Source organism: Schistocerca cancellata, chromosome 2 (genome assembly GCF_023864275.1).
Source record: "Schistocerca cancellata isolate TAMUIC-IGC-003103 chromosome 2, iqSchCanc2.1, whole genome shotgun sequence".
Lineage (NCBI taxonomy): Eukaryota > Metazoa > Arthropoda > Insecta > Orthoptera > Acrididae > Schistocerca > Schistocerca cancellata.
This window is the reverse complement of record NC_064627.1, coordinates 752330575-752474753: the sequence shown is the minus strand read 5'-3', so window position 1 is coordinate 752474753 and position 144179 is coordinate 752330575. Positions and strand designations below refer to the sequence as shown.

The 144179-nt window shown below is 42.7% G+C and overlaps 1 protein-coding gene across 1 annotated transcript; it reads right to left on the bottom strand.

Moving 5' to 3' along the window:
* Window positions 1-41828: 41828 nt before the first annotated feature.
* LOC126158250 (uncharacterized) lies at window positions 41829-104742 on the bottom strand. The gene is made up of 3 exons (XM_049916429.1): window positions 103947-104742; window positions 47315-47672; window positions 41829-42081 (listed from the first exon to the last, which is right to left on the bottom strand). Exons 1-3 carry the CDS (start codon window positions 104708-104710, stop codon window positions 41929-41931), a joined length of 1275 nt encoding a protein of 424 aa, XP_049772386.1. The 5' UTR covers window positions 104711-104742; the 3' UTR covers window positions 41829-41928.
* Between the last annotated feature and the right edge of the window lie 39437 nt (window positions 104743-144179).

Genomic DNA, 144179 nt, shown 5'->3' with positions numbered 1-144179 from the left:
CTACGGAAGCCAATATCGGTACAGCCATTCTTATAAGGGAAGGTATTCCGGTGACTGAAATCGAACGACTAGAATCAGGAAGAGCCATAGGCATAAAAATTTTCGATGTGACAGTGCTTAACCTTCACGCCCCATCAGGAAAGTCCCACCAATTGGATCGTGCGAAGTTTTTCAAGATGAACTGATTTATTTATTGAGGAAAAATACGTGTTCTCTTATACTAGGTGGAGATTTTAACTGTGTTTTAAACCAGAAAGATCAACAACCCAATTTCAACTACTCGCCACAGTTACAAAAGTTAGTAAGTGATCTACACCTTAAGGATGTGTGGGAACTTCGGCACCCGACATTAGTCGGGTTCACGTATATAACCAGCCACTCCCGCAGCAGACTAGATAGAATTTACGTGTCACCAAATTTGCAAAATTATTTATTAAACGTTGAAACTATTCCCGTGTATTTTAGCGATCACAGTACACTTTTAACTTGTTTTAATTTAAGTGTTCAGCCAACCCGTCAATTCAGAGGCCAATGGAATTTAAATATCTCTGTTTTAACAGACGAAGAACTGGAACAGGAAATAAGAATAGCGTGGACTATGTGCCTCCGCACAGTAGACAAGCACCCAACAGTCATTGACTGGTGGACTAGGAAGGCTAAACCAAGGCTGCGGAAAGTTGTCATGCAGTTTAGTGCAGCGAGGCACAGGGAGTTGAGGAATACAATGGAGTTTTATTATAAAGTTTTTAGATACTTATATTAACAGGCCCGTGATGACGTAATTCGTCTGAATGATATCAAAAACATAAAAGCCAAGTTATTAAGCATTAAACGGCAACAGATGGAGGGACTAAAAATTAAATCGAAAGCCACATCAGTCGTAGCAGATGAAACAGCTTCTCTGTATCACTTGGTGCGGCATGCTAAAAACAGACGTCAAACTTTTATTGATGAAGTCCAGACGCATACTGGTACGAGGCTCACATGCCAGCAAGAAATACTGGACGAAGTCCACAGGTACTATGAAACCTTATATGCCCCTACCACAGTGGAAGTTGCAGCTCTCGAGGACTTACTCACTATTTTAGGTCCACAATTGTCGGGAACAGCAACGCTGACATCCTGTCACCTATTACTAAAGATGAAGTGCATGAGGCAATGCGTAACTCACCTCTCCAAAAATCTCCGGGACTTGATGGCCTCCCTGTGGAGTTTTATGCCCACTACTGGTCTACAATTGGGGACAAGACCACTTCCATGGCAAATGAGGTCCTGAAAGGAAAAACGGTCCATGCAGAGTTTAGGGAAAGTAAAATAGTACTGATTCCTAAGAGTAAAGGCAAAACCAACTTACACAATTTTCGGCCTCTTTCGCTACTAAATTCTGATTACAAAATAATTTCGCGTATTATCAACAAAAGACTCTCTGCCTTTTCCAACAAAATATTGAGTCATCATCAATCTTGTTCTCCGACCAGAACGATATTCGAAAGTCTATCTGCATACAGAGACATCATTGAAATTACCTCAGTGACAAGTATAAAATGTGCTTTAATCTTTATAGATTTCAACAAAGCTTTCGACCGCGTTAGTCATAGATACCTCTTTGCGACGCTATCAAGAATGGCTTTCCACCCTCAGATTGTCAACATGCTAAGAAATATTGCAACAGGTATAAATGCGAAAATAGCAATCAATGGCCAAACTTCTAAACCCATACAGATAAGGCGAGGGGTTCCACAGGGCAGTCCCTTATCTATGTTTTTATTTTCCGTATCTTTAGAGCCCTTCCTCCACACTGCCCACGTACGATTAACAGGCATAACATTGAGTGGTGAGAAAACTGTCATACGAGCTTATGCTGATGACGTGGGCGTTGTAATAAGGAATAAGGAGGAGACAGTTACACTGGAAAAGAGAAATCCAAAGGTATTGTCTAGCGTCGGGAGCGACAACAAATGAAAACAAAAGTAAAATATTGAATCTACGGGGCCTAGATCACCTCCGACTGGCATGGGCAAAACAAGACAACAAACATAAAACTTTGGGAATAACCTTAATGGCATGTCCGATGAGGATGGCTGCTTTTAACTGGACGGAAACTAGGAGGAAAGTTCATGGTGCTGTAACGGAGAACATCCATCGAACTATGGACCTGGTGCAAAAAGTCAGATTCATCAACTCCCGCGTTTTGTCTAAAGCGTATTTCACTACGCAGGTATTTCCAATCCCTAAACTAGTAGCGAAAGGGATCATGTCTACTGTTACCAATTATTTATGGCGAGGAGACAAATTGAGGGTTGGTGCGACTACCGTTATACTGGATGTCAGAAACGGGGGCCTCGGTTTGGTGAATATCCGCAATAAAGCGTCTGCTCTGTTCCTCAAACGGACTTTCCATGTACTCAGAGAACTTCCACAATGTATAACCGCAAAGCTCTTTGAGGCTGTAACACCCCATAGCCTGCAAGCACCGATTGATGTGCGAAGGATTAATGCCCGTCTGCAGTATGTGAGGAACTTTTTCCTCGAAACAAGTTATCTTAGTGACGAAATCAGAAGCAACACATGTATCACAGCGCGCGACATCATACTTGAAAGGAAGTTAAATGAGGGCAGAAACAAAATTGAAACGAAATTCCCAAATTGTGACTGGAAAGCTGTATGGCGGAACATCAACTATGGCGGGCTATCTACAGTCGCTATTTCCGCATGGTACAAAACAGTTAACAATGTCATCAGCACCAACGAGAGACTATATAGGATCGGTTTAAACCAGACGCACCTTTGTGGAAAATGCAATCTGGTGGATACACTCATCCACAGATTCACCTGTGGTGGCAATGTGGATCAGGCAACAAATCGCCTTTCTCACCAGGTCCTCTACGGAATATTTAACGCCACCGCTCCTCCAGAGGCCAGACATGGCATACTTTCCGAAATTAAAAACCAACGCCATTAGCTGATTACTGGGAAAATATGTTAGTTATGTCATCAACAAACTTGGGTCGGACAACGAGACAGAATTCCGCGTTTACATGAAGTGTGAATATGCAAAAATCAGCACGTATCGCAACCACAAGAAGCACTACGTCAACATGCTGAAGATGATTTTTGAAAGAATGGGTGTCGGTTAAATATGTGGAACCACTGCAACACCTTGAACGAGAACGAACAGAAGAAAATTAAAACTCACTTGGTTTCTCATTATTATTTACTATTACCTTGCTTCCGGAACTTCTATGTTACACGAAAATTTTTTTTTCAAAACATTTTGTTCAGAATTACTCGAGTTCGACTTCCAAAGTATTTGTGTGATTCAAGAAGAATTGTTAAGTTTTTATCAGTGTTCAGTTTCTACTCAGAGAAGACGTTTCTTTGTCTTTCTTACATCGGAGAACGGGAATTTTGCGTTAAGATTTCTGCACACTTAGTGCTATGACCCAACAGGGGACATGAAGAAAGGGGTGGGAGGGGTTTGGGCCTCGACGCACTGGCAGTGCCGTGAAGAGACCCCACTGCCAGTGCGGCGTCTACCACGCCCTGGCCATCCTTAAAAAAAATAATAATAAAGTGGTAAAAATAAAAAAAATAAAAACAAAGTTGGTTGAAAAAAAGTCGGTAGAGCACTTGCAAAAAAAGTTGGTAGAGCACTTTAAAAAAAAACAAAAAAGTAAAAAAAGTTGGTAGAACACTTGCCCGCGAAAGGCAAAGGTCCCGAGTTCGAGTCTCGGTCCGGCACACAGTTTTAATCTGGCAGGAAGTTTCAATTTTAAATGTGTTTAAGTGACAGTTAAAACAATAATAACCACCTAAATATATATTTTGACTATCAATGGCAATAATATTCCACTAGAATTTGTAACTGGGATCAGAAAACAATCTTGGAGCGCTTCACTGATTTTGAGGTGCAGTGCAGTGACACTCGCATAAAAAATTAAGTACAAGCAATCTGCTCCACATTCGGAAAATGAATGCTATCTACTGGTCTTTGTACAAGCAGATTAATGGAAAGAGTAAGTACGAAATATTGTCAACGTGCTTGAACTGCGAAGCAAAGTTCACACGCCTGATGCCGCGTCACTGCGTTTATCTGTATGGCTTCAACCACATACAGTTATGCAACACAATAATACAGCATTAGTAATTTAATATACAAGTCCCGTCTATAAGGGTGTCGTATACACTATCACTTACAGAAGTAACTTATCCTGTAATTAGAGAAATATTGCACGTAGTGCAACGATGTGAGTGTTGTATTCTGATTTTAAAATATGGAAATATTCTCATCCATTTGCGAAGAGCCTCGTGATGACTGGGTGTTGTATGATGTCCTTAGGTTAGTTAGGTTTAAGTAGGTCTAAGTTCTAGGGGACTCATGACCATAGATGTTAAGTCCCATAGTGCTTAGAGCACATTTGCGAAGACTGCAGGCCCTAATCGCAAGCCAATGAGCGCACAAACAATTGTACCTAACAAAAATGGCGTAAAAGTATAGATAAGTGATTTACTTAAAGGGAAAATCGCTAATTAAAGTGACAGACTCACCAGACACATTTTTGTTTTGTTTTGTTGCCGTGCAGTTTATACGACACTTCTTAAGAAAATTTCTAGATACAACGTGATCTCAGAGTAATTCTGTGTCCATTTTGTCGTAAGCTAAACATAAAAAAAATCTCTGTCAACACTTTTCCTTTTCAGTGCGTCCATGTCGACAAAACATTTGAACCGCAGCAGCCTCCTAGATACAATATGCGCCGATGAACAGCAGTCAGCATAGGTGAATGAACCAGGAACCTGCTGTGTAGGCCCTTACCCAGTGATGTGCGCTGAACTTTCGTTGACGAGACACTGTTGGTAGCACCTTGTTTAATTTAGGCAGTCAGTTTCTCAACAGTTGCACATCTATTCGCCTGTACACATCTCTGAACCCTTGTCATCTGTGATGCGTGGTGCTTGGTGCTAGTTTTGTACAACATCATTTTGTCATGTCTAGATTACTTTAACTATGGCGGCAGCGAAAAGTTTACAAACAGTGCTGTTTCAGAAATGTTTTCACCTTTGGCCTGAAAGCTAATTATTATGCCCTTTTGGACATCATGTAAATCACTCCGTTTCTTCATTACAACAATGGCTGCACTGTTTTCTGTGTCCCCCTGATACGCATTATATAGCACGCACTGCTCGTGCTCCCACCTGCCGTCTGTGAATGGTTATTGTCGGTTGCCATCGAACATAGGCAGCGATCACATTAATGTGAGTGGACTGTATGCAAGTGGTATATAATAAAGCTTGCAAATCATCAAACCATACTACTAGAATGTAGTTTCAGAGACGCCTGGGTGTGGGCGGTGGTTCTTCACCTAAGATGTATGCAGGAGCAGAAGGAGAAGACATTTCGTAGGCACAGGTACTTCTTTGTTACTGTTTGTTTACAATCGTTGGGCTTTTGAGTTGCAAGTGTCGATGGAAAGCGATACTAATACATGTTATGGCGTCTCTGGCTTAGTGACGGTAGGTGATAGCACTGTGTGTGTGGCACCACTGTGGCTGCTGTGTCAATGGAAGTCTGAAGGGAAGGCTCAGGTTTCCCAGGCCTGACTTACCAGTCCAGGGCAGCAGATCCTGTGTGAATTCTTCGGGCTGTGGCATACTCAATGGTACAGAGTTTGTAAGTCCTCTGTTGATACCTGGGCACGGACAGGAATGGCTGTGTTCTTCATGTCATGGTTTCGTGAAGTCTGCAGAATGCTGAGCTGCCCCTTTACCCAGATGCCCAGTTGGCAGAAAGAGATTCTAAGCCAAGTGATGGTAGAGTTGGCCATGCCATTAATTCACCATGCGATGCCACATTGCTGCCTATCAGTACAACGATGATAGCTGGTCTGAGAACGGTTTAAATGCAGTTGCCTCCAGCTGACTTTGCACAAGAGTCCCCTCTTGTACGTCACGTGGAAATGTTTTGGAACAGATGACCAAGGTGGCCGTCTTCATTCAGAAGTGGGTAAAGCTGATGTGATTTCCCAAAGAATGGTACCAGGGCACTGACTTGAAGAGTGTATCACAGAATTGTCTTGATGGTGCTGATGGGTGCTCAGCAGACAGGTACGACGAGCCGTGGTGGCCAATGCCTGGGACTTGGTATGCTGTCTTTGGCTCCAAGCAGTGCTACAGTTCATCCCATTATAACTTCTTTCTCTTATGAAAACTCTGGTCCACGTGTTTCTTTTAAAAACTGTCTGCAGCATATGCACTGATATATTTAGAAGTATTTACAGTTTGTGTGCCCTGCTTCGCTCACATGACACTTGATTTTCGACCTCCCTGGCACTTGGCTTACATACAGAGTTTTTGGTCACTATTGGTTCTGTCATTTGTGAGACTGTGCATTTGTTGGTGCCATTATTATTAGTTTGAACCCATAGGTTGAAGGTTGGCAGGGATGGCGTTTGGGCAGCTGTCCGCTTGAAATGACAGTAAGCAACACCTATTACAGCCAAAATCATGCAAGAAGCTGAGGATAAGATTCGTATAGTTACAAGTTGGAACTGGTGTTTGAAACAATACCATTTTACATGGCCTAATACGAGGTGTGATTGGAAAGTTTTAAGAATGGCCTTGTTATTGTACGGGGGTGGTACTTACATGCTATTGTGATGCATTTCCTTCAGAATAGTCCCATTCTGACTGTACACACCAACTACAATGATGTTGCCACTTTCAGAAACACTCCTGGAATTTTTTTCCTGAAGTGTGTTAAGGACACTCTCTGTATTTGCCTGGATGTCTTCAGCCGAGTCAAATCGCTTCCCTTTCAGTGAAAATTTCAGTTTAGGAAACAGGTAGAAGTCTGCAGGGGCCAAATCAGGGATATATGGCGATTGTGGAAGAACAGGAATTAGAATTTGCTCAAAAATTCAACGATGAAGAAGGCACGATGAGCCGGAGCATTAGCATGGTGTAGCATCCAACTCCTGTCTTTCCACAATGCAGACCTTTTCTTCCGCACCTTTTCGCTGAAACGCTCAAGTATATATTTTTAGTATTCCTCGTTAACTGTCTGTCCTCCAGGGGTAAATTTATGATGCACAATACCGGTAGAATCGAAAAAAAAACACCAACATAGTCTTCACCTTCTACCGACTTTGACGTGCTTTCCTAAGTTGTGGCGAACCTGGAGTCTTTCACTGTGAAGACTGCACCTTAATTTCAGAATCGTATCCATATACCCACGATTCGTCATCCGCAATTACCCTATTTAACAAATCTCGGTCATTTTTAGTCCGATCAAGCAGTTCTTAGCACATTTCGAGTCGGTATTGTCTCTGGTCACTCGACAACACTTTTGAAATGAATTTTGCGGACACTCGATGCATGTTCAGGTCTTCAGTTAAAGTTGACTGAACTGCATAGAAACTTAAATTAAGTTCATCAGCAATCTCCCTAATTGTAAGTCTACGATCAGAGTGCACTAGGTCGCGAACTTTCACAACATTTTCATTCGTTTTCGAGGTGGAAGGATGGCCGGACTGTGGTCCATCTTCAAATGATTCGCGGCCATTTTTAAATCTGTTGAACCAGGCAAAACATTTGACTGGCTCATACAGTTATCTCCAAAAGCTGTTTTTAATATTTCGTAAGTCTCAGAAGCTGATTTCCCGGTTTTAAAACAAAATTTCACACAAACCCGTTGCTCTGTTTTTACGTCAATTTTCCCGCATACAGAATCCGGCAACAAACCCTAACAGAGCGGTATTCAACCATCTGCCACAACGAACTGAATAAAGGAAATGTAGTTTCCTGTCAGAGGGCGTTCAAGGACAAGGCAATGACTCACATCTCCACCCTCTGTGTACCAGCCCGCCAAACCAGTAAGCTGTAGCGGATCCATTCTTAAAACTTTCGAATTACTCTTCGTATGTGTTCCATTCATATGCAACCGTTTTGCTCAGTTAATATATAATCTGTAGAGTTGAGCATTGTTGTGTCTAAAGAGTTTTTCAGGTAAGTCAGTTTTTCAGCAAGGTCGATCTCTTAACGGCAGGTCAGGAAGGTAAACTGCTCTGTGATAATTAGGCTCCTGCTTGCAGTGATGGTAGGGGGTAATCGAAAAATTAATCCAGAAACATCGCATTGGCGCCGTTTATCGATAATCCTCGACCCTATAGCTCCATGCTCTGTGTGGCACTGTAATGTTCTTGCTTATATCAAGCAAAAATAAAGGCCAAAGTATTCCCTCAGAGTATATCCACTGCCGACATACTTTTAGAGGGAACTCACGTGACCTGGGAATGGTGTCGTGTGGAGCAAATAGTTATCGGTGCGGCTCAGCAGCGTCTGGAGAGTATTGCGTATGTACTTTCTGCTTAATACTTTCTAGCCTAAAGCTAAATACACCTGATTAACACCCACATATATACACTCACACTGAATGATAACCTCCTTCTGAAGGTGCTGCGAGAAATGGCAGCTTCTGCGGTTCCTTTAAAAGACTGGATACAACTTGCATGAACTTCAGTGGTGTGAGATGGAAGCTGTAATTTAACACCAGTAGTTGATATCACTTTTACAACTTAGCAGGGTCCATGGTAAAGAGAAACAAATTTTTGAGTCTTTGTTTCATGGATCATAGCATTCTAACTTTAGAAAAGTTCTTCAGTTTAAATACCTTGGATCGCGTTTCAACAGTAACAATATCATAACAATGGACATAAACGAAAGAATAGTCTCAGGGTCAATATGTCTGTACTCACTAAGCAACCCACTCAAAAGTAAATCTTTGTCAATCACCACAAAGATGGAGATATACACTATCATCTGCCCCATAGTACTGTACGGTTCAGGAAACTGGACGCTTATAAAGAATGAAAGAGAAAAACTGAATGTTTTCGAAAGAAAAGTAATGAGAAAAATCTGGGGACCTGTGTTGGAGAATAACGTATGGAGAATTCAAAATAACAATGAAATTTACCAGCTAATGAAGCAACCCACTATCATCCATAAATTAAAAAGTAAGAGACTGCAATGTTCTGCACACGTGACTAGAATACAAAACAAAAGAATCACCAAAAAAGCATTTGAAGGAACTCTCCAGGCAACAAGACCATTGGGCCGACCTCGTACAAGGTGGAAAGATGACATAGAGAAGGACACCTCAGCATTAGGAATTTCCGCATGGTGGAGAAAGACTGCGAGAGATAGAAGGCGGTGGAAGCAGATAGTTGAAGCAGCGCGTGGTCTACAGGGCCTGTGATCGTTGAGGGGAAGAGAAGCACCTGCTTACCATCACGCATTATCTGCCATGACACTTGGTAATACTGTTTTTTATTATGGGTACTTATCTGTTGTTTCAAGGCTTTTCGGTTTAGCTTTGTAAGCAGACACGAAATATTTTTTAACTTTTCGTAAAAAATTTGCTGACGATATATCCCTTCATAGGAAGAGAACTCTGTACTCTTGCGGATTTTTGAATTATGCACTATGACTACATATATGATTAAGGCTACCTAATCATTGTGATGACCGATAATGCAGTAACTCAAAATTTTCGTTATAATGTGATGGACTGTCTCATTAGACTGCTTGCAATGCTCTGGTTCTAAGTTTCATAATGCGTAGTAACTCGTCCCTTCGTCAATCATCACTGTTCAGGTATTCCATTCTTTATTTCACCATCACTCGTTGCACTGTTTTTGTCTGCTGGTTTGATAATGCTATCATGCATACGAAACGCGGGAAATGACCATTTTTCAGTAGCACATAATGGTTTCTTGCTGGTGTTTGAGCAAATGGCCTGTGTACGTACATACCAATCACATGAATAGGTTTATCTGCCCCTGTTTACCACTGCAAGATAATCTTTCGATGTCTAAGTTGTGCGCTTTGAGTGCATGAAACATGAATTTTCATTTAACGACCGACATCCTGTTTGTGTGCCGTCCACCAATAACTTTGTGCAACTCTGTGTTCTGTGGCTCGGTAACCACTGTGTCTGGCTAGAACTGAATCATACGCCTGCCTCAACACCTCGTTTCGTAATTTTGCTGCTACCACTGTTTTTAACCTTTGTCTTTTCTTCCTGTACAACAGTCTGTCTTCCATGCCAAACTGTGTTTGGCTAGCAAACCACTGGCAGTTTGGGTCAGTGCTTTGTGCTTCTGTCCGCTCTTCCAAGTCAAACCTGGTGCACTCCACACTACGGATTTTGCGACTGAGGCCATCCGCTTTCCTGTGAGATCTACCTGGTCAATGTAGTGCTCCAAAAATCGAATTCACTCAGTAGTAACACCCATGTATTTAAAGGACTTGTTGGATCTTCAAGTAGTAGGTACTATTTCAATGCTGCACAATTATTTATTACTTTTACGCATAGCTTATACAAATAACAGCGAAAATAAGTTACTCCATATACACTGTCCAGTCACATTGATGTGACCACCTGTCAAACAATAACCACCTTTTGCTGCGTAGACCACCGCAAGACATGCAGGAACAGAGTTAACCAAGTTCTGGCGGGTACTACCAGAGGAATTTGGAGCCCTGCCAACTCGAATGCCTTGGCCACCTGCGGTAGGTTTGTCAATTGAAGATCCGTGGAGCAAACAACCTGGTAAAGGAAGTATCACAGATTCTCGATTGAGTTTAAATTCTTGGAGTTTGGAGGCAAGAGGAATATGTTAAACTCCTCCTGATGATCTCTGATGCTCTGCGAGCAGTGTGACATGTTGTATTCTCCTGCTGATAGATGTTACTGTGCTGAGGAAAAACGAACTACATGCAGGGGCGGACAGATTCCCAAAGAGAGATGTATACTTGTGTTGATCCATTGTTCCTCTCAGAACGAGAGATGACCCAGGGAGTGCCCTGTGATCTGGACCTTCAAATGACTATTGCAGGGTGTTTGCTTTGAGACGTTTCATGCTGTGCACGCAAACAACCGTCTATCTGATTAAGCATAAAATGTGATTCATCTCTAAAGGCTAATTGTCACCACTCAGTGGACTTCCAGTTGTGATACTGATGTGAAAATTCAAGCCTTCGTTGCTGACGAACGGCAGTCAGTATGGGTGCATGAACGAACCACACACCTGTTGCAGAAGTCCATATGCAGCCACGTTCACTGAATGGTCATTGAGGTGACACTGTTGGTAGCCCTTGTTTCGTCTAGGTGGCCAGCTGCTCAAAAACTGAACATATGTTGGTCTGTACACATTTCTACATCTATGGCTGTCATATATGGCCTGTGGTGCATCACAGTTCCGTCTGTGGCAGTTCGGATAGCATCATTTTGCCATGCATGATATACTTTAACCACAGGTGCACATGAGCAGCTTACAGTCTTGCCTGTTTCGGAAATGATTCAGTGATTGGCCAGAAAGTCAATTGTAATGCCCTTTTGGACATCAGACAAATCGTTCCATTTCCACATTACACAAACAACTGCACTGTTTTGTGCATCCTTCTTATACACTTTATATACTCTCTACTGCTAATGCTGCCACCTGCCATCTGTGATTAGTTGTTGCATGTTGACATTGAATATAGGCCACGGTCACATTAATGTGTGTATTAGTGGTAGCATTTCTTTCTCAGTAGTCATATAGTTTATTTGTGCCTTACGAAACTCTGTTGTTGGATATCCTACTGGATGTTCGTGTCCTAGTCCTTGATTTAAAATGTATCCAAGTCAATACTGCTAACACAACATGACAGTAGAAACTGATTTTGGTAATATGGAAAAGTGAGAACTGGACTAGAGGTGAATAAGTTCTTTAGTTTTGTAGATACTGTTGCACAGTCCGAAGACCAAAGAAACTTTACTCATTTTTTCAACAATTGGGTGAGGATTCTCGGTGTTTCACCAAATAATGGAGTAAATTTTATATAAAAGTTGACTAAGCCAAGCTATGATAATTATTCCTTTACTGTTGTGGGAGTCAGAAAATTATTGATGACATAAAACAAATATGAATCAGCAGATACACCATTGTGGCAAATTATGTGGTCCAAGTAACAAAACTTCTTGAAAAACTAAATAATTTTTCCATATCAAATGTTAGTTGTGCTACAAATAAATAGTCAAAGATTTTGCATGAATGCCTTACATGTTGTTAGATATCCTTACAGAACACGGTGATGTCATCTAAGCAGACCATATATTTGCTTCAGCTTTTATCTTCACAATTAACCATGTAACAGGTGCTGTAAAGTTGCTGACGCATATTGCATTCGAAAAGATGGTAATGATAATAACCGGAAAATGCCGTTTTCGTATGACCTTCCTGCGATACCCCTAATTCATGGTTCCCAATTCACAGGTCTGTTGTTGTCAAATAATGACTCTGGCCTATATTATCTAAGGTCTCTGTCCTATTAGGCACAGGTTAGACGTATGCAATCCCATTCTGGTAGAAACAGTGTTAGTAACTGCCAACTTACAGTTTCTTTGGTGCAATAATGACAGGTACATACTAATCGCTTTTACTTCTTCAGCGATGCCTTCTTGAAGTTGTTGGTCTATAAACTCTTACATGACATTTTTCAAATGCCGTGGGACTCTATAGGGTTTCTTACAGAGAGGTAACGCATTCCCAGTGGGAAAACGGTGTTCAGTTAGTTGTATTGCAGGCAATGGTCCTGGAGGTTGAAATAACTCAAAGTGTTCTTGGAGTACTCTCTAAATGCCCTCCTTATCATATCCTTCTAGACGTGATACTCTTCTCCTCAGTGTGGCTCACCCTTTCGCAGCTGCTAGCCCCGAGCTTTCATCCTGCCCGACCAGCTAAAAGGGACAAAGGTACTGTGCACCTCGTGTTGGCGGGCAGCCGACTCGGCTCATTGACCTGTGCAGTCCGTGTCGATTGCACGCTCCACTGGACATTGAACCACTCTTCAATAATATTTTTTATAAGATCAGTATCACACTGTACTGTCACAGTGGTTTAATTTTTTGATAACCATAAAAAAACTAATCCAATCTTTCTGTTACAAGTTAATCTGGGGTTGAGGAATAGTTAGATTAGATAAATGGTGAGAACGTTTCCATTTATGATTGGAAAATTCTGTAACTTCAGATCCACACCAGAAATATATGTGCCCTTTAACGTGTCTCAATACATAAGGATTTAAATCGATCATTTCCTAGCGAAGACGCCCGAAACTCGGATGTCTTCTGTTACGCATGGCAGAGATTGTTGCTGAGATACTGCATGTATTTCGCTGCAATGCTCTCCTTTTGCAACATCTGATACGTTATTTACTTAGAATAACCCATCTCCTTTCCCATTATGTACATACATAATGGGAAAGGAGATGGGTTATTCTAAGTAAATAACGTATCAGATTTGTGTCATACGTAATTTGTAGATTAGGAAATAAAATTACATTTACTTGGGCACAGTTACTTGGCCAAGCGTAACGCTTCCCGTTTCGTGTGGCCGTGAGAGTTATTGAGAAACTGCAAGTATTTTGCTACACTGTTCGCCTGTTTAAACATGGTATATGTCGTTTGTGTAGGATAACTCATACATATTTCACAATACATATGTTTGTATCATGTGAACTTTGTAGATAAGGAAATAAAATTACAGTTACTTAGCCGTGTATGCCTGTTTCTGTGTGGTATGGCTGCAAGAACTGCTGAGAAACTGGAAGAATTTTGCTGCACATTTCACCGTTAGTAACATCTGATACTCAGTTCTGTAGGATAATTCATGCCCTTCAGATTATATTTATTTGTGTGATTTGTCTTGTATATATTGTGTAATCAAATTGTACCTATTCGACCCACTCACAAGCAGAAAGGAACCAGGGACAGTGAAAGTTGTAGCACTTTCTGACATTACAAGGAAGAGCAGTTAACGATGGCGTTGGTAGGAATATTGACATGCGGATGACAGCAAGTCGCCATTCTATTGTGCACGGCCCAATGTCAGGCCTTCCTGCCTGCCGGGCATACATGAATGCCCATAGTTGTCCGGGTGCTTTACCTGCTAGGGACACATGTATGCCCATAGCTGAGATAGGGTTAAATCGACAATTATGGGATCGTACAGATTAACGTGACATTCATATCTAATTGACTTTCAGTCAATACCCCTAAGCTGGCAATCAGAGTAATTCGTTATATGCGAGTGCTGGTTTTCTCGGCGAGTTTCATATACGAAGTCTTCACGGGTTGTCAGCCGAGTAGCATCGTTGTCTCGTAGAAACGTTTCGATGGAATGCGTCTCCATCATCTTCAGGCGAAGTGTCGGGATATCACTGGCTGGCGACTCCTTTTTGACTTTCCTCACTATGAGGAAGTTCGAATGGAAGTTTGTGGCCTATTGGCCTTTACTCCCCTGAGAACCTTGAAACTTTTTCCTGGGACTGTTTGATGTATCTGGAACTGGCAAGGAGTGCCGATGATCTATTTCTTGTGCTTGTTGATGTGACGCATTTCTTTTTCTTCTTACTGGTGGCTGAGGTCTGTTCCTCGGGGTTGGCTTCATACGTAACGTATTCTGTCTTCGCATGTTCTCCGTTAACCAGAGAAATCCAGAGAAATGATTACACAACGCATCTGCGTTGCTCTGAAGATAAGGTAGGAATCAATGAGATTGAAACCCTCCCTGTAAAGTCCAGAAAGGCCTTCTGGATAGCCAAGTGGCTGGTGTGGGAGTGGCTGTTTAGATGGTTTGGTGGAACAGAAGGATAGGGATTTTCGTGGTGGGGGTATGTACCGTCGCGAATCGAACTAGCTATCTTCTTCATTAAAGCACTTGCGCTGTACATGTCCGGAAGCGGAAGGAATGGTACTTCTTCCCACTCTTCTTCCTCTTGTGCAGCTGCTTCGGTTGAAACGTCCCCTTTGAACAGTTTATACATATGAAATGTCCGCTTAGAACAATTATACAAGCCTGTGCTTAACCTGACACACAATATTATTTTAGCGCAACGCAATCTGACTATCAAAATTCCCTGCAAAAGAATGGCCCTGACAAACATTAAACTATACCTTTCACAAATCACTTACCTCACAAAAATCTTCGCTGCTCGAACTACTGCAATACAGCGAGTGCCACTACTGCCAGCTAAATAAAAGATACAAACTACGGAAGGCACTAACTACTGATAGTCTTAGCAAATGAAAGATTCTAATAGAGAACAAACAATGTATTTACCTCAAGATTCATAATATATACAGCAGTTCATGACATTTTTCAAAACTCCGCCATCTCTCTCCCCACATCCACCACTGCTGGCGGCTCACCTCCAACTGCCCAGCGCTATGCGCTGTTCGCATCCAGCTATAGCAGTTCATGACAACAATGGCAGACAACAATGCAAACTAGCCACATACTGCACACAGCACAGCCAGTGATTTTCATACAGAGAGCGCTACGTAACGTTGCCAATAAGAAAACATAAACAGCAAACTTACATAAAGAAAACATAAACAGCCTACTTACATAGCCCCCATGCTCCCCACAAAAAATTTTACAAATGTTTTTGGCCAGTGGCCAATACAGATTTGAAAATTTTTTTCATAATTACAGTAAGAAAGATATCAAATGCACACACTTATTAATACAATGTTGGTCAACAGCTAAAATTTTCTCACAGTCAATAAAGACAGTCCTGATCATTCACCACAGTAAAACTGCCATTTCTTTTATCAAAGTCTGAGCAATAAAAACAATGCACACGGAAGTAGTGGATGTCCATGCAGTCTTGAAGAAGTAGTGTTGTCCTTCCAACAGAAAGACAGTGCTGACTCTTGACATGCTGACAGGTAATGCGCCACAATGGAGCAAACCCACAGCAGAGTCATTCGAAGTTCTGACGAATATTGGTAGGTAGGTCATCACAGAGCAGACCCACTGCAGTCCTGGTAGAGAGTATTGGTATTGGTGGGCCACCAGAGATGCAGACCCACTGTAGTCCTTGTAGAGACGGCCAGCAGCCATCTGTTGCGACTGTGCAGGTGCACAATCACCATCGAAGAGTCTTGCGGATAATAGAGCAAGTCCATAACCACCACTTGTGCACTCACAAAGTTTTTGGAATTGTCCTTAGAACCAGCAATGCTGTTATCCAGTCCCTTGCTGAATTATTAACACACGTGCAAACACTATCAGTCCCTACTTCTCACATATTGTCCATATACTATGACCAACAGAATGTGTGCAGTGAAATGAATGCGTACAAGTTGCTTAATTTGATTAACTGGCGTCAATTACAGTTATATAACATAAGAATACAATAACAAAGGTACAAAAAACATCATTAAAAACATAACAATACAGATAACATTTGTAGTAATAGGGGCTTTACAAAAGAATAGAAATAAACATATACATCAGTGTTACAGGAATGATGACATGAGTACAAAAATAAAAGATCAGAATCACTTTTGAAACGTCAACTTCACACATGAGCATTAAAACAAAACAGAATAAATAATGTCTAAACATCTTTACAAAGAAAATAACAGAGTATTAATGCCAATTATATTTGAGGATAACAGTATGCCTCATCATAGTGAATGTAGCTTAATATTAAAAGAAAAAAAATTCTATGAAACTACACAGAGACAGGAAGAAAACAAATACACAAGGGTACACAAACATATAGTGGGATAACACAAAAGGAAAGGACAGGGTTTGTTTTCAGTGTAACATTTGGTACTGCAGTCCAACCCACAACTTCATTCCGTACATCTTTCATCTTATTTCAACCTTTGTTTCCACCAAAAAAATCCTATCCAAGCATGCTTTCTGTATTCTGTTCACATCCTCTTTCAAAAAATAGATTTTCTCCACTGTACACTACTTTTTTGGCCAAACTATTTTCTTATAGCTCCTTAATGCATTTCTTCCAATTCATCATAGTTAGTTTCTTATATAGTCTACCCCCTCTTAAGCTAACTTAAATCTACTGAGCTCAGATACTAAACTAAGGGACGAGGCAATGCAGCAAAAAAAATAATTAACACAAACATCAATGACAAAAAATAGAAATGGCAAAGCAAGCAGCATAAATTAGCAAAGCAAGTGCAATATTACAACTAATATAAGGCAATGCAGGAAACAAGAAAAACTAGCTTAGAAGAGTAACACAAAGTCAAATTCAGTAACACTATGCCTGACAAACAGCAGCAACTTATACCTAAACATGACATAGCTCAAGCAGAAAAAATATTACAGGAAAAACAACAATGCAGACAAGGGAAATGCATATTCACATCTTAATGTCTATGTAATTAAAGTGGTCATCTTAATGTCTATGTAATTAAAGTGGTGCACCATAACAACTTATTGTAAAAAAAATATTACCATGTACTTGAAAAGAAAATTTTGTTTTACTGTTGCTAGTTCCTTCTTATTGTTCTTTCCTTTCCAAGTGCTCCTTTTTAAAGAATGTGGATCATAAAATAATTAATTAATAAATCTGTTGACAGAAAGAGTTCACATTAGCAAATGCATCTCATTTTATAAAAGCAATGCTGCAACACAGCTGGGAACCAGATATCAAATGAAATAAGCAATTACGCAAACCAAAGCATAAAAATATCATTCAGTAGTCATGTGACATTTCATTTCATAAGTTAATGGCTCTCAACTCTCGTAGAAAGACACTTGTCATAATCAGGTGAGCAGATGTACGAATATTTCCCATCAATTCATAAGCATTTCAATAATTAGCACAAAGTGCGAGTAATCATATGTTTTTAAGTAACAAGGGTGTCGCATTAGCGATGAAAGGCACACCCTAATGGCTTATTCTCCAGGTGTTTGACACAGCTGTGTGCCCACAACGCATTACAAAAATCATATGTTTTCAAGTAACGAGCGTGTCGCATTAGCGATGCCCTCTACAAAGGAATGTCATTAACAGGAGTATAGGCCTCTCTTTGTCCTTCTCTTCCACCTGTGCCTCTGGCACACCCTAATGGCTTTCTTTTCTACCTGAGCGTCTGAAAAGGCTTGTTCTCCAGGTGTCTGACACACCTGGGTGCCCACGTCGCATTATGTGCAGGTGGTCACTTAACTTTCTTACGGAAATATTTACGACAGCAGTTTCCGCTACAGTGACAGTCTCATCTACAAAATTTCACAGGTCAAGAATTAGCGTTGCAAATGTGTAGAAACAAAATGCTATTGATATGACAGTGTCCAAAAAATTTTCGTCTTCATTGTGATACATTCACGCATTTACACACACTTCATAACTCTTAAAGTACGATTCTTGGTTTCAAACATCCTTTTTCACAAGTTCGCGTCCCTAACCACTATTCATTATTCATATACATATAAACACGTAATCACATTCCTCATATATGGTAGCATCATCTTATTGACATAAACATACCTCAACAGCATAATACACATCGTCGTCGTAAAAATTACATCATAACACCTCAGTCAAATGTCAAAAACGTCGTAGCTTCCGCCAATGATTTCAAAACCTAAAGAAAATCCTCTGCTCATTTCAGTAGTGTCATCTACCTCAAACGTACTTTAAAATCATACTCCCTTACCAAATACATCATTCAAAGCTCTCATAGTATCACAATGGTTCCGAAAAAATATGAAGAGTTCACACAGTACAGACAAAATACAATTTCTTAAGTGTGAAATAATCCAACTCTGTAATTGCGTAAACATCTGTCACTGACGTAGAAAAAAAATGTTTGTTTCTCTGTTAAACGATCAGATAGCTGTGTAATTTATGTGTTAGAGAAATATGGTACCGATGTGTAAAGTTGTATAAGCAAATACCATATTAGCTAGGGCTCCTTGTGCTTGCCAAACACATGATACACAAAGTAGGCGTGTACCCCCCTGAGGATTATTGTAATTATACCCTCAGGTGTTACAGATTACAGCAATGGAATGAAATTTATCACGGAAAACTTTCTTTGTAATTCAAAAATCTTAAAAAATAAATACGTGTCCAGTAGCGCTAAATATGCGTCTTGCTGTAAGATAATCTCTGGGAAGTGTCGTAGTTATTGTCCTCCGAAAGCTAAGTTCTGTAGAAGTCAATGTACTTACCTCATGATACACAAAAGTGAAATGCTTTGCGTATAGATAACTTAGTTATTACGCTTATTGCCGTGATGAGGAAAGTACTGTGCTGTAACGTATTGTTGTCCTACGGAAAAGGCTGTCTCCTTGTAGCAATAGCACAAAAGTCACCACTAAAACATGTCTCACTTTATAGAAGAATTCAGGAAAAACTGTGCAGATATAAAACAGATACACCGCAAAAGCACATTGTAAATTGTCACTCATTAGTAACATCGTGATATAATCGTGTAGCTGTCACATAAACTAACCACTGTGTCATCTGGCATTTCACATAAAGCACCTCAAATCCAGAATCCACTCGTAAGCAAACCAAAATGTTGCATGTTAACAGTTTCTCAGTGTGACAAATTGTACAAGTAGCGTGAAGTGAAAATTGCAAAGACTAAGTTAAAAAGCAGATTATCTGTCAATAAATGGTTTTACATGAGAAATGTGGTGTAAACCTTTACTCTTCCTAGTACGCAGAGTTTCAACTTCAACGCAATTATCATGTGGTATACGTCGGATTCTGTAAGGTCCATTGTAAACTAGAAAGAATTTGTGACTCAAGTGTTTCTTCTTATGTGACAATGAATGAGCTTTAATGAGAACTTTCTGACCAATATATAATTTCTTTGCATTTGCTTTACCGTGTAGTTTTCTCCTTTTGTCTGCTGCAGATTTTATATTTTTTAGAGCCAAATCAATTATGTCTTTGTGTCGAAGTTTACGTGTATTCGGGAAAGGTACAAGCTCTCTGATTCTGTTCGGAGGTTCTTCGTTCTTCAGTACAAGAGTAGGTGGTAAAGCAGTGGAATCATGAGGCATTTCATTCAGCACATTTTGAAATAAGTGTAAATATCTGTCCCAATGCTGATGCTTTCTGTGACAATAAAGTCTGCAAAGCTTATTGATTTCTTTCATAATCCGTTCAGACGGGTTACAATGTGGTGAATACAATGAAATAAAAACAGGTTTGATTTTATGATTCCGAAGCATGCGTGACCAAACAGCAGATCTGAATTGCGGTCCGTTATCTGAAATGACTTTACTAACGTGTCCAACTTCACGTAAGAAATTTTTAACAAAGGCGTTGGATACAGACCGTCCAGTGGCTTTACGTAACGGAGTGAAAGAAACAAATTTTGAAGTAAGTTCAACAGCGACTAGAACGTATGCAAATCCATTAGATGTTCTGACAAGCGGTCCCAAGAGATCAACAGCAGCAAATTCTTTTAATTTAGAAGGAATGATAGGAAACAGCGGAGCACGATGTGAGATAGTAGATGGTTTCGCCTTTTGACAAAGTTTACAAATAGACAAGACTCTTCGAATTCGCTTTTCCATATTGTTAAAATAACAAGTCGTTCGAAGAATATGATAACATTTTCGTGGACCAAAATGTGCGTAGCTGAAATGAATGTACCAAATGAGCTTATTAACAAAATCGTCTGGAATGCAAAGTACCCATAGCTTGTCATCAACAGTGCAGCGTTTGAAGAGTATGTTGTTTCTAACCAGGTAATAATGCCGAATCTGAGTGTGTGTCTTTTCATGCCATTTACTTTTGATATCTTTCCAAATCGGATCTTTATCTTGTTCATGAGCAATGTCCTTTAAAGATGTGGTGATGAAGTTTTCAAAGGCGACTTTCTGAATGTAAAGAATACTGAAATTTTTCTCGAGGTTGCCTTCTGTGTTACTTTTCTCAAGCCCAGCCGGTGCGCGTGACAGCGCGTCCGCAACAATGTTCTCCTTGCCGGGAATGTAGACTATTGTGAAGCGGAATTCTTGGAGAAACAATGCCCAACGTTTTAACCTATCATGATTTAATTTTGAAGACATAAGAAATTGTAATGCACGGTGATCACTGTATACTTTTACGTGCTTACCAGAAAGAAAGAAACGGAATTTGTTAAATGCCCAAACGATAGCTAAAGCTTCTAATTCAGTAACGGAATAATTTTTTTCAGATTTTGTTAGCACTCGGCTAGCAAAAGCAATGGTTTTCTGAACAGTAATGTCATCTTCTATGGCTTCTTGAAATAAATGGGCACCAAGACCAACTTTGGAAGAATCAGTGCTAAGGCAGATATCTTGTGACAGATCTGGATGAGCTAGTATTGGCGCGTGAAGTAACGCTTCTTTCAAAGAATTGAATTCCAACTGTGCTTGTTCGTCCCAGTTCCAAATAGTATTTTTTCCAGTGAGAGAACAAAGTTTTGGTGTAACTAGAATTTGCATATTCAGAAAACGACGGTAAAAATTTACGAGACCTAGAAAACTGCGGACTTGTCTTTTTGTGGATGGAACAGGAATGGCTCTGATTGCTTCTAACTTTTCTGGATCCGGCTGAATGCCTTCAGAAGAAATAATATGTCCCAAAAACTTCACCTTTGACCTACCGAATTCAGACTTTTCCAAGTTAACTGTAATTCCAGATTCTGCAAAAATACGTAACAAACTGTTGAGGATGCGGTTATGTTGTTCCCATGAAGCTTCTGCTATTAGAATATCGTCCACATATAAAGTGATGTGACGTTTTAAGAACTCAGGTAATATGGAATTTAACCCACGAATGAATGCTGCTGAAGAAATGTTCAAACCAAAAGGAAGTTTCCGAAACTGATAACAAACGCCGAAACAAAGGAAAGCTGTGTATTTTCTGCATTCTGGATGAAGTTCGATCTGATAAAAGCTGGATCTGAGATCAATGGAAGACAACACTTTTACACCATTAAAATTTTGAAGAAGTTCTTCCATCGTCTGCGGCCTGTCTGTTTCAGGAATGATGATAGTATAGATTTGTCTCGAATCTAAAACAAGCCTGATCGATCCATTCTTCTTCTCAACAACATGTAATGGGTTGTTGTATGAGCTTACTGCAGGCTCAATAATGCCCTCGACAAGCATAGATTGTATTTCTGTTCTAACACGGTCCCTATAATGCGCCGGAATTACGTAAGGTCTAACACAAAATTTAGTATGCTCACGAACACGAAATTGGTATTGAAACCCCTTGATTGTTCCTGTTTTGTGAGTAAAAACTGTGGAATGTGCTTGTAAAATCTCAAAAAGGTCCTGCCTATCAGTGTCATTACAATTCTCAATTGTTTGAATTTTATTCTGAATTAACTCATTAATTTCAAATATGCCGTCGATATCATCCCTTTCAGTACTTGCAGAGTGATTGTTGGTGTCTAGTTCCGTAGAAAATTCCGAACTGTTATCTAACAGAAGGTAAAGCCGATTAATTTCCTCATCATGGTTTGAGAGCCAGTCTTCAAATTTCAAAGCTATTGACTTACCTTCTTTCTCTAAACTCATTTCAGCATCGTGAAAGCTTAAGATTGCTTTGTATTCATTCAAAAAGTCTACTCCCAGTATAATTTCCGTCGACAATAATGGAACAATAAGGAAGTTCATAGAGAAGCTGTGGCTTTGACAAAAGAATTCTAAATTGGTTTGTTGGCGTACATCTACACTTTTTCCAAAGATTGCACCTTGTAATTTAATCTTACGTAACGGAAGTGTGGGGCAATCGTTCGATTTGTTGCATTTGCTAAAAGCTGTTTCACTAATTACTGAAATGGGACTGCCAGAGTCAAGTACTGCCGTAAATTTTACGTCATTTACAGTAATGTGAATCACAGGATATGCAATGGTGTTACGTGTTACGTCGTGTTCCTGGAGTAAGATGTCCCTAATGTCTTCCATTTTTACGTAATTACTAGCTACGGCAGCTGCGTCATCAGTTTCATAAGTACGTCTTGTGGCTGCCAGTGGTGTGAGTCATCGCCTATTGTCTCTTTGTTGGCGCGCGTCGTTATTGGGATTTGGAGGCCTAACTTCCACAAATTCGCCTTGCCGAGAGGGCCCAGCTCTGTTTAAATCTCGCCAGTTCTGATGCAATTCAGGTCTGTCGTTACGATCATATCGTCTGTCGTCATGTCGGTAGATTCCATAGTTTCTTTCTTGTCGGTCACGTGGTGGAGAATTTCTCCTTGAATCGTAACTACGCGCTGGACCGTTGCGTCTAAAGTTATTCTGTCTCCCTTGATAATAGTTATTTTGGTTCCCATATTGTCTGTTTCTCTGATTGTCTCTGTGATAGTCATTACTGCGGAGAGGTGATCTTTCCCTGTAACTATTACTCTGCCAGTGGTTGTCATATGGGTGGTGTCTGTTTTGGTCACGATTTACGTTGTAAGAATAGGTTTGTCGTGGCCATTTATTGTTTCTGTCGTCACGGAATTGTGACGGATGTGACCTGTAGTGATTGTTTTCCTGTTTTCGCATCCCGCGACTGTCTGTGTCAATTTCCAGTTCTTGTAACAGTCCCTGAAAAGCTTCAATGTCGTCTTTGCAACGTCCTGCTAAAATAATATGTCTCAAATGTTCGGGCAGTTTGATTAAGCAAATGCGGATGAGTTCTGAGGGGCTGTATGGGTTTGATAGGTACTGATTCTTGTGCAACATGTCTTCAAAATATTTGACAAGACTGGAAAATTCAGATTGTTCAAAGTGTTTCATCATCATGATGCTATGTTTTACGCGATCTTGTGTAGCTTGTGACCAATATGCTGAGAGGAACGCATGGTAAAATTCTCCTTCACTGTGACAATCGTGAATGACCGATCGCATTCTTACAGCTGGTTCATTTTCTAAGTAGCCACACATAAATTCTAACCTGTGCTCCAATGACCAGTTGGGAGGGAAACAATGAGAGAATTGATGGAGCCATGCTTGTGGATGAATGTCGTTGCCAGAATTCTTAAATGTTTTGAATTTACGTGTAGTAATGAACAGCTTATAGTCAAAATCATCGTGTCGGCGAGTAGCATGTCGGTCATTGTCACGTCGTTTCGGCGGTTCCATCTCAAAATTCGGTGTACCTTGCCAATTTCTTTCATAATTACCGAAATGCCCTGTGCTATTTTTTTGTGGCTTATCCGTATTTCTAAGTTCCTCTTCCCGCGTTGGAGCGCGAGTATCCTCTGAAATATGTAATTCTTGTATTACCTGTGTCAGCTGATCTTGTAATTCCCGCATTTCTCTTTTGTACTGTGTGTTGATTTGATTTTGATTTTGTTTGAATTTTCTTATTTGTTCATAGTCTTCTGTGTCAGTGAAGGCTACGGGTCTTGTGTCATTCAGATCATCATCTACCTTTGTAGATAAGTTAGTGACCTGATCCGAAAGTTCAGCTACTTTCTCCGATAATGAACTAATTTCCTCCATGTGTCTTTCTACTGTGTCCTTTAAGTTTTCCTGAGTTTTTGCAAGTTGCGTTACCGAATCGGTAGATGCAACTGAGTCAATTTTAGCTTGCAAGGTGTCGTGATTTTCATGAACAATAGTTTGCAGTTCTTTTATGGCTGCTTCATGATTCTGTAATGCATTTTCATGACGCGAAAAAATAGGTTGGAAATGCTCACAAATTTGTGTTTTTACGTCATTACAGACCTTTTGACATTTCGATTCAATGTTATGTAACTCAGCAGTTAAATCTTCACGTGTTTGTTCAAGTGTGGTGTCTAACTTTTGAAGCTTTTGCTGTGTTTGTCTCTGATTTTGTTCCATTGTGTGTAACTGTTGCTGTGTTTGTTTCTGGTGTTGTTCCATTGTGTCTAACTTTTTAAGATTTTGTTCCATTGTGTCTAACTTTTGAAGATTTTGTCCCATCTGTTGCATTAATTGTAATAACAATGCATTAGTGTCTGGAATCTGTTCCTCTACGCTTTTCGGCAGTGCATTTGCACCAGCAACATTCACATTTTGACAAGCAGAAAATGTGTCTTGACTCATTTGAGAAAACGGTGAGGACGCAAAACCTGAATCTACAGTATTTGCAAAATTGTGTCCTATCATTTCGGATTCCTGAGGCGAGCTGTTGCCGACCGATCGATCGATAATGCTTCCCTGTTCACTACCTGTTTGACTGTCTACGCCATTGTTTGACGCCCGCTCCATTTCTCTATGCACAGTTACCAAATTACTACTTTGAACATTAGTTAACTCATTACACAGTGGCGCTAACACATTGCTTTCGTCTTCACTGTCGTTTCTCATTTTACTTTGGAGCCGAGTGTTACGTTTTTCACACGCCATTATTGTGACAATATTTCACACGATAACACAGAAAAGCACAATTTGAATAGCAAAAATAAGAGAACACATTAACATAGCACTGAAAATAATATGTAGTTAATTGCAGCAGCGAAATTCTTGGCGCAAAGCTACATGCATGCCACAACTGTTTTACTGTACAACAATGAAAGACTGCAACTACAAAGGAGATTCTCTCTACAATTACACACTATCAATAAACAAAAGCTACACTAAATACACAAACTACAAGAAAAAATCAGAAGATTCCAGGTTCGTATCCTGGCAGGGTCGCCATATGAAACGTCCCCTTTGAACAGTTTATACATATGAAATGTCCGCTTAGAACAATTATACAAGCCTGTGCTTAACCTGACACACAATATTATTTTAGCGCAACGCAATCTGACTATCAAAATTCCCTGCAAAAGAATGGCCCTGACAAACATTAAACTATACCTTTCACAAATCACTTACCTCACAAAAATCTTCGCTGCTCGAACTACTGCAATACAGCGAGTGCCACTACTGCCAGCTAAATAAAAGATACAAACTACGGAAGGCACTAACTACTGATAGTCTTAGCAAATGAAAGATTCTAATAGAGAACAAACAATGTATTTACCTCAAGATTCATAATATATACAGCAGTTCATGACATTTTTCAAAACTCCGCCATCTCTCTCCCCACATCCACCACTGCTGGCGGCTCACCTCCAACTGCCCAGCGCTATGCGCTGTTCGCATCCAGCTATAGCAGTTCATGACAACAATGGCAGACAACAATGCAAACTAGCCACATACTGCACACAGCACAGCCAGTGATTTTCATACAGAGAGCGCTACGTAACGTTGCCAATAAGAAAACATAAACAGCAAACTTACATAAAGAAAACATAAACAGCCTACTTACACGGTGTCCTTTTGCTGTGTCGCCTCCCCTACGGAAGGCTCGTCAGTTTGCGTGGCCACCGTTGCGAACTCCTTGTCTCGTGCAAGAGGCGTCTGAGTGGCGGTGTCTTCTCTTGTGGCGGAGTTTTCTTTGGCTGAGCAAAGTTCCTGCGTCAGCACAGCAACCTGCCGCCGAGCCTCGCCCAGTTCCGCCAACATGGCCGCCCCCTATTCCGCCATGGCAGATTTGAAGGCGGACCTGGTTTCTTGTACAGCGTCCTTTAGACGACTGGAGACGACGTCTTCTGTACAAGAGACCACCTCTTCATGTGTGGTGGTCTCTTGCTTCTGCGTCTTCTTCTTCACCGGTCCGCGCCAATTCCTCTTGTAGGCGAAGGAACGGGCGATCGCCGCCGGTGCGCCGCCGCAGTTGACGCAGGTACAAGGGGTGTCCTTCGCCTTCTTGCAGTCGCGTGTGTCATATGCTTCCGCACACTTCAAACAGGCAACTGCGCCGCTGCGGTGCTTGGCGACGTGCGCTGCAGTCTTCTTCTTCTTGTTGCCGGACGTTCCTGCTAGCGGCCTTATATCTCTGCTTGACCGCTCTCCGCTTCCCGCGGCCAGCCAATCACGCGCCCGCGGAATCGCCCGATGCGCCTGGATCGGCCGGTGGTGGGGGGGACGCGTACGTGGGGTTCGAGTCCCGGCGTCCATCTCTGTTTGCTCATTCTGCGGCCCTTGGACTGTCACTAATCAACCCTCTCAGCACAGCCTGGTAGCCTGCAAACAGGAAAATCAGAGAAGAGCGTTCCGTTCCACCAAGGGCCACGGACGGAGCAGACAGGGACGGACGCCGGGACTCGAGCCCCGCTCAGTCGTTCCCCCCACCACCGGCCGATCCAGGGGCATCGGGTGATTCCGCGGGCGCGTAATTGGCCGGCCGCAGGAAGCGGAGAGCGGTCCAGCAGAGATATAAGTCCGCGACCGATGATACCCCGACTCTTCGCCTGAAGATGGTGGAGACGCATTCCATCGAAAATTTGCTACGAGACGACGATGCTACTCGGCTGACGACCCGTGAAGACTTCATATAAGAGTAATTCGTGTTAGGTTCACCTGTTCAGAAGTAAATTTATCAGTGCTGTCAGGCACAATTGTGCTTCTAGCAATTTCACTTTCATAGGGCGATGCAAAGTGTGTACAACATTGCTTCCTTCTTCCAGTAAAATATTGTGCTTTATCCTGTAAAACATTGTGGTGTATCTAAACCTTTCTTTCAGGCAAAACACACAGATTTACCAGGCACATTAGCTCCTACCTTAACACTCATTCATTTATCAGTATGCTATGATCTCTCGTACGTTGACTTTAAACGACCTTGTATCACATCATTTTCTGGGAGCAACAAATAACTTAAATAAATTAATGAGTAAATGAATATACATACAAATTAAGGTTGGGAATGAAGTCCTATGCTTCTTGACAGAGCGTAGGGGAACGATGCAGGAGACCGGCATCGCCGTACTAGGCAAGGTCCTAATGGAGATGGTATGCAGTTGCCCTCCTCCGACCGTAATGGGGAGGAATGATGACGATGAAGAATACACAACACCCAGTGATCTCCGGGCAGGTGAAAATCCCTGCCGAGAATCGAACCCGGGACCCCACGCTCGGGAAGCGAGAACGCTACCGCGAGACCACGAGCTACGGACAGATTAAGGTTAGAGATTCGATTTTATTGTTACTTCTAACCTGAGGTTGGAACTGCAAATTGATGAAAATTGTCCTGCAGTGACAAATTAATGGATGAGTCTAATGAAGAGAGACTAAAAGTAATCCTAGTGGAACCGATAATAAGAAAATACAGGATTACTGAAAATATTTAGGGAGATCAGAATATAAATATATATGTTACGCGAAATTTAACTTGAGGAAATATTTTTACAATTAATGATAAATTTATGGAAACAGACAGACACACACACACACACACACACAACAAGATGATAATAAAAGTATAATCAGAATATATATTCAGCACGCGGGCACGCACACGCGTGCACTTGCGCTGTGGCTGCCTAAGTGTGCGGACGCTCTGTGCTGACGCTCCTGATTTTGTAGCGATCGGTTGCGAGGGTTCATGCATTTGTCTACTCGCCTTGCGTGTTCTCGCTAACCAACGTTTTCTCTGGCTGGCTGGCTCTAAGCACTATGGGACTCAACTTCTGAGGTCATTAGTCCCCTTGAACTTAGAACTAATTAAACCTAACTAACCTAAGGACATCACACACATCCATGCCCGAGGCAGGATTCGAACCTGCGACCGTAGCGGTCTCGCGGTTCCAGACTGCAGCGCTTAGAACCGCACGGCCACTTCGGCCGGCCAAACGTTTTCTCTCTTTCTTTCAGAGTCGACATCTGCCTGCAAAGGCCTTTAGCGACTGTTACGGCAAAATGCACGTGGTGTGACCCCACACTCTGAGAAAGCAAAATCTGTCGTGTCTTAAAGAGGCAAAATTGTCGTGTTGGGGGTTACGACATGGAGGAGGAGCTGGAACGAGACGATCGCTCCGACGAGACGCAGGGTGCGGCAGATAGCGGTCTAAGGGAAGTTACCCGGTGACGGCAGCGTCCGGCCCCCCACCACCGACGAGGACGACGAGTGAGAGTGTTGCTCGCGGGCGCCGGACGGACGCGGAAATTTCCGCGAACGGACGGCGCCGCGCCCGCACACTCTCTGTGCCGAGGCGACGCATCGAGCCGCCGATCCCCCTGACAAAGGAGGAATTTGCCGCCGCCATAGCCATGTTGACTCCCGAGGAGAGTTGCATCTGCATGCAACGTCTGGCTATGGGAACCGATGCGGACAGGGTGGAGGTACTGACGAGACTCCGGTCCCTGGTACCTGTGAGTCGCGACAGGCAACTACCTGTCGCAGTTGCCACGACAGCTGCCGCGCCAGCAGTCGCACCAGCCGTGGTAGCTACAGAAGCCGCCACGTCCTCACCAACGTCCAGGCTGGCAACACCCAACGAGCCTGCCGAGGTCGAGCAAACCTCACGGAAGCGCGCCGTAGAGGACACTCCCTCTCCCCAGGCAAGTTCCGGTCGCGCCAGGCGGAAGAAGAGGAGGATACGTCGCAGGACGACGACCGCATCGCCGAGGAAGCCTGACGAAGAAGGCTTCATCGCGCCCTCCCGGCGTCACATAGCGAGAGGCAGGTCGTTTGGACCGGTGACGCCGGAACAGGTCAAGGCTGCAAACCGGTTTGCAGATCCACCGGAAGTAGCCGAGACCGACGGGGACGGGTCCACACCGACTACGGCGACGTAACCGCCCCGCCGCCCGCCGCTGAATACCATCCATTGGAGTGAGGGCTATAGCGAGCTCAGAAAGAAGCTCTACTCCGTTGCAAAATCGCGGAAATGATCGCGGAGACCGACACTTACAAGGTCAGAGCAGAGTGCATAGAGGACCATGCGAAACTCATGCAACTCTTTGAGACCGAGAAGCGGAACTGCTTCACGCAGACCACGGAGCAACTGAAACAGCTGAAGGTCGTTTTTCGTCACCTGCTGCTGAAGATGGAACCGGCGTTCCTACGGCGGCAGCCAGACCCGCCACGTCGGCCTGATGAGGTCGCGCAGGACCCACAGGGACATGCTCTTGTTCCTTGTGGTTTTAGTCGACAATGTGGACAACCGGAAAATTTTTCAGGTTGAAAACATTGCCGACTTCGACGTGAAAGTCGAGCCACTCCGCTAAAGGCAGACGAGCCCAGTGCTTCAACTGCCAGCGCATGGACCACGTGGCAAAGTTTTGCAGGATGCCTGTCTGCTGCTGCAAGTGCGACGAGGAGCACCCGTCGCGGGACTGGCACAAGAAGAAGGAAGACCGACCGACGTGCTGCAACTGTGGCGGGGTCCACGTCGCCTGTTACTGGGGATGCGCCGCATTCGAGAGCGGGAAGCGCGCCATCCGCGTGAACCCGAGCCGCAACTTCGCGGACGTTGCTAAGAGGAAGCCGGCCGCCCCCTCCGAGAGGCCAGGGCCGCTCGCAGGGGAAGCCGCACACACATCAACAAGATGATGATAAAAATATAATCAGAATATATTTTCAGTTTATATGCAGATATCATTCATTTGGTGTGTTGAAAATGACCAGAGAAATGGTGTTCGTCTAGTTTGATCTGTTGCCTTCGTTTGCGAGTCTTCATTATTCATTCTGATGACGGAAGGAGTTCATGTTTTTATTCACCTTACTGAACTTGGTATCAGCGCATCAATGAGAGCGTGTAGGAGGTAGTGTCCTTTTGCCAGGTCTAGCCCTCTTAAGGAGCATTGTGATTATCCTAACTTGAGTAAAGTAGTTGTCTTTCTTTCTGAATGTTTTTGAGGTTTAGATTCTTAATTTGTTCCCGAGTAAACATCCTTGTGACTGTTGTTCAAAGTGATATGGAATTAGTATCAATCCACTTGGAGGGTCATACAATTTGTTAAAAGTGGCTTTTTGAATTACAATTTCTGGTACCGCGCGCCGCAGAATTTGAATCCGCGCCAGACGTCGTGGACGTCGAAGACCCATAGAGGTCTCTGCACCATCGCGCCGTAAGCTGTGGCGGCGCGCGCCTCCTGGCCCGCTTTTAGTGTGAGGGCGCCACAGTGGAACGCGTGGTCCCAGCGGCCAATAGCGGCACCCCCGATAGCGTACCTAAACGCCGGCCACTCGTTCAGCCAGTCAATCATCGTAGGTCGTACCACTCGCTTCTTCCGGCTCCTGGATTTCTCCCTTACCGTCTGCGCCCGTCCTGTCTGCCTCACCCCCACCCTCACCAACCTTGGCCTCACCATTGACCGTCAACTCACCTGGATCCTTCATCTCCGTTCCATCCAATCCACAGCCCACAACCACCTCCGACTCCTCAAACTCCTCCCTGGCCAGACATGGGGGTTGCACCCCTCTACCATCCTCCAAACCTACAAATCCTTAATCCGACCCATCCTCTGTTATGCCAGTCCCGTTTGGATATCTGCCCTCCCCCCCCCCCAAATTCTATAAGGTCCTCCAGATCCTTGAGCGTCATGCACTCCACCTCACCTTCCGTATACGCCTCCCGTCCCCCACGCGGATCCTCTATGACCTCATTCCTTTCCCCCATCTGCTCCTGTTTCTCGAACATATCCGCATACTCTACACCTCCCACCACCTTGATTCCCCTCACCCCCTGGTTGTTCCTCTCCTCTCCCATCCCCGCCCCCTGCCACGTTTTCACTGTTGTGTCCCCCCTACCCTCCATCTCTACACCCTTTATCTCCTTTCCCAAGGTGGCTTCCATTAGCTCCCCCTCCCAGATGATGCCCTCTTTATATCCCTTCTATCAACTCTGATCCTCACCGCCACTCCTTTCCTCCGTCCTTTCCCTGGGCTCCCTCTCCCCCCTTCCATCCTCTTTTTTCCCCACCTACCCTCTCTCTGCCCTCCTTCCCTCCGCTGACTCCTTTTGCATTTCCCTCCTCTGCCTTTTCACATTCCCTCTCACGTCTGCCCTGCCCCTCACCCCCCTTATGAGTCCTCTCCCTAATTTGTTTCCCCCCTTTTCGTTTTTCCTCTCCTCCCTCCTTGTTTTTCCTCCCATCTGTTCAGTCCCCCCCCAACCCCCACCATCTGCCCTCGGCTATGGTCTGCTATCTTTGTGCCGACATTTTAGTACAGTGTTTACAGTGAGTGTTCAGTGTTTTGTGTCTTCTCCAAAGTGTCGTGAACAGAAACCAGACTGTCGCCATGTTTTTTAATTGTCTGTCTACTATGTTATCTGTCTGTTTCCTGTGTATTTTATTAGCTTTGCCAGCCCTTTGCTTTCTGTTTTAACTTTCCACAATTTTCCGCTGCTTTACAATTTCAGTCACCGTTTTATCGACTGCTATTATTGTTTCTTATCTTCTTCTTACGTTTTAAAAAGTCTGTAGGCTGCAGAGCAGCGTAATAAGCTGCTGCCAGCCCACCCCCTTCGGGGGGAATCGAAATACAATAAAGGAAAAAAAAAGCTCAGCCACTCAGTCTAATCTCGCTTACGTCGGGTTACACCTCGCTTTGTGCTAGACTACTTACTTCCTGGTTCGTGTACGAGTTTCTTTCTTTGTGACTCTGTTGTTCGATCTTGCTGTATTCGTTCCGTCCTACGTTGGTCGTGTCCGTCCTCTCCCGTTGTGTTGTTGTTCGCGGGCCTCTCCGTGGGTCCCGCCGCGCCTTCCGTCTTTGCTACCCCGCGACCGTCCTGGTCGCAGTTACAACACAATTAATTATCTTAACCTAGTGAAATATAGATTCCAGTGCCGTAAAATTCTGAACTGATGTGCAGAATGTTTTGATCCACTACAAGTAAGACAACGGCAATTTATTATTCTTGGGTTATTTGTGTGCATGTGTGACACTTGACTCTATGGGGCAGGAAGTGACTTAAATCCGCGAACTGTGATTTATAAGTTTCACGAGATGATGAGCAGTTCACCTGTTATTCACTATGGACGAATTAACCGCAATCGTAGTTCTTTGTTGCTCGATACTATGTCTTAGACGGCACTGTTGACGCATAGACAAATAAATATTCTTTACTTCAAGTCTATGGTCAAATATGTTTTATTTCGTCAGACTACGATCATCTTCAGATCTGCAGAAAAATATGGGAAAAACACAAATACAACTAGCACATTTCCTACAGCTTAAAACAATAAAATAGACAATGGTGAAAAGTATTACTGACATAAAAGTGCATTTGTGCGCTTTAAATATGATGAGACATACCTGTTTCATAAAAACATGTCCTGATATATTGGAGCTATAGTCGCATCGTCAAATACTAAGTACAAAATCAGCGTCAGCATCGTCAAACATATATAATAATGTGCGTGTAATTCTGCGTGTATAGTAGAATTTTTGCCTGAAAGAAAGGTTTAGATACACCACAATGTTTTACAGGATAAAGCGCAATATTTTACAGGGAGAAGGAAGCAGTGTTGTACATAACTGATTTTGCCCTATGAAAGTAAAATTGTTAGAAGCACAGTTGCGCCAGACAGGACTGATAAATTTACTTCTGAGCAGGTGAACCTATCACGAATCACTCTGATAGCCAGCTCAGGAGTATTGACTGAATATGAATTAGATAGAAATTTCACGTTAATCTGTACGATGCCATGATTGTCAATTTAACCCTACCTCAGCTATGGGCATACATGTGTCCCTAGCAGGTAAAGCACACGTACAACTATGGGCATTCATGTATGCTCGCCAGGTAGAACGACCAGATGGCTGAGGGCATTCATGTATGCCCAGCAGGCAGGAAGGCCTGACATTGGGCCGTGCACAATAGAATGGCGACTTGCTGTCGTCCGCATGTCAATATTCCTACCAACGCCACCGTTAACTGCTCTTCCTTGTAATGTCAGAAAGAGCTACAACTTTCACTGTCCCTGGTTCCTTTCAGCTTGTGAGTGGATCGAATACATACAATTTGATTACACAATATATACAAGACAAATGACACAAATAAATATAATCTGAAGGGCATGAATTATCCTACAGAACTGATGCATCAGATGTCACTAAAGGTCCAGCAAAATTCTTCCAGTTTCTCAGCAGTTCTTGCGGCCATACCACACAGAAACCGGCATACACGGCTAAGTAACTGTAATTTTATTTCCTGGTCTACAAAGTGCACATGATACAAACATATGTATTGTGAAATATGTATGAGTTATTCTACAGAAATGACATATACCATGTTGAAACAGGCGAACAGTGTAGCAAAATACGTGCGTTTCTCAATAACTCACACGGCCACACGAAACGGGAAGCGTTACGCATGTCTAAGTAACTGTGCCCAAGAAAATCTCATTTTATTTCCTAATCTACAAAATACGTATGAAACAAACACACATAGTGTGAAAGGGGATGGATTATTCTAAGTAAATCACGCATCAGATGTTGCAAAAGGAGAGAATTGCAGCGAAATAGATGCAGTATCTCAGCAACAATCTCTGCCATGCGTAACAGAAGACATCCGAGTTTTGGGCGTCTTCGATAGGAAATGTTCGCTTTAAATCCTTATGTCTTGAGACACGTTAAAGGGCACATATATTTCTGGTGTGAATCTGAAGTTACAGAATTTTCCAATCATAAATGGAAACGTTCGCACCATTTATCTAATCTAACTATTCCTCAACCCCAGATTAACTTGTAACAGAAAGATTGGATTAGTTTTTTTATGGTTATCAAAAAATTAAACCACTGTGACAGTACACTGTGATACTGATTTCATAAAAAATATTATTGAAGAGTGGTTCAATGTCCAGTGGAACGTGCAATGGACACGGACTGCACAGATCAATGAGCCGAGTCGGCTGCCCGCCAACACGAGGTGCACAGTACCTTTGCCCCTTTTAGCTGGTGGGGCAGGATTAACGTTCGGGGCTAGCAGCTGCGAAAGGGTTAACCACGCGTAGAAGTCTAGAAGTACATGATACGGAGGGCATTTAGAGAGTACCCCAAGAACACTTTTAGTTATTTCAACCTCCAGGACCATTGCTTGCAATAACACTAACTGAACATCGTTTTCCCACTGGGAATGGGTTACATCTCTGTAAGAAACCATATAGAGTCCCATGGCATTTGAAAAATGTCATGTAAGAGTTTATAGACCAACAACTTCAAGAAGGCATCGCTGAAGAAGTAAAAGCGATTAGTATGCACCTGTCATCATTGCACCATAGAAACTGTAAGTTGGCAGTTACTATCACTGTTTCTACCAGAATAGGATTGCATACGTCTAACCTGTGCCTAATAGGACAAAGATCTTAGATAATCTTGGCCAGAGTCATTATTTTACAACAACAGATCTGTGAATTGGAAACCATGAATTAGAGGTATCGCATGAAGATCATAAGAAAACAGCATTTTCTGGTTATTATCAGTACCTACACTCCAAACCTCTCCTGCGAAACTTTCGGAACTAACCCTCCTGGCGCGCGACTGCTACGGTCGCAGGTTCGAATCCTGCCTCGGGCATGGATGTGTGTGATGTCCTTAGGTTAGTTAGGTTTAAGTAGTTCTAAGTTCTAGGGGACTGATGACCACAGATGTTAAGTCCCGTAGTGCTCAGACCATTTGAACCATTTAACCCTCCTGGAAGAAAGGATATTGCGGAGTCTCGGTCCGCCACACAGTTTTAACCTGCCAGGAAGTTTCATACCAGCGCACGCTCCACTGCAGAGTGAAAATTTCACTCTGGACACATCCCTCAGGTTGTGGCAAAGCTATCGTTCCGCAATATACTTTGTTCCAGGAGTGCTAGTTCGCAAGTTTCGCAGAGAGCTTCTGTAAAGTTTGGAAGGTAGGAGATGAGGTACTCCTGGAATTCAAGATGCGGGAACGGGTCGTGAGTTGTGCTTGGGTAGCACAGTCGGTTGAGCACTTGCCCGTGAAAAGCAAAGGTCCCGAGTTCGCGTCCCGCTCCGGCTCACAGTTTTTATCTGCCGGGAAGTTTCATATGAGCGCACACATTGCTGCAAAACCGAAAATTTCATTTTGGAAAAAGAAAGATGTTTTCCTTATTTCAAATACTGTGAAATTGTCTTAAAAAAAGAAAAAAGCTCAGTGGTAACGTGTAACCAAAGTGGTTAGGGTAAAAAATAAAGAAAGTGGTAACGTCTTTAAAAAAAGTGGCGCATTGGTTAATGATAAATAATAATAACAAGGGGTAGCGTTAAAAAAGTGGAAGATCCGGGTTCAAATCTCTCTCATACCCCACTTATTTTTCACAAAATTATGAACTGTCCGTCCGGTAACTGGCGTATCTGTACAGAAATGTATAACGAAGGGACCTTCAGACGTACGGACCTCCTATTTGCTCTGCACAAGTACGTGTGTTATGCCTCTTGCGTTCCATTTTGGAAGGTTTGACTCTTGAATTCCTTCGTTCTCAAATAATTCACACCAGTTTGTTGTTTTCAAATTCTGTGAGAGATCTATGAGGCATCTCGCTTGCTCTCACCATTCATCACACATACTTGCGACGGTAATACACTACTGGCCGTTAAAATTTCTATACCACGAAGATGACGTGCTACAGACGCCAAATTTAAACGACAGGATGAAGATGCTGTGATATGCAAATGATGAGCTTTTCAGAGCATTCACACAAAGTTGGCGGCGGTGGCGACACCTACAACGTGCTGACATGATGAAAGTTTCCAACTGATTTCTCATACACAAACAACAGTTGACCGGCGTTGCCTGGTGAAACGTTGTCCTCGTGTAAGGAGAGAAAAGGTCGGATTGTAGCCTATCGCAATTGCAGTTTATCGTATCGCGACATTGCTGCTCGCGTTGGTCGAGATCCAATGAATGTTAGCAGAATATGGAATCGGTGGGTTCAGGAGGGTAATACGGAACGCCGTGCTGAATCCCAACGGCCTCATATCACTATCAGTCGAGATAACAGGCATCTTATCCACATGGCTGTAACGGATCGTACAGCCACGTCTCGATCCCTGAGTCAACAGGTGGGGACGTTTGAAAGACAACGACCATCTGCATGAACAGTTCGACGACGATTGCAGCAGCAACTATCAGTTCGGTGACCATGGCTGCGGTTACACTTGACGCTGCATCACAGACAGGAGCGCCAGCGATGGTGTACTCAACGACGAACCTGGGTGCACGAATGGCAAAACGTCATTTTTTCGGATGAATCCAGGTTCTGTTTACAGCATCATGACGGTCGTATCCGTGTTTGGCGACATCGCTGTGAACGCACATTGGAAGCGTGTATTCGTCATCGCCATACTGGCGTATCATCCGGCGTGATGGTATGGGGTGCCATTGGCGACACGTCTCGGTCACCTCTTCTTTGCACTGACGGCTCTTTGAACAGTGGACGTTACATTTCAGATGTGATACCACCCGTGGCTCTACCTTTCATTCGATCCCTGCGAAACCCTACATTTCAGCAGGAAAATGCACGACCGCATGTTGCAGGTTCTGTACGGGCCTTTCTGGATACAGAACATGTTAGACTGCTGCCCTGGCCTGCACATTCTCCAGATCTCTCACCAACTGAAAACGTCTGGTCAATGGTGGCCGAGCAACTGCCTCGTCAGAATACGCCAGTCACTATTCTTGATGAACTGTGGTATCGTGTTGAAGCTGCATGGGCAGGTGTACCTTTACACGCCATCCAAGCTCTGTTTGACTCAATGCCCAGGCGTATCAAATCCGTTATTACGGCCAGAGGTGGTTGTTCTAGGTACTGATTTCTCAGGATGTGTGCACCCAAGTTGTGTGAAAATGTAATCACATGTCAGTTCTAGTGTAATATATTTGTCCAATGAATACCCGTTTATCATCTGCATTTCTTCTTGGTGTAGCAATTTTAATGGCCAGTAGTGTATATTCCTACCACATGATTCATATTCTATAACCAGTGCATAGTGTTACAATTGCCAAGACCACAGAAGAATAACAGACTTGTCAATGACCGGAGTGATAGTTCACAAAGTTGTATAAAAAAAGTGGGTCACAGGGGAGATTTGAACACTGTTCGACACCGTGACCACACAACCAAGACAGCGTGCTTATTATTGTTTTCATGCTTGACGTGTGTTCAGTTTTTGACTGGCTATCCACTGGGCCATCTTACCACTTGAAGCGTCCCCTTAGAAGAATTATACATGACTGTGCTTAAACTGACACACAGTACTTTTAGCGCAACGCAATCTGACTTTCAATAATCCCTACAAAAGAATGGCCCTGACTAACAATAACCTATACCTTTCATGAATCACTTACTTCACAAAAATCTTCGTTACTCAAACTACTGCAATACAACGTGCGCCAATACTGTCAGCTGAATAAAAGATTCTAACTACTGAAGGCACTAACTACTGATAGGCATAGTTAGCAAATGAGAGATTTGATAGAGAACAAACAATGTATTTACCTTAATAGTGTTCAAAAGTCATAATATACATAGCAGTTCATGACATCCAGTCTTACAAATTTACTGTCCCTGATGGACACACGTCCAGATCATCCGCTGTCAAAACTCCGCCATCTCACTCCCCACATCCACCACTGCTGGCGGCTCACCTCCAACTGCGCAACGCTACGCTCTGTTAACATCCAGCTGCCCAACACTACAATAGCAAACAACAATACAAACCAGCCACAGACTGCACACATCACAGCCAGTGATTTTCATACAGAGCGCTACGTGGCGTTACCAATAAAAAACCTGAACAGCCTACTTTCACATTAAATGTGAGGGGGTGCGATGGGGAGTTCCCCTTGTTAGCATTGACTACATTAACTTGTGACTTATGAGGAGCTGCTCGACCACTATGCCACAGTCATTGAGCTACCTGGAATGCTGATAGCACTTCGGCACCCACGAAACATTCCACCGCAATCCTCCACGGTCCCTGTCCACCAGTGAACGAGGTAATTATTTTGAACAAATAGTTCACGATCCCACTCGAAGCGTAAATGGTTGCGAAAGCATACTTGGCATCTTAGCAACAAATAATCCTGGACAAATAGTGAGTATCGTGACGAATATAGGGAATAGCGACCACAAGGCACTAGCTGCTTTGATGAATGCCGTAATTCCTACAACCATCAAAAAGAAACCCAAAGTATATCTGTTTAAAAAAGCTGATAAATATGCTCTTAACGCCTTTTTAAGAGACAGTTTGCACTCGTTCCTATCTGATCATGTAAGCCTAGAAAAGTTGGGAATGATTTCAAAGAAATAGTATCGACAGCAATTGAGAGATATATGCTATATAATTTAATAAGTGATGGTACTGATCACTCATGGTACACAAAACGGGTTAGATCGCTGTTGAAGTAGCAGCGAAAAAAGCATGCCAAATTTAAAAGAACGCAAAGTCTCCAAGACCGGCAAAGTTTTGCAGAATTTCGAAATATACTGCCTACTTCAATGAGAGATGCTTTCAATAATTTGCACAACGAAATTCTGTCTTGAAATATGGCAGAAAACCGAAAGAGATTCTGGTCATTCATATAAAGCACACCAGTGGCAAGACGCAATTAATACCTTCACTGCGCGATGACAACGGTGAAGTCACTGATGACAGTGCCACTAAAACAGATTATTAAGCAAGATTTTCCGAAACTCCTTCACCAAAGAAGACGAAGTAAATATACCTAAATTCCAGTCAAGAACAACTGCCAAATTGAGAATCATAGAAAAAGATATCCTCCGTGTCGCAAAGCAGCTTAAATCACTTAATAAAGGCAAGGCTTCCGCTCCAGATTGTATACCAGTCAGGTTCCTCTCAGTGTATGCTGATACAATAGCTCCATATTTAGCAGTTATATACATCCTCTCACTCACCGTAAGATCCGTACCTAAAGACTGTAAAATCGCTCAAGTCACACCATTACTCAAATAGGGAAGCAGGAGTAATCCGTTGAATTACAGGGGTACTAAAAGAAATCCGTAAAATTTCGATTACGCGATAAGTCACACAAATCTGAAGGCTGTGAAATCAACTAAATACTTAGGGATTACAATTACAAATACCCTAAATTGGAACGATCACATAAGTAATGTTGTGGGTAGAGCAAACCAAAGACTGCGAATCATTGGCAGAACACTTAGAAGGTGCAACAGGTCTACTAAAGAGACTACTTACACCACGCTTGTCCGCCCTATTCTGGAGTACTGCTATAAGGTGTGGGATCCGCATCAAATGGGACTGACGGATGACATCGAAAAAGTACAGAGAAGGGCAGCTCGTGTTGTATTATCGCGAATTCGGGGAGATAGTGCCACAGACATGATACGTGGATTGGAGTGGCAATCATTAAAACAAAGGCGTTTTTCGTTGCGACGGGATCTTCTCATAAAATTTCACTCACCAGTTTTCTCCCCCGATTGCGAAAACATTCTGTTGGCACCCACCTACATAGGGAGAAACTATCATCACGATGACTCCACAGAACATTGCAGCAATTGAAGCCATAGAAAAGGATAACCGCCGAGTGATACTGAATGACATTGCAGCATGTTTATAGATTAGTCATGGGTCAGCACATCACATTGTGCATAATGATCTCAGCTCTGCAAGATGGGTGCTACGGCAGCTGACTCCTGAAATGTGAGAACGACGTGCTGATGCTTGTGAAGAACTTCTTCGGCTCTTTGAACGAGAAGGTGATGGCTTCCTTGCAAGAATCGTTACTGGGTACGAAACCTGGGTTCACTTTCACCAACCGGAAACGAAGCGACCGAGCAAGGAATGGGGCCATTCCTCATCACCAAAACCAAAGAAGTTTCGAACAGAACCATCAGCAGGGAAGATTATGCTGACTCTCTTTTGGGACGAAAAAGGCGTCAATTTGGAGCGTTACATGCCTAGAGGGACCACTGTCACCAGTGTATCATGCACAGATCACCTAAAAATCATCTGCGGCCTGCAATCAAATCAAAGCGACGTGGATTGCTGTCAGCAGGTGTCCTTTTGCAACATGACAATGCAAGGCCCCATACTGTCCGTACAACAGTTGCAAAAATCACAGACCTACATTTTGAATGTCTTCCTCATCCACCATACTCACCAGACCTTGCCCCAAGTGATTTCCATATGTTTGGACCACTCAAAAATGCAATGGGAGGAAATAAGTTCCATCCTGATGAAGAGGTACGCCACGCGGTCCATGAGTGGTTGCGCGGACTACCAAAAGAATTTTTTTCTAAAGGAATTTATGCACTTTGTAAGTGCTGGAGGACTTGCTTTGAGCGTGGGGAAGATTTGAAAAGTGATACAGCTCTGTACCACTTCTGCACAATAAATAATATTTAAAAAATATTCAAGGTTTTCATTTGACTCACCCTCGTACATACAAATCGCTTGTCACAAATGTTAGGCGGGTTTTGAGCCACAAGTATTCCACATTTTGTTCCAAGAAAAGCATCCCAGATCGTGTAGTATTATTTTACTCACACCCTGTGTTTCCTAGCAGCGAGAGCAGTCAGTGTTCATCATATCTGTGGAAACAATGACAGATTTGGAGCGGAGAATGAATCAGTCTAATTTTCATACATGACACATCAGTTTGAATCGTGTTCAAGTAAGGCAGCTGTCATTACCGAACCCAAATGATACTGCATGTGGTTCACCCTACAATATTCATATCTCTAATGACATGAGCTCATAGATGTCTCTGTCCCAAAATTACTACTTTCACGTTTAATTGATGTTGATGAAATGAAATGATCGTATGGCAATTATTGGCCGGTATATCCCCTTCGGGGTTCGGCCGCCGTATTGTAAATCTTTTTAGTTGACGCCACTTCGGCGACTTGCGTGTCAATGATGATGAAAGAGACACAACACCCAGTCCCCTGCTGCGAATCGAACTCGGACTCTCTTGTGTGGTAGGCGGTTACGCTACCGCTGCGCTGAGGAGACGGACATCGATGTTGCTACAGAGTGTTGGTTTCTAGGGAAAGTGTTAAACAGCGAGATGAATATCCCAGGCTTTTCATAATTTCGTGTATTTCGTATAAAAACTTTAACATAAGTTGGTGTTCACTATCACATGTCACGATGAGAAGCTAATAATAAGTAACGATGTCACTATATAGAAGAAAATGGTAAGAAAGCAACACTCAAGTTTCAAAAATATATTTTTTTATTTACATATTTTAAGGTTGCTTAAAATAATCTCTTACAAGTACTTAGATCGCTCTTGCTTTCCTGCCAGGTCTGTGCGGGAATTCCGTATCTTTCATCGCATCGCCGAGGAAAAGCCATCCAGGCAAAGGTACGCCGCTGTCTTCACGCGCATTCACCTCTGCTGATCTTGAATGCCAGGCAGGATGCAGACCTCGACTAGGTCGTCCAGGGCCTGGCTGATCCTCTGGCGGAAGCGCTCATCTCGCTGGAACGCTTCCTTCACCATAGACGGCCGATCCGTCATGAATCTGTGCATATCGCCGTCCTGTGAAGAAATAAAGATCAATGAACACCTTCAGCTCGATCACTCACACTGCTTCAGGCTTTCTGATTCTCGGTATCACACTAATTAGATTACACTTCGCCAGTTAAAAGGACTTAACGTTTCTATCGTTGGTTAATTCCTCGTGTGAATATAAACTGAAAGATGGTTCAAACGGATCTAAGCGCCATGGGACTTAACATCTGAGGTTATTAGTCCCCTAGACTTATAGGTACGTCAACCTAACTAACCTAAGGACACCATACACATCCGTGCCCGAGGCAGGATTCGAACCTACGACTCTGGCAGCCGTGTGGTTCCGAACCGAAGAGCCTAGAACCGCTCGGCCACAGCTGATAGTTTAGTAAATAAATATTGTGTACCTCGTTCAAAAAAATTGCTCTGAGCACTATGCGACTTAATTTCTGAGGTCATCGGTCGCCTAGAACTTAGAACTAATTAAACCTAACTAACCTAAGGACATCACACACATCCATGTCCGAGGCAGGATTCGAACCTGCGACCGTACCGGTCGCTCGGTTCCAGACTGTAGCGGCTAGAACCGCACAGCCACTCCGGCCGGCTGTTCAAAATTCTCTGTGGGATTGGCAAAGTCCAATTAGACTACAACACGGCCCAGTCACATTAGTTGGACCACCAGTCAAAAGACTGAATAACCAACTTTTGCAGCGCGGACGTGCAGGAGAGAGTATTGAGGTTCTGGGAGACACCGACAGGAATGTGGAGCCATGCGGATTCCAGCGTCGTGATCAGCTGCACTATGTTTCACAGTTGAGGGGCCATGGCGGCAACAGCCCGATATACGCGACCCATAGATTCTCGACTGGATTCAAATCCTGGTGGCTTGTTGGCTAAGGGAGTACGGCAAACTCATCGGAGGGCTTTTCGAACTACGCACGTACTGGGTGATCAAAAATTCACTATAAATTTGAAAACTGAATAAACCACGGAATAATGTAGATAGAGAGGTATAAATTGACACACATGCTTGGAATGACATGGGGTTTTATTAGAATCAAAAAATACAAAAGTTCAAAAAATGTCTGACATGTGGCGCTTCATCTGATCAGAATAGCAATAATTAGGAAAACAAAGTAAGACAAAGCAAAGATGATGATCTTTACAAGAAATGCTCAACACGTCCACCATCATTCCTCAACAATAGCTGTAGTCGAGGAATAATGTTGTGAACAGCACTGTAAAGCATGTTAGGAGTTATGGTGAGGCATTGGCGTCGGATGTTGTCTTTCAGCATCCCTAGAATGTCGGTCGATCACGATACACTTGCGACTTCAGGTAACCCCAAAGCCAATAATCGCACGGACTGAGGTCTTGGGACCTGGGAGACCAAGCATGACGAAAGTGACGGCTGAGCACACGATCATCACCAAACGACGCGCGCAAGAGATCTTTCACGCGTCTAGCAATATGGGGTGAAGCGCCATCCTGCATAAACATCGTACGTTCCAACAGGTGTTTATCAGCCAGGCTGGGGATGATGCGATTCTGTAACATACTGGCGTACCGGTACCTCTCACCCTTCACGGTAGCAGTTACAAACCAGAATCACACATTTCCTCGAAGAAAAAAGGCCCGATAACGGTAGATGTGGTAAATCTAACCCATACCGTGACTTTCTCGACGTGGAATGGAGTTTCCACTACAGTTCTAGGATTTTCGGTAGCCCAAATTCTGCAGTTGTGGGCATTGACAGACCCTCGGAGCGTGAAATGAGCTTCGTCGGTCCACAACACGTTACACAACCAATCGTCATCTTCCGCCATCTTTTGAAACACCCACACCGCAAATGCCCTCCGCTTCACTAAATCGCCAGGTAACAATTCATGATGCCGATGGATTTTGTACGGATAGCATCGGGGGGTACGCCTAAGTGCCAACCAAACAGTAATGTATGGAATGCCAGTGCGACGTGCGACTGCACGAGCGCTGACTTCTCCGTGCATAGACGAACCCGCCACAGTCTCCATTTCTTCCTGAAATGTCTCAGCAGCATTACGCCTTGTGCTCGGTCGGCCACTACGCGGTCTATCGTCTAAACAACCCGTGGCTTCGAACTTCGAAGTCATTCTCGCCACAGTTGCATTTGTCAACGGAACTTTACCCGTTCGAATCCCCTTCCTATGGCGATAGGATCGTAACGCTGAACTAGGACATTCCACATTCTGATAATACAACTTCACTAAAAGCGCCTTTTCAGGTAACGTCAACATGCTGCGACTGCTGGCGCATCTGATTCTCTCTCTCTCTTTTTTTTTACTTTATTGTTATTTTAACATCTGAACAAAACAGGTAGGCTGGCAGCGGCATGCTACGCCGCTCTTCAGCCAGAGAGTTGACAATCACAGTACAAAAAATGGAGAATGAAAATGAACATAGTGACGGGCAAAAAACAGTGGTCACAGTCACACAAAAAACACGGAGCCGTTCACACTCGACGAGAAAGACACTGAAAACACGTTAACACAGCGCACAGAATACTGACGAAACCGATGGCACAAGTGAACGGAGAAGCGTGACGGCGGACACTCAAAACACGAAACGACGTCACACACACGAGACACAGATGGCTATGATCTCCGGCGCGCGAAAGTCCACGTAGCGTGTGCGAGTCCAGGGACCTGCCAAGAGGGGAAGCAGGGTGAGGGTGGGTGGAGAGGGAGGAGAGGGGAGAACAGAGATGCCAATGGCTGAGGAGAGGGGAGGAGGAGTAGAAGGACAGGGGAGGGGAGGCCTGGGGGAGAAGTGGGGAGGAGGGGGGGAGGGATAGAGGGTGCCCAAAGGAACAGATACAGGAAGAGGGAGGGAGGATCAAAGTTGGTAGGAGGGGTAGATGGAGGGGAGGAGGACATCATCAGGGAGGGGGAGCTGGCGGAAGCCACCTTGGGAGAGGGTAAGGAGGTTGGAGAGATGGAGACCGGGTGGGACGTGGGAATACAGGCGTGGCAGCGGCCGGGGGTGGGAGAGGAGCGGGGAGACGAGCGGGTGAGGAGGATCGAGTTTGCGGGAGGTGTACAGGATCCGTATCCTTTCAAGGAAAAGGAGGAGGTGGGGGAAGGGGATGAGATCGTACAGGATCCGCGTGGGGGAGGGGAGACGGATGCGATAGGCGAGGCGGAGAGCATGACGTTCAAGGATTTGGAGGGATTTATAAAAGGTAGGGGGTGCGGAGATCCAAGCCGGATGGGCATAACAAAGGATCTCTCTCTCTCATTACAGCTCCTTTTATACACGATTGTCATGCGCAGTCACTGACGTTTTGCTGTCCAGCGCCATCTGTCGGACATGTTTTGAACTTTTTTTTTGTCATTCCAAGCATGTGTGTCAGTTTTTACCTCGCTGTCTACATTATTTCGTGGTTTATTAAGTTTTAAAATTTATACTGACTTTTTTGATCACCCGGTACATCGCAAGCTGTGTGATACGTTACACTGTCTTGCTGGTGGATGTCATCGTGCCAGAAGAAAATTTAACTGCATGTAGGGGGGCTCACGCTCCCCAAGGATAGATACATACTCGTGTGGCTCCATTGTGCCTTCCAAAATGACGGGATCATCCAGGGAATGCCACGAAATTATTCCCCACACCATAATGTTTCCCCCTTCGACCTAGACCACGCTGACGATTGTTGCAGGGCCGTACATGACAAAGACTGTCTGTCCCATGGGGCATAAAACGAGATTCATCTGAGAACAGCATCTGTCCCCACTCGATGGACGTCCAGTCGCGGTAATGGCGTGCAGATTCCAGCCTTCGTCGCCGACGAACAGCAGTCAGCGTGTGTGAGTGAACGAGGCGCCTGCTACAGAGACACATAAGCAGCAATGTCAACTGAACAGTCGTTGAAAAGACGCTGTTGGTGGACTCTTGGCTGATGTTGGTAGTGAGTTGCTCAACAGCTGCACGTCTAGTCACTCATACACATCTCCGTAGCCGTCCTTCAAATGGTTCAAATGGCTCTGAGCACTATGGGTCTTAACATCGGAGGTCATCAGTCCCCTAGAACTTAGAACTACTTAAACCTAACTAACCCAAGGACATCACACACATTCACGTCCGAGGCAGGATTCGAACCTGCGACCGTAGCAGTCGCGCGGTTCCGGACTGAAGCGCCTAGAACCGTCGTTCACCCCTGCCGTCTATGGCCCGTGGTATACCAAAGTTGCTTCTGCACCAATTTTGGATAGCACCTTTGCCTTTCGCAGGCAAGTGCTCTACCAACTGAGCTACCCAAGCAGGACGCACGCACCGTCCTCACAGCTTTACTTCTGCAAGTACGTCGTCTCCTACCTTCCAAACTTTACAGTAGCTCTCCTGCGAAACCTGCAAATGGTTTGTTTCAAATGATTCAAATGGCTGTTGTTTAGGCACTATGGAACTTAACTTCTGAGGTCATCAGTCCCCTAGAACTTAGAACTACTTAAACCTAACTAACTTAAGGACATCACACACATCCATGCCCGAGGCAGGATTCGAACCTGCGACCGTAGCGGTCGCGCGGTTCCAGACTGTAGCGCCTAGAACTGCTCGGCCACTCCGGCCGGCCCAAAACTTGCAGAACTAGCACTGTTGAAAGAAAGGATATTGCGGTGACATCTGATCCAGATGTTATAATCTGCCAGGAAGTTTCATATCAGTGCACACTCCGCTGCAGAGTGAAAATCTCATTCTGGAAACATCCCCCAGGCTGTGGCTAAGCCATGTCTCATCAGTATCCTTTCTTTCAGCAGTGCTAGTTCTGCAAGTTTCGCAGGAGAGCTTCTGTAAAGAATGGAAGGTAGGAGACGACGTAGAGGCAGAAGTAAAGCTGTGAGGAAGGTCCGTGAGTCGTGCTTGGGTAGCTCAGTTGGTAGAGCACTCGCCCGCGAAAGGCAATGTTCCCGAGTTCGCGTCTCGGTCCGGCACACAGTTTTAATCTGCCAGGAAGTTTTAAAAATGCTTATTTTTTTATTAACATTATAGACTGGAGGGCTGGCACAATTTTTGTCGTGACGGGGAGCTCTGATGAAAAACGTTTGAGAAATACTGTCGCAGGCAACGGAAAACCTATAAACACGACTGATGCTTTTACTCCCTTTTGAAAATGTGATTTAATGTCACTTTAGGACCTAGCATACTCTTGCCGTAATTCTTTACATTAATTTGGCCCGTTTTGTCGCTGTTACTGATTGTTGCCGTATGAAGTGGCTGTTTGTACCTGTAATGGAATCATGACGATCAGCAAAACGTATGCAGCGACGATAACAGCTAGCGGCCGGGTCTCCTCGCAGGATTGGAGGAAGTCCTGCAGGGGCAGGACGGAGTCGACGTCGAGGTCATGCTGGCGCAGCACGTCGGCCAGTGTCTGGTGGTAGAGCTCCAGCAGCCTCCGGCCGTGCGCTTGCCGCAGGTCTCGCATGGAACTGAGGTGCAGGAAGCTGAGCACATCGTACGCCGGGGGCGCCAGTTTGGCCGTCTGGAAGTCCACCAGCCGCACCGACAGCCCGCCCTGCGCATCCTCTGCGAACAGCATGTTGTTCGGCCACAGGTCTTTGTGGCAGACCACGTTGCGGTACCTGCACGGCAAAGGGAGAGTGGCAAGTGAGTAATGTATGAACGATACCGTGACTAATCACAACGATTGCTTGCAGCTGCCGTGATTAGGGACACCTCTCCAAGTTAAAAGAAAAAAGAAGATTCCACTATAATTTCTAACATTTTAGCAGTATAGCCTACAGGGATTCCAGCACACTTTGTTTACATGATATGTTCTGGGCCATTTTGTTTACATTTGCGACGAAGCCACGCCCTCTATGACGTCATCACATGACAAGTCCCACTCCTCCCCCTCACTCCCTCCTCAGCCAATCACAGTGTAGTATTAAAATGAGGCACCCAAATAAGAATGTAGTTTAAATAAAAACATAAAATAAATCCAAAAAGTTCTGCTTGCACATGATATCTCTCTCACAATGGGTTGGTGCAGTTGATTAATGTGTGATAACTTAGGGACATCTATCCAAATTAAAACCAAAAACAAGATTTCATTGTAATTTCTAACATTTTAGTAGTATAGCCTACAGGGATTCCTGCACACTTTGTTTACATTAGATGTCCTGGCCCTTTTTGTTTACATTTGCGACAAAGCCATGCCCCCTATGATGTCGTCACGTGACATGTCCCGCCCTCCCCCCCCCCCCCTCCATGCACTCTTCTCTCCAGCCAATCACAGTGAAGTATTAAAATAAGGTAACCCAATCAGAATGTAGTTTATATAAATACGTAAAATAAATCTTAAAAAGTACTCCTTGCACATGGCATCTATCTTACAAAGTAATCCACTTGTGTCTACAACGCTCTATTGCATTCTACACACACACACACACACACACACACACACACACACACATGCATCTATTTATTCAAAAATTATGTAAAGGGTATAAAAGGGTGTAACATGAAATATTTTGTAATAATTTACAGGATCCTCAAAAGTATGCTAACACAGTGATTTTTTTGCATCACATTCAAATTAATTTATTCAAAAAACTCTGCAAAGGGTATAATTTTCAGTATTTTTGCCCATGCTCAAAAGTGACCAATAGTTCTGAATATTTTCGCCATATTTGAAAGTAGACTGACGGGAAAAAAATCGCAACACCAAATATTAATTAATCTAGAGTAATGAAATACATTACATTTGTTTGGATAACATATTTAAGTGATTAACCATGCAAGATCACAGGTTAATGTAAGTGCGAGATAAGACAATTAACCTGTGAAATGCTGGCACATAAATAACCGGTGTAACAGCCAGAATGTTAAATGTAAGCTTGCAAACATGCATGCATTGTGTTGTACAGATGTCTGATGTGAGTTTGTGGGAAGGAGTTCCGTGCCTCTTGCACTTGGTCGGCGAATACAGGGGCGGTTAATGCTAGTTGTGGATAACGCTGAAGTTGTCGTCCGATGATGTCCCATATGTGCCCGGCTGGAGACAGATCTGGTGATCGAGCAGGCCAAGGCAACATGCCGACACTCTGTAGAGCATGTTGGGTTATAACATTAGTATGTGGCCGAGTGTTATCCTGTTGGAAAACACCTCCTGGAATGCTGCTCCTGATTGGCAGCTCAACATGTCGAATCACCAGACTACCGTGGTGTACGTGGGATAACCAAAGGAGTGCTCCTGCTGTCACACAAAATCCAGGTGTAGAAAATGGTTCAATGGCTCTGAGCACTAGGGGACTTAACATCTGAGGTCATCAGTCCCCTAGAACTTAGAACTACTTAAACCTAACTAAACTAAGAACATCACACACATCCATGCCCGAGGCAGATTCGAACCTGCGACCGTAGCGGCCGCGCGGTTCCAGACTGAAGCGCCTAGAACCGCTCGGCCACACTGGCCGGCCCAGGTGTAGATTCAATGCATCTAATAACATTCAGACAGGTTGGTTGCATGCCCTCAACTGGTCTCTTTCTAAGCAACACACGGCCATCACTGGCATGAAGACAGAACCAGCTTTCATCAAAAAACACAACAGACCTCCACCTTTCCCTCCAATGAGCTCTCACATGACACCACCGAAGTCGCTATTGGTGATGGTCTGGGGTCAGTGAAACGCACGCTACGGATCGTCTGGCTCTGAGCTGTCCTTGAAATAACCGATTTGTAACAGTTCGTTGTGTCACTGTGGTACCAGTTGCTGCTATAATTGCTGCTACAGATGCAATACAAAACGCCAGAGCCATGTACCGAACACGATGGTCTTCCCTCTCGGTAGTACCACGTGGCCGTCTTCTCGCGACCGTACATTCTCGTGACCACAGCTGCCAGCAGTCCTGCACAGTGGCTACAATCCTGCCAAGTCTTTCAGCCGTATCGCAGAATGAACATCCGGCTTCTCGTAATCCTATTATACGACTTCTTTCAAACTTAGTGAGGTATCGATAATGGCGTCTTTGTCGGTTAAAGGCATTCTTGACTAACATCAGCTCACCACGTCCAATCTCAAGGTACCAAACGCTCACGACCGTAACAGTGTACACATGAAGCAAACCTGATTCACATCCTCATAGTGAGGCTACTACCACAACTTTTATTCAGCTGACACGAAATTTTAATAGATTTTATCTTTCAAATGTAGAAAACGCTTACCAACTTTATGTCACACGTCTCCTTCTTGGTGTTGTGGTCTTTTTCTGTCAGTGTATTTATCCTAAAACTTACGTAAAAGACCACTTGAGTACAAACGAAGCCTTAAATGAATTATTTCCCATGTCTAAAATTTTGTCGGATGTCACAAGGCAGGGAGGCAGCCGTAGGCAAGACTTAACTGACTGGGTATTTTGCTTCTACAATTGTTGTCTTTCTGTGACATCCAGTTAGCATAATACGATGTGCACACCACATTGTAAAACAACACATGGGCACTACAACTTGAAGCACACTTATTGGCGAGAGTAAACAGTGTTATTCCCACTTCAAAAACTTGTCTGACACCAAAGTCAGTCAAACATAATAGTCTCCTCAAATTATTTTACGCATGTATGATGCTTATCGGACAATGGCGTTGCCACAGTGGTCACACTGGTTCGTGGGAGATCACCGAAGTTAAGCACTGTAGGGATTGGATAGCACCTGGATGGGTCAACGTCCGAGTCTGCCAAGTGTTGTCGCAAGCGGTGTGCACTCAGCCCCTCTGAGGCCAATTGAGGAGCTACTTGACTCATATGTAATGACAAGAAAACTGACAACGACTGGGACAGCAGTGTGCTGACCACATGACCCTCCGTACCCGGTGATGCCTAAGAAGTGAGAATGACACAGTGGCCAGTTGGTACTTTTGGACCTTCATGGCCTGTTCAGACTGTGTTTTGTTTGTTTTCTTATGATACTTATCAAGTGTCACAATGTTCTTTCCACGAATAAAAAGTCTGCAAAAATATGTCAGCATCGCAAAAAAGTGTAATACTTTTGTCACGTATTTTATTACAATGCTACTTTAGAAAAGCACACAACGCACGTATTCATCAAATCAGTATCCAGAAACGATTGTGAACTCTAAAGTAAGTACCTCAATGCTGTTTTCACATCTAAACACATGTGGCATGGTAGCCACGCATGTAAACGTCTTACGGAATATCATAACGAGTGTAGCAAATATTCTCCATAAATAGTTAAAAACCAACATTTGCTTATGGAATGTAATTAACAAATTAGTAATACACAGTTTCTGAAGATGACTTTATCTTTAAATACTATTCTGCAAAATTTCAAAACACGAAATGAAGTCAGCTGCTGCTTTATGTTCCAGTTGCTTGTCGTCATCAACAGAAAGCTGAACTGCTAAACGCTCATAATTCGATTAACGAATTGTAGTGCAAAGCATAACAGATCAAAAATTAATTATTTTCCACATCTATGATATTCACCACAATGTTAAGTAAAACCTGCAATTGTCTGCAAAAATGTGTCATTGATTCAAGAAAAGCTCACACATCATGTAGCACAATGTTATTTTCTACATACACACACACATCCCTCAAACTGGTGCCTAAAAAATCGCTGCAGATTCTCCAATTAAGTGCTGCAACGCTATTTACATGACTAAACACGTGCTAAACAGACAGACGACATTATAAGTCAGGCCTAAATGATCGATATTGTAATAGTAACGTGATGAGGCTTATAACTAGAGAAAATACGTACATGTTGCAACACTAGGAAAACTCACAAACAAACAGACATTTTGAATGCAATTAATTAGGTCTACTCTTGGTGTAAGTCACAATACACTCTCAAATTCTATGTTGCTTATCAAGTTTTACAATGCTACCACTTTGTCTAAAATACAAAAGCTGAGAAAAGGTTATACAAATTACTGACATCATCCAACGTTTCTTACTAGCGTTTCACCACCATTTTAGCGGAGAAGAAGATTACATATCACTTGAAATATACAATCGATAATACTGACTGTCAATTATTGACTTTTATTACCGATAATAGTGCCTATATCCGAGACAGTGTAAGATGACACCTGACAGCCAGCAGTTCTGTTGCCAGCTCTCAACTGTAAATGGCTGTAGGTGAAAACATAGCCATCTATTGAGCTGTGAAATAGTGCGGCGTTGCTATAAAGACGTTTACAAAATCGAATTACGTGATCGGTTAAGGTAGGCACGTGAAGCTGACATGCCCAGTGCACCGCAGCTGTCAGAGACCAACCAGCACTGACTTAACTATAATCGAGATTAAGCACAAAACGAACTGCTTTTATATTCACCAATCGGAACTGCAGTCCCAAGGCACTCTAAAACGTTGGCAGACTGTATTTGCTGTAATCAGCTACTAAATAACACCTACTTGTAATAAAAACACGTGACATAAAACACCACACACACACACACACACACACACATATATATATATATATATATATATATATATATATATATATATATATATATATATATATACGCATCCCAAAATATCCGAACTTCGTTTAAGGAAGGAAGAAGGTGTTATTATTACGATTTATCACTTCAACTGGGCAACTTTTCCAATGTTTACACGCAACATGAAGAAAGATAGTGACAGAGACGTTATATCTTCAACGAGGGTGACAGAGTCTATATCTCGAAAGCAATATTATTTGTCATATATCAAGTACAAAAAACATATGTAGGTTGTACATAAAAGTAAAACTGTTAGATTTTGAGCACAAAACACACTCTAGAGGCACGACGGACCTCCATAATATATATCTTCATATCTGTATAGTCTGCATTATTTATTAAAATTTTCACAGATTGCCTATTGGCACTAATGATAAAAACTTTTAGATTATGTAGCACTTGTTTACAATGCAAATTCGATTGCTGTACGACACATTGCAAACACTATCGACCTTAAAACTAACTATGTCGATTGCTACGTTGTGTGTATAACTTATTAACATATACACAGCTCACTTTGTGATATTAATCAAACAAATTATAGTGTTGTAGATAACGGTAGTTTGATCTCAGTACTACACATTAAATTTATCTAAATACGTAAAAACTGGCTGCAGACTCGGTCGTTTCCGTTACAGGGACCCTTACCTCAGAAAAGTTTGAACGTCGTAACGGAATCACCCTGTACATACATACATTTACAGGCGTCGGCGCCTGTAACTTTGACGCTCTGTAGCGTCGTTGGATGACGTTTCCGGACATACATTCCTATTCTAAATGATATGTGCTCACTACCTTCTATAAGTTCTACAAGTTTGTAATGGGAATTTCCGGACACCTAGTCTCAGTGATGAGAGCACGAGAAAAGTACTGGAGGAGTAGCAATGACAGGGGCTAAGCGGCGCTGTAATCGGGGGTGCAGTGCAGTAACTGAAGAAAATTGTAAGGTAATAACTAACAGAATAAGAAACAAATGTAAACCACCATAGAGAAAAAATGTACGCAATCGTAGTGCAGGATATATAAAATCAAAAACTGCGTTTGGAGGCATAAAGGCTCATAGGCGCAAGCGCAGTACAATAAAAATGAAATTCGTAAATCAGTAACAACTGAAAATGTTGATGATAAACATAAAATTAAAATAAAAGAGTGAGAATACAAATAAAGTACAATACAATATATATGATAAATAACTATGGCCCTGGTTGTAAAAGAAGAAGGGGAACAAAAAAGTCATAAAATCTTTAAAAATGGGAAACATAGAATCTTAGAAAACTTGATCTTTACTGGTCAGCTGTTCATTAAGCAACAAATCCTTCGTAATGGACAAACGTTTATCGACTTCGAACTCTTCAAGAAGGTTCAGTCTCTTCCATTTGGGAGCGTGTTGTAAAACCATTAGTTTTCCAAGCGTGAGTGGTTGTTGCCCACTGAATTTGACATGTTGTGCGAAGGCGGAATAATGTTTAACTTGCCATTTCCTTGTTAGTAGATGTTCCTGAAACCCATACCCTTCCAGTCTGGCCAATGTAAGCTGCTTGAAAATCATATGTCTCAAGTTTACATACGCCAGATCTTTTCAGGGATACTCATTGTAAATATACTGAAATTAAATTTTGCTATAACTGGTAAACACTATTCTTACATTTTGACACCGAGTACTTTTAGCTAGAACTTCGTAAATTTGCGGTTCTAAGATACAAGGCTACGAGTAGTTCCTTCTTAACCTGGCAATGCTTTTTGTATATGTAATTTGCCAATGTTGGAGGAGCTGTTGACATTATTAAATACGATATATTTACGATTTTCCAATTCCTTTGCGGTGGATTCTGAGCTAAGAGGAATTTCAGTAGTAAGATGTGTCACAAATCTTAAGTAACACATCTTGTACTTATGAGAATGACATGACGTGGCAGTATAGCTGAGTCGTTTGTAGAACTCTTACGTTGAATGTCAAATCTGATTATTAGCGAGGGAAAGTTGCAGATCGAGGGAGCTGAGAATACCTTTGTTATGCGTAACTTCGTGTGTAAAGGTAATTTTATTACGCAGGCTGTTAAACTCTTGTACCAGAAGAGTGATGTCAGATTCTTACCCGTCGGAAACAATGATTATGCCACCCACATATCGCCTATAAAAGTGATTTTTTTGAGATAGTGGATGTACAGTGTAACCTCCCCACAAAAATTTTTAAAGGAAATGACAATATTTAATAAAAATGGGAGCCATGCGTAACCTCCCTAGCAATTAAATATAATGACAACAAAAATGTGAGAATCGCAATCTGACCCAACTATAAGCTCCTCACAAAAAATGAAAGTCGTTTTGTACTCACATCCTGTCTTTGTCTGATATATTTTGTACTCGGTGCATGTGCACAACATTTAATTTATGTACTAAATTTGAATATTCTGTAAATTGTAAAAATTTCATGCGATGGCAAGTCCAAATGACTCACCATCGCTGCCAAATTTTTGCCCCCCCCAGTGGAGGGTTATGAAACACGTATGTAACATAGCAGCGATGGTGAGGCACGTTAAAATCTTTGACCAGAGAGCCTATTTTCGTGGTTAGTCTGCGCTTGACCGCGCGAGTATTGCAAGCAGTTCGGCAGTAGTCGTAGTGGAGTACAGTAGTAGTCGTCATGTAGAGCAGTACAGTGGTAGTCGTCGTGAAGTACGCTAGTAGTCGTCATGCAGAGCGGTCGGTCAGTAGTAGCAGCCCAGTGCGGTTGTGTGATGTAGTCTGTCGGCAATTCTGGTCAAGATGCTGAATGAGGTATATTGTTAATTAAGGTAATCATCAGATAATGTAAAGTTTATTTATGGTAATTAATTTCCAACAAGTGCCCCAATAATAATTTTGATTTCAAAAGCAATTTTAGAAAAAAAAATTTATTTAATTGAATTAACGATTTTATTCCACTTCCCTTAAAGACAAATTTCAGTTAAATTACAAAAAAAAGAATTTTATTATTTGCAATGCAGTTCCTCCAAGCTGTGCGCAAGAATAAGAGCAGAAATGTGACTAGCAGTTACAATGAGGTAAGAATTTAATTCTGATTTTTGTACAGGGCCAAAGACCGATATTTCGGTTTAATTGAAATTTCATTATCACTGAGATTTTCTTATCACTGAATTGTTTTTTCATTATTTTTGCGGAAGCTTACACCAGAGTCAGATTGCGATTCTCACATTTTTATTGTCATTATATTTAATTGCTAGGGAGGTTACGCTTGGCTCCCATTTTTTATTAAATATTGTCATTTCTTTTAAAATTTTTGTGGGGAGGTTAATGATAATTAAGATATAACACACACCAGTTGACTTTGACATTTTTGCCTTATGATATCTCAAGATCGTGACTATTTTACATTTTTTGCTGCTGCATTGTGATATTCTGTGTACATTTTTGCATTTGAACACTGTCTTTTTTTTCTTTTTTTTCATATTACGTTTTCTGTTATGGTATGCTGTATGCTTAATTATGTTATCATACACCAGTCATTATTTAGTGAGTATATGACGTAAATGCAAGACATTAATCTTTGTTCATCAATTTCAGAAAGAAATGATGCGTGTAAGAAATAAATTCAACAGAAATGGGAATTTCACCTACGGAATAAACGATAGAAGATGCAATAACTTTATGAGGAAGAGTAAATGGATCAGGATTAACAAGCATTAACAAGAATATACTATACTCATCGTAGAATAGCAGTCTTAACTAATTTTTTCTTTCAGAATACAAGGTGATTGATGCAGGCTGTCGGACAGAACTACACATCTTAGTTTTAGTGATGAAATATGCTAGAGATAAGGAATAGTTGTGTAATGAGTAATGAAGTGATTTTTTGCAGATGATAATGAGTGATGATGAATAATGATGAAGAGTGTGCTACTATGGATAATGAAGTTTTTCTTTACAGGTGATGATAATGATGGAGTTATGAATAATGAAGTGATGAATAATGAAGTTTTTTTCTTTACAGATGAGGATAATGTTGAAGTTATGTATTTATGCTACGTAGTTATTTAAGTATTTGTTGCAGTTTGTTTTGACAGCAGGCGTTATATTGCATAGTAGGATGACGGAAAGTTTTGGAAAGGACAGCTATGGAACACATTTTATACACATTTCACTACTTGTTAATTCGAAGTTCACTACTTTTCAACATAGTGTGCGTTTCTTCTTTCAGGTCAATAATCCATTTTGTATTTTTTCCAGGAGAAGTTTTTCGTGATACATACTAAACCTGTTACTTATTATACCTGTTCTAGTACTTGCATTTATATTTTTTTACCCATTTGTGTTTATCATTTATAAATGTGATCACATATACTGCCTTGTTACATAACCTTGCTACAGCTGACTCATGACGAATGACGTTACACATTTTTCATTTACAGGAACAACCCAGAACCAATTTTTTTTCTTTTTCTCTTCGTGCTTTCCCTTATAATAACTCCACTGTTTATTGTAATGAGACTACTTATAATGCCCATGATTATTAATGCTATGACTGTAATTAGCTGATTTTTAATAATGACTTCGTAATGATCTGAATGTCACTCAATGAATTGTTATTACCTCTTAATGATCTGAATAATACTGAATGAGGAACAATGTTTTATACTATTCGATACTTGATGGCCACTGAGTGCCAATAATTAATGTCACTCAATGAATTATGTTGTTAATTATGCCATTAATTAGCTCTTGTTTTCAATGTTGATACTTTGTAACTGAAAAGAATGCGATTGCTTCATAATGCTTTGTAATTAGGAGAAGGCTAGTGATTAATACTATTGGAATGACCAATGATTAATTAACTATGGTATACTTTGTAACTGGAAAAGAATGCGATTATTTAATAATGCTTTGTAACTAGGAAAAGAAGGATACTGATTCTATGTAAAACAATTAATGAACATTTTTCTGTAAAATAACAAATAATTAATTAACGATGCCATACTTTGTAATTGGAAAAGAATGCGATTGCTTCATAATGCTTTGTAATTAGGAGAAGGCTAGTGATTAATACTATTGGAATGACCAATGATTAATTAACTATGGTATACTTTGTAACTGGAAAAGAATGCGATTATTTAATAATGCTTTGTAACTAGGAAAAGAAGGATACTGATTCTATGTAAAACAATTAATGAACATTTTTCTGTAATACTACATACTTGGTACAGAAATGTTCAATCACTGGGCTATGAATGCCCCAAACTACTAATGAAGACTGTAATTGTCAATATTATGTGACTTAATGTCCTTCACCTCATGAGCTAACTACCTTGAATTACTGCAATGTCCATTTGTCCTGTCTATCCTAGTGATCATGGAGCACTATCTTTGGTTTTGCACTAATTCTACGTTGGTGTGCCTTGTAAGAGCGTGGTGTTGACACGACATGCTGTCCACCACCGTGAGCGATGAAGACGTTATTACGGTCCCACTGTTTGGTGTACCTAGTGTACTGCCAAAATGAGAACATGGAACATTAGTACAACAGTTCAGTGTCTTGGCTACACTGATAAATTCTGATGGGAAAAGAACTTCAAATTGTGTCACTTGGTGTTGTACTTCTGTGGAAAGATATGGACTTTCAGAACAGCTGTGTGCAATATAAAGTGCTACAACCATGATGCAATCCTCCCTTTCCTATCCTAATTCTTGTCACATAGTGAAAATCATTTTTTTGCTAACATTATTTATGTTCATGGGTTATACATTTTTTTTTGATTCGCTGAACTCCAGTGCGAGTACACTTATGTCACTTGTCGATATGATTTTTGCCATTATGTTTATTTATTGCAAAAATGCCTAATACATTTTTTCGATTTATTCTCAAGGACAGTATGTGCACTCTTGTCTTTTATATTGTATATACATTTTTTTTATTTTAGTATTTTATTTTAATGATATGTTCTGAACTACAGTGCATGTGCCCTTATGTTGTGTGTTAAAATGTTTTCTACTGAACTTCAGTGCCTGTGCATTTTCAATATGATTTGTACTCATTCTGTATATTCAATACCTCAGTACGTATGCACTTATGTCATTTGTTACTAATTGTATATACATTTCGTAAATTGCTAATATGTTCTCAACTCCAGTGCGAGTACACTCATGTCACTTATCAACACGATTTTCTGCCATTCTGTTTATTTGTTCTGAAAATGCTAAAGAATTTTTTCAGTGCGTGTGCACTTTGCTATCTGTCACATAATTTGTATATACAGTTTTCTGATTTACTACTATGTTTTGTATTCACATCCTGTCTTTGTCTGATATATTTTGTACTCGGTGCATGTGCACAACATTTAATTCATGTACTACATCTAAATATTCTGTAAATTGTAAAAATTTCTTGCGATGGCAAGTCCAAATGACTCACCATCGCTGCCAAATTTTTGCCCCCCCAGTGGAGGGTTATGAAACACGTATGTAACATAGCAGCGATGGTGAGGCACGTTAAAATCTTTGACCAGAGAGCCTATAATCGTGGTTAGTCTGCGCTTGACCGCGCGAGTGTTGCGAGCGGTTCGGTTGTAATCGTGGTGCAGTACATTAGTAGTAGTGCAGTTCGGCAGTAGTCGTTGAGAGCAGTTCTGTAGTAGTCGTCATGCAGAGCGGTCGGTCAGTAGTAGCAGCCCAGTGCGGTTGTGTGATGTGGTCTGTCGGCAACACTGGTCAAGATGCTGAATGAGGTATATTGTTAATTAAGGTAATCATCAGATAATGTAAAGTTTATTTATTGTAATTAATTTCCAACAAGTGCCCCAATAATAATTTTGATGTCAAAAGCAACTTTACAAAAAAAAATTTATTTAATTGAATTAACGATTTCATTCCACTTCCCTTAAAGACAAATTTCAGTTAAATTACAAAAAAAAAAAGGAATATTATTATTTGCAATGCAGTTCCTCCAAGCTGTGCGCAAGAATAAGAGCAGAAATTTGACTAGCAGTTACAATGAGGTAAGAATTTAATTCTGATTTGCACAGGGTCAAAGACCGATATTTCGGTTTAATTGAAATTTCATTATCACTGAGATTTTCTTATCACTGAATGGACTTTCATTTTTTGTGAGGAGCTTATAGTTGGGTCAGATTGCGATTCTCACATTTTTGTTGTCATTATATTTAATTGCTAGGGAGGTTACGCATGGCTCCCATTTTTATTAAATATTGTCATTTCCTTTAAAAATTTTTGTGGGGAGGTTACACTAGTGTAATGAAAGTCCATTCAGTGATAAGAAAATCTCAGTGATAATGAAATTTCAATTAAACCGAAATATCGGTCTTTGACCCTGTGCAAATCAGAATTAAATTCTTACCTCATTGTAACTGCTAGTCAAATTTCTGCTCTTATTCTTGCGCACAGCTTGGAGGAACTGCATTGCAAATAATAATATTCCTTTTTTTTTTTTTTGTAATTTAACTGAAATTTGTCTTTAAGGGAAGTGGAATGAAATCGTTAATTCAATTAAATAAATTTTTTTTTGTAAAGTTGCTTTTGACATCAAAATTATTATTGGGGCACTTGTTGGAAATTAATTACAATAAATAAACTTTACATTATCTGATGATTACCTTAATTAACAATATACCTCATTCAGCATCTTGACCAGTGTTGCCGACAGACCACATCACACAACCGCCCTGGGCTGCTACTACTGACCGACCGCTCTGCATGACGACTACTACAGAACTGCTCTCAACGACTACTGCCGAACTGCACTACTACTAATGTACTGCACCACGATTACAACCGAACCGCTCGCAACACTCACGCAGTCAAGCGCAGACTAACCACGATTATAGGCTCTCTGTTCAAAGATTTTAACGTGCCTCACCATCGCTGCTATGTTACATACGTGTTTCAACAGGAAAAATAATTGCGTTCCGGCCGCCTCTCAGGGGATACAGTAGGTAGGAGAGGTAGAGTTCCGCGCTGTGGTCCCAGGCGGGCCAAGGTTTGTCCCAAAGCCTTTGAAACACGATGTATATTATGCACTCATGTTCAGAAAAAAAACAGAACATCTCGAACAAGTAATGATAGGACGTTGATATTCACAGGAAATGTACATTAGTATTTTCTGCAGAAATCATTAGCATTTGAACCATTTCAGCCCGCGGGTTCATGGTCAACATCGATATCGTGGAGCAACACCACCTACCAGTAAAATGTGCCTGGGGCTCTCGTTGTCCCTTTAAAGCGAAGGCAATGGATCAGTGTGACTTGAGCAAACATGCAGGATGCCTCGTAGATGAATACGCGAACCGCATCGTCAAATCAGTGAGTCTGAAAGAGGGCGCATTATTGGTATGAGAGAATATGATACGTCCATCAGGGAAACTGCTGCTCGCGTGGGACGAAATGTTTCGGTGGTGCAACGGGTGTGTGCCGAATGGTTCACGGAAGGCCGTAGAACGCGACGAGATGGGTCAGGCCGCACCATCCAAACCACCTCCTGAGAAAATCGACACCTCATCTGAATGGCATTGCAGGAGAGACCTGAGTCCTCCTCGGCTCTGGAGCATCAGTGGAAGAGTGTAACACATGGTAAACTGCCAAGGGCGACAGTCCGTCGCCTTAAATTACTGCATGGCCTACGTCGTCCACTTCTACGCGTATCTCTGACGAATGTGCAGGAACATGCTAGACGGCAACGGTGTATGGAACGACGCCACGGGGGACAGGAAAGGCATCAGACAGTGTTTTTGGACGAATCAAGATTCTGTTTATCTGAATCATTTTTGTTCGCAGCAGACAGGGGGAGTGGCATCACAGTGACTGCATTCGCACAAGACATACAGCGCCAACTCTAGGTCTCATGGTGTGGGGTACTATTGGGTACAGCCACAAATTAGAGTTGGTGCGTATCCATGGCACTGTAACCAGTGTGACTTCCTTAAATGACATCCCGCGACCCATAATTACACCCTTTTGCCTGACGCCCCAGATGACATTTTTCATCAAGACAATGCACGGCCACATGTTGCTACCCTAACAAGTGCCTTCTTGGTGTCATAGGATGTCAGCCGTTTGCCTTGGCCCTCCAGATCACCAGACTTGTTGACAATCAGAAATGTGTGGGATATGGGGAAATGACAGCTGCAGTGCTGTGACCCACTGGCAACCACTACACATGAACTTTGGAACCAGGCAAATGCAGTATGGATGGCTATACCACAGGACGCCATTCGCTCCTTGTTCGCGTCGATACCTCCTTTCATGGAACAAGTTATCAGGCCTAAGGCAGACCCTGTGCCTACTAGGCAACAGGAGACATGCTGAACCGAGGTGATTGAAATGCTGATCACTTCTGCAGAACATACTAATGTACATGTCATGTGAATATGGGCGTTCAACCTCCAGTCGTTCAAGAAGTTCTGTTTTTTTTTCTGAATATGAGTGTATATTGAAGTCTTCTGCTGTGTTTTTCCGTCTGTACGTGAATGCTAATTTGAAGAACTACTGTAGGAATTTTGATACGGTTTTCACGAATAGAGAGACTGATTCACGAGGAAGGCTTGTGTGTATAATTTATTACCACTACGCCAGACAAGTCGTCCAACTGGAAATTTTTAATGCTAGCAGTGCGAAGCCGGGGCGGGACGCTAGTTATTTTGTAATACCGTGCATCCTATCTATTACCCTTTTCGTAGAAGGAAGCGACATGTGCCCACTTGCAGACACAAGGGATTATTCGTTACGCATTCCATTCTTAATAGATATGAGTTATAGCTAGAGCTGTGCACTACCAATGGGTTTGGTACACTACATAAAGAAGTCGTTAATGGTACTGTTACCAGTAGTATTGGTAGCACTGATAGGAAAAGAAAGATAAATGAATGTGTAAGAGAGAAACTGGGAAACGACGGCTTCTCTTTGGATCTTGTTTCTGTATTTCTTTGTTTTGCACATAATTGGAACCATTCAGTGTTAGTCCATTGTGTATTTTATATCATTACTGCGTATAAATTGCATTTTTAAGTAATAAAAATTAGTTGATCGCGTAACTCCTACGTTTTTATGTAACCAAAGCAATTACTTTCGATGTATGTACAGTTTATATGCACAAACGTAATATACATAATTACTGTTGTATTTTGTATTCAAAAGATCAAAGGCGGAAGCCTCTATTTGTTATTGATAAAAGCGAAAACTTTTTATGAATATCTTTTACAAAAGTTCGACGAAGCGATGTTTGATATATTTTTGTTCTGAGTCGTTTTTGTTTTCCCTTTTTCTGAGGGAATTGCGTTTTCTAGTGCTAAATCATAAATCTGTAATCTTTTCTTTATGTTTACTACAACATCCGTCTGTTTCACATTACAGATTTATAATTTTCGAATGGCACCGGAATCAAACATTGACAAGAACAGTTTTGTCAACGAGCTTGCCGCAGCGGTAACAGCGGTTCCTGTCAGATAACCGAAGTTAAGCGCTGTCGGGCTGGGCCAGCACTTGGATGGGTGACCATCTGGTCTTCCGAGCGCTGTTGGCAAGCGGGGTGCACTCAGCACTTGTGAGGCAAACTGAGGAACTACTTGATTGAGAAGTAGCGGTTACGGTCTCAGAAAATGATATACGGCCGGGAGAGCGGTGTTTTAACCACATGCCCCTCCATATCCGCATCCAATGATGCCTGTGGAGCCGGCCGGAGTGGCCGAGCGGTTAAAGGCGCTACAGTCTGGAACCGCACGACCGCTACGGTCGCAGGTTCGAATCCTGCCTCGGGCATGGATGTGTGTGATGTCCTATGTCCTTAGGTTAGTTATGTTTAAGTAGTTCTAAGTTGTAGGGGACTTACGACCACAGAAGTTGAGTCCCATAGTGCTCAGAGCCATTTGAACCATTTTTGATGCCTGTGGGTTCAGGATGACACGGCGGCCGGTCGGTACCGTTGGGCTTTCCAAGGCCTGTTCGGACGGAGTTTAGTTTAGTTTTAAGTTCAGTTTTACTATAAATACTGTTTATTTTTAAGTAACAAGCAGGAGGACAACTAAGTAGAACAAAAATGTTCTATAGATCATGCAGTACTTACATCGTCACTCAGTTTCTAGACGGTTTACCGCTTCTGGTTTTTAGGGGTGTTTAGGAAGACACTGATCGCAATGTAAAGAAAGAGTTCATTATGAGGTAACGCCTGGTACACAACACACGTATCGCACAGGTAACGCGCTTACGGCCTTCACTGACCAAAGATACTAGGAAACCTACCGTAGTCTACGCTTACTTATGATAGTCTAAGGTAGCCTAAGGTAGTTTTACAACTTTAGCTACTAGAGAAGCTAATTATATTGTGTTTTCAAAGGTTCTAAGATCTATTTTGTCCATTTGGAAGTCTTTGTGGCGTTCCAGGATGGCTACGGTGGTATCCTCTAGCGTGGATACATTTTTAATCGCAGAATTTAGAATATCTGCTGTATTTTTGATGACTTCCGTCTACTGAATTTGTACATGACCGGAACTTCCTAAAATATTCTGAGGAATCTCCCACCAGGCTCTGACTGAAACTTATTATAAACTTCACGTTTGCCCATGCTTACCGATGCATGGGATGCTATTAAGTTGCAATTTCCATTGCAAAGAGACTACGATAGTCTCTGTTTCTGCAACATCATACGATTAGTTAGTATTGCTGAACCACCACGTACCTTTGCAGTATTTTGTTACTTTACTCTGGACGCACTGATTCACATTGTATTTCACAACACCTGCAGCTGATCATTGTTCCTGTAACAGTATCCAGGTAGTTAATATCTGTCTCATTAATGATGTTTCTATAGAAGACAGGGTCTGTTTGTAATGCGTAGAGAACTGTCTTAGGATATACAGCGTTATCTAGAGAAACTCGAGTGTAATCATGAGAGCAGTAATGTGTGGCGAGGTGTGAGAGAGGGGCTATTCCTCTGATGTAAACCAACAGAATACTAAGCGCTAATAATAACCTCTCATAGTTGGGATTATTTTTCTTCACAGAAAGTTAATATCATTGGATAAGAAACAAAGAAATCTTGAGTACGTTGAAGACAAGAATTTATGGGCAGAAATGACAAAGATATATGCATCAGTATTAAAACTGTATATTTCGATATTATTGCTTCGATTCTTGTTCTGTCACTTTCGTACATTCAGTGTAAGTGTCTGCACTGGTGATGATGATGATGATGATGATTAGTGGTTTAGGAAACTAAACGTCGAGGTTATCAGCGGTCTTGCATGAAATAGGTAGAGACGAGGGTGATGAAAATCTATTAAAATCACAATAAATATTAAAAATAAGCTGTATAAACAAAAATTTAAAATATAATACTGACATGTTGATATTCATAAAAGACCAAACATAAAATGCAGATAAACCACAAGAGAATAACGAGACAAGATCAGGGATAAAACAGAAGTAAAGTTACGCCGGAAGTGAATCAAATAATTAAATAAATACTTAGAAATAATGGGTCACTAAGCTACTCTGCGTTACATTAAAGTCTCACACCTAGTATTATGGGAAGGAATCCTGACATCACACAAAACCTTAAAATGCCAATCACATTCGCCTGATTATCAGTTGCAACAGAGCGTAGGTCCTATGTGTGACCTAGATATGCCCTATGGTCAACACATAAAACATACTCAATTTAAATATGTTGCACTGACAGCTGTGATACATATCAGTGACACAATGGTAGTTCCTCGTGGCGGAAGAGACAACCATGTGTCAATGGCCAATGTCTCTCTCTGACCCTTGTAATGACTACTTCTTCAGGGCGTAGTGATAGCAAGGAGACAAGATCGTACTGAATGTTTCACTGACCACAGCCTATTACTCCCCACTTCCAACCATAGAACCTCCCCCCAACACATGGTCTTCTGGGTAACGTACGTTGTAACAGCCTGCAGGGTGACTGAACAGAGAGCAGGAGGTAGAATGGAGCAAGCCATCTTGACAACCGCTTCAGCGAGTTCATTGCCTCGGATCTGTAAACACTGTAGGACCCAGCAGAAAATTATTCCCTCTTCTTTCAGTTACAAGAGAAGGAAAGCATCCTGGACTTTATGCAGCATCATATCTGCTGGGTACTTCTGACGATAGTTAGAGGGGCACTTAGGAGATCTGATCAGACGAAGAATATCTTGCCACGATTCCATGTGATGTGCTCCGGTGACTGCGCTGTTCTCTCGAATTAGTTATTCGGAAAATGACTGTTACATCACACTTACAGACACTTTCCTTATATTGAGATAATGTTTTGGGGTTAAAAAACGTATGCGGCGACGAAAGCAAGTAACAGATACCCGATGCAAGGCGACACATTGCACTTGGTCACAACAACGAGGCACGATACAAACATTAATAAAAATAAAAACGCAGAGGAGTAGTCACTCTGTTAATGCAAATTCACCACAATGTTCTTCAAATCAGATTTCCACTTTTCTGTCCTTACCTTGCTGGAATAGCCATCCCTTTAACGGTACATGAGCGGGACGATAGTGCACACTGTTACAAAGTTGCCATCTACATCTACATCTGTATGGATACTCTGCAAATCACATTTAAGTGCCTGGCAGAGGGTTCATCGAACCACCTTCACAACTCTCTGTTATTCCAATCTCGTATAGCGCGCGGAAAGAATGAACGCCTATATGTTTCCGTACCAGCTCTGATTTTCCTTATTTTATCGTGGTGATCGTTCCTCCCTATGTAGGTCGGTGTCAACAAAATATTTTCGCATTCGGAGGATAAAGTTGGTGATTGGAATTTCGTGAGAAGATTCCGTCGCAACGAAAAAAGCCTTTCTCTTAATGATGTCCAGCACAAATTCTGTATCATTTCTGTGACACTCTCCCCCATATTTCGTGATAATACAAAACGTGCTGCCCTTGTTTGAACTTGTTCGATATACTCCGTCAGTCCTATCTGGTAATGATCCCACACCGCGCAGCAGTATTCTAAAAGAGGACAGACAAGCGTAGTGTAGGCAGTATCCTTAGTAGATCTGTTAGATTTTCTAAGTGTCCTGACAATAAAACGCACTCTTTAGTTAGCCTTCCCAACAACATTTTCTATGTGTTCCTTCCAATTTAAGCTGTTCGTAATTGTAATACATCGTATTTAGTTGAATTTACGGCTTTTAGATTACACTGATTTATCGTGTAACCGAAGTTTAACGAGTTCCTTTTAGCATTCATGTGGATGACCTCACACTTTTCGTTATTTAGGGTCATCTGCCACTTTTCGCATCATTCAGATATCTTTTCTAAATCGTTCTGCAGTTTGTTTTGATCTTCTGATGACTTTATTAGTCAATAGACGACAGTGTCATCTGCAAACAACCGAAGACGGCTGCTCAGATGCTCTACATTACCTGATCAAAATCATCCGCATGCCCCTATGCGGGATGGACCGCCAGATGTCACAAGAGACGGATCCCCCAATATAAAATGAAGCAAGGGGTATTCTGTTGCCAGTGCAGAAGCAGTGAAAGGAAAATGGATCCGTCGGGAGAGCTCAGAGGCTTCGAATGTGGATTAGTCACTGGACGTCCTCTGAGTGCAACTCCATCAGCGACGTTTCAATCCTTGTAAAGATGTTTCAATCCTTGTAAAGATGTTGGTAATGTCACTGCGAAGTCTAAGAACAAAGTAACACTCATGACTACACCAAGACCAGGCACACATCATATACTGAGGTCAAGGACCGTCAAGAATTGGATCTCCGGCGCTCCTACCTTTTACAAATCCCTTCAAATCCTGGAACGCCATGTGCTTCACCTCGCCTATCGCATCCGCCTCCCTTCCCACACGCTGATCCTCTACGACCTAATTCCTTTCCTACACCTCCTCCTTTTCCTTGAACCGATACGGATTCTTTACACCTCCTGGAAACTTGATCCCCCTCACCCACTTGTCTCTCCCATCCTTTCACGCCCCTGTCCGCTGCCGCACCTGTACTCCTGCATCCCACTTGCTCTCCAACTTGCGACACACCATACCCTTGCCCAAGGTGGCTTCCGCCAACTCCCCCTTCCTGATGATGCCCTCGTCTCCTCCATCTACCCCTCCTGCCAACATTGATCCTCCCCTTCCTCTTCCTGTGTTTTCCTCCAGGGCACCCTCTTTCCCTTCTCTGCCTCCTCACTTCCTCCCTCCCTCTCCACCCTCCCCCCACGCCTGGTTTCCACACACACCCCTACCCTCTCCCCTCCCCTCCCTTCTTCTTTCCCACTGGCATAACCCCCTCCCCCACTCCCTCCTACCCCAGGCCCCCTGGCTTTTTTGTTTGCACAGTGCATCTTCGTGGGCTGGAGATCGTCGTCTCGCAGTGCTCGTGTTTCTCGTCCCGTCAGTGCATCAGTGTCTCATCAGTGTCTCTCCATCCGAGCTCCTCCGTTCACGTGTGACATTATGTATTCTCCGTTGTGTGCAGTGTTGAACGTTTTTTTTTTTTTTTTTTTTACACGAGCAGTGCGTCAGTGAACGACTTCGTTTATTTTACTATGTTTTCTACCGTTTTTATCCTCCATGTATGTTTGTTTTTCTGTATTCCTGTTGTACTGTACGTCTTTTCTATGGCCGAAGAGCGGAATAAATAGGCCTCTGCCAGCCTACCTTGTTTGCAATGTGAAGAAAAAAACCGAAGAGCATTAAGTAGGGTGGTTGTAAAAAATCGCATGAAATCAGCAAAAGGAATCATGTGTGAGTTAGAAAGTGCTACCAGTAGCACTATTGTGCACATGTGGTTAAAAAGAATGAGGTACAGTGGTTGAGCAGCTTCTGGTAAGCCACATACTTCTCTTGTCAATGTTAAGCGACGCTTGAGGTGATGAAAACAGCGACGACAGTGAACGATTCGAAACGATTTATTTGGAGTGACGGATCACTCTAGACCCCGTGACAATCCGATGGAAAAATTTGGGTTTGGCGAATGCGTGGAGAACGTTACCTGCTATCATGTGTAGCACCAACAGTGAAATATGGAGAAACGTGTGTTACGCCACTGGGGTGTTTTTCATGGTTAATGTATGGACTCTGCTTAGTGCTTAAGAGAATAAAAAATGTTCAAATGTGTGTGAAATCTTATGGAACTTAACTGCTAAGGTTATCAGTCCCTAAGCTTACACACTACTTAACCTAAATTATCCTAAGGACAAACACACACACCCATGCCCGAGGGAGGACTCGAACCTCAGCTGGGACCAGCCGCACAGTCCTGACTATAGCGCCTTAGACCGCTCGTGCTTAAGAGAAGACTACATGCAGGAGGATATGAACGAATTTTACAGCACTATGTACTGAGTACAGTAGAGGAACACTTCGGAGACGAGGATCGTATCAGCACGAATGTGCGCCGTGTCACAAAGCAGCATCTGTGAGACATAGGTTTGAGGACAATAACATTCCCGAAATGGGTTATCCTGTACAGAGGCCAGACCCGAACCCAGTGAAACACTTTTGGGATGAGTTACGCCATAGAGAACTAGGTACGTGACGTGGCGAGCCACAGTACTGTCAGAGAGACCGGCACTAGTAACGGCTCGTAATGAGGCAGAAGTTGTGCTGAATCTGTGGCAGCCTGCAGTGGTGACCTGCTGACTCATTAGAGGTTTGTCTCCCCGTGTATTGATCAAACTTCGCTGTGTCATTCGGCCGCAGCTTTAAGTCATTTTTCAACCTTATTTTGCTGAAAGCATCATTACAAGCATTAACTGGCGCTACATCGTTGTGCGCCTATTATCAATAGCTCTAGAATGCTGTTGCAAATGATCTTAAAACATAGACGGCGTCTGACGTCATTATACCAAAACGAGGAATTCGAACAACTGACGGGTGCAATTTTCTACGAAGAAATGTTCGGACTCTTGCCTTGAAAACAAAGGGTCTTAAGGCAAATGACTGTACGAAACAGCAAACATTTTTCGCTGGGATATTTTGACACTTAAGGCCCGCGGTTTCGAAAGGAAGTAGAAGTCATATGCTGTACCATCAACTTTTTTGTTTCATTTTCGTCCCATTTAGCTCCTAAAGAAAAGCAAATTATCAAGACGCAATAATGTCTTCAGCATCGGAAAATGTAGTTTGAGATGCATTTTGTTCGTGTTATTACGGGTATCGATACGATGTGGTGGATAAAATCGAATATCATCCGTGTAACAGTATAATAAACCGTTTCAGATATATTTTCGAGGAAACGTTGCAAAATTAAATGCTGCAAAACCATAAATTTCGCTGTCTGCTGCTATGGAAGCGGTGAACCAAACGATGCGCAGTGTAGCAAAAATCTGGATATCTCTGAAGAAAATGTAATTCTGGAGCCGGCCGATGTGGCCGAGTGGTTCTAGGCGCTTCAGTCCGGAACCGCACTGCTGCTGCGGTCGCAGGATAGAATTCTGCCTCGGTCATGGATGTATGTGATGTCCTTAGGTTAGTTAGGTTTAAGTAGTTCTAGGTCTAGGGGACTGTTGGCCTCAGATGTTAAGTCCCAAACTGCTTAGAGCCATTTGAACCATTTTTTTGTAGTTCTGGAGCTTGTAAAAAAATGATACGAACTATAATTAGAATGTTTCAGACTTTGTTTGTTACGTCTTCACCTGTCGGAACCATCAAAATAATGCTGAAATTCCCACACATTTCAGTTTTGCGTTAGTTGTTAAAATCAGCTCATAATTTCAGCTGTAAATGAGAAAATTGTAATCATCACCTCCACTTCGCGTAGCACGTAATACCGGTGACTCGACTTTATCCCACATGTCGCCTGAATCAGATGTTCCTTTCAAACGTCAGCACAGTGGAGATAAGTTCGTAAGCGGTCTGTCTATTAAACCGCTAACATGGTTCATGGTGTTCATACAGTCCCACTTGCACGTTGTCTCTCTAAAAGCTCTCAGTGGCAACAAAAATTTTATTCTCGATATGTCATATAATTAAAGACAGAATTTAAAAATTGAAAATTTTATCATAATCTATTGATTATGAGGTATAATCTTATGTTAAAAGTTAAACAAAGGAAACAGATATAACACTTATGATTATGTGTATGTCTTTAGGTAACATAACTCATGGCGCAAAAATTACCCACACTATATCCAACCAGTATTTGACAATGAGAGCACTTAGTTACTTCCAAGAAACTTTAAACGTAACGTCAAACTTTTACTAAACTTTTTTTCGCTTACATGCTCAACCTTAAATGCTTAACACATAAACTGACCTCCTTCCCCTGGCGTAGTCAGCAACTCGTCGTGGTATGGACTAAATAAGTCGTTGGAAGTGTACAGAAATAATGACCAATGCTTCCTCTGTAACCTTCCATGATTGCGAAAGTGTTGCCGGTGCAGGATTTTGTGCACGAACTGACCTCTCGATTATGTCCCAGAAATGTTCGATCGATTCATGTCGGGCTATCTGTGTGGCCAGATCGTTCACTCAAATTGTACAGAATATTCTTCAAACCAGTCGTGAACAAGTGTGGCGCAGCGACAAGGAGGATTGTCATCCATAGAAATTCCACCGTTGAATGGCTGCAAATGGTCTCCAAGTAACCAAACATAACCATTTCATGTCAGTGGTCGGTTCAGCTGGACTAGAGGACGCAGTTCATCTCATATGAACATAGGCCAAATCATTATGGAGCCACCACCATGCTGCACATTGCCTTGTTAACAACGTGGGTCCATGGCTTGTGGGGTCTGCGTCACACTCGAACCGTACCATCAGCTCTTACCAACTAAAGTCGGGACTCTTCTGGAGTTCAGTCGATATGGTCACGGGCCAAGGAGAGGTGCTGAAGGCAAAGGCACTCTGGTCGGGCGGCTGCTGCCACAGACCATTGACGCCAGTTTTCGCCACATTATCCTAACAGGAACATTCGTCGTACGTCCATTTATTTCTGCGTTTATTTCACTCAGTGTTGCTTGTCTGTCTGCATGACAACTCTACGTAAACGCCGCTGCTGTCGGTTGTTAAATGAAGGCCGTCGGCCTCTGCGTTATACGTGTTGAGAGGTAATGCCTGAAATTTTTTCAGTACATTCCTGACACTGTGCATTCTGTATACGAATATATCACTACCCCATCACTGCTCACCTGCTCGTAACTCTGTTGTAAAGTAATCAAATGTTTGGAGCTGTTTATACAAAGGAGACTGGATGGGGGTGTAGGAGGGGGTTGCCAGGGTGGTTGCTGATAAGTACCAATGGTATAATAAAATAGTACATTAGTTTAGATGTAAAATGTATCATATTTACTTCGTTATGTCGATAGATGCAAACGTTAAATTAAACATACAGCTACATACTTCTTACGATAAATACACTCCTGGAAATTGAAATAAGAACACCGTGAATTCATTGTCCCAGGAAGGGGAAACTTTATTGACACATTCCTGGGGTCAGATACATCACATGATCACATTGACAGAACCACAGGCACATAGACACCGGCAACAGAGCATGCACAATGTCGGCACTAGTACAGTGTATATCCACCTTTCGCAGCAATGCAGGCTGCTATTCTCCCATGGAGACGATCGTAGAGATGCTGGATGTAGTCCTGTGGAACGGCTTGCCATGCCATTTCCACCTGGCGCCTCAGTGGGACCAGCGTTCGTGCTGGACGTGCAGACCGCGTGAGACGACGCTTCATCCAGTCCCAAACATGCCCAATGGGGGACAGATCCAGAGATCTTGCTGGCCGGGATAGTTGACTTACACCTTCTAGAGCACGTTGGGTGGCACGGGATACATGCGGACGTGCATTGTCCTGTTGGAACAGCAAGTTCCCTTGCCGGGCTAGGAATGGTAGAACGATGGGTTCGATGACGGTTTGGATGTACCGTGCACTATTCAGTGTCCCCTCGACGATCACCAGTGGTGTATGGCCAGTGTAGGAGATCGCTCCCCACACCATGATGCCGGGTGTTGGCCCTGTGTGCCTCGGTCGTATGCAGTCCTGATTGTGGCGCTCACCTGCACGGCGCCAAACACGCATACGACCATCATTGGCACCAAGGCAGTAGCGACTCTCATCGCTGAAGACGACACGTCTCCATTCGTCCCTCCATTCACGCCTGTCGCGACACCACTGGAGGCGGGCTGCACGATGTTGGGGCGTGAGCGGAAGACGGCCTAACGGTGTGCGGGACCGTAGCCCAGCTTCATGGAGACGGTTGCGAATGGTCCTCGCCGATACCCCAGGAGCAACAGTGTCCCTAATTTGCTGGGAAGTGGCGGTGCGGTCCTCTACGGCACTGCGTAGGATCCTACGGTCTTGGCGTGCATCCGTGCGTCGCTGCGGTCCGGTCCCAGGTCGACGGGCACGTGCACCTTCCGCCGACCACTGGCGACAACATCGATGTACTGTGGAGACCTCACGCCCCACGTGTTGAGCAATTCGGCGGTACGTCCACCCGGCCTCCCGCATGCCCACTATACGCCCTCGCTCAAAGTCCGTCAACTGCACATACGGTTCACGTCCACGCTGTCGCGGCATGCTACCAGTGTTAAAGACTGCGATGGAGCTCCGTATGCCACGGCAAACTGGCTGACACTGACGGCGGCGGTGCACAAATGCTGCGCAGCTAGCGCCATTCGACGGCCAACACCGCGGTTCCTGGTGTGTCCGCTGTGCCGTGCGTGTGATCATTGCTTGTACAGCCCTCTCGCAGTGTCCGGAGCAAGTATGGTGGGTCTGACACACCGGTGTCAATGTGTTCTTTTTTCCGTTTCCAGGGGTGTACATTAAGAGTTGTTCACATATTATATTTTTCACTATTGTTTAGTTGTTTACCAATCGATATTATGCTGCACAAAAATGAAAATGACTGGTTTTGTTTCACATTTTCTCACAAGAACGTAATACTTTCTCTGCCAAAATCTCAGTGCAGCCCCTCTACAAATCTGAGCAATTCCTGACTGCAAGAGATTTATTTGATCTGCCAATTGATGGTGAAAGAGATGCAGTAAAAGTCGTTCCATTCATTAATGCACCAACAAGTGACTACAAAGCGGTATACACGTCTTTACAATACGATAGCCAGCAGCAAGTCGCTGCACTTACTAATCTATTCTCCTTCCCACCAACATTACACATGTCACTGACAGCATCAAACCACACGGCTCTCAACCATTGTTTAAAGGATTGTATTTTATATAAATATTCAATTAATGCGAGAAAGTACTCAATAAAAAATAAAAATCTGCAGTATATAAACACGACAACATTGAAATTTGGTGTGCGCACGAAGAGAAGTGGACTGGAAATGCTGGCGAGGCATAGTCAGCCAGTGAACTGAAGACCGAGCAGCGCTCGTGGTGGGTGATGTGGACTTTCCTGGAGGAACCTTACAGCTGGCGTGCAGGATGACTGAAACCCAATTTCCCGACTAGTGGTGTGCAGAGATTTACGTAGATTCTTGCTTTAGTGTTATTAGTAACTCACGTCTGTATTCCGTTTAATGCTAAAGCATTTTGTAGAAAATATAGTCCCCTCCCCGCCCCCTCCTCCGTCCACGGGAGTGTCTGTGCAGTGCACCAACACTGACTTTTAAGGAACACTGCAAACTCAAAATGATCGATGTAGCTTGTTGATACACTCTGTAGTTGCTTCCTGTGCCTTAGTGGAGTAGAGTGAGCCAGGACTCCTCTCTCTTCAGTTTGCAGGAACACGAAGGAGGGATGCGCTCGACCACAGTCCAGCGACCAACATTCCTCACGCTTCTATCCTCCTCCCCTTCTTTAATAAGGCTCTACTGCATTTATACATGGTAGACATCTATACTAGTAGGAGAGTATCCCTGGGCACGGAACCCGACCCCAGATGGGGCGATAGGCGGAGGGGTAGACTTTTGTGTGGTTTCAGGTAAAGTAGGATTTTGGAGGTTTTCGAAAGTTCAGGTTAGTAACCCGAGGAGAAGACAATGATATAAAGGGTACAAGGGTGACAAAAAAGGAGAGGGGGCATTATTTAAGTTGGTGGTAGGTGATGTGGTCATAACCAGGCGGTGCGTTGCGCTTTCTGTGAAGTACGTGTTTTATGTCGTATTCTGTGATTGACGTATTTAGTTTTGTATGTGATGTGTTGCCCAGGTACCGGAAGCTGGAGCCAGGAGCGGGATAACAGCATTAGTACGTTTTTGGATGGAAGAGAACTAGGAGCTATCAAAACGAGGGTCGTCAGGGATGGGGAAGATGTCAAAGAGATAGGCTGCAGAGTGGACAGCTTTGCTCAGATTATCAGCTACGAGATGACTGTTGTGGAGGAGGAGGTAGTGAGGTATGGGTTATTACCTGTGAGTCGATGGAATGCTTTCCGGTATTTGGAAAAGTTTATTGGGGAGTGGGAAGATGAGTCTGGTGCATATCTCTCATCAGTGATCAGTTCACACAAGGGAGTGGTACATGTGACAGGATTCTCAAAGGACAGTGGTCTGGTGAAAATGTATGGTCTTGGTAGGAATGTGGATGCAAAGAGCGTCTGACAAGGTCTGTTGCAAGAAGGAAGGGGTGTGAGGCAGATCGCCAGGTTGTTGTAAGGTCGAGGGTGGCTTCTAATCTGTTTCTATGGAATCCTTATAGGCATTCCAGTTGGTACAAGAGTAGTCTTGCATACTCTTGGATGAATATTGTGATGGAATGCACAGGAAGTGGTTGTGTGTAGGAGATGGTGAGGAGTACAGGTAGGTAGTCACTTCCAGTCAGATCAAGGACTCCTGCAGTGAGGTATCCACTGAGCTGAACTAGGATGACATTAGGTGTGATCTTTCTTTCAGGATGGGTGTGGTGTGGCATGGGAACAGTATCACCTTTCTGGGGGCAAGTAAACTGACGCCACTGGAGTTCTGCAGGGGATCTGCTATGGAACATTAGGGCAGCAGCAATAATATAGGTGGGAAAGATGTGATCTATGGGGATGAGGAAGTCATAGAGGACGGGGTGATTAGGTCAGATGCAAATCGTTGCAGAGGTGATGGTTAAGGTATGGATAAAGTGGGTAATGATTTTCAAGGGTTGTGGCTGAACAGGGTTATTGTTGTGGTTGGAACCGAGGATGAAGAGAGAGGCACGAGTTACTGCTGTGGTGGGAGAGGATACTATAAGTAAGGGCAGATAGGTGTAGGGAGGGTCGGTGAGAGGATGTGCTCCATGTGGTGACGATCGGAGCAGGAAGAGGACAGGTATAGACAATGGTTGCTGTAGGATGGTCCATGATGGCGGACAGTGATAAGCGGCGTTGAGTGGGGTGAATGGCCGATGGAGCTGCGCTGTGATGACAGTGGCAAGCTGGGATGGAGTTGCAAGCGCTAAGAATGTCTCCGATGAGATGGAGTGGAGACGATAAACAGATTGAGGTGGCGGCGGTGACAAACAGGCGACGAAACGGTGATAACTGGCTGATGGAGGCCAAGACTGGCAGTGAACGTGCGGGCTGGCGATGACCGGTGGCGAGGGCGACGTCGGGATGCGACGATGACGACTGGCAGCGGAAGATGACAGGTAGCGAGCACTGGCAGCGAAAGCGGTGACTGGCAAGGTACACTGGCAGCAAAGGCGACGACGGTGACGTAGACAGCTGGAAACTTGTCCTAGTCGAAATTGTAACCCTGAGGGCAGCTCAGGCAGGTCTAATTCCCGAGAGGAAGAGGGGCTCCAATTCTCGAATGTGAATAGTTTAGGAGATATGACGTCATCAACATTGAAATGTGTGAAAAATTGCCTTCTACAGTTATTTACTATGTCTTCAGGCAAATACCCAGACTAAACTCATCCAATATTTGAGAATGATGATGATGATATTTGGTTTGTGGGGTGCTCAAATGAGCGGTCATCAGCGCCCGTACGAAGTCTCAATTTTTACTCGGCCCAATTTTTACACAATCCAATCTAGCCACTGTCACGAATGATGATGACGATGAAATGATGAGGACAACACAAACACCCAGTCTCCGGGCTGAGAAAATCCCCAAACTGGCCGGGAATCGAACCCGGGAAACCGTGATGCAGAGGCAGGAACGCTAGCCACTAGACCACGAGCTGCGGAGGGTATCTGAGAATGAAAAAAATTATTGACTTGCAACAAACTGTATGTGTGAAGTCATCCAATGAGTATTAAAAGAAATCGGCTAATTTCCGTCACACGAGAAATCACACAAATCTAAAGGCTGGAAATACAACTAAATACGTGGATTAAAATTACGAATAACTTAAACTGGAATGATGACATAAATAAAGTTCTGATGGAAACAAATCAAAGACGACGAATGATTGGCAGTACACTTAGAAAATGCAACAGGTCTACTAAAGAGACTGCTTACACTACGCTTGTCCGCCCTCTTCTAGACTGTTACTGTTGGGCGTTGGAGACGCGTCTGATAGGACTGACGGTGGATATCGAAAAAGTTCAAGGAAAGGCGGCTTCTTTTGTATTATCTCGAAATAAGGGAGAGAATGCCGCCACTGATATGATAAGCGAACTGGGGTGGCAATCATCAGAACAAAGGCGTCTTTCGCGTGGCAGGATCTTCTCACGAAATTTTGGTCTCCAACTTTCTCCTCAGAATTTGAGAATATTTTGTTGGAGCCCACCTACGTAGGGAGAGATGGAAAAGAATCATATAGACCCCGTAGGAGTTGCTGAGGTAAGATGGAATGGACATGGAGAGTTGCAGTCAGATGAATATGTGTTGTACAACTCAGGAGGAGAAGTAAAAGGAATCAATGGAGTAGGAATGATTATGACAAAGGAATTGGCTAATTGTGTGGAATATGTAGACTATGCAAATGACCTGGTTATTGGTGTAAGGCTAAAGGAGCACAAAAAGATTTACTGATTATCCAGGTGTATATGCCGACTTCAGAACATGATGACCAAATTGTAGAGGAAACGTACAATGTAATAGAGAGAATAATGGACGAAAATAAAAAATGGCGCAAAATAGTAATGGGAGACTGGAACGCCATTGTGGGAAAAGGGAAAGAGGGAAACATAGTAGGTAGTCATGGCCGTGGAAAGAGAAATGATAGAGGTGAATGGCTAATTGACTTCTGCAGGGAAAGGCAGCTGATAGCGGCAAAAACATGAGGAGGCTCTACACTTGGAAATCACCAGGGGATAAATACAGAAACCAAATAGATTTTATACTGGTAGAAGAAAGATACAGGAATGGAATCAAGAAGGTGCACACATTACCAGGTGCAGATATTAATAGCGACCACAACTTACTTATGGCACAAATAGAAATAAGAATGAAAAAACTGAAGAAGGCGACCATGGTGAAGAAGTGGGATCTAAAAAAGATAAGATCCGACAAAGAACGAATTACAGAAATGCTGTCTCCGGAGTTTCTAAACACATTACGAGATAAGCGTCCTCTCACCGAGCCTCCCTAAACCTATCTGCCCTTACTTATAGTATCCTATCCCACCACAGCAGTAACTCGTGCCTCTCTCTCCATCCTCAGCTCCCACCACAACAATACCCCTGTCCAGCCACAACCACAACCACCTGATAATGCCAACGAATATTGAAATACGCTGAAAGAAGGAATCATTAAATCAGGACAGCAAAATATAGGATATGTAAGAGGGAAAAGGTAAAAAAAAAAACCATGGGTCACACAAGAAATGATTTCCAAGATGAAGGAGAGAAGAAAATTGAAAAACAAGAGCACTGGAGATGCAGGAAAGATATACCGAAGGTTAAATAATGAACTGCGAAGAGAAACAGAGCAGGCTAGGAAAAAAATGTCTAAAAGAGGAATGTGATGAAATTGAAGAACTGGACAGGAAGGGAAGATACTACTTACTATACAACAGAGTAAAGACTATGACATGGGAACAAAACAGAGCAGGAAGTGCTACTATGGAAATTTTGAGTAAAGACGAAGAGGTAGTGTATAAAGATCGTGACGATGTCCTCCAGAGATGGGAAGAATATCTAAAAGAGCTATATGACACAAATAGCAAACCAGAAACTCTGGAACTTGAATCACACAACAGTGCAAGTCATGACGAGAAAGGACCAACCACCATAATAGAAGAAGTAAAGTCTGCCATAGCTGCAATTAAAAATGGCAAAGTGGTAGGTACAGATACTATACCGGGAGAAATATTAAAATGCTTGAACCAAGATAGAATAAGAGAAATATTGAGATTATGCAATATAATATATGACAGTGGTGAATGGCCTGAGGACTTTCTGATGACAGTAATGATTCCTTTACCGAAAAAACAAGGAACCAAGAAATGCAGCGACACAGGACAATCAGCCTCATTTCACATGCAGCCAAAGTGATGTTAAGAATAATTAATAAAAGACTTGAAAAAGTAATGGAGCAGAATCTTGGCGAGGAGCAGTTTGGCTTTAGACGGAATACGGGCACCAGAGATGCAATAGGGCTCCCACGAATCTTGGGAGAAAGGTTTATTGAAAAAGTAAGAGATGTGCTTCATCGATCTAGAAAAGGCATTTGACAATGTGATTTGGGACAAGCTGGTGACTATAATGAGGGAAAAGAGAGTGGACTGGAAAACCAGAAGACTTGTAAACTCATTATATCTTAATCAAAAAGTACAAACTGGATCGGACTAGGGAAAGGAGTAAGACAAAGATGTTGTCTATCACCTACTCTTTTCAGCCTCTACTTGGAAAATATAATTGACCAATGCTCATTAGATGACAAAGGCGTAGAAATTAGAGGAAGAAGAGTAGGGTGTTTGAGATTTGCTGATGACATGGTCCTTCTAGCCACAGGGGAAAAAGAATTACAGGATTTGGTGGACACCATTGAAACTAACGGAAAAAATATGGAATGAAAATTAACACAAATAAAACCAAACTATTGGAAGTAGGAGGAAATAAGGAAATAAAAATTATGCTGAATGGAGAAATACTAGAACAGGTGCAAAATTTTAAGTATCTTGGAAGCAGGATAGACACCGACTGGAAGTGCACCACAGAAATTAAAACAAGGATAGCAATGGCAACAGAGGCTTTTTATAAGAAAAGGAGAATTTTCTGTAGCGGTCTGGACAGAGAACTCAGAAAGAGACTCATAAAATGACTTGTATGGAATGTTCTTCTATATAGCGCTGAGACATGTACTATGAAGAAGAAAGACAGAGAAGGGCTGGAGGCTTTTGAGATCTTGTCATGTCGGAGGATGGAAAGAATAAGTTGGATGGACTGAGTAAAAAACGAAGAGGTACTGAGAAGAGTGGGAGAGAAAAGACAGTTACTAGATGTAATAAAGAGAAGAAAAAGAAATTGGGTTGGGCATGTATTAAGAAAGAATGACGGACAGATAAAAACAGTTTTAGAAGGTTATGTAGAAGGGAAAAGGAAGCGAGGAAGGAACAGATTCCAGATACTGGATGACATGATGGACGATACAATGTACAACAGCCTTAAGAAGAAAGCAATGGATCGCAGAAAATGGAGAGGCAAAGGACCTGCTAATATAGCAGATAACTGATGATGATGACGTAGGGGGGAATAATAAACACAATAAAATCAGAGGAATCCGAACTCGCAGGGAAAGATTTAAGCGTTCGTTTTCCCGCGTGCTGTTCTAAAATGGAACGGTAAAGGAACAGCTTGAAGGTGGTTCGATGAACCATCTACCAGACACTTAATTGTGAATTGCGGAGTAATCATGTTGATGTAGATGTATGTGTACACTTCAGTTCAAACCTTTACGAAAGACCTCGCTGCGGCGCTCATTTATAAAGTAATCGTAAGTTGAAGCTGTTTTATGCATGGGAGTTCGATACTTTAAGAGAATTGAGGTTTACTGTTATTTAATCGCACTTAACCCACTTCATTTAACAATAAAGATTAATTTCATACGATTGAAACATTCTTTTTCAATCACCTGCATCGCGCATACTGTGAGTCCTAGAGTGAAAATGAATGGAAATGTTTTTGTGGGATACTTAAGTTGATTCAATTTTGTACTGGGACACGTTTTAGATAGAGATCACGGTTTTCGAGTAACTCGAAAAAAAAGTAAAAAGGTAAATTTGGGCCAACACGAATTATTTCCTCTAATTTTCGGTCGTTGTCTGAACCAAAAATAATTTCCATAAAGTGGACGAACAGATAATATGAAATAATTACCAGTACTTACTTGCACTCCGTTGTTGTTATAGACACATTCAACAATCAACTCAGCGGCTTCCAGCCACAAGGTAACGCGCAGAAACGCAATAAGTGAGAAGCAACGAAGCGTTAACGGTATAGGCAGGAACACATACGTGAATATTTTGTTACTGTTTGCTGTCAGCAAGTGAATAAATTTGTACAGTTTGTATTATGGAACATCACAGCAAACAATCTAAGTTGCTCAAATAAAGCTCTTATTGCTGGTTGTTCGTGATTTCAAAAGACTGGTTTCCGTTTTATCGAACAGATGAGCCAGTGATAAGACACTACATAAGCATCCTTTTCAAATTCCCGTCTCGCCATCCACGTTTTGGTTTTCCACGGTTTTCTTCAATGTCTTCAGGCGAATGTTAGGATGGTTTCATTGAAAGCGGACGGCCTATTCCTTTCCGCATGATTCCGCTTCTGCTCCGTCACGCCGACAGGACGTTACGCCTTAACCATCCCAGATCACATGCACCTCTCTTCCCCTCTAGGGGACACCGCCTTGTCGAAGGCACCTTTTCTGCCGGGTGTGTGTGATAGTTTGCTCTGACCAAGGTGGGGGCTATGCCGACGGTAGAGTAGCTGGCCTCACCTGAGGAACGAGACGGAATGTGTCCCACACCGTACGATAAGGGGGTGGGGGGGGGGGCTCTATAGACAAGACCGTCAAGCGGCCCTGTGGGTGCTAACCTGAAAATAAAAGCCTGATCCTCCAGGTCAGGGGCCGAGCACGAGATTGCCTTGTAAAAATCCTGCCATCACGAATAACTTAACAAGGAATGGCGGAATATCTTTACGAAAACGAATTGCGTCAAGGAACTAAAGTGGTGTGCAGACGAAATGGAAAATTTTCTCGGAGTGTGAGGATGGCAGAGAACCGTGTTGGAGAGGGCATACTAGAGGTTAATACGCACGGAGGCTTTGTAAAGCCATGAAAAAAAAAATCCATCATCACATCAGTTTCCGTTTTCAAATCTTAAGTATTTGTTGCAGCATTCGAGTCAAATCGGCGACTAAGAGTATTTATCTGTCTCATTACTGCCGATGAGCACAGGCATAAATACACACTCACCGTAACCTCATGATCTGCATTTCATTAGGAGGAAGTATAAAGAACTATGTAACAGTTTAAAACATATTAGTGTTCTGAGAATGCACGTTCAAACACGAATTTGTGGAGTTCCACTGCGTACTTTACTGTTATTGTTCTTCGAATATGGTTTTCTTCACTATTTGTCTAGAGGTGTTTACAATAATAAAGTTACCATTCTGTGCATTTTGAAAATTTTCAGAGTAATTAACTTTGAAATCAAAGTGTGGAACTTCGTGAACCGTCATTGAATGGGCCGGCAGTGGCCACTTATAGGTTTGCAGAATATATCAATAACACCGTCAGCTGCAAGTTATTTCCAATTTATTTTATGGCTACTGGTTTCGGCGGTATACTCGTAATTCGCCACCTTCAGACCCTCTATAAAGACAGCTGCTGAATTTTCCAGTAACATACGTATGTATGTCATATGTGTAAGTAACCAGTCTTCGCACCAGCTCTAGCACGCCGACGTTATCAGACGAGGTGTTGTCATGCGGTGATGTCACGACTGGATAAGCTGGTGCGAAGACTGGTTACCTTCACGTGCGACATAAATACATTTCATCATCATCATTTAAGACTGATTATGCCTTTCAGAGTTCAGTCTGGAGCATAGCTCCCCTTATACAGTTCCTCCATGATCCCCTATTCAGTGCTAACATTGATGCCTCTTCTGATGTTAAACCTATTACTTCAAAATCATTCTTAACCGAATCCAGGTACCTTCTCCTCGGTCTGCCCCGACTCCTGCTACCCTCTACTGCTGAATCCATGAGTCTCTTGGGTAACCTTGCTTCTCCCATGCGTGTAACATGATCCCACCATCTAAGCCTGTTCGCCCTGACTGCTACATCTATAGAGTTCATTCCCAGTTTTTCTTTGATTTCCTCATTGTGGACACCCTCCTGCCAATGTTCCCATCTATTAGTACCTGCAATCATCCTAGCTACTTTCATAACCGTAACCTCAACCTCGTTGATAAGGTAACCTGAATCCACCCAGCTTTCGCTCCCATACAAAAAAGTTGGTCGAAAGATTGAACGGTGCACAGATAACTTAGTCTTGGTACTGACTTCCCTCTTGCAGAAGAGAGTAGATCGTAGCTGAGCGCTCACTACATTAGCTTTGCTACACCACGCTTCCAGTTCTTTCACTATGTTGCCATCCTGTGAGAATATGCATCCTAAGTACTTGAAACCGTCCACCTGTTCTAACTTTGTTCCTCCTATTTGGCACTCAATCCGTTTATATTTCTTTCCCACTGACATTTCTTTCGTTTTGGAGATGCTAATCTTCATACCATAGTCCTTACATTTCTGATCTAGCTCTGAAATATTACTTTGCAAACTTTCAATCGAATCTGCCATCACAACTAAGTCATCCGCATATGCAAGACTGCTTATTTTGTGTTCACATATCTTAATCTGACCCAGCCAGTCTATTGTTTTCAACATATGATCCATGAATAATATGAACAACAGTGGAGGCAGGTTGCAGCCTTGTCTTACCCCTGAAACTACTCTGAACCATGAACTCAATTTACTGTCAACTCTAACTGCTGCCTGACTATCCATGTAAAGACATTTAATTGCTTGCAAAAGTTTGCCTCGTATTCCATAATCTTGTAGAACAGACAATAACTTCCTCCTAGGAACCCGGTCATATGCCTTTTCTAGATCTATAAAGCATAGATACAATTCCCTGTTCCACTCATAACACTTCTCCATTATTTGCCGTAAGCTAAAGATCTGGTCCTGACAACCTCTAAGAGGCCTAAAACCACACTGATTTTCATCCAATTGGTCCTCAACGAATACTCGCACTTTCCTTTCAACAATACCTGAGAAGATTTTACCCACAACGCTGATTAAAGAGATACCTGTGTGGTTTTTACAATCTTTTCTGTTTCCATGTTTAAAGATTGGTGTGATTACTGCTTTTGTCCAGTCTGATGGAACCTGTCCCGACTCCCAGGCCATTTCAATTATCCTGTGTAGCCATTTAAGACCTGACATTCCACTGTATTTGATGAGTTCCGACTTAATTTCATCCACCCCAGCCGCTTTATTGCACTGCAATCTATTGACCATTTTTTCCACTTCCCCAAATGTGATCCTATTTCCATCATCATTCCTATCCCATTCTACCTCGAAATCTGAAACATTACTGATCGCATTTTCACCTACATTGAGCAACTCTTCAAAATATTCCCTCCATCTTCCCAAGGCATCCACAGGATTCACCAGTAGTTTTCCTGACCTGTCCAAAATACTTGTCATTTCCTTCTTACCTCCCTTTCGAAGACTGCTAATTACACTCCAGAATGGTTTTCCAGCAGCTTGACCCATAGTCTCCAACCTGTTTCCAAAGTCTTCCCACGATTTCTTCTTGGATGCTGCAATTATCTGTTTGGCTTTGTTTCTTTCTTCAACATAACTTTCCTTGTCTACCTGGGTTCTGGTATGTAGCCATTTTTGATACGCCTTCTTTTTCCTTTTACAGGCTGCATTGACTGTATCATTCCACCAAGCTGTTTGCTTCTTCCTACTTTTACACACTACTGTTCCAAGACATTCTTTAGCCACTTCTAGTACTGTGTCCCTGTACCTTGTCCATTCCTTTTCCAATGACTGTAATTGGCTACATTCAACTAACTGGTACCTTTCTGAGATCGCTGTTATGTACTTGTGCCTGATTTCCTTATCCTGAAGTTTCTCCTCTCTTATCCTCCTACATATGGACCTGACCTCCTGCACTTTCGGCCTCACAATCCCAATTTCACTGCAGATTAAATAATGATCAGTGTCATCAAAGAATCCACTGAATACACGTGTGTCCCTCACAGCCTTCCTGAATTCCTGATCTGTTATTATATAGTCAATGACAGATCTGGTTCCCCTGCCTTCCCAAGTATACCGGTGAATGTTCTTATGTTTAGAAAAGGAGTTTGTGATTACTAAGCCCATACTGGCACAGAAATCCAAGAGTTGTTTCCCGTTCCTGTTGGCCTCCATATGCTCTCCAAATTTACCCATAACCTTTTCATACCCTTCTGTTCGATTTCCAATCCTGGCGTTAAAATCACCCATGAGCAGAACACTGTCCTTGTCCTTTACTCTAACAACTACATCACTGAGTGCCTCATAAAAACTATCCATCTTATCTTGATCTGTCCCTTCACAATGCGAATACACTGACACAATCCTAATTTTCTTGCTAGACACTGTCAAATCTATCCACATCAGTCGTTCGTTTACATACCTTATTGCAACTACGCTGGGTTCCATTTCTTTCCTGATGTAAAGCCCTACACCCCATTGTGCTATTCCTGCTTTGACTCCTGACAGGTAGACCTTGTATTCTCCCACTTCCTCTTCTTTCTCACCCCTTACCCGAATGTCACTAACAGCTAAAACGTCCAGCCCCATCTTACTTGCAGCCTCTGCCAGCTCTACCTTCTTCCCAGAGTAGCCCCCATTGATATTAATAGCTCCCCATCTCATTACCATTTGTTTGCCAAGTCGTATCTTAGGAGTCCCTGGTTTGTCAGTTAGAGGTGGGACTCAGTCACCTCCAAAGGTCCGAGGCATTTTGCTCTGATTGTTGCCAGCATCATATTTAAAGTACCAGGGAAGCAGGTTGCTAGCCTTACTTGCCCCGAGTCCCATTGGGTTTTACCCCTAACGGCTGAGGGACTAACCGGTGGATTTGGTAGTCTTTGCCGTATGAGCACAAAGGTGACCACGACTCAGAATATGTCCGAGATGCCCAGCCTTATTCCAAAGTAATTGGTATCCCGACTGTCGGGACCACTTACTTGGCCACTCATACGTTGCCCGTGGTTCATGAACCAGGACATGACTACAGGAACCCACATCATGAACCACATATATAAATACACTCCTGGAAATGGAAAAAAGAACACATTGACACCGGTGTGTCAGACCCACCATACTTGCTCCGGACACTGCGAGAGGGCTGTACAAGCAATGATCACACGCATGGCACAGCGGACACACCAAGAACCGCGGTGTTGGCCGTCGAATGGCGCTAGCTGCGCAGCATTTGTGCACCGCCGCCGTCAGTGTCAGCCAGTTTGCCGTGGCATACGGAGCTCCATCGCAGTCTTTAACACTGGTAGCATGCCGCGACAGCGTGGACGTGAACCGTATGTGCAGTTGACGGACTTTGAGCGAGGGCGTATAGTGGGCATGCGGGAGGCCGGGTGGACCGGGTGGACGTACCGCCGAATTGCTCAACACGTGGGGCGTGAGGTCTCCACAGTACATCGATGTTGTCGCCAGTGGTCGGCGGAAGGTGCACGTGCCCGTCGACCTGGGACCGGACCGCAGCGACGCACGGATGCACGCCAAGACCGTAGGATCCTACGCAGTGCCGTAGGGGACCGCACCGCCACTTCCCAGAAAATTAGGGACACTGTTGCTCCTGGGGTATCGGCGAGGACCATTCGCAACCGTCTCCATGAAGCTGGGCTACGGTCCCGCACACCGTTAGGCCGTCTTCCGCTCACGCCCCAACATCGTGCAGCCCGCCTCCAGTGGTGTCGCGACAGGCGTGAATGGAGGGACGAATGGAGACGTGTCGTCTTCAGCAATGAGAGTCGCTTCTGCCTTGGTGCCAATGATGGTCGTATGCGTGTTTGGCGCCGTGCAGGTGAGCGCCACAATCAGGACTGCATACGACTGAAGCACACAGGGCCAACACCCGGCATCATGGTGTGGGGAGCGATCTCCTACACTGGCCGTACACCACTGGTGATCGTCGAGGGGACACTGAATAGTGCACGGTACATCCAAACCGTCATCGAACCCATCGTTCTACCATTCCTAGACCGGCAAGGGAACTTGCTGTTCCAACAGGACAATGCACGTCCGCATGTATCCCGTGCCACCCAACGTGCTCTAGAAGGTGTAAGTCAACTACCCTGGCCAGCAAGATCTCCGGATCTGTCCCCCATTGAGCATGTTTGGGACTGGATGAAGCGTCGTCTCACGTGGTCTGCACGTCCAGCACGAACGCTGGTCCAACTGAGGTGCCAGGTGGAAATGGCATGGCAAGCCGTTCCACAGGACTACATCCAGCATCTCTACGATCGTCTCCATGGGAGAATAGCAGCCTGCATTGGTGCGAAAGTTGGATATACACTGTACTAGTGCCGACATTGTGCATGCTCTGTTGCCTGTGTCTATGTGCCTGTGGTTCTGTCAGTGTGATCATGTGATGTATCTGACCCCAGGAATGTGTCAATAAAGTTTCCTCTTCCTGGGACAATGAATTCACGGTGTTCTTATTTCAATTTCCAGGAGTGTACATTTGTCACAGGAAAATTCAGCCGCTATCTAGTTTGTACAGTCTGATGATGGCGTATAATATCGCCGAAAACGGTAGTCCATTAAACAATTGGAGAGGAACTTATAGTTGAAGGTATTGCTGATATTTTCTACATACATATCGGCTGATATTCTGCCATTCAGTAAAATACTAATGGATGCACCCAATTAGAGGTTTGTTCAGGGGCTGGTTTTGGCTGTGAGTAGAAAACAGCGTCATATTCAAGCACGGCAACTGCTGCGCACGTGTTCTTACGGTATGCTTACCTCTTTATCAGCGTATCTACAGCATCCAGGAAACAGATTCGTGGCACGTTGAAACAGTTCTGGATTATAGCTGCGACATACTAATGCGCACCACAGTAGTGATTTATGTATAGGTTGTAGCATTTAACACCCAGCTGACAGCATTTTTTGTTAATGTCGATGATTTCCATACATTGGATGAACTTCAGATTCTTCTTTTGACATGTATGTCCAGAATATTCTGGACATTACCAAACTGAACTCGGTACTGCAAATCCACACTTAGCCGTTAACATTGTGAAACTTATGGGAAAAAAGCCGTTTGACTCTGAAACGATGTATGCCAAGGTAAACATTATGCTACGTATCGCATATAATAAGTTCTGTGTAAGTATGTATCCACATACAGGATATCATTTCGGCTTGACAAACAGTAAAGGAAGGAATCATTCCAACTTTTGGCTTCAGGAAACAAGTGAATGAAGTCGATATACAGTAATGGAATTTGGGACATTAAAAGTCTGTGGCAATATAAAATGAAATAAGCAGTTTAGATAACTGATGAAAATATGCAGGAAGCACGGAGACAAATGGTGTATCTACTGTATTTCATGTAAATGAAACCCAACGAGAATCATGAGAATAAACATCCCATTAGAAAGGCGATAAAGACGGCTCGAAATCCAAGAGAACTATTGTTGAAAAAGCAATAAAAATGCGTTACAAAAGTTCTTATTAGGTGTAAATTACGACGGAAGTGTTTGCTTGAAATACAAAAGAAACGAAGACGAAAACAACGATGAGTATAATAAACAAGATCAAAAGCTAGAAAAGGTCAAAACTACGAAAACAATGGAGAAATGTAGTAAATTAGACTGATACATAGGAAGAAAGCTTTGTTTTACGAAAGGATCGTACTTGCTTAGAGTTCATAAATACGTTTCTGAAACTGAACGGTAAATCTAACACTTTCTTGTGTGCATAAATCAAAGACAGATGGAGAGAGAAGAGACGAGAAAAAAATTCGGAAGATTTTGAATGCAGTGATACTGTACCAGAAAATTTACAGATCGGAAACCAAAAGAATGAGGTCTGAAATGGAAATACCATGCTAGACGAAAGCATTTTTTTGTAAAACATTTCCGAAAACATATGTTGTGGGAGACAAAAACACACAGAAACGAATATGCTAAACGGACTTAGGAAGAAATGGTGGGCAAAAAAAATCAATCGGAACAGTGATAACTACAAAGAAGAAGACGGCAGTATACCACTACTACAGGAGCAGCCTGTTAGTGAACATTATAGTAATCAGTTCGCCTTGAAGTTTCTGAACTGCTACTTCCGAGACAATCGAGTTTGCCAAGACGCTATCAGCGTAAAGCTGCGGCGCGTTAGTGGACCACAGAGACGCTAGCTAATGCGTTCCCAGACTCTGCAAAGTGCTGCGGCAGTGAATTGTCTAATCACTTTTAGCAGTGGCCTCAGAGTTCCTCCTTTGTGTTCAGCAGGAACTAGTTACACGTGCTGGGGGGCAAAGAAGCGACTGAGACATTGCAGAAGAGCGATAAAACTCACACGCTGTGGGGTTCTTAACTTAATTGTAGATTGCAAATCCTTCATTGGGCCTTCCTTTGTTCCGCTTCTCGTTGGTGTCAGTCTTTGGACTGATTTCATGCACCTCTCCACGCTAGTCTGTAATGTGCAAGTCTCTTCATTTTGTTTAATGACTACAGCAAACTGCACCTATCTGAACCCTCTTACCGTATTTATCGCTTGGTCTCCCCCTACAATTTGCCCTCCCCCCTTCCTAAAATTTCCCTCCTGTACCAAACTGACTATTCCTTGAAGCCTCAGCATGTATCTTGTGAAATTATCCCTTCTTTTAGTCAGGTTGTACCTAAACTTCATTCTTCCCCGATTCAATTGATTAGCTCCTATTAGTTTTTCGATCTACCCACCTAACATCCAGTATTCTTCTGTAGCACCACACCTCTATTCTCTTCATCTCTGAACAGCTTATCGTTCACTTTTCACTTCTGTTCAAGGCAACATACAAGACAAATACCTGCAGGAAAAACTCCTAATATTTAAATGTACATTCGATGTTAAGAAACACCTTTTTTTTATAAATGCTTCTTCCGCTTAGAAAGCGTAAAATAACACACACATCAAAAAAGTTTTGCATCACCCGGGTTCACAGAAGTCCTGAAGATAGACATTGACTGTGGATATTGTAAAACAAACACAGTCACTTTGACTTTTCAGAGATGTCACTAAACCCGCCCAAAGATGTAAACAACCACGCATGAGCAGCGCCTATTAGACGGAAGGGCTCCGACAGCCGATCAGTTCCAGTCATTCCACCAGGAAGGAGGTACATGGCTCGTGTTGTCTGTAGTTCAACCATGCCTACACGATAAATACCGCCGTTGGATCGCGTCCGCATTGTTACTTTGTGCCAGGAAGGGCTCTTAACAAGGGAAGTGTCCAGGCGCCTCGATGTGAACCAAAGCGATGTTGTTCGGACATGGAGGAGATACAGAGAGACAAGAGCTATCGATTACATGCCTCACTCAGGCCGCCCAAGGGCTACTACTGCAGTGCATGACTGCTACCTGCTAGTTATGGCTCGGAGGAACCCTGACAGCAAAGCCACCATGTTGAACAATGCTTATCATGCAGCCACAAGACGTGGTGTTACGACTCAAACTGTGTGCAATAGGCTACATGGTGCGCAACTTCACTCCCGACGTCCATGCCGAAGTCCATCTTTACAACCACAACGACACGCAGCGCGGTACAGATGGGTCCAACAAAATGCCGAATGGACCGCTCATCTTCACTGATGAGTGTCGCATATGCCTTCAACCAGACAGTCGTCGGAGACGTGTTTGGAGGCAACCCAGTCAATCTGAACGCCTTAGACACACTCTCCAGCCAGTGCAGCAAGATGGAGGTTCCCTGCTGTTTCGTTGTGGGATTATGTGGGGCCGACGTACGCCGCCACTGGTCATGGAGAAGACGCCATAACGGCAATTTTTGTTGTTGTGGTCTTCAGTCCTGAGACTGGTTTGATGCAGCTCTCCATGCTACTCTATCGTGTGCAAGCTTCTTCATCTACCAGTACCTACTGCAACCTACATCCTTCTGAATCTGCTTAGTGTATTCATCTCTTGGTCTCCCTCTACTATTTTTACCCTCCACGCTGCCCTCCAATACTAAATTGGTGATCCCTTGATGCCTCAGAACATGTCATACCAACCGATCCCTTCTTCTGGTCAAGTTGTGCCACAAACTTCTCTTCTCCCCAATCCTATTCAATACTTCCTCATTAGTTATGTGATCTACCCATCTAATATAACGGCAATACAATATGTGAATGCCATCCTCCGACCGATAGCGCAACCATATCGGCAGCATATTGGCGAGGCATTCGTCTTCATGGACGACAATTCGAGCCCCCATCGGCTCATCTTGTGAATGACTTCCTTTAGGTTAACGACATTGCTCGACTAGAGTGGCCAGCATGTTCACCAGACGTGAACCCTATCGAACATGCCTGGGATGGATTGAAAAGGGCTGTTTATGGACGACGTGTCCCACCAACTTGTCTGAGGGATCTACGCCGAATCGCTGTTGAGGAGTGAGATAATCTGCACCAATAGCGCCTTGATGAACTCGTGGATGGTATGCCACGACGAATACAGAATCAATGCAAGAGGACATGCTACTGGGTATTAGAGGTTCCAGTGTGTACAGCAGTCTGAACCACCACCTCTGAAGGTCTCGCTGTATGGTGGTACAACATGCAATGCGTGGTTCCCATGAGCAATAAATAGGGCGGAGTTGATGTGTATGTTGATCTCCATTCCGGTTTTGTGTACAGGCTCCGGAACTCTCGGAACCGTGGTGATGCAAAACTTTTTTTTTATGTGTGTAGAAATGAACATCTCAAATGAAGTGATATATGAATACCATACTTACATCAGACACTGTCAGAGGGCAGCAAAGTCAATGATTTAAATGCAGCGTGATGAACCAATAAATAACTTCATCTTGGGCGCGAACCCATAATATCTACAGGGGGAATCAGAACTCCACCGACTAACTTTCAGAGGTGGAAGTATGGACCAAAACAAGAAAAAAATAAATAAATTTGTGCTTTAAAATACATACCTTAAGAGCTATGAGCTGTCTGAGACATTTCTTCCTCTGTAAGCTCTTTGCTTTCCACGTTTCGAGAGATGGCAATATGGACCAAAATAATACAAAAATGTCCAGTCAACATGTGTATACCGTAACAGTTATGAGCACTTGTTCATCTTCGATACGTGAAGCACACCTCTTCTACTGAACAAGTGCTCATAGCTATTTAGTTATCTATTTTAGAGCTCATGTTTATTGGACATGTTTTTCTTGTCTTGGTCGGTACTACCGCCTACCATAACACGTAAAGCAGAGAGTTGCATTTCACAGTGAAGAAGAACAAGTGCTCATAGCTCTTAACGTATGCATTTTAGAGGTAGGTCACGGTTCTTCTTCTTTCGTTTCATCCTACTTTGGGGTACGTTGAAACAATCAGTTTTTAGTGTTCTGTGACATTCTATTAGCCCAGTATTGTTTTATTCTTTCTGATCTTCCTTTCCTTCCTTCTTCAGAGATCTTTATTTTTCGTTTGGTTTTGATTTTCACTTGTAAACTCTCTTTCTGGTTCCTGTTTTTCTTTTCTTTTTTTACTGTTTACCTATGAGCATATATTATGTGGTCTAAAGTTCTCTTAAGACCTTCTCCATTTGCTTAAACTTATTTCGTTGGTTTTTTGTTGCTTCAGAAGTAGTTAAAATGTTTTTTGTTAATCTATTTGAGTTGAATTTGAGGTCGTGTCCATAGAAATCAATTCTTCTTTTCCTCATTACATCTGAAAGCCTTTCGATAGTTTGATAAATGGTTTTATTTTTAATGCGAATTACTTTCCTGTTGTGGAATCTGGGACCAAGGAGTTTTCTTGATATCTTCCTTTATTTTGATCTCCAATCTTTCAACTGGACCATGGTCGGTAATGGACAATGTTTCCGCTGCACACAGCGCTTCCTGTTTGATCAATGTATTGTAGTGTCTTATTTTTACATTTCATGAGACTGACGTTTTATTTTCTGTGTTTTTGGTGCGCTGTTCGGCCAGTTCATCTGTACTTCTTTTAAATTATATTGTTTTATTCTCGAAGCATTCCACCTAATCCATTCTCCAAGATATTTTAATTCTTTGACGATCTCTATTTTTTTGTTCTCCCACTTTAATATGTTTTGGTTGGTTTTTTATGTTTTTTATTATCTTGAGCTTTCGAAAGGAGATTCTGAGATATATTTCTTCACCTTGTTTTTATGGTTCTAGGGTCTGTTCTTTGGCTTCTTTCCATGTCTCGGCTAGTAGGGCTATATCATTTGCAAAGGCTTGACAATTGACTTTAATGCCTTTCGTTTTTGTTCCCAGTCGAATTCCACTATGTACCTCCATGTTCCACCCTCTGACTACTTTTTCTAGGGTGCAGTTAAAAAGCAGTGGGGAGACTCCATCTCCTCGCTGTACTCCAGTTCTTATCTCAAAAAGATCGGAGAGCTGTTCCACGAATCTGACTTGAGTATGTGTTCGTAAGGGTGTTTCTGATTAGGTTTTCGGTCTTGTTGTCTAGATATATATACTTTAAGTTTAGAGATGAGAGATTCGCGGTATATTGAGTAGTATGCTTTCTAAAAGTCAATGAAAGTGATAACACATGATTTTGCTCTTGATTTTTATTGGTCCATGAAGTTTTTGAGGTTCCAGATTTGTTCTATGCAGGATATTCCTTTCCTGAAATCTGCTTCGTATTCTCTGAATTGTTGGAGTAATTGGGGTTCTGCCCTGTTTAGTAGGAATTTAGAGAATATCTTGTACGTTACGTCTAGAAGTGAGATTCCTCTGCAGTTGTTGGGGTCAGTTTTGGACTCTTCCTTATGGAATGGGTGGATGGGAGCCATCTTCTGTTCATTTGGGAGTCTTTCATTTAACCATATTTCTTCAGAGATGTTTTGGAGAGAGTCTATGGCATTTTTGGTGATTTTTTCCAAAGTTTAGCTGTGATTTAATTTTCTCTCGAAGTTTTATAGTTCTAGATTTGAAGTGACTGTCTGTAGTTCCTCGGTGGAGGATGGTTCAGTCAACATTGGTTATTGTTGAAATCTTAAAGTCAATTTTTCTATGCGTTGTTTACAGTTGATAAAGTTTCTGAAATATTCTGTCAATATTTTTCAATTACCCTTGTTGTTGTGGGCAATATTTTCGTTTTTGTCTTGGAGCTGTAGGGTCGGTGGGTTGTATGTTGTTATTTTTTGTTTAAACGTATTAAAAATGCCTTGTGTTGTTTTTGATAAAATCTTCATTGATCTGAAAGAGAAGTTGGTCTTTTTCGACTTTTTATAATTTTGATATTTTTGCTCACTGTTTTCCTTATGCTTAAAAAGTTTTCTCTGTTCTGTGGCATGTTAACTACAAAATTTTTCTTGTTATTGTCTATACTACGATCTCTGAAAGCTTGCCGGTGGAGCTCTGGTTCCTGTATATTTGCCTTCCTAAATACGTAACGTGTTGTCTCGTGTTTTGTACTAGGTTAGAAAGGCATTTCAGACATGTCGTCGGGATTTGCGCAACTACCTGAATTTTTAGGTTGATCTATTGGTATCTGTGGGTATTGGATAGTCTTTCTGTAGAGCTATCCATCAGTTACGTATCGAAGTTAATGCTAGTGGCCCAAGTTAGAAACAAATACTTGTCATTCTGTTTCTGCACCGTAACGTCATACAGATTCATTAGGGACAGCTCTGATGTTAGAATTAGAATGCATTAAAAAGAATACAGCAACACATTGTAGCAAGCAATCCAGAAATCGAAGCAGCTTTATTATGAGAAAAAGATAATTACATCAAGCAACAAAATAAAAACTGTATGGGATATAGTGAGAATGGCAAGGCCAAAATGTAAGAGGAACATATAGCTCCAAAAATAAATGAGACTTTGGTAAAAAGTGCATATAGTGTTGCAAACCTCTTAAACAAGTACTTTATTTCTGTTACTGACAGTCCTGCGTTATCTGGTTTGGTGAAAAGTGCAATGGAGTATCTGAGACCAGCCTTCAAAAATAACTTCAGTAAAATGGAAATGACATTAATGTATCCCAAAGAAGTAGCATCCATCATAAAATCCTTAAAATCTAAGTATTCCAATGGGTATGATAACATATAAACGAAGTTAATCAAAGAGTGCTCATGTGAGCTGAGTTCTGTCTTAAGTTATTTGTGTAATCAATCTCTTATCAGTGGAAAATTTCCAGACTGGCTAAAATATGTTAAAGTTAAGCCTCTTTACAAGAAGGGGGATAAAGAGGAACCATCAAACTAAGGGCCATTTCACTTTTGCCGGCTTTCTCAAAAATATTTGAAAAGACTGTGTTCAAGTGACTCCTTAAGCATCTGACCGCAAATAATATATTGTCCAAGTCACAGTGTGGATTTATTAAGGGTTCTGATATGATGAAAGCTATTTACACTTACTGTGAGAATGTACATAATTCGTTAGATAATAAATTAGAGGCTACTGGCATTTTCTGTGACCTGTCAAAAGCCTTTGACTGTGTGAACCACAGCATTCTCTTAACTAAATTAGAAAATTATGGTGTGACTGGCAATGCTGCAAAATGGTTTGAGTCTTATCTAACAGGAAATAAAGGGTGTCACTGCGAAATACCTGTGCAGTAAGCAGTCAGTCTTCGTCTGGTTGGGAATTAATTACATGTGGTATTCCTCAAGGTACCATCTTGGGTCCATTGCTTTTTCTTGCATAAATTAGTGACCTCTCATCTGTTACATTTCCAGATGCTAAGTCTGTTTTGTTTGCAGGTGATGCAAACATTGCAATAAGCAACAAGTTCAAAAAATGGTTCAAATGACTCTGAGCACTATGGGACTTAACATCTCAGGTCATCAGTCCCCTAGAACTTAGAACTACTTAAACCTAAGGACATCACACACGTCCATGCCCAAAGCAGGATTCGAACCTGCGACCGTAGCTGTCGCGCGGTTCCGGACTGAAGCGCCTAGAACCGCTCGGCCACACTGGCTGGCAAGTAGCAAGTCAAGTACAGATTTAGAAATAGCTGCTAATCAAATTTTCACTGACATTAATAAGTGGTTTAAAGCTAATTCACTGTCATTAAACTTTGAGAAGACTAATTATACGCAGTTCAGAACCTGTAAGAAATTTCCTTCAGCACGTGTGTAACATATGAAGACATGCAGATTGAAGAAGTTGACAGTGTTCAGTTTCTGCGATTACAACTCGGTAATAAGTTCAGTTGGGAAGGGCATACCACAGAACTGTCTGAGCGCATAAACAAGTTTGTATTTGCAGTGAGAATGATGTCAGATCTAGGAGTTATAAATATAAAACAAACCTGCATACTTTGCTTACTTTCATTCTATTATATCATAAGGCATCATATTCCGGGGCAACTCATCAAACCGAGCAAAAGTTTTTAGGGTGCAAAAGCGTGTGATAAGAATCATTTGTGGTATAAATTTAAGAACATCATGTAGAAACCTGTTCAAGAAACTTTGTATTCTAACCACTGCTTCTCAGTATATTTATTCTTTAATGATATTTGATGCAAGTAATACATCTCTATTTCCAACCAATTAAATACACATTTGAGCACTAGCACATTACTACAACATTGCAATTTGTAATATGAAAATTTGTACCAAGTTTAATGTTAATAGGTGAAATACCATTATCGTCTTTTCGAATTCTTTTTACATTGCATGGTGTGAAGAACGTCAATTCATTATTCGATCTACATGGAGTGTCATGTTAATGAAACTATTATGGTATGCTGAAGTACGAAGTGAAAGTATCATTTAGGTCAGGGTTAGGCAAATGCGCTCTCATATGTCCGCAGTACCTGCCCGCACCTCCTCCTTCTCCTCCTCCCCCTCCCCCCCTCCCCTCCTACCGGAACTCCAACAGCCCTAGTTTTCCCTCCCCATCCAACACCAGAACACTTCTAACGCCGCTCTTTTCAAACACACACGCGTGCGCTAACGCCGCTTGTTGACTTTGTGTGTAAAATTGTCTATGCTGAGCTCTCGTTTCTAGTAACAAGTCAGAACTAGTGAGAAGAAAATAGCCGTGGAGTAGTTAAGACGCTCAAAACGGAAATTTAACGAATCCTTACGTTTTAACCCACATTAGGAAGACAATCATATTGTATTGAAAAGTAAAGTGGCCCTCGTTTGTAATGTAATACAAAGTGCAGAACTCGAACAAGGATGGCACGCAACAACATTTCCATCTGCTTCAAAGGAAACTACTCATCAATTTGAATACTGAAGGAAGGAAAACCAAATTTCTCGAGATAAGTCAGAATAAAGAGAATGAGATAAGTATTCATGTAGCATTCAATATGTCAATTTTGAAATTATTACTGTCACTGATTTCACATTATGTAGGTTTGTCCTTGACTTAACTTCCTCACTTAAAGCACTTCAAGGAAGAAAATCATGCCATGAATGATGGTGCTGCAACGAAAATGAGTTATCACGTAGCTCTCAAAACAGCGAAAGTAGTGTGCCCCTTCAGCGACGGAGAATTTATGAAATGCTGCCTTGTGGATGCCGCAACAGCTGTACGCTTAGTGGAAATTCCTCTTTTGGAAATCTTCATGGTAAATGGTACTCCCTCTTTCAGTGAGATCGGTTTGCTGACATATTGAATAAATGGCGAACAATATGGAACCACGACTGGAAGCATAGTTGAAAGACAGGAATAAAGGTGTCTTTTATCTTTGGTTTTGTGTGAAACCTGTGATGTAACGTGTTGTTTAATTTAGTATGTTTCTGAGAGTTATTATTTTATTTATGGCTCTTACTTTCTCAGCAACAGTAGTATATACTTCAGTATGAAATCCAGTCGTCAGTTGGACAGTTATATTTATTTTGCTTTACCGGTCTCAATACAGTAATCTGTCATTCTCAGAAGCCTACAAAATTAGGAATATTATAACGCGTTAGACATTGCCCATACAAATATGTAAAGCATAAGAAGTGTATCACAAGAACTTACGTGGTATTGGTTTAGCAGAAGTCAGTATCTTCTTCACACATGCATAATGCCATAACATGGGCAAAGATGTACATATTGTACGTGTTCCTTAAAAACACAGATTGACAGATTGATAATTTATAGTAAATGAATCAAATTTGTGTACATAGTAGATGTGATAGCAGCAAGGAATATATATAAAAGGATACAAATGTTCTTACCCAAATTCAAAAGATTTGTTGAATGATGAGAGTGCATTGAGAAACAGACACTATTTTGATTATATAGCATCTCTTACAAAACGTGACAGGTAGCCTATTCCTTTTAGATATTAGAAATATGTGCCAAGTTTTTCAAATATATTGTACGTAAATTCTTTGTACACGTTAGTTATACTTTTATATGCTTATGTATATTCCTTGTTGCTAGCTCAACAGCTTGACTATGTACATATGACTAATTTATTTACTATAAATTTCGCATCTATCTGTCTGCCTGCGTTTATAATAATCACATACAATAAGTACATATTTGGACATGTCAACTGCTAAACCAATATTAATTTTCTTCTATTACACTTCTCATACTTTCCATAAATGAGTGGCGAAGGTATAGTTATTTATAATATCGCTAGTTCTGTAGGCTTCTGAAGATGGCAGATTAATCTGTTGAAATTGATAAACCGAAATAAAGATATATGTACATCTGTCACTGTATTTTATTCTGAAATTTCTGAGAGTTGTCGATTCTGAATTCAACGCGATGGGGAACTGTTTGGTTTGATTACAATGTATGACACAACTATAGACTACGGCTTTCGTTGGGTAAAACTTCCGTCGATCGGAACCGATGGAGTTGCTGCAATGATAGATCACAAGTCTTGTGTAGCTTTTGCGAGGAAAGAGTTGAAAGAAGTTGTATAAAGCAAGAAATACAAGGAATGTCCTATGTCACGATGATATGCTTGAAAAAAGTGCAATTGCAAATTACGAATAATATACTCAGAGTGCACAGTATGGGGCATCGGTAGGTTACCTAACTTTCCTTGAAGTACTTGGTGCGCCTTATTATTCTCAAGAACATTGGTTGATTAGAGGTGTTGTTTACCATTATATCTGCGTGAAATGTAAATACATGACGCTCTTTATGGACATAAGAAAGCTAATATAAGAGTTTGACGACTGTCGGTAGGTACTGGATCAAAGTAGCATTTCTAACTGAACTGATCCGACCAAGCACACACAACATTACTTTCCTCTTGAAACTAAAATCGTGTCAAGTACTTCCATGATTAGTTCATGTTTGCCTTGCAAACTAGTGCTGAAGAAAAAGCAACTTTCACGATATTCGTTTATGTACTTGCCAGACATTAGAGTAATTGAAAATGGAAAAGATCTGGTAAAGGAGACACTGAACGAACATTTCGATGCATTTGTTGCTGTGCTGCTGGCTCTGAGAGAAACTTATGACAATGAATTCAATGGCGTCAATCAGTTTGAACTTGATTTTAATATTTTGCAACTACTTTGCAGTGAGCATTGAAAACACATCTCCTGAAATACTGTTGCAGCTCGTAGATCTTTATGGCTATCGTATGGAGAGGGAGAGATTTCGCATTGCAGAAAATTTGGATATGTTCTATAAGGCTGTTCGTCGTAATCAGTTGCCGCAGTTGTTTAAAACAGCTACTCGAGTGTGTAGTACGTTCAGAACTAAATACGCATGTGATAGCGTTTTTTCAGTAATGAATTTAATGAAATCATAACTTAGGAAAAGCATTACTTATGTTTGTCTTACTGAAGCAAACTGGAGATGAAGATATTAATACAAACATATTTTTAAAAAAATATTGCATGATGTAAAAAAAGTGTTCGTTTCTTTATCGGATGTAGTACACCTTCACCGAACTTAACACTTCTGTGTAAGATTAGTTGAAATATGTGTGTTCTTTCCTCATTAATTTATGCACTTTTTTATTTGTGATCATGAGGTTTTTAAAAAATGTATTAAAACGTTAGAAAAATGAGTGGACTAACTCTGTGAGCAGAATTAGATACATGTTTCTTACCTGCTACGCGGTGCCCAGCCGCGTTTTAGGTTGTCAACAGTTATACACTAGAACCAAAGATAACTCTGCAAAGTATATCTTCGGAAATTAGGTGATCAATAGCGCCATTGGTTACAGGACATGTTCTGTGTGACCCTTACTTATCCCCACAGGTTTACGAATAGGGAATAGGATCATTGTTCTTCTGTTAAAAGGCGGCAATTGTAAATCCAATATGTACAAATAAGGCAAAGAGATTAAGCCGTCGATCGTGTGTTAATTACTTTTAAAGCCATTCTCACACAGGTCGAGACAGCTAACGTTGACGTGAACACGGATGGAACGTTCGATCTCATAAGACACATCGTCGTCGGCACAAGGGACGAGCTGGTTAACGTGATTCGCACTCTCAGGGCTCTCCAGCGGCAGTTGTCGGCTTTATTTCGGTCGCAAACCCAAAGATATTACAAAAACAACTTGACTATCCGAGGCGCTGCAGTCGTGGTTTATTTTGAATCCTCAGTTGGTCTCAATTCTGGTTGCAACGATTTGTTAAATAGATATGTATTATTCCTTTTAAGGATACAAATTCAACATTATGTATTTATCGGGGGATATATACGGTATTTGCTAGTTGTAACAGTATTGTCTACACCTTATATTTTACGCAAAGAGAGCTGGTGAAGCGTTGCGCAGCGTTTAATTGCAGAAATAAATTCGAGAAAGGAATCGATAATATATTTCTTAGATACGTAGATATGTTTTTGATGTTTTATATGTTAATACACTGGCCCGACAAATGTGTCTACGAACTGAGAATATATAAAACGTGCATTTAATTGCAAATTTACTTTTTCAAAGCCTCAAATTTTAAAAACATGGTTAAATGCCGTTAGAAGGCAAGGTTTATAACCGAGAAAAAAACCATTTTCTATGTTTGGAACATTTCGAGGATACTTGTTTCCTTGCGAACCACGTGAAGACTGGAAGATGATGCTATTCCTCCTTCCTGCTGTTTTTCTGTGGATGTTTCGCAGAAAGTAAATTATTCTTGTAAACCATAGGGAGTACGGCCTGTCATACTTTACTTTAACCGTAGAGTTTTAAAGACGCTGAAGTGTAGGCAAGACGAGATTTTGCGCTTAGCTTTACAAACTCAGTGGTCGATTTTCAATTTGTCCACAGTTCACCGTAGACCACTTACGAGATTGCGCAAACCTCACAGTTTGTTTACGAACATGGACGCGCATAGAATTCCTACGTTAGCTTTATTGAAACGCACATCTCCCCCCTTGTCTACATGCCAATCATGTTGTTCTGTCTGTAGTACATCTAAAGAAAAACTTCAGTATCCGTGAACATGTTATGACAAAAAAGAAAGTTTCGCGTTCAGGCAGAAAGGACATCAGCTTTGAAAAATTCACAAAATCGGACAAACTTACTCCTGGGAGACAGCACATACACTTACACAACATCGAGTATTGTAGAAACTATTTCCGTCAATTTAATAAGAAAGTCCCACAAGCTGTTAGAAATCGTGAAAGTGAGAAAAAAAATCTGTGCATAACGGGATGCTCACCCGCAACATGTTGTATCGAAACTTGGCGCCGCTACCAATTAAATGGTTCAAATGGCTCTGAGCACTATGGGACTTAACATCTGAGGTCATCAGTCCTCTAGAACTACTTAAACCTAACTAATCTAACGACAGCACACACATCCATGTTCGAGGCAGGATTCGAGACTGCGACCGTAGCGGTCGGCCGTTCCAGATTGAAGCGCCTAGGACCGCTCGGCCACACCGGCCTACTATTTTATTTACGAACCTCTGAAGGCTGGTGAAATGTTGTTAATTAACGTTTAATTTCAATAAATTTTACCGAGAACGCCGTGATATTGATGAATCTTCAATGTTCCATTGCCTTGAAACAGCGTACTTTCATAACACACGACCTGTATGACGAAAATAACTAAATATGAGAATTCTTTAACCACCAATAATAAGTTTCCCGTCATTTTCTTGCAACAATTCATTTTCGAGTGCTCCTCAAGTTCTGGCGCTTAGAAATAGAATATGTTCATACGCTGTATTTTATAACAGAAAAAAGAACTCCAAGGCTTCAACCGAAAAAAATAATACAATACGGTGTTTCTTAAGTTCTGCTTGGGATGTAGCAACCGTTCTTCCATCTTACTGCTTCTGCTTCACGCCACACGTTTCCGAATTGTTGCAGAAATTCTTTGTGTTTCACGCGCGAAAATGGCTCCTCAACACGAAACAGCAGGTAGTGACATTAGAAAACTCGTACAGCCCCTATCATCATAGCTAACTCGTCCCGTACGATGACAGCTTAAATCTGTGCTGCTATATTTTGCCTAAGGCTGACTAGACTCTTCAATTCCAGCTGACTTTGAAAAACTGTTTTCTGGAGTTCGACGGACTAAAGTTTGCGAAGAAAGTGTTAATTAACTGAAAAGATGGGAAATTAATAAGCAATTTATATTCCTAGATGACACGCTGCGATACTTCGCAGTTCGTCTCCTTTTCAAAGATGGTATACTAAGATGGTATCTGTTCTTTCGGACATGTCCGAAAGAACTGATACCATCTTAGTATATATATATATATATATATACACTCATGGAAATGGAAAAAAGAACACATTGACACCGGTGTGTCAGACCCACCATACTTGCTCCGGACACTGCGAGAGGGCTGTACAAGCAATGATCACACGCACGGCACAGCGGACACACCAGGAACCGCGGTGTTGGCCGTCGAATGGCGCTAGCTGCGCAGCATTTGTGCACCGCCGCCGTCAGTGTCAGCCAGTTTGCCGTGGCATACGGAGCTCCATCGCAGTCTTTAACACTGGTAGCATGCCGCGACAGCGTGGACGTGAACCGTATGTGCAGTTGACGGACTATGAGCGAGGGCGTATAGTGGGCATGCGGGAGGCCGGGTGGACGTACCGCCGAATTGCTCAACACGTCGGGCGTGAGGTCTCCAGACCGCACCGCCACTTGCCAGCAAATTAGGGACACTGTTGCTCCTGGGGTATCGGCGAGGACCATTCGCAACCGTCTCCATGAAGCTGGGCTACGGTCCCGCACACCGTTAGGCCGTCTTCCGCTCACGCCCCAACATCGTGCAGCCCGCCTCCAGTGGTGTCGCGACAGGCGTGAATGGAGGGACGAATGGAGACGTGTCGTCTTCAGCGATGAGAGTCGCTTCTGCCTTGGTGCCAATGATGGTCGTATGCGTGTTTGGCGCCGTGCAGGTGAGCGCCACAATCAGGACTGCATACGACCGAGGCACACAGGGCCAACACCCGGCATCATGGTGTGGGGAGCGGTCTCCTACACTGGCCGTACACCACTGGTGATCGTCGAGGGGACACTGAATAGCGCACGGTACATCCAAACCGTCATCGAACCCATCGTTCTACCATTTCTAGACCGGCAAGGGAACTTGCTGTTCCAACAGGACAATGCACGTCGGCATTTATCCCGTGCCACCCAACGTGCTCTAGAAGGTGTAAGTCAACTACCCTGGCCAGCAAGATCTCCGGATCTGTCCCCCATTGAGCATGTTTGGGACTGGATGAAGCGTCGTCTCACGCGGTCTGCACGTCCAGCACGAACGCTGGTCCAACTGAGGCGCCAGGTGGAAATGGCATGGCAAGCCGTTCCACAGGACTACATCCAGCATCACTACGATCGTTTCCATGGGAGAATAGCAGCCTGCATTGCTGCGAAAGGTGGATATACACTGTACTAGTGCCGACATTGTGCATGCTCTGTTGCCTGTGTCTATGTGCCTGTGGTTCTGTCAGTGTGATCATGTGATGTATCTGACCCCAGGAATGTGTCAATAAAGTTTCCCCTTCCTGGGACAATGAATTCACGGTGTTCTTATTTCAATTTCCACGAGTGTAGTTAAAGCTCACCGGCCACTTGACCATCTTCTTCTTCTGTGCGAATGCACAAACAGTGCCCGAACTCTTTACGGGAATCGGTAACGCGCCACGAGTAATGAGTGTAATGGGCGGGGGCCCTACGAATGTAGTGCGGGACAATACGTTGAGAACGTGGGTTTCGCGGGAGGCGTGCCAGAGATAAATCCCTGCAGTTGCGCTATCCTCTGTGTCCTCGGTGGCTCAGATGGCCTTGTAAGCAGGAGATCCCGGTTTCGAGCCCCGGTCGGGGCACACATTCTCATCTGTCCCCGTTGACGTATGTCAACGCCTGTAGGCAGCTAAGGGTGTTCATTTCATTGTAAAATCATCGTCGTAAACAGTGAAATCTGACTGACAGACGTAGATGAACGATCGCTCTTCCACAGGGGAACTTACTTGTCGGTGGGCTGCACGAGCTCGTAGATCGTGTCCATGGTGGGGCTCAGCAGACGGTGCAGATCTCGGTTGAGCGGCGTGCCCGGCGCGTAGCGAGCCACCAGGTCCACGGCAGCGTGCATGCCATCCACGCAGCCCCTCTGGCACTGGTAGAACGGCAGCTCGGGTTGCTTCAAGAACAGAGACTCCTCCAGCAGCAGCGGGTAGGCGTCGGCCAGTCGCCGACCTTCTCGCTCTTCGAAGACCAGCGAGGCGGCGTGAAGTCTGGCCAGCGCCTTCAGCACACACTCGCAGTGATCGACGTCCAACGGATCGGAAGGGTCCAGCATACGAAAACCGGCCGGTGCCAGATCCTCGAGCACTAGCACATCTGGCCGCAGGTAGTAGCACTGCGGGACCGTTCGCAACAATGTAGACGACTCGTAGGCGGCGCAGCGCAGGTGCTTTTGGAAACTTCGCAACAAGTCACCGTAGAATAGCACCTCCTTCTTGTAGGCCACGCCAGACGTGGCGAACGTCCGTCGGTAGCCTTCCTCCATCGGTACGCTCTTCACGAAGAACTCCACGTCTTCAGTACTGTCCTTCTCGTCTTTACCCTTGACTGATACCGACACACGAAGCTGTAGATGGTCGCCCATGAAGCCCTGTATATCGTTACTTCGCGACGTCAACGAAAATTCTCTCATCTTTACGGTGTCCGTTTGGAAATGGGCCTCGACAATCTTCTGACATTCCTCACGAGACAGTGGACATACGGTGTCCATACTTCTGCTTCTTGTTTCTCGCGGACGACGGCAGTGATGACTGACTACCAGAGATAGCGTCTTCTCTTATAGGAGTTGTATGAAACTTGTGTGCTAAACGAACTAGAGGGTTTCATCATGACGTTCCCTGAGAACGAGCTGTTAAGTGAGCCACAGTGTTTCATCATGGTGTGCTCAGCGTGTCCTCTCCTGTCACGTACGCATTATGGTGGATTTGCGCCCTTGATATTACGTTGTATACACAGACCGAGTCATTGTTCATAAAGACAGGAGGACGTTTGCGTGTATAGAAGTTTAGACGTCCGCTTTATTATCTACGTTGCTGCTAGTGGCATGTTTACCTCCACATCGCTGTATCTGAGAAACCGACATACTAAGGGTGATGCAACATTCTACCTGGCACGCTTCATGAACTTTTGATAAAAATACACGTGCTGGGTCCGTTACGAAGTTCTCAGTTGATGGAGTTTTCGTTTCCTAGGTCCTGTAGCAAGGTAAAACAGTAGGAAGGCATCTCAATTTTGAACACACTACTTAGGTAACACTGCAGGTAATTTTTCCTCTTCTATTTTTCTACTTCTTTCACATCTTTAACTATACTAAATGACAGACATACCAGCTGGTTAAGTTGTCAATTTGTAAGTTGTGCTTTCGATCTGTTGGCTCGGCATTGTGTTTGTATATTTGCGATTAGTTGTATGCTCTACTTTCAAACATGCTCAATTAATTTTCCTCGACAAAGTCTATAAGTTTAACGGTAGTGGAGACGTGCAGTACAGCAAGTAAATTATTGTGTTTATTCTACAAAACAAACACACAAGGGCAGGTGCACATGTATCTGAGATTATTCAAACGGCATTCTGTGTGGAATCCTAAAACATCGACCTTTCGAACGAAACCGGCGCTGTTCCCACGGAATATTTTAGGTATTTTTAATTGTTCTCGAGCCAAAAACTGCATAAAAAGTCAAATGATATACGTTTCTCGTTGTCGTGAGATTGGCGTAAGACGTGTTCAATATGCTATCCATCGTTTCCTGCAGAAAGTAGAAATCGGGAAAGAGCCTGTTCCACAACAGATCAGTGTGTCTCGGGATCAGGTCAGATTCTTAAATGCGTTGCGCAGTGAGTGCCTTCAGTTCAGCTACGGTCGTAGTTAGACCGTTGAACACAACATCTTTCAGATAACCCAACAGCCTGAAGTCACACGGATTAAGGTTACGTGACGGACGACCAGGCTGTAGGGAAACTTTTATTAACGATTCAGTCGATACGTGCCACACATTCACCTTTGCAGAACGAAGAGGTGCGCTAAGTATTTTCCGTTGCCCGAATTCTGCAATTCTGCGTAATGATACGTCCTTGGAGATGGAAATGGGCTTCTTATGTTCACAGAATATCCTATGGCCGTTCATTGTCCGCTTCCATGTGAGCAAGAAATTCCACAGCGAACGTTTGTCTTGCTGCCAGGTCAACAGGAAGCAAGCGATGAACATACGTGATTTTTTATGGAGAGCGAAGCAGTATGTTTCGTAGGATCTTATTCCCCGTGCTCGCAGGCATGTCCAGCGTTCGGCCAATTCCCCGTGCACAGCATGTTTTCACACCACTGCTCGACGTCTCCTGCAACTCTCTGGCCATATCTTCGACAGACGTCAGATTAACTGCTTTCCTCCATATACCACACTGCACTTCAAAACAACCTGTCCTTTCGAATTTTTTAATCATTTTCTCCAGACGCTGAGTGCACACCGGACCAATGCCTTTTTTTATACGCTTGAGTGCCCGGAACTTCTGCAGGGTTACTGGCGCACAGTCACCGTTCTTGTAAAAGACCTCACCATCAGTGCGCGATCCGTCATGGACACAGTCATGTTGGGCGTTTCGGAGGAAAACAGAGGAACAGCTGTGTGCTGGGCGTCTGTTGGTGCGCATACTCTGATTCCATCTGTTTGACAAATTTTCATTAATTTGTTTGTTCCATGACGTCATTGTGAGCAGTGGCTCTTTTTCTACAACATTTTGAAACTGGAACTTTAATTATGGACACACTGTACATCTAAGAGATTGCAGCATCTAATTATTAACCACACAGTACTCAAAAATTAAATGATATTCTTGCAGACATGTTATGTGTCATTAGCCAATAAGTAACAGTAAGAGAGGGAAGTAAGGCGCATACATTTTTGCCGATTACAGGCATCAGCTCCTCGTGCTGCTGTCAAGGCGAAATTTTTCATCGCTTGTGGCTACTGTTATATACAGGGTGGCCCACTGATCGTGACCGGACCAAATATCTCACGAAATAAGCGTCAAACGAAAAAACTACAGAGAACTAAACTTGTCTAGCTTGAAGGGGGAGACCAGGTGACGCTATGGATGGCCCACTAGATGGCGCTGCCATAGGACAAACGGATATCAACTACGTTTTTTTTAAAAATAGGAACCTCCATTTGCTCTGATATATATATATATATATATATATATATATATATATATATATATATATATATATGGTGGTTGCCCAGAAACTAATGCACCGCATTTTTTTTCTCAGCCGAAAACAATGCTACGAATGCGAAACATTACGTTTGTTTTATTTGAAATCTCCTGAGTGAGCGCCACAACTTTCTGTCACATCCGACAGATAGCGTAGCAGCCGGACAGTTTCAAAATTGCAGAGAAAGAAACTGTGGTGAATATTCACAAACGCTCGTGCAAAGTCTACGGAGCGTGTGCTGTCGACAGTAGTACAGTTAGCCGCTGGGCACGGAGGGTGAGGCCATCAGAAGGCAGTTGGGCGGAGATCCACGATTTGTAGCAGTCGGGGAGACCGTCCACGGCTGTCCCACCTGATACACCTAACCTAGCCTCCTCGGACTTCAACTTCTATTAAAGGACGCCATTTGTGGAAGACATTTTGAGGTCGCTGAGGAGGTGATTCACACAGTGAAGCACTGGCTCCGCCACCAGGACAAGGATTGGTACCGACGGGGCACACATGCCGAGGAAGGCAATAGAAGGGAATGGAGATTACATGGAAAAACAGGGTGTGAATATAAAATACCATTCTCTCTTGCGTGTAATTCTCATTATCTTCAATAAAGAATTGTTGAAGAAGAAAAAAGACGGTGCATTGTTTTCTGAGCAACCCTCGTTCTACACAAAAAGTTTTAAACTTTTTGGAATCCTGTCTTTTCCACCATGGCGATGCAGAAGAATGAAATTTAGGCTAAAGGAGCCTAAGACATTCCTCAGTAATAGGTAAACGCGTGGCGCTCTGCATCATCATCCTCGGCCTCAGCGATGCTTCAAGCAGCAAAATGTCGAAACAAGCGAAAAGAGGGCCACAGATCTGTCATGCGACGTGTAACGCGGGTTTATGGTGAAACACTGGTACAAAGTCACACCACAGTTCTGCCCAACGCCACTGTTGACTTGTGATACTATAGGAATGTCTTCACACCGCCGCCTTAACCACTTCTCATCCCTTGTCTTCCCGTCTTTGCGGTGGAGATCAGAAGCGCGACTTCTAGCGTTGAAATCACGCGGTTTTCTTGTGAGTGGCCGAGGAAAATATTTCAGACCCGCTGCTTCTCAGAATCGCCTGAGAAGATTGTGTAAAAGGCATCAACAAAACCACCCCTTCCCTGAGGACACTGATTACTTAATTTCGTGCTCGAGAAAGACAATACGCACTGCGATATGCAACAGAATGCCGTTTGCGACGCCTCTGACACTGGCGACACTCTTAGGACGACTCAGAACTTCTCTACGGACATCGGGGAGCTGTAACGTGACATGATCCCTTTGGAGCGTTCTACGACTGCAGGTTTTTCTCTGATATACAGAGTTGAACTATAGACACAATTCAAAACCATATGACGGAAACTGAACGTGATCCGAAGTACCAAAGTGTATTTACGGGTTTTCAGCCTTCTTGTTTCATGTCTTCCTCTGCCGTGATCATGAGGGAGTGCAAAATTGACACAAGCATGGGAAAAATTGCAAACATCGGCACCACCATCAGTGACACCCGCACACCTTTACTGAGCAGTTTAACCCTAGATTACTAGACTCTCGTAAAATTTACAGTTGCAGTTGGTACCACTTTGCTGTTCTCGCCAATCTGGTACTGTCAGTGTAGGGTATAAAACAGAACATTTTGTAGGTATTTGTACGCGACATACCATTGAAGGCCTTGTAATTGTAATTAATTAGTATATAAACTGTACGTTATGATATCCTTTGAATAGAAAATGGAATAGAAAAAATTACGTTGGTTTAGTAACAATGTAAAATGTTCTCTATTTTAATGTTCGGAGGTTAAAGAGGTACCCATACACAGAAAACTCTTGACCGAATAATTGGTACCTGCTGGCAGGCAACTGCTTCAACACCTCTCAGATTCTGCATGCCTGCAACCAGGTGCTAGAGCAGCAGTGTAGCGCCAGTGAGCTGTAGTGTACCAAAAGGGCTGCAGGCGACTAAAAACCAGTGAAGAACTGTCTCTGTATAGGTACATTTTTGAGGTGATCAAAAAAGGTGCGTGGGTCGCACTGGGCATGTTACCGAACGGGGAGGAGGTGTCTTACAGGGAGTCTCTGCCATTTTGTTCATGCCTGTGTCGATGTTGCTCACCCTCATGGACATGTCACAGGAGGATGCGAAATAAGAGAGCTGAAAAAGCATAAATAACCTTCACTGCTTCCGATCAGTTTCAGATTTTAATGAAATGTTATTAACTGTCCCTAGTGGTTCTTTGGTTCACATCATATTGCAGTTGCCAAGGGTTATCAAGGGCATCATTCTGTTGCACATCGCACCACCTACTATCGTTTTTGACAACGAAATGAAAGTAAATAAAAGCCTCAAAAGGAGGAGTGTTTTCATTGATGCCTTTATGTCACATCCTGAGGCGTTTTCTTGGTAATGGTTCCAACTTCTACCGGAGACGCATCAAGAAAAGGGGTCAGATGTCGTTAAGGGGAAGTGTGATGACCTTTTCATCATGTCATACGTCCACGGTGGCGTTGGGCACAAATGTGGTGTAATGGTGCCAAAGGGACGTCATTAACCCACCTTACACCTCAGACGGACGGAGCTCTGGCCATTTTCCGCATGTGTCAACATCTCGTTGAGGCCGAGGATGAGGTTGCAGGGTACCATGGTTTCGAACCATTGCAGAGTATCATTGCAGACACCTCTGTCCCAAATTTCATTCTTCTGCCTATACATCGTAAGACGCTGTACCACTGTATTGTTTTGCCACCTAGATGATACATGGTCAGGTATGTCTATAATCTACTTTCGTTTTAATGAATGCTGTGTTATTGATTGTCATTTACAAAAAAACTACAAAATCTTTATTGTCGTTCTTATTTGTCACATGCTCAACACGTAAAATTATTTTGGAGAAAACAGAAAATATTTCTGACACTGTGGATTTTGAAAGTAGATAGCAGTGACAAACTCTATTTTCATTTGCGCTGCCATGATCAGTTAAACGTCGACTTCTCATATTTGAAACGAAAAAAGAGACCAGTAATGAATGTTGTGGAGAGTGAAAACTAATGATGTCTGTGATCTTGCAGTGTAACAACCCAGTGGATTTATTACAGACTATTCTGATATTTCCTGAAAGGAAGGAAGTTGTAAATGGTCTACCACTAAAAAGTACAATACTTCATATTCTGAAAACTGATTGCTGTAAGAACGCAACTTTAAAAGAATTTGAATTTTATTGAGAATCATTAAATCGTATCCAGTGGTTACTCCAAGTCACGGAGTGGCAATATTGCCTGATCTCTGATTCCTATAACAAATTATTCAGCAGTCAGGTTTCTTTTCGCTGTTATAAGAGGAAGAAAGTTTGTCTCACAATGTATTTAACATTATACACATAGATAAATTTCTTTTCGTGTTACAAGAGCAACTGCATTAGTGTCTCCAGAGGTGTTAGTCTAAGGCCACAGTATAGTCGCTATACATGCAATATTCATTGCAAAACCTTTAATTTTATCACATTATTTAACTTGTGCAGTGAATAGCGCACTATTTAATCGCTGCTATTTTATACATTGTAATGAGGAGTTAGACTGTTTGAAGAGTCTCTGAAATTACAAAACAGAAGCAATTGTTAATATAAAGTGAAAGTATACATTTACGAATTATCACAAAAAAGAGATTCGTTTAAAGTGGATTGTTCATTACGTATATGAAAGCAACGGACTATCAACTGGATAGATATTGTGAAGTCTTTCATTGGGATTTATTACTGATGAGGAAAAACGTCATTTGTGTCCATATTCTATCTAACGATCATTTTAGACGAATCTACTACTGAAAACGTCGGAAAGAAAGTATATTTACGATCTTTAAGCAACGACCTATATAATTTTGAACATCTGACGGTAGCTCAGTACGATGCACAACTACACTTACACATACACTGCTGAAAAATGGTTCAAATGGCTCTGAGCACTAAAGGACTTAACTTCTGAGGTCATCAGTCCCTAGAACTTAGAACTACTTAAACCTAACTAACCGAAGGACGTCACACACATCCATGCCCGAGGCAGGATTCGAACCTGCGAACCTACACTGCTGACACGGGTCATTGCTCTTTATTATGTGAGAGCATCACGTAGATGTTGAAAAACCTGAACTGGCAGACGCTTGAAAACAGATGACAACTATTATGGCGAAGTCTACTTATAAAATTTCAAAAATCAGTCTTAAGTGAGGAACCTTGAAATGTACTGCCGTAGGGTCCGCGAAGGCGGTTTCAGATTGAGAGGCAATAAACTACTAATTCTTTCGCACTCAACACGAGAATGGAACGGAAACAAGTCCTAATAACTTCTACCGTGGGAAGTTCACTCTGCCATTCGCTTCACAATGATTTGTATAGATGCAGACGTAAAAAAAAAAACTGAATTCAGTTACCAACGATAAAATTCTGCCCTCAATTCCCTTGTTCCATATGATGCATAATTTACTAATGAATGTGCCTTAAATTTGACTAAATTTAAGAGCAATAATAACTTTTGCATGAGGCGGCCGTTTAGGAATCTGTGGGTCTGCAGCAGAATCCTACTCGCAACTATTCTATCAAAATACGTCTACACAGTAACGCCAGAGTTACGTACAGAGAAACTGATAGTATCTCATTAGAAGAGGGCAGACGCCTCGTTAAGGGCGGGAAGTCACCTTTTCTGCTTCCTCAGGCAGTGGGACGATCCTTGTTATGGCTTTTATCTACCCCTTGCCCTCATTACTGGTTTCCTGTGACGTTCAACGCATGGCATGGAGAACCTTGCTACAGGCAACACTAGCTGAAAAGGTCAGGAAAAAAATACCAACACACAAAGAACCGTTTATTATGATGATGGCAGGCGAATTGATGTGGCGTTGATGGATAGTGTGCTTTCACAAGCATATTCAGTCCCTCCAGAACTCACTGTGTTCTGAATTTCTCTTTCATCATTCTAGAAAATGAATGCTGTGTGGCGTATTAACTTTGTTACGCTCCTCAATGTTTATCCAGTACCACCTTAGACGCTCTCAATCTGTAACAGTTAACTGCCTTGAAAGCTCTTGGTGACTGTCGATAGGTCAGCTTATGCTGTGCTATAGTTGGAGTCACGAATGAAGGCAGTCAAGTTTAGACTCGTTTTCCATGTCTGACGTCACCCATTACCCGACACTTTCATTAGTGCTCTGAGCGCTTTGCTGTGAATGCATAACCATTGCATTTAATGCCGTGATGGTCAAACTTTTTTTGCTCAAGAACCAATACTGACATTGTGGAGCGGCAGTACCTGCATCGATCTTATTATTAATTGGTAACCTACATAAATTACCTAAGTCGAAACAAGGCTCCGGGAGTAGACAACATTCCATTAGAACTATTGATAGCCTTTGGAGAGCGAGCCCTGACAAAACTCTACCATCTGGTGAGCAAGATGTATGAGATAGGCGAAATACCCTCAGACTTCAAGAAGAATATGATAATTCCAATCCCAAAGAAAGCAGGTGTTGACAGATGCGAAAATTTCCGAACTATCAGTTTAATAAGCCACGGCTGCAAAATACTAACACGAATTCTTTACATACGAATGGAAACTCTAGTAGAAGCCGACCTCGGGGAAGATCAGTATGGATTCCGTAGAAATGTTGGAACACGAGAGGCAATACTGACCGTATGACTTATTTAGAAAATATATTAAGGAAAGGAAAACATACGTTTCTAGCATTTGTAGACTTGTAGAAGGCTTTTGACATTGTTGACTGGAATACTCTCTTTCAAATTCTGAAGGTGGCAGGGAGGGAGCGAAAGGCTATTTACAATTTGTATAGAAAGAAGATGGCAGGTATAAGAGTCGACGGGCATGAAAGGGAAGCAGTGGTTGGGAAGGGAGTGAGACAGGGTTGTAGTCTATCCCCGATGTTATTCAATCTATATATTGAGCAAGCCGTAAAGGAAACAAAAGAAAAATTCGGTGTAGGAATTAAAATCCATAGAGAAGAAATAAAAAATTTGAGGTTCGCCAATGAGGTCGTAATTCTGTCAGAGACAGCAAATGACCTGGAAGAGCAGCTGAACGGAATGGACAGTGTCTTGAAAGGAGGATATACGATGAACATCAACAAAAGCAAAACGAGGATAATGGAATGTAGTCAAATTAAATCGGGGATGCTGAGGGAATTAGTTTAGGAAATGAGAGGCTTGAAGTAGTAAATGAGTTTTGCTATTTTGGGAGCAAAATAACTGATCATGTTCGAAGTAGAGAGAATATAAAACGTAGACTGGCAATGGCAAGGAAAGCGTTTCTGAAGAAGAGAATTTTGTTAACATCGAGTATTGAATTAAGTGTCAGGAAGTCGTTTCTGAAAGTATTTGTGTGGAGCGTAGCCATGTATGGAAGTGAAACATGGACGATAACTAGTTTGGACAAGAAGAGAATAGAAGCTTTCGAAATGTGGTGCTACAGAAGAATGCTGAAGATTAGATGGGTTGATCATATAACTAATGAGGAGGTATTGAATAGGATTGGGGAGAAGAGAAGTTTGTGGCACAACTTAACTAGAAGAAGGGATCGGTTGGTAGGACGTGTTCTGAGGCATCAAGGGATCACCAATTTAGTATTGGAGGGCAGCGTGGAGGGTAAAAATCGTAGAGGGAGACCAAGAGATGAATACACTAAACAGATTCAGAGGGATGTAGATTGCAGTAGGTACTGGGAGATGAAGAAGCTTGCACAGGATAGAGTAGCATGGAGAGCTACCTCAAACTAGTCTCTGGAATGAAGACCACAAAAACAACATAAATTAGCATTTAATGAACCCCCAATAGATTTGCTGTAGTAAGGGCGCTGTAAATTCCTGTCGGCCCACCAAATACTGACTGTTAGAAGTCGGCACTATTTGGAAGACATCGTGTCGGCTGGTCCCTGTTTCCGATAGCTGCCACCCTCAGCGACGCCAAAAGCTGTTATACTATAATTCCCTGACAAAGTGTTTTTGTGTTGTGTGTGTGAGCGGATGATTAATTGATTCATAACAGTAACTGTATTTACATTTAAATGCTTTAAGCGAATGAAACACGTTCCGCCACACACCATCAGGTGGCTTGCGGAGTATGGATGTAGATGTAGAAGAATGTTTGTTAATGTTTTTATGTCAGCTTTCTTATGTTCATTGCGTTTTTCACAACAGCCACAACTAATTTGTGCCCCATTTGAAGATGACCACCTCTATATGTGCATTCACCAATACATGATATTTACGTGTAAAAAGTTCTACCGCAGCAGATGAACCGTACGAGTCGCGCAGCTCCGTGCGTTGTCAGTACTGGAAGAGATTCAGTTAAACAGTCCATTTCTCACATCCTCTAACCGTTCAGCGGCCGCCCGGTCTACTACCCCTCTGTCACTGACGTAAGCTGCCAAATATACTTAGTTCACTGTCGAATTCACCCATGTCATTTAAATTTAAACACTACTTAAGTCTTTTCGTTTGTTACTGAGCAGCAAAACTACACTCTTAAGAAGATCTTAACAGTTAGTTGACGGGTTTGGATTCGGGTGTTAGTTGCTAGATGCATATTATTATAAAATACGGCTGAGAACCCTGGGCCACAGTTGGATGACCACTTATTTTATGTCACTATAGCGACTAATTTACTGAAGATTCCATTCGTTGTCATGGTCGATGGTGGTAAGCGAAAAATTCTATATAAGTAAGCGATATGTATGATCTGCAGGGTACATGCTTTTTTCGAGAACAAAGTCGCTCTATCTTCGTACCGCAACTGCAGCTTGGAACCGGCAACACTGCAGTTCGCGACTGTGCAGCGAACTGGGCGGACAGCCATCACTCGTGAATGGGACTATAACGCAAACGCACATGCTCCAGTCAATAACCATGCTGTCAAAAACAAAGTAGAGAAATTCTGATCACAACTCGAGCGTGTATTCACCAAGATTCCTCAACACCATGTCAAAGTGCTGTTGGGAGGTTTCAATTCGGAAATCGGCAGAGAAGGTGAACACAGACATATAATTGGGAATTTTTCAGCACACAAAAAGATGAACACCAATAGATATCGCGTAATCAACATATGTGTGATTGCCAACCTCCAAATAATGTCCACTCACTTTAAGAAACCACCGACGAAAATAACTACATGAAAATCTCCAAACAACCACATTGGGGAATATCTAGTTGACCATGTAGTGATAACTAGAAATTTCTCTCCAGAAATCTTGAACCTGAGGGTACGGAAAGGTTTCGTGGAGTCCGATCCCCATCTCTCACAAGTCAAAATCCGCTTCATACCTAAACAAAGAAGTGCTGAAAATCTAAACTGCTGCGTATTGATCCAGAATACCTAAAAGAACATGCAGAGGAGTTTGCACAATCACTAGATACTAACACGGAAACATGGGAAGAGCTTCTTGGATCCATCCAGCAGGCATCAAGAAAACTCGGTGAACCACCACGGAAAAGGAAACACAGGTGGTGGGCAACAGACTGCGACAGAGCACTTGAATCACGTATTCAAGCCTGGAAGATTTGGCACAGCCATCAAACACCGGAGAATTGGCAGAACGTTTTGGAAACACAGAAGAAAACGTCCAAAACCATTAGACAAATTAAACGCACGTACCATCACAAAACATTAGAGGAAAATGATAATGATTTTAAAAGAAAGAACACGAGAAACTTTTATAGGACATTTAGGAAAGAACCAGCAACCTTCAAGCCACCTACTCTGTTTTCAGCGCCCTGGTGGAACACTTGAGACGGACACAAAGGCCAACAGTGAAATCCTGAAACAGCATTTCGAGAAGTTACACAACTGTAAACCAGCAGCAGACAAACTTGACTTCCATGTTGCGACCACAAAACCAGGATTCAACTCCACCTACGCGTGAGGAGATACGAAACATTGTATCATATCAGAAAAACAATAAAGCACCAGGAGAAGACGGTGTAATTGCGGAGGTGAACTCTTGATTGACAGACTAAAAACTATCACTGCAAATATATGGGAAAGTGAAGTCATACCAGCAGATTGGCAAACTGCTTTGGTTCACCCTCTAGACAAAAAGGGCAACAAGACCAATCCCAACATCTGTCGAGGCATTTAACTCCTACAAGTCGCTTACAAAGTGCTCTCACGTGTTCTTCTCACTAGATTGGAACAACAGACAGAACATATGATTCATGAATATCACGCAGTCTTCTGGCCACATGGATCCTGCGCAGAACAGATTTGGAGCCTGAGGATGATACTGCACCACCGTCAGTCGAACCACACAGTAATGAGCTTCGTGGATTTCAAGAAAGCATACGACTCGATTCATCGCACCAGTCTGTTCAATACACTTCGTGAATATGGTGTACATTACAGAACTACTTCATTAATTGAGCAGACTTTAACAGACACAACCTCAAAAGTAAAATTCATGGAAGAAGTTTCTGAACCTTTCAAATCAGGATAGGAGTGAGACAGGGTGATGGGTTGTCCCACTCCTCTTTAAACTGGTATTGGACAAGATAATCAAGACGTGGGAGAAAGAAATACCTGGAATAAGTATAGGAACAAGGGACAAACGAATCAAAATAAAATGCCTTGCTTTTACTAATGACCTAGCAATAATTACGCGGACTCCCGAAGAAGCCAAACATGCCATCGAGAAACTTCATGAGGTTGCCATCAAAACCGGACTCCAAATTTCTTACGAGAAAACACCATTCATGGATTCCAAAAGTTTAAATCTGAAATCACTTGCAACAAAATATGGCGATATCAAACAAGTTAAGTACTTCAATTACTTAGGTGAAATGATCAGAATCACTGGAAACGAAAAACTAGCTCACAAAACACAAGCAGAAAAATTACATAAAGCTTTTACAATGACCTGGAACACATACAATAAGAAATAGCTATCCACCCAAGCCAAAATTCACACTATCGTACAGTCACTCTTCCAGAAGCGCTCTGCGCAATTGAAACATCATCATTAACCATCAACATCAAGGACATTGAGAAAATGGAAAGGCAAATACTAAGGAAAGTATTTGGACCCAAGTTTCAAGATGGTATCTGGATGCGCAAAAGCTGGACTTCAGTTGCACGGAAAAGACGATTGAAATTCTACTGATATTTAGCAAGAATGCGCACCTGTAGATGACCAAGAAAATCTTTCTTATCGTCAAAGGAACTCGCTAAACCAGGGTATGCTGGCTAACAGAAACCCAAGATGACCTCACGGAACTCAGTATTGACCCACCAGAAACCACACGGACTGCTTACAGACAGAAAATCAACTCTCGTAAGTTCACAACCAAAAATCCGACGGAAATAATCTGAAATTGAAAAATGCATGGGCACAAGAGAGAAGACAGGCCCATAGTGAAAGGATGAGGAAGTTTTGGGAAGTAAAGAACAAGAAAGCTAAGAATATCAATGCTAACTAATGGTTCCGCGTGCTCCTTAGAGGGTGAAAGGAATAAATAAATAATATATGTAATAGAAAATTTTGCAAATACTTCTCCATAAGTAAGATTTGTATGAAATATTTATGTAATGTGTATTGTTAAACGCCACTTGCCAACAAATTAAGATATTAACGAGCTGAAACGCAGGGTAAACCATATGCCACATACAGCTCTTTATCGTACATATTGTGATGATTTTTTCATGACTGCCAATTTTTTCTTCTCTTGATATAAATACAAGAAACACGAAATTTTGTCGATGCTACTCCACATGTAAGAGCCTGTATGAAAAGTTGTACGCAATATTTATTGTTAAAAGCTATGACCGAACATCTACTCGTATTATAAAAATGTATCTGGGTATATATGTATGTGCGTTGTATGTGTGTGTATGTCCCACATATTCTCCTGAAACAGTGGACAGATTTCAACCAAACTTAGCACACGTATCCCCTACTGTCGCCAACAATGGCTGTGGGAGTAAGAACCACCTACCTGTGCTAGTTAAGAAGATAAGACGTCATAAGCAATGAGATGCGTGAAAATGTACCACATCAAGCATGACGTTTGAGTTTACTACTTGTTTGCTAGTAACTATACTCTCAAAATGTTTCACAGACACTGTCTCTGAAGGTACCTACACAAATGTATCATTATATGACATATTTCAAGAGATATGACGTTATAAACACTGAGATTCTTAAAAAATGAGGAATCATGCATGAAGTTTCAGTACATTTATTCTTTACTGCGAAGACATTCCTATAGTCGAGTCAGCTTAAATACATGTTTGACACCTAGCACGGCTTTTGACATCTTTCAACTGCAAAGCTGCTGTGCTGTGAATTTAATCCAGTTCAACACCATGTGAACTTTAGACACCCTAAGATCAAGTTAAAATTGTCTCACGGCCGAATTCATCATTTTTAACTTTTCATTTAAGTTCTCTGGAGATTCAGATCTTAACACTTTTTTTTGCAATGAACTGTAAGTGACCATTGATTTTCTCCTTAACTAAGCTGATTCATTTATTAATTCTGCTGCATGTAACCTCATCTTACCCATGCCATGGGTAACGTGATTATTTCTGCCACATCATACCAAGCATATTCAGTTGCGATCTTAGAAAATATCATCTCTTTTACGTAGTGTTTCCTGGTACTTTGTACATTGTGGCCTGACAATACATTGTAATTAATCGTAATTGAAACATTTTCAATCATTATCGTATTTCATGTAATTTTTGAACGACATTCGCCATGTTCAGTTTATCACATGTGTCCAAATATTTATGAAATAAGCGTATATTAATCGAATTCCTCTGAATATCATTTCAGTAACTACTTGCCCCATTGTCATTTCTATACAGATCACACAAGGTCAATAGTCATACATGAACGTGAAGAACATTGCCTTTCTATGACTATTAGGTGGTGCTTAATTTCTCTAAAATTTCTGGCAGCTCTTGGTCAGCCTACGGATAATGGAAAATATTACTTCATTTTTGTTTTAATCATCGATGCTCAGGCATCTGGCGACCCTTGAAGTGAATAAGTAGAGAAAGTAACAGCTTGCATAGTTCCTTATAATCATCGATTTATTTAATTCAGCTCACGCTGCCAGTATGCCGACAGGGTTCTTTCAGTTGACTCACCATAAGGCCAGGATCATAGTAGACGTATTTCATATTACTCACCCTGCTGGGATGTTATCCATATACACTCCTGGAAATTGAAATAAGAACACCGTGAATTCATTGTCCCAGGAAGGGGAAACTTTATTGACACATTCCTGGGGTCAGATACATCACATGATCACACTGACAGAACCACAGGCACATAGACACAGGCAACAGAGCATGCACAATGTCGGCACTAGTACAGTGTATATCCACCTTTCGCAGCAATGCAGGCTGCTATTCTCCCATGGAGACGATCGTAGAGATGCTGGATGTAGTCCTGTGGAACGGCTTGCCATGCCATTTCCACCTGGCGCCTCAGTTGGACCAGCGTTCGTGCTGGACGTGCAGACCGTGTGAGACGACGCTTCATCCAGTCCCAAACATGCTCAATAGGGGACAGATCCGGAGATCTTGCTGGCCAGGGTAGTTGACTTACACCTTCTAGAGCACGTTGGGTGGCACGGGATACATGCGGACGTGTATTGTCCTGTTGGAACAGCAAGTTCCCTTGCCGGTCTAGGAATGGTAGAACGATGGGTTCGATGACGGTTTGGATGTACCGTGCACTATTCAGTGTCCCCTCGACGATCACCAGTGGTGTACGGCCAGTGTAGGAGATCGCTCCCCACGCCATGATGCCGGGTGTTGGCCCTGTGTGCCTCGGTCGTATGCAGTCCTGATTGTGGCGCTCACCTGCACGGCGCCAAACACGCATACGACCATCATTGGCACCAAGGCAGAAGCGACTCTCATCGCTGAAGACGACACGTCTCCATTCGTCCCTCCATTCACGCCTGTCGCGACACCACTGGAGGCGGGCTGCACGATGTTGGGGCGTGAGCGGAAGACGGCCTAACGGTGTGCGGGACCGTAGCCCAGCTTCATGGAGACGGTTGCGAATGGTCCTCGCCGATACCCCAGGAGCAACAGTGTCCCTAATTTGCTGGGAAGTGGCGGTGCGGTCCCCTACGGCACTGCGTAGGATCCTACGGTCTTGGCGTGCATCCGTGCGTCGCTGCGGTCCGGTCCCAGGTCGACGGGCACGTGCACCTTCCGCCGACCACTGGCGACAACATCGATGTACTGTGGAGACCTCACGCCCCACGTGTTGAGCAATTCGGCGGTACGTCCACCCGGCCTCCCGCATGCCCACTATACGCCCTCGCTCAAAGTCCGTCAACTGCACATACGGTTCACGTCCACGCTGTCGCGGCATGCTACCAGTGTTAAAGACTGCGATGGAGCTCCGTATGCCACAGCAAACTGGCTGACACTGACGGCGGCGGTGCACAAATGCTGCGCAGCTAGCGCCATTCGACGGCCAACACCGCGGTTCCTGGTGTGTCCGCTGTGCCGTGCGTGTGATCATTGCTTGTACGGCCCTCTCGCAGTGTCCGGAGCAAGTATGGTGGGTCTGACACACCGGTGTCAATGTGTTCTTTTTTCCATTTCCAGGAGTGTATTAATAACTGACCACTTGTGTTTAATTCCCCATTATAGTAGATGTCTTTCATTTGGTGACCCTGCCACGATGTTCACGTACCTCCCCCCCACCTAGCCACCATCCTATTCAGACAATTTTTCAACAACACACATAATGTAAGCAGACGTTGCCTGCAGATGTAGCAGTGTATTATTTGCTCTTCACACAATTTATATTTGCACCATTTATCATTACATGTGGGACATTTGCTTGTGGCGAATGATCGAATAATGACACGTAGTATCTTTACAGCGTCAATGCACTGAAAAAAAGAAATGTAAGAAAGTTTTCACTTATAATGAAACTTTCATATTGTTCATAAAATATTTATTTTGTCAAATTAAACACCTTTCAGCCGTCTATTTTCCAAACTGTTATTTTATTGCGCTACCAGTTTCGGCGATTTACTACGCCATCTTCAGGCCCCCTGACCGACGTGTAAGAAGATTCCACCCTCGGTTTCGCTCAAATTAGGGGTCAGCATTCAAAACTGGTGTCTGTAGATTTCTGTTTGATACAGCAATCACTAGATGGGATAATAAATCGCCGAAACTGGTAGTCCAATACAATGTTGTTGTTGTTGTCGTCCTCAGTCCTGAGTATGGTTTGATGCAGCTCTCCATGCTACTCTATCCTGTGCAAGCTTCTTCATCTCCCAGTACCTACTGCAACCTACATATCTCTGAATCTTTTTCGTGTATTCATCTCTTGGTCTCCCTCTACGATTTTTACCCTCCACGCTGCCCTCCAATACTAAATTGGTGATCCCTTGATGCCTCAGAACATGTCCTACCAACCGATCCCTTCTTCTAGTCAAGTTGTGCCACAAACGTCTCTTCTTCCCAATCCTATTCAATACCTCCTCATTAGTTATATGATCTACCCATCTAATCTTCAGCATTCTTCTGTAGCACCACATTTCGAAAGCTTCTATTCTCTTCTTGTTCAGACTAGTTATCGTCCATGTTTCACTTCCATACATGGCTACGCTCCATACAAATACTTTCAGAAACGACTTCCTGGTACTTAAATCTATCCTCGATGTTAACAAATTTTTCTTCTTCAGAAACGCATTCCTTACCATTGCCAGTCTACATTTTATATCCTCTCTACTTCGACCATCATCAGTTTTGTTGCTCCCAAAATAGCAAAACTCATTTACTACTTTAAGCCTCTCATTTTCTGATCTAATTCCCTCAGCATCACGCGATTTAATTCTACTACATTCCATTATCCTCGTTTTGTTTTTGTTGATGTTCATCTTATATCCTCTTTTCAAGACACTATCCATTCCATTCAACTGCTCTTATAAGTCCTTTGCTGTCTCTGACAGAATTACAATGTCATCGGCGAACCTCAAAGTTTTTATTTCTTCTCCATGGATTTTAATACCTACTCAGGATTTTTCTTTTGTTTGCTTCACTGCTTGCTCAATATACAGATTGAATAACATCGGGGATAGGCTACAACCCTGTCTCACTCCCTTCCGAACCACTGCTTCCTTTTCATGCCCCTCGACTCTTATAACTGTCATCTGGTTTCTGTACAAATGGCAAATAGCCTTTCGCTCCCCATATTTTACCCCTGCCACCTTCAGAATTTGAATTTTTGAAAATAGACTGCTGAAAGGTGTTAGATTTGACATTCTGTATTGAACAACCGAGTCCAGCAATCATTTATGAAAAGATGGACATATAGAAAAAATATGTTTTATTTTTTCCATAGCATTTCGGCATTTCGACGTTGTCAGTGCAACTGAATTTAAATAGGGATGCACAGAGTGAGTAATATACCTTGTTCACAAGTGAATGTAATACTACAGGCAGCAAAACTTGCATCTATCAGAGCACTGTTAATACAAAGCAGAGCGTTGAGGTTACTCTTAGAGAGAAAATAAAAATTGGCTCATATGGGCCATAGAATAATAAAGATAACAATGTCACCAGATGGCTCTAACGTACAGTATGTGAATTGCCGCCAAAAGTAATAATTTTTTCCGTATTTACAAAATACAACAAATGTATATTTTACAATAGTGTATAACCACACCTTCCCCCATGAACCATGGATCTTACTGTGCTGGAGGAGCTTGCGTGTAACAAGGATGCAGATAAATGTACTGCAGGTGCAACTTTAACCAGGGGGTATCTGTTGCGAGGCCAGGCAGACTCGTGGTTCCTGAAGAGTGGCAGAAGGCCTTTCAGTAGATGCTGGTGCAACAGTCTGGTTGACTGACTTATCTGACCTTGTAACACAGCCAACATGGGCTTGTTGTTCTGATACCGGGAACGGCTGAAAGCAAAGGGAAACTAGAGGGGCTATTTTTCCTGAGCCATACAGCTCTACTGTGTGGCTAAATGATGATGGCATCAAATTTGGTGTAATATTTGAAAGGTTAAATAGTCCCCAATTCCACTCTCCAGACAGGAAATACTCAGAAGGATGGCGTCATCAGGAAAAAGAAAACTGACATTTTATGGGTCCTTTAATTGGCCACGTAGGCTTGAAAATTTAAAAACGGAAATGGATAGGTTGATGATAGATATAGTGAGAATTAGTGAAGTCTGGTGGTAGGACGAGGTTCGCCAACAAGATCCTTCTCTTCCAGGAGCAGAGGAAGACACAAGTTCCATGGGTGAAAAAAGTGCACTCCGATCTAGAAAAATGCGGGATCACGGCAGAAGAAACTGTGAACAGGCAGATATTTAGGAAAAAGGTTGTGGAGGCGAAGGATTTCTTCGAGTTGAAAACAAGGAAGAACAGAGTATTCTCGGCGGAAGAACGTGCACGAGTGAGCCAACGGATGAAGGAGTACTGGCGAAAGAGGAAGGAAGAGAACTTTAGAAAGTGATGGAAGTTGCGTAAACGTAGCCCATAGATGGCTGTAACGAAAATAAATAGATAATAAATGCTTAAGTAGATAATGATTAATAAAATAGGAATGTGGGTAAAGTGAAAGCATAGTGAACGTATTATCGTAGCCACGACAGACACGAAGTCAACATCTACCACAGTAGTACAAATTTATATGTTAACTGTATGTGCAGATGATGAAGAATTCCAAAGAATGTGCAATAAAGTAAAAGAACTTAATCAAATAGTTAAGAGAGAGAAAAACTTAATTGTGATGGCGACTGAAATTCGATAGTAGGAAATCATCGCCAACACTTGGTTTAAGAATAATGAAGGCATGTTATATACGTGGAAGATACCAGGAGGTTTCAGACCGAATATATAATGACAAGACCGAGATTTCGGAGATTTTAAACTGTGATACATTTTCATGTACAGTTGTACACTCTGACCACAATTAATTCGTTATGAACTGCGGATTAAAACTGAAGAAACTGCAAAAAGGTAGAGAGTTAAGGAGGTGGAACCTGAATAATCTGAAAGAATCAGACGTTAATGACAGTTTCAGAGGGAACATAAGGCAACGACTGACTGAATCAGGGGAAGGGAATTTAGCAGAAGACGAATGAATAGCTATGAGAGACGAAACAATGAAGGCAGCAAAAGATCAAATAGGTTAAACGGCAAGGCCTAGTAGATACCCTTGGATTTCACAAGAGATAATGTATTTATTTGGAGTGAGAAGAAAATCTAAAAACTGAAGCGCGTAAAAAGGAATAAGACGACTAACAGGAATGAGTAGAGGATAAATGCAAGGCTACAGAAGCATATTTAACTAGGGTGAAATATAGATACAGCCTACAGGAAAATTAAAGAGGCCTTTGGCGAAAAGAGAATCAGCCGTATGAATATCAGGAACTGGGACGAAAAACCAGTAGTAGGTAGAGAAGGAAAGCTCAAAGGTAGAATGAGTATATAGAGGACCTGTACAAGGGGAATGAACGTGGATGCAGCAGTACAGAAAGGGAAGATGATGAAGATAAGTGGGAGATATGATACGGCGAGAAGGATTTGACAGAGCAATGAAAGAACTAAGTCGATCAATCTGTACATTGAACAAGCAGTGAAGGATATCAAACAAAAATTAGGAGAAGGAATTAGAGACAGGGAGATCAAATAAAAACTTTTAGGTTCGCAGATGACATTGTCATTCTGTCAAAGACAGCAAAGGGCTTGGAAAAACAGTTGAACGGAAGGGACAGCGTCTTGAAAGGGGGATATAAGATGAATATAAAATAGAAAAAATGTAACTTAATGTAATCGAAATGATGTAGGCGATGCTGAGTGATTTAGCTAGAAAATGAAGGACTAAAAGTAGTAAATGAGTTTTGATATTTGGGCAGTAAAATAAATGATAATGTCCAATCAAATTAGAGAGGATGTAAAATGTAGATTGCCAATGGCAAGAAAAGTATTTCTGAAGAAGAGAAATTTGTTGATACTGAATATAGATTTTTGTGCTAGGAAGACTTTTCTGAAAGTACTTATCTGGAGTGTAACTTCGTCTGCAAGTAAAACCTGGATGATAAACAGTTCAGAAAAGAAGACAACAGATGTTTTAGAAATGTGGTGCTACAGAAGATTGCTGAAGATGAAATGGATAGATGATGTAACGAATGAGGGGGTACTGAATACAGTTGGGGAGAAAAGAAATTTATGGGACAAATTGACTGAGGGAAGGCATCGGTTGACAGCATACATTGTGAGATATCAAGAGATCATTAATTTAGTATTGGAGGGAAACCTGGGAGGTCAAAATAGTAGAGGTAGAGGAAGAGACAGTACAGTAAGCAGAATCAAATCGGTGTGTGTTGCAGTAGTTTTCCAGAGATGAAGAGGCTTGCACAGGAAAGAGACAGGATGGAGAACTGCATCAAGCCAGTCTCCACTCTGTACACCACAAGTACAGATAAGCACACTTGCGTATATGCCATTAAATTAATGCCGCTCTTAGGAGGACACCCGGTATATAACAAAACGCGCTGAATGATATAGCATTACATTCTGGTGTGCTGCATGTAATAGTTCCATAAACATGATAATATCCTATGACCGAAAACACTCTCGTTGCCGAAAGTGCCACCAAGTCTCCCAGTCATGAACTTAAATAAAATCTAAAACTAACAGCAGCGCGGTAGGAAGGCCATATATACCGCATGTTTAGTGATATCTTGCTCAGTCTTAAGACAATATGTCACAAACATTTATACCTAATCAGTTAAATAAAACCAAAGTGAATTTTGTCGCCAGTCAATTAAAAACTAGATGTAGGTAACAGCCATGTGTCACAAATTTGTCTGAGCACTGTGTATATTTCATAATGTTCTTTGAACTAGGATAGCACAAAAGTAGACGCTGCATCTTAATTTATAATATATATAGCATATAAAAATATATAAAGGACACAAAATACACTGGCAAAGAAAATCGCAACATCAAAAATTAATTAATGCAGAGTAACGAAATTTTGGGAATACATTTGTCTAGGTAAAATATTTAAGTGATTAACGTTGCAAGATTTTAGGTTAATGTAAGAGCGAGATAAATCATTGCAAATGTGAAATGCTGGTACATTAATAAACTGGTGTAACCGCCAAAATATTGAAGGTAAGCATGAAAACATGCAAGCATTGTGTTGTACAGGTGCCGCATGTCAGTTTATGTGATGGAGTTCCATGCCTGTTGCACTTGGTGGGCCAATACAGGGACGGTTAATGCTAGTTGTGGATGGCTGTGAAGTTGTCGTCCGATGATGTCCCATGTGTGCTCGATTGGAGGCGATTCTAGTGATCGAGCAGGCCAAGGTAACATGTCGACACTCTGTACAGCATCCTGCTAGAAGACACCCCCTGAAACTCTGCTCATGGATGGCAGCACAACAGGTCAAATCACCAGACTGACGTATAGATCTGCAGTCAGGGTGCGTAGGATGCCAACGAGAGTGCTCCCGCTGTCATGCAAAACCGCAACCCAGATCATAACTGCAGGTGTAGGTACAGTGCGTCTAACACCCAGACAGGCTGGTTGTATGCACTCAGTTGGGCACCTAGCCGACACTCAGCCATTACTGGCATCGAGGCAGAAGCAGATTTCATCAGAAAACACAACAGACCTTCATTCTGCCCTCAAATGAGCCCTCACATGGCTCCACTGAAGTCGCAAATGGCAATGGTTTGGGATCGGTGGAATGCACGCTACAGGGCGGAGTTGTTCTTGAAGTAAACGATTTGTAACAGTTCGTTGTATTACTATGACGCCACCTGCTGCTTAAATTGCTGCTGCAGATTCAGTATGATGCTCCAGAGCCATGCGCCTAACACGATGGTCTTCCCTTTCGGTAGTGCCACGTGGTCGTCCGGTGCCCGGTCTTCTGGTGACCGTACATTCTCGCGGCCACCGGTGCCAGCAATCCTGTATAGTGTCTACATTCCTACCAAGTAGCAGAAGGAACATCCAGCTTCTCGTAGCCCTATTACACCACCTCGTTCAAACTCAGTGAGGTGTTGATAATTGCGTCTTTGGCGTCTCAAAGGCATTTTTGACTACCATCAACTCACCACGTTCAATCTCAAAGGTAACTAACGCTCATGAGCGTTACAGAGTGTATTTAAAGCAAACTGGATTTGCATCGTCATAGTTTCACTACTAGCACCACTCTTATGCAACTGGCTTTAAATTTGAATAGAACTCGTCTTTCAGATGTGGAAACACGCCTACCAACTTTTGTTTATATCAAAATGCTCCTTCCTGAAGCTGCCATCTTTTTTCCAGTCAATATAGCTCCTTATGCATTACGCAGGAATTATGCCAGAATCGTCTTAGATGAGTGGCCCTGCGTATTAGTGCAGGTTAGTATGTTTATAACAACTCAATCCAATATTGTTAATTTGTGTGCCATCGTGCAAAAACTTTAGAATTTTTACACTTTTACATGTGCCTTCCGATACTATCCATTACTGTCTACACAGATATTCGTTGGACATGCTTCCTGCTAGCATGATGAATGCTGATCTCTAGTCTTATACAATTATGTTGGCCACAGATATTTATAATATACAGTAGTATGTCATCTAAAAGCACATCGTATATGTATACTAACGCAAATATACTAAAATAAAGCCAGATTCATACTGTAGGAAACCAGCATAATGTGTGCCCATGTTCAGCCAGTTCACATCACTATCCTGTAATATTTTGTAAACTCCACAGTTTCCACAGCCATAGGAATACAGAGAGCTTTGTCTGTCATTGTGACTTATAACACGAGGCTTGGAACTTTAATAGTGACAACTATTTATTTACAACTCGTACAAAATAGATACGTGTTTCAAAGTTTTACTGACCTTCGAAGTAGTCGCCAGCATAGTGTATAACCCGTTGGCAGAGATCTGGAAGTCGTAGGATACTCTCAGCAATGCCAGTTGTGTTGACAGTTCGAGCGGCGCGGTCGATTGGCCGACGAATTTGTAGCAGTTCTGAAGCGAATGCCGTGAAATGTTTCCTTCAGCTTAGAAATCGAGTTGAACTTACGAGGGCTTAAGTGAGGGGACTGCAGTAGGTGGTATAGCACTTAGCAGCCCTATCAGTCAAACAAATGAGTAACAGCTTGCACTGTACGTGATTAAGCATTGTCCTGCAAAATGATGGTCAGGTCCTGCAAAAAGTGTCATAACTTCTGTCTCTATGCTGTTCATTTTTGGAACACAACCTACGACCTTTCGGTTTGTATTTCGGTTTGTATCTTTCTACGGTAAATGTTGTTACAACACATTACATGATTGCTAGTTGGACACTATTCCTTGTAGACTCGGTGGACAGTCGGTGTGCCGGCCGCGGTGGCCGTGCGGTTCTAGGCGCTCGAGTCCGGAGTCGCGCTGCTGCTACGGTCGCAGGTTCGAATCCTGCCTCGGGCATGGGTGTGTGTGATGTCCTTAGGTTAGTTAGGTTTAAGTACTTCTAAGTTCTAGGGGACTGATGACCACAGCAGTTGAGTCCCGTAGTGCTCAGAGCCATTTGAACAATTTGACAGTCGGTGTTGATGTCCCTACTAAACGGGCAGCTTCAATCCATGCATAGTCATGGGTACGTACAAACAGGATGGCCTCTTCCTGGCATTCTGTTACGTCTCCATGTCGACCCATGTTACTCCGCTGAATCCACGTAACAGACTGGTGCGTACACACCACTTCACTGCCATGACTTAAATCAGTGGTAGAGGATCATACGAGAGCCGGGCACCTTTTCTACACCACATACAGCGCTCCAAAGTGACCACTGCGCTCTTTTAAAGAACTGACTAGTAATTCATCCGGCGAACATATATAAACATAGTTCGTAAAGGAAAAAAAGTATGAGGGGTGGTCAAAGGAAAAGGTACGACAGAACATTGTGGGTATAATTGAAGTCTTCATTAATAAGTAATCACCCAGAAGCCTCAGCACAGCTGGGTCACTGTTGTACGAGCCAAAGGATTCCCTGTTACAGAATATCTGTGGCTGTGAGAGGAGCAGGTCCTCCTCTGTGTTCTTCAGCTCGTCGTCGACCGAATTGTAGCGCTTTACTTTGAGGTGTTCTGTTTTTTATCAGACAAACCGTATGGAAGACGCAGGGTGACACGTCCGATCCGTTGAGCATTCTATCATACTGCTCCCACTTCAAACTGGCCGTTTCACTTTGTGTGACCTGAGACGTGTGGACGCACGTTATCGTGGAGCAGAATCACTCCATCCGCGAGCAGCCTAGACCGTTTGCTCTCGATGGTCTTGCGTAATCTATGGAATGTTTCACAGTACACGTCACTGTTAATGGCTTTTCCGTGCTCGAGGAATTCGATGAGTATCGGACGTCGGTCGTCGAAAGAGACGAATAGCATCGCTTTACCTGCTGACGCCACGGCTTCGAAGTTTTTAAGGGCAGGTGACGACTCATGCTTCCATTGCATGCTGTTCCCTAGATGTCTCACTACATTATCACAAAGTTGCGTATGCAAATTTCAACCGGTTTGGTTGTTATGATGTTTCGTACCTTTTCATTTGAACAGTCCATATAGAATGAGGAGGCAGTTAAGGGAAGGTTTCCAATTTAGGCAACTAGATACAGTGCCAAGAATGTCATACATAACCTCTTACTTCTGCATCTACATCCGTATCTGCTTATACAACTACACAGACTTAAGTGAATGGCAGAGGGTTCATCGAACCACTTTAACACTATCTCCCTACCGTTCCATTCTCAAAGAACGCGCGGGAAAAACGAACACATAAACCTTTCCGTGCCAGCTCTGATCCCTGTTATTTTATCATGACATTTTCTCCCACTGTAGGTGGGCGTCAACCAAATATATTTGCATTTGGAAGAGAAAGTTACACATAGAAATTTCGTAAAAGATCTCGCCGCAACGAAAAACGCCTTTGTTTTAGTGATTGCTACCCGTACTCGCATATCATACCCATGTTACTATCCCTCCTATTTCGCCATAATGCAAAACGAGCGACCCTACTTTGAAATTTTTCGTCATCCTCCGTCAATCCTGTTTGGTAACGATACCGTAACGTGCCGTAATGCTCCAGTAGAGGTGCCACTTCACGCAGTACACATCTGTCATGTGTAATTCATTTTGCAATTGTTTTGATCTTCTGATGACTTTACTACACGGCAAACGACATCATCATCATCATCAGAAACAATATAAGAGGGCTGTTCAGATTACCCCCTAAATTACTCATGTGGGTTAGGAATTGCAGGAGGCCTAAAAAACTTCTTTGGGGAATGTCAGACATTACTTCTGTTTTTCTCGATGTTTTCCCGTCAGTTTCTAGGAATTGTGTTCTTCCTGACTCGACATCTTTCAACTGAGACGTTACTCCTTAAATACGCAATATCATTAGAGGCCGCTTGTGAGGAACGTTGTCAAATGCCTTCTGGAAATCTCTACATATGGGATCAGCTCGAGATTCTCTGTCGATAGCACTCATTACTTCGTGTGAATAAAGAGGTAGCTGTGTTTCACAACAAAAATATTTTCTCAGTCCGTCCTGTGTACCGGTCAATAGATAGTTTTCTTCGATGTAATTCATAATGTTAGAACGCAGTATATGTTCCAAAATCCCAATGCAAAGCGACGTCAGTGTTAGGTGTTCGTGATTCAGCGGATTACTCCTATTTTCTTGCTTGAGTATTGGTGTGATATCTCAACTTCCCAGTCATTAGGTGCGACTATTTCATCGAATGAGGGGTTTTATATGACTGTTAAGGATGAATCTACTGTGCCACCGAACTCTGTAAGGATTCTAATTGGTATAAAATCTGGACCGGAAACTCACCTTTATTAAATGACCTGTGGTGCTTCGTTACCCAAAGGACATCTGCTTCTAAGTTACTTATGTTGGCAGCTGTTATTGATTCGAATTCTGGAATATTTGCGTTGTCTTCTTTGGTAAAGGAGTTTGGGAAAACTGTCTTTATTAATTAATGGTAATATTACCATCGCTGTAGCGCAGTGAAGGTATTGATTGTGTCTTGCCTCTGGTGTACGTTTTCTACATATGACCAGTATCTCTTCGAATTTTCTGCCACATTTTAAGAAAAAGTTTCGTTGTGGGAACTATTTAATAGTAATGCAGTTGGGCATCTTGTTAAATCCAGCCTATTCATCAAATATGGGGTGTCTAGGAAATCTACTTTTCTCTATACGACATTCAAACAAATCGTATTAATGAGTTTTATTATAAAATGAAAAAAATACAATACTTAACTTTGTGTTACACAGATGGGTCGCAAGCAAAGGGCGACAAAAAAAATGATTCAAATGGCTCTGAGCCCTATGGGACTTAACATCTATGGTCATCAGTCCCCTAGAACTTAGAACTACTTAAACCTAACTAACCTAAGGACAGCACACAACACCCAGCCATCACGAGGCAGAGAAAATCCCTTACCCCGCCGGGAATCGAACCCGGGAACCCGGGCGTGGGAAGCGAGAACGCTACCGCACGACCACGAGATGCGGGCACAAAGGGCGACAGACAAAACAAAAATCTCTTCAGTATAACAATTCCCGAAGCCATGTTACATAGACTGTACAAGCAAGTGATAAGAGTAGACGCTTCTATCCAAGTTGCTGGTGTTCAAGCTGCTGTAGAACCGGGCGCAGCGCAATGTCCTCTTCGTTTAAAGTCGGCGTGAACGCCGGCAGAAACGCGCGTGAAAAACACGCTCGTGTGGCCGTAGCCTTTAGGCTAGGCGCAAATTGAGAAGCGTATAGCACGTGTTACGTGACACGACACTACAGCGCGACACGCACGTGCCGCACGAGTCGCGCGGGTCCAGAGCATATTGCGACGCGTACACCATACTTCGCACGTGCCGACTGGCGACGCTCTGCGCTGACAGAACCGAAGCGCGAGCAACCTGTTAGCTTTCTCAAACAATTTTACAGACACTATTCACTGAAAATAAATGATTTTTGCCTTACTTGTAGCGTTATATGTCAGCTTAGTGGCTAAGTGCCCATCATCTCGCTAATGACCATTCTTATTGTGATGTACACATTTTAGTAAGACACTACGCAAAACTCGAAAAGTTTGCAATGAAAATTAGGGGTCGCTATGATTTTGTGTCCGATCTCACGCCCACGAGAATGAAATACTCGCAACATCTCCTAAGCCGCTCGAGACATCGAAACGAAAGTTTGGCGAATGATAGCACACAAGGAGGAGAGTGTTTTGCCAATTCTTAAACACACGGAACTTTCTTATCTATGGCGATATATCAGTGCTTATACTTCCCTTTTTATTTATTTCACTCCAGTGACTGCCGACAGCTAGCGAAACGAGAGCTTCCTAGTATGAAAATAAACATGAAATTTCTTCTTTTATGTTACCGTAAACCGACACTATGAGGTTTTTTTCGTAAGATTCGGAGCTCTGTGATTGCCAATTACTTGTTTAATGAGGCACTCCGTTTCGGAATTCTGTCTGAATAGCTGCTGTGAGATGAGTTTGACAAATTATACTGTGACGAAGGAAGTACAATTAAACCAGTCACCAAGAGAAATGTGGCCGTTACTCACAAACGGTGATGCATCGTCGAATGAGAAAAGGTTAACAACTCACACAAAAATAGATTGCCAATTCTGTTGGAATTTTGGTGGAATCCCCGTAACCCATCGTATTTTTAACACTGAGCGACTGGAATGGAAACTTACCAAAGGATTTTATTCCTTCTCTTGATCTGAGCAGTATTAAAATAATGACAAGCGTTCCTTCAGGCGAAATGATAGGCACATGCCAGATACTGGGTACTCACCTACGGCTTGACAAACTGGCAATGTGTGATCGCGAATAAAATAGTTATTTAGAAAAAAAATACGACTGATCTGTCGCACAACACGATGGTCAGTTGGCGGCCGCTGTGGCCGTGCGGTTCTAAGCGCTTCAGTTTGGAACCGCGTGAACGCTACGGTCGCAGGTTCGAATCCTGCCTCGGGCATGGATGTGTGTGATATCCTTAGGTTCGTTAGGTTTAAGTAGTTCTAAGTTATAGGGGACTGATGACCTCAGAAGTTAAGTCCGATAGTGCTCACAGCCATTTGAACCATTCTGATGGGCAGTGTATTGTCAGCTGCGGAGGATAATGCGCGCGACAGGCGTACACAGGCTAGCCATGTGTGCCTTGTCTGTTGGAGTTCGAAAAACATTGTCATGAAAGTAGATCTGTCTTCGTCATCTGTACATTTCAACAAATTAAATATATCTAATCGCAACACTCTTTTAGGATATTCCTACTTTCGTAATAATACCTATCATTTTCTTCATTTGTGTAGCCTGTTGTATAAATAGTTTGTTAATGCTGATAATGTGCATGTACAATTGAAACGCTTTTTCTCATCACGGCGAACCAATTTAAACATTGTTATTTGTGACTGCTTTTCAACTGTTTCTAGCTTGCAGTGGAAATGTGATGTTCACATGCATGTAATACAGTGTGTCGTGCTACATTATTACATCAATATCAGAGTAATCACAGTGAGACTTCTATACGTCTTGGACGCTTTTTACCAGGACCAGAAAGGGGCCACACCTGTGGAGATTATCCCTTTCTAAATTTTTGTAACAGATCGTACAGATACGCCAGCATACTAGGCAGCGAGAAGATAACCTTGTTTTACTTTCCTGCCTTGATTCTTAATCACACGATTTTATAATATTCCTTGTTTCCATATTCACTACCCACTGTCCCTTCTTGCGATCTGAAATCATCGCGGAGGCATATGATTCAATTCCAGCGGCCAATGGCTCATCAGTTACTGAATTCTGCGTTTTTATTGACAGAAGAAAAGCAAAACAAAACATAACAAAACAAAACTATACATATATAGATAACATAAAAGTATAATGTTCTAACGAAGAAAGCTGGAGCGTTTAAATGGCGAAAAACGAAACATTACCGAAAGGTAATAAAATTTAGAACACAGTAAGGCAAAATTTATCGTATGGGCAATACTACCATTGCTCATATGCGCCGTGCCGATGTGATCATATGGCCGGGCTACTTTGCCGCTCCCCGCCTCAAATTTCCCACGGTGCTAGCGAGGCACGCGCGACGCGCGGCGCGAGAAACTGTGCCTCAACCACAACGCCGCGGTAAAGTAGCCCGGCCATATGCTCACATTGGAACGGCGCATGTGAGGAGTGGTACTATTGTCCTTACTATAAATTTGTCTTACTGTGCACTAAATTTTATTGCCTTTGGGTAGTGTTTCGGTTTTCGCCATTTAAACGCTCCATCTTTCTTCGTTAGTACATTATACTTTTCTGTTATTTATATCTGTATAGTTTTGTTTTGTTTTGTTTTTCTTCTGTCAAGAAAAATGCATATTTCAGTAACTGAGGAGCTATTGGCCGCTGGAATTGTATCATATTCCTCCGCGATGTTTTTAGATCGCAAGAAAGGACAGAGGGTAGTGAATAAGGAAGCAAGGAATATTATAAAATCATGTGATTAAGAATCAAGGTAGGAAAGTAAAACAACGTTATCTTCTCGGTACCCAGTATGCTGGCGTATCTGTACAATCTGTTAAAAAATTTAGAATGGGATCACTCCACAGGTGTGATCCCTTTGTGCTCCTGGTAAAAAGCGTCAAAGATCTGAAGTATAGAAGTCTCACTGTGATTACTTGCATATGGATGTAATAATGTAATACGACACACTGTACTACATGCATGTGAACATCAAATTTCCACTGCAGGCTAGAAACAGTCGAAAAGAAGTCACAAGTAACACTGTTTTAATTGGTTCGCCGTGATGAGAAAAAACATTTCCATTGTTCCATGCTCATTATCAGCATTAATAAACTAATTATGCAATGGGCTACACAAATGAAGAAAATGGTCGGTATTATTACGAAAGTAGGAATATCCTAAATGAGTGTTATGATTAGATATACACTCCTGGAAATTGAAATAAGAACACCGTGAATTCATTGTCCCAGGAAGGGGAAACTTTATTGACACATTCCTGGGGTCAGATACATCACATGATCACACTGACAGAACCACAGGCACATAGACACAGGCAACAGAGCATGCACAATGTCGGCACTAGTACAGTGTATATCCACCTTTGGCAGCAATGGAGGCTGCTGTTCTCCCATGGAGACGATCGTAGAGATGCTGGATGTAGTCCTGTGGAACGGCTTGCCATGCCATTTCCACCTGGCGCCTCAGTTGGACCAGCGTTCGTGCTGGACGTGCAGACCGCGTGAGACGACGCTTCATCCAGTCCCAAACATGCTCAATGGGGGACAGATCCGGAGATCTTGCTGGCCAGGGTAGTTGACTTACACCTTCTAGAGCACGTTGGGTGGCACGGGATACATGCGGACGTGCATTGTCCTGTTGGAACAGCAAGTTCCCTTGCCGGTCTAGGAATGGTAGAACGATGGGTTCGATGACGGTTTGGATGTACCGTGCACTATTCAGTGTCCCCTCGACGATCACCAGTGGTGTACGGCCAGTGTAGGAGATCGCTCCCCACACCATGATGCCGGGTGTTGGCCCTGTGTGCCTCGGTCGTATGCAGTCCTGATTGTGGCGCTCACCTGCACGGCGCCAAACACGCATACGACCATCATTGGCACCAAGGCAGCAGCGACTCTCATCGCTGAAGACGACACGTCTCCATTCGTCCCTCCATTCACGCCTGTCGCGACACCACTGGAGGCGGGCTGCACGATGTTGGGGCGTGAGCGGAAGACGGCCTAACGGTGTGCGGGACCGTAGCCCAGCTTCATGGAGACGGTTGCGAATGTTCCTCGCCGATACCCCAGGAGCAACAGTGTCCCTAATTTGCTGGGAAGTGGCGGTGCGGTCCCCTACGGCACTGCGTAGGATCCTACGGTCTTGGCGTGCATCCGTGCGTCGCTGCGGTCCGGTCCCAGGTCGACGGGCACGTGCACCTTCCGCCGACCACTGGCGACAACATCGATGTACTGTGGAGACCTCACGCCCCACGTTTTGAGCAATTCGGCGGTACGTCCACCCGGCCTCCCGCATGCCCACTATACGCCCTCGCTCAAACTCCGTCAACTGCACATACGGTTCACGTCCACGCTGTCGCGGCATGCTCCCAGTGTTAAAGACTGCGATGGAGCTCCGTATGCCACGGCAAACTGGCTGACACTGACGGCGGCGGTGCACAAATGCTGCGCAGATAGCGCCATTCGACGGCCAACACCGCGGTTCCTGGTGTGTCCGCTGTGCCGTGCGTGTGATCATTGTTTGTACAGCCCTCTCGCAGTGTCCGGAGCAAGTATGGTGGGTCTGACACACCGGTGTCAATGTGTTCTTTTTTCTGTTTCCAGGAGTGTATTTAATTTGTTGAAATGTTCTGCTGACAAAAGCAGATCTACTTTCATGACAATGTTTTTGAACTCCAACTCACAAGGCACATATGGCTAGCTTGTGCATTCCTGTCGCGCGCATTATCCTCCGCTGCTGACAATACACTGACCATTGTGTTGTGCGACAGATCAGTTGTTTATTTTTCTCAGTAACAACTATTTTATTCGCGATCACACATTGTCAGTTTGGTAAGCCGTAAGTGAGAAACCAGCATCTGGCAGGTGTTAATCATTCCGCCTGAAGGAACGTTCGTCATTATTTTAATACTGCTCAGGTCAAGAGAAGGAACAAAATCCTTTGGTAAGTTTCTGTTCCAGTCGCTCAGTGTTAAAAATACAATGGGTTACGTGGATTCCACCAAAATTCCAACGGAATTGGAAATCTATTTTTGTGTGAGATGTTAATCTTTCCTCATTCGAAGAAGCATCACCGTTTGTAACGGCCACATTTATCTTGGTGAATGGTTAAATTGTACTTACTTTGTCACAGTGTAATTTGCCAAATTCATCTCACAGCAGCTATAGAGACAGAACTCCGAAGCGGAGTGCCTCATTATACAAGTAATTGGCAATCAAGGAGCTCAATAGCTTACGAAAAACCTCATAGTGTCGGTTTGCAGTAACATAAAAGGAGAGATCTCATGTTTATTTTCGTACTAGGAAGCTCTTGTTTCGCTAGCTGTCGATAACTCTTAAAAAATTACAGTCACTCGAGTGAACTAAATAAAAAGGGAAGTATAAGTACTGATATATCGCCATAGATAAGAAAGTTCCGTGTGTTTAAGAATTGACAAAACACTCTCCTCCTTGTGTGCTATCATTCGCCAAACTTTCGCTTCAATGTCTCGAGCGGTTTAGGAGATATGAGAGATGTTACGAGTATTTCATTCTCGCGGGCGTGAGATCGGTAGTGAGCGCGCTACATGGGATCCATTTTCTCGACATCGGAGGCAGATAGAGACCTCCTCCCAAATCTAAACAAAAATTCAGCATGTTGGCTAAATTTCATACGCAGCAAAATATGGTGTAATACGCACCAAACGCAAAATCATAGTGACCCTAATTTTCGTTGCAAACTTTTTGAGTTTTGCGTAGTGTCTTACTAAAATATGTACATCACAATAATAATGGTTATTAGCGAGTTGATGGACACTTCGTCACGAAGCTGAAATATAACGCTACAAGTAAGGAAAAAATCATATATTTTCCGTGAATAGTTTCTGTAAAATCGTTTGAGATAGCTAACAGGTTGCTCCCGCTTCGGTTCTATCAGCGCACTGCGTCGCCAGTCGGCGCATGAGAAGTATGGTGTACGCGTCGCATTATGCGCTGCATCCGCGCGACTCGTGCGGCACGTGCGTGTCGCGCTGTAGTGTCGTGTCACGTCACACGTGCTATACGCGTCTCAATTTGCGCCTAGCTTAGGGGCGCTGTTGTCACGTTGTCGTCCTGGAGAGGGGTCGGTCAGTGTGCAACTGGCTGACGCCGTCTCACAGCCCTCTCTGCCCTAACGTTCCCGACTGGCGCGCCGGCGCTTGACTTTACGTCGTGGCACATCGAATGCAAATAGTGGTTAACCGTGAATTTTTCAAACATTCACAACTCATAACCACATCCATAACAATCGCAAACATCAGTCTGACAGCCTCCAAGCGAACGACATGTGTATGTCATCGTGCGATACTTATTGATCAATTGTTCACCGCCTAGCGTTTCACATTGCTCATAGCGCTTACAGATGTAGCGTCTGTTGCTCAAAGCTGTGTCGGTGCAATAATCCAACAGGATAATATCTGAACCCATATGGTAGGCTGGGCGGCGTGTCACGCCAAGTTTGTGTAGGGTATACCATTCCAGCTGCTAAGGACAGCTGCTCTGAATGTCGACGACGTGCGCCTTACGCAGCACAGCAACCCTGCAGCTGCCGTACCCCGTATATCTCTAGGCCGTAAAATCAATCAGTAGCCAGCAGTACGAAGCCTCTCAGCGCACGGAGCGGGCAAGCCGCTTATCTCCTGCCTGCAGCGTTCGCTGAGTACACTCCTAAACTGCTGCAACGTTGGTATCCCGTGGCACGCCTGTGAACACTGGCAAATCTGCGACGGCGGCCGTCGCATCTGTGGAGTAACGTCAGCACTTTTTTAGACTCTGTTTGTGTCTAGAAGTTGAATCACATACCGTAGAAATTTCACCAAGTTAACCTACAGAGTGATTCTCACTGAGGCAGAAATTAGTTTTTTTTTTTATTTTGTTTCTCAGCCTTGATAAATTTTAGGAGTGACATATTGTAGCACGCGAAGCTGCTGCTTATGTTATTTTTAATTGTACAATCGATTACAGTTAGAGACCACTTTCCAATATTAATTTTTGTTAATAGCACGTGTTACGCACTGTATAAATACCTCATATAACAAAGGTCAAAATAAAATACAGGTCGTTCCAAAATGAATGTAAGGGGTTTAAGGCTTTGTAGCGTTTATTACATTGAACTTAACAATCATAAATAATACATCAAATTAAAGAACAACTCAAACACTTTTGTTTGCAAATCTGTCTACAAAGGGAAGAGTATGGAACAACTAAGAACGACTCAAAAACGTGTCGAACGAGTGAAGAATTTTTCACGCGTAGCCCCAAGAAATCAGTTCGGAAGGCTAGTCGTGAATGAGCAATTCCAGTGACGTCAGTGTGAAGTCTTAAGTGGATGGTTACAACTAGGTCTTTACCGTTTGCAATTGTTACAGGCTCCAAAGCCTATAGACTACGGTTTAGCTGGCAACTTTCCAAACAAAATGTTGCTGCATGGTGACGAAGATTTTCTTGGTGCTATCGTCTTTAGTGATGAAGCCACATTTCACCTAAGTGGGAATGTAAACACACAAAATGTGCGCATCTGCTGGCCAGAAAATCCCTAAGAGATGGCGCAACTGCAACGAGGCTCTCCTAAATTAAATGTTTTTTGTACCATCTCTCAGCGGAAAGTTTATGGGCCTTACTTTTTCGGTGAAGTAAGTGTGTCTGATGTTTCTTATCTTGATGCGGTAGAACTATGGCTCTTTCTTCAACTGAAAGAAATTAAACCACAAAACTGTTTTTGCATCGAGATGGTGCGTCGCCTCACTGACATAACTCAGTACACGATTGGTTAAATGGCATTGTCCCCAACCGCTGGATTGTTCAAAACGGGACGGAGGACAGAGCTTTTTTGCATGACCTTCACGTTTACTCACGACCTAAAGCCATGCGATTTTTACGTTTGGGAATTCACAAAGATCATGTGTATGTGCCTCTGCTGCCAGCTGATACCTGACGTAAGAAAGAGCATTGTTGCAACAATTACATCAGGTATACTGATCCAGTTATGGCAAGAGCTCGCCTGTCGACTCGATGTGTGTTGAACAGTGCTCACACTGAACACTCATTTGATGTGTTATTTATAACTGTTAGTTGCATGTAATAAATGCCACAAAGCGTCAGAAACCGTATATTCATTTTGACAGTCCCTGTATTACATTTCAGCATATATTTCATGATGCACACTGATGGGCCAGAACATTGAGACCACCTGCGTAACAGCTTGTTTATCCGTCTTTGGATCGAAATACATCATTGATCCTGTGTGTAATCGATCCGACAGTTTGTTGGTAGGTTTGAGGAGGTATGTGGCATTAGATGTTTAAGAACAGGCCGTGTAATTCGCGTAAATAGTGGGCCGTTGATTTACGTACGCAGTGATGGTGTCAGACAGCGATCCAGATAGGTTCCATGGAGTTTCCATCAGGCGAATTTGATCGCAGAGACATCAACGTGAGTTCACTATAAGGCTCCTTAAACCACTGTAGCGCGGTTCTGGCTTCGAGACACGGACCATTATACTGCTGAAAGATGACATCGCCGTCGGGGCAGATATCAAGCATGAAGAGGTGCAGGTGGTTCGCAGCTGTTAGCGTGTCTTCGATTACTGCATCAGGTCCCACGAAAGCGCAGGAGAATGTCTCCCATAGCGTAATACTGCTCCCACCAGCCTGCGTGGCGCGCTGCACGTTTCGAGCCGCCGTTCACGTCATTGACGGCGTTTATGGAGGCGATCACCGACCTAGTGTTGCAAAAATGTCATACATCCGAAGAGCTGAGACGTTTCCATTGATCGTCGGTCGAATCCCGATGGTCTGGAGCCCAATGCAATCGTAACTGACGGTGTCGTTGGGTCAACATGTGGACACGTAGGGATGATCTGTTGCAGAGCTCCATGTTCACCAATGCACGACGAACTGCGTATTCCGAAACACTTGTGGGTGCACCAGAATTGCGCTCTTTCGGAAGAGATGCAACGCATCACCATCTGTCTTGCTTTACAGAGCAAACAAGCCTCCGAGCCCCACGTTCTATGAAGAGTCGTGGATGCCCAATCATTTAGCGCCCACTGGTAGTTTCACTGTCCCCGTACCTCTTTCCGTAGATGCTCACAGCTCGACCAGCTACGCCGTTTTCGAAATACTCGTTCACAGTCCTTGTGTACTAAATATCTGTCCTTTGACACAGTCGATCATATCACTGGATTTACCACATCTTGTAACCTCCCCCTCACTTACCGACCTTAATGACAGTGAAAAATGAAACCGCGTGTACCTAATGGGAGTTTTGGAAAAGCAATCGTCACCGAAGTTAACCTGTCGGTAAAGAGGGAGGAAAGGGTTACATCTAAATGAAAGGAAATGTGTTAATGAAACTGGTGGAAATTAATTTTGAAAAGGGGTAAAGTTAATAAAGAAAGTAAATGTGCAGCCGTTACGTTAACAATTAACTAGCGGTAATTAGGTATTTGATATTTGGGGGAAATCACGGTCGCCAGTCCTATGGACAATTACTATAGTAACTGAAAAAGAAAGGTTATTACACATATAATTAGCACTACAAGCGTGGCAAATGAAGGTTGACACGTGTAGTGTGAAAACTGAAAGTTTGTCAGAAGTAATAAATTTCGCTACACCCTGACTTAATTTAGCAAAAGAATTAATAAAACCGGAAAATCGAAAGTTAATTTAGTGACTGAAGTTAATAGTGAGCTTTCTTTCTGAAGCACATCGAAATTCAGTAAAATACGGTTAGTCTTGGACTACCTCAACAATCATTTCAAAAACTACTTGAATCTACGCAATTTAGAAATAAGAGATTTAACTTTGAACTTGAATTAAATGATTCTGAACAATTAACAATAGTAAAATTTAGTACGTACCAAGCTGAGCTGCAGTCACAGGTAAGCTAAAATACGATAGCAAAACTCGCACTCTTAATTTGTGCTTGTGTAATCTGAATATTGAAGCTATGAATACCTTTGAGATTAAAGCAGTGAAATGATGTTACTTTAATGCTGGCGTCTGAATTTCAACGACACTCGGGTTCATTCCGGAAAAGGAAGGGACCCTGCTTGGTAATGCAATTGGGACAATGAGCAACAAAGGTTCATGCTAAGTTGCTGTAATTTTGCGAGGCAAATGGAACAAGATTAAAAGCTGAGGTCTGCCATACAGTTCTAAAACTTTACTTGCTTCCAGTCTTCCTTGTTGGTGGATTGAAGGTTTGAAGCCGTCGATCGAGGAGGTGGCGACAGTCACTCATTGTCGGCCGTCGCTGTTGCAGAAGCAGGATGTTGGCGCGCCTTCTTCTCGACACGGTCACCAGGCGAAACGGGCTCTTGATGTGCGCTAGTTAATGTTTCCCGTCCGCGACACCATGTCAGAAACTATCATCGCAAGTCGAGCGCAATTACATGCTGCCAAACCCCGAAAGCGCGGCAACTCGCGGGAGCGTCACACAACACACCTGCTCCACTCGCTACTCCCGCCACACACCTTCTCTCAGCCCGCGCTCCACGCGGCAGAGTTAACACTACCAAAGATCCTACACACTTTGATTCTTCACACGACCTATCGACGTAATCGTTCGATAGCAGTTTTCCCTAGGCAAGACCCAGCGTAAAAATACAAATAATATTTACGAAACAAACCAATTATACATCGACATAAATGCATAAATATACAAATAGTAAAACAATTACAATATACAAAGAGACAGAAATGTCATATCTTGAGGTAACAAAGCAAGGAAAAAAATAGTACAATAGATGGAAATAGGAGGATATGCATTTCCGGCGTTACACGTGCCCCACATTGTCTGAGGATGTTCGTGCAACGTAAACAGATTCAGAAAATGTCCCAAAAAAAGAAACAGCGGAAATGCATATGCTCAAAACATAACAAAATTTAGCATTCGTCTAATTAATCGTAAACAAATTTTGAGACGATAATAATTGAGTGGAGACACTCCTAATCTTATTCCACTCTGTCATCTTGCACAAAATAAAACAGGTTGACAACATATCAAAATTCATAGAAATCATAGAAAATGGTTTAGCTATTCCAAAATCATTAAAATTCGTAACACTATAAGAAATGGAATACTATTTGCAAAATTAATCAGAGTACATGGTCATAAAAAACAGGTATATCAAAATACGCAAACTAATAATTAATTACATAGAATACACATTTTTATGTAACCTTTTCATACTTAATATTCTCGTCATGTCCAATTAACGCTAAACAAGAAAATAATATACAGCAGATCGAAGAAAACATAAATATTGACAGCAGAATTCTTTCACATCAGCTGCCCGGGTAAGAAAAGCAACTCCACATTCCGTACTCGCGAGTACAAAGAATGCCGACAGCGGTACAAATGCCGACAGCGACACAAGAGCCGATAGCGGCTTCGCCTCGCAAGTATTGTTGCGCCCGCCTGTGCGGCACGCTTGATCTCACTCGCCTGCGTAACGGCATTTCCAGAACGTCCGTTTCACTGAATTCTTTCGGAAAAACTCACTCCCGAGTAATCTCAAGGAGTCCATAAACACTATCACAGTGGATAACTCAACACTGTCCATCATCACACACATGTACTAGCCTGAAACTTAAAACAGCGTCTAAGTACATCGGCAATGACTAATAAAAACACACTTTCATGAAATATTACAGAAAGTTACAAAATCATATTTACATTCCTTAATCTACTGTGACTCAGCTGAAAACTTAAACTAGCAGCTTGGATTTTTCAGATGATTACTAATCAGTTACTCTTAAATCATTTAGTCAAAATTAATTACTTATTAATTACAACTTCTTTAATGACCTCTAGGTCAGGCAAAAGCATCGTAACATGGCACATCCTTAAATCTTACACTCTATATTTACATACTGTACAAATTACCCATTGTGTGGTATTAATCGATCCTAGGTTGGTACAATTTCAAGTCTACAATATTCTGTATACCTAATCGTTTTCCAGAGCTTGAATACTCTAAGCAATAAGCATTTGTGTGAGGTATACTAATGACTTTATATGGTCCATTATAAACAAACTTAAATTTAGAGATTTCATTGTCTATCTTGCTCGATTTCTCATGAGCTTTTACAAGTACTAAG

Bases quoted from the DNA above. Each gene is read 5' to 3' on its own strand.
- LOC126158250 (XM_049916429.1), bottom strand. From the start codon at position 104,710: ATGGACACCGTATGTCCACTGTCTCGTGAGGAATGTCAGAAGATTGTC. The intron at 47,673-103,946 runs GTAAGTTCCCCT...TTTGCCGTGCAG, and splicing joins CTCGTGCAGCCCACCGACAA to GTACCGCAACGTGGTCTGCC. The intron at 42,082-47,314 runs GTACAAACAGCC...ATTTCTTCACAG, and splicing joins TCGTCATGATTCCATTACAG to GACGGCGATATGCACAGATT.